Source organism: Semicossyphus pulcher, unplaced genomic scaffold (assembly GCF_022749685.1).
Source record: "Semicossyphus pulcher isolate SPU_LCO1_2020_fin unplaced genomic scaffold, fSemPul1.0.p SCAF_9, whole genome shotgun sequence".
NCBI classification, from domain to species: domain Eukaryota; kingdom Metazoa; phylum Chordata; class Actinopteri; order Labriformes; family Labridae; genus Semicossyphus; species Semicossyphus pulcher.
Window position 1 is genome coordinate 27,866,582 of NW_027211770.1, and position 144,179 is coordinate 28,010,760.

General features: G+C 43.0%; 2 protein-coding genes across 2 annotated transcripts; both read right to left on the minus strand.

Annotated features, from left to right (window-relative positions):
• Positions 1 to 12,933: 12,933 nt before the first annotated feature.
• Positions 12,934 to 112,474, minus strand: znf385d (zinc finger protein 385D). The gene is made up of 8 exons (XM_069656818.1): positions 112,219 to 112,474; positions 101,450 to 101,592; positions 61,123 to 61,230; positions 46,629 to 46,797; positions 26,653 to 27,003; positions 24,569 to 24,750; positions 19,027 to 19,128; positions 12,934 to 14,011 (listed from the first exon to the last, which is right to left on the minus strand). Exons 1-8 carry the CDS (start codon positions 112,238 to 112,240, stop codon positions 13,757 to 13,759), a joined length of 1,332 nt encoding a protein of 443 aa, XP_069512919.1. The 5' UTR covers positions 112,241 to 112,474; the 3' UTR covers positions 12,934 to 13,756.
• LOC138583658 (tetraspanin-8-like) lies at positions 53,803 to 54,498 on the minus strand. Its single transcript, XM_069655604.1, has one exon. The coding sequence runs from the start codon at positions 54,496 to 54,498 to the stop codon at positions 53,803 to 53,805; it is 696 nt and encodes a 231-aa protein (XP_069511705.1).
• Positions 112,475 to 144,179: the final 31,705 nt, after the last annotated feature.

Genomic DNA, 144,179 nt, shown 5'->3' on the forward strand with positions numbered 1-144,179 from the left:
CTGAGGACCTGCATCTCTTTTCCTTTCATCTCTTATACTGATGCGATGCTAAAGGTGTGAAATGTTCTGATCATGTTCTGATCTCATACGAAAGAGAAAAATCACTGTTGGGTTATTTATCCAAATATTTTAACCCAGTGTAAGACAATTAATACATAATGTTAGTATCAGTAGTAACACCACCATCAAAAAGACCCATGCTATTGGGGCAGGTTAACCCAGTGCTATATTGACCCCATAAAATATCAATAAGCCAATCACGTTCTGCTAGCTGGAGGGAAAACTGCAAACTTTCTAATCAGCTGTTTGAAATGAAAGTTTAGGCTTTAAACTGGACTTGAGGCTTGAACAGAAATTCTTCACTGACATTTTTGGATAAACACTTATTTGCTTTCTGGTGTAGTTATGATACCACTCATGTCCATTTCAGATGGACCTAAGGCTAAAGCTAGCAGCATCAAGATTAAACAGACATGATATTTTATATTAGTTTTTAAGCTTTGTAGGTGGTGATATAGTCAGTGGTTAGCGCTGTTGCCTCACAGGTAGAAGGTTCCTGGTATGAATCCCGGTTTGGACGAAGTGTGCCTTTCTGTGTGGAGTTTGCACCTTCTCATGCATGTGTGGGTTCTCTCCAGGTACTCCGGCTTCCTCCCACAGTCCAAAGACATGCTTGTTAGGTTCATTGGTGACTCTAGATTGCCTGTAGGTGTGAGTGTGAATGGTTGTCTCCATTACCCCTTTTTTCCCACTGAAAATTAACACGTTGATGCATGTTTCTCAAACCCGAGAAGACCTGTTAATAAATGCCTATCATCTCTGTTCCCATTACCTGTGGAGTATACTCCTGTCTGTTTTTTTTTTGTCACAAACACGCCAGAGACAGGGTTAGTAAACAGTGAAGATGTTACAGTGGTTATGTCTTTATTGTATCTATTACTCATTCAGTCGGTGTATCAAACTCGGCGCTGACAGATTTGGAACGATGTTCGAGCACTGCTCGGACGGAGGTGGGTGGAGTTTGTAGCTGAGATGACGAGGACTCGCAGAAGCTACCGACGGTGCAAAGCATCAAGCCGGAAAGGAGGCGGAGATTAGCGTGTCGACATGGGTTTTTTGTTCCCATTAATGCCGATCGGAGCTAAGGCAATAATTACCCGGATCCACTGCAGGGTAATTTGACCCGGGTCTGAATGCCGATTGTAGCCTTTCCCTTCAAGCAAAAAAGCCGGGTGTTAGCGGGTGTTAGTGGGTTTTTAGACCTGTGGTAAAAGCGCTTATGTGTCAACCCTGTGATTGACTGGCGATCACTCCAGGGTGTAACCCCGCCTCTTGCCCAATGACAGCTTGGATTGGCTCCAGCCCCCCGTGACCTGAACAGGATAAGCGGTATAGATAATGGATGGATGAAGGAAAGAGTCAGGGAAGCTGTCTCCACGTTTCCTCTCTTTGTGCTAAGCTAACTAGCACTCTGTGATAACTCGTGATAAAAAGCGAACTACTGTCTTGATTTTGAAATTGTCTTGGGACTGTTGAATAGTTAGTGGACTACAAAGAAAATCTGAATCTGACGGAGATCTGCAGTTAAATTGCGAGATTATTTTCTGAGTCAGCTGCTTAGTGTGAGTCACAATACCAGGAGAAGGCTGTCTATATTCATGAGCACTGTGGTAACACAGCTGTCAGACGAGTCCTCGAAATTTTTGTGGATTGCTCTCCTACTGTTCATGTATCCTTGGTCTTAGCAGAAGCCCAGATTTTTCTAGAGCTAAAAGCAGGCCTGTGTGTGACAGTCAGACACTTCACTGTGGTGTGTTATTAAACTCAATCATGCTGTGGCAGAGATCAGTCCCTGCTGTTTTTAGCCTTGTTCCTTTCAGAACTGGTTTGGGTTTAAAGAAGACGAGAAGCATCAAAGCCTATTTAAACCCCACGTTTGAAAAGCAAGTATTCAAGACTGATGATAAATATATAATCATTAGCATATTTTTTCACTTTTGCAGAGAAAACTCTGTAATTGTTTCCACGTAAACCCTCCAAGAATCTGTGAAAAAAATTGTCTTCCAGGAAACTACAAGTCACTCTCCACCTCTGCTGCATCTATGGAAGCTAGCTAAGCTAACGTCAAGCTAGCAATACAACGTTATTAAGACATCTAAGGTAAAGAACAGGTGGGAAACTGTCCGTGCATTAATTCAAATGCACTTCTATGGTTTGCACCAAGGACAGCCTTATTTTCGGATATCCATGGTCCGTCTAGCCATCCCATTCTTGTGAACATGATATCTCAATAACGCCTGGAGGAAATTTCTTTATATTTGGCACAAACGTTCACTTGGCTTTGAGGATAAACTGATAAACTTTTGGTGGTTAAAGGTCAAAGGTCAAGGTTGCTCTGGTCTCTCAAAAAACGTTTTTTGGGCCGTAAATAAAAACTCACTATGCTCATTATGACACAATTTTACACAAAAGTCTACATGCTTAAATTCTAAAGTGAGAAAGTTTTTACTGTTGTTACTCAAAAGGTCAAAGGTCAACTTCACAATGAGATCATAAAGAAAACTTTTTCTTTCCTGTTCCTTTCCTAATCTTGTGAACAATCTCAGGAATGCCTGAAGGGAATTTTTTCCTCTTGTTCTGACTGTTGATTACATTTCGCTGGTCAAAGGTCAAAGGTCAGGATCACAGTGGCCCCACATCCATCCAATTCTAGGGAACACGATATCTAAGGGACACCTGAAGGGAATTTTTTCTCACCTGGTTTGTTTTCATTGTTTAATTCTTCAGAGAGAAGAACGCCGTCCATGATGATTAATGTGTTTGTTCTGCTGTCACGAAAGCGATCTACTGACAATCACATGCTCTGCAGAGAAACACAGACACATTTTCTGGTATTATGCACATCCTGTAAATTAATGTTGTGTGACTTCCACTTTAGGCCTCATTATGCTGTTGTTTTGTTTTCAGGGTAATATATTCTTTCAAATGTGTTCAATCTTTACATATTCCTCATCGCTGCCATGGAAACGGGAAACACTGATAGATCTAAACTGCAGGTTGGCAGTTGGGGATTACTCCAACATACTTTTACCTACAGATTTAAAACTTCACCCACGTTTAGTCTGGACATCCAACATTATAATTATATATATATATATTTTTTTAAATTATATATATATGAAACAGCATAATACCCCCTATTTAAAGGAAACTGGGAAAATAAATACATCTGGCATTTCTGGCTTGACACCCTAAAAAACAGTAACTATCAACAGCGGATCATAAACATGATGTGAAACCCTGTCCTTGCTAATACACCTTATAGGTTTTAATACAGTGGTCTAGCAGCGATGTACATATCATTCATTATCGAGTTAGTTTTTACAACATGAAGATTATTTATATTAAGTTTCCAAAAGGATCTATTTCCTCACCATAAATCTGCACACATACTGCTACTTAGTACATCCATTTAACAGGATTCTAGTGCGCGGGTGGGTGTGGATAAGTAGATTTGTGGCTATATTGGTATGTATTTTGCATACCTGTGTGTGTATATTGTAGGTGCATGAAGTGTGTCCTTTAAGTGAGTCTTCAACCTTTTGTTCTTAACCTATTTTGGCTTCAGTGAGTCACTTTAAAAAATTGCCAAGTTGAGAGCAACCAGTGAGGAAACCTTTCAGCTAGCCCTCTGCATGCCTCCCCTCTCGTTAAATCTTTATCTTCCATTACTGCAGCCTAAAAGCACTCTGTAACAACACACAGGACACTAAAACCAGGGCGCTTTTAATGCAGGTGTTCTGTCAAGTTCACAAGCGACACCATGTTTCAAAAACATGGCTGCCCGCGAGCGAGGCTTTTTGTAAACGTCCGGATGAAGTAAAACCGTCAGACCCTTAATGGACTGGAATGTTAATTGAGGCATTTATCATGATGTCAAATCAAAGCTTTTCTACGGACACGGCAAACGGGCTGCCTGGACCTGCCCGGCCCCCGCCAGGAGTCCTCAGGGCATCGTCAGTGCAGCTCATGTCGAGTGTCTGTTTCAACATCCTGCCTGAGTGCTGCGGCCTTCAGGGGGTTTCTCCTCTCCACCGGCTGCAAATGAAAAATGAAAAACAACTCGATATGACTAATGAAAAGGTATGAACTTCTTTCTTATTACAGTGACAGAGAGGCACGGGATGATGAATCCGACAGGAATTTGGCCAACACACACACACACACACACACACACACGCACACACACTCCAGCAGTGCTTAGCAGGTAGCATGAACATAAATCACCTCCCTGTAGTGAAGAGATCAAGGGTGGGGTTGAAGAAATGAAGAACACATGGAGGTGATTCAACAGCAACTGTTTTTTTTTAAAGCAACTGGACTCCTACACCCACAATAGCCTTTTAACTATGTAACATAGAGTCTTGTGAACATAAAAGTAAGCAAGTAAAAAATATTAGACATTAGTTTCAACCAAATTTGAACTATTGTTGTTCAAGTTACAGTAAACTTTACTAAAATTGAATGTGATTGGGCCTTGTTTTGTTTAATTCCATGATAAAATCATAGGAAAAGTCACACACGGCAGATGTTTGGTAGTTTACACCGAGCGTTAGCATCATTTGAGGGCCAGGTATTGACAGCTGTGTATGTTGGGTGTCGTCCCAGCTGTAGTGGAGGAAGCTTATCTCCGTAATAATACAGCACAAGCTAAGGCAACAGAGCTATCACATAGCATTTTATTCATAGCTTTGAGAACAAATACGAGCATTTAAGCTAACATTGCACGTTTGTGCTAACTGCTAATATGTGGTAGGGGTCTTGTAAGCATAATAGTCAGCATCTAAAAAGTAGAAGAAATTAGTTTTATTCCCAATTGTAAAATTGTAAAATGGTTTGTAAGGTCTTTTAAGGGCCAAGTAATAAAGGCCATGGGTTTTAATTGTTGCCCAAGGGAGTCTATTTTTGGCTGTGAGAGTTGTGCAGGCCTTTAATGAACTAGCAGCAGTGTTAAAAGTCCACGGAGGAAGTTTAGTTTCATATAGCACTAGCTAAGGCTACAGAGCTATCACATAGCATTTTATTCATAGCTTAGAGAAGAAATAGGGGCATTTTAGCTAACATTGCAGTTGTATGCTAACTGCTAATATGTTGTATGCAGACTTGTGAACATATTCGCAACCTATGTTTCTTTAAACTTTCCTTAAATTGGGTTTGAAATCACCGTGGTTGTTTTCGTAGTTTTATTACATAATCAATTCTGCTATCCAATCATCGGAAAAGTAACAGGTCAGCTATCAGGCAAGTGTTCACTGCAGCAGGTGTTGGGTGTTGATGGAAGTTGTCCATTTTGGCAACAGGTGTAAAAAGTCGGCAGAGTTTAGTTCCGTATTCATAGTGCACTAGCTAACACTACGGAGCTACCATTTAGCATTGTAGTGATAGCTTTGATAACAAATAGGGGCATTTCAGCTAACGCTACATGAGCTAACTGCTAACAGTGACATGGATAGCAGAGCTTCTGGATTATTGTTGGTTATCGCATGCACCGTTGTTGTGTGCAGGAGCAGGTAGATTTGCCATATGTTTTGGAACCTGGTTTTTATCAGCTATGATGGTTTGTTCAGTCAGATCCTAAGCTACCGCTGTAATTCTGTTTAACAGTTAGCTCACTTTTTACTGAGTGTTATGAGTTAAATGTTGTGTATCCCTTTGGAAACGTAAAAAGTTATCTGTTGCTCAGTATCCCTAAAACAGATGTCTACATGCTCTGTAATGTTACTGCAGGCTTGTAAGTTCACTTCGGGGCTTGCAGCGCCAATAACAGTAATAAATAACGGTGTCAGACTGTGTCGTTATTGTTTTTAAAGGTTAAACATTGTTCTTTTTCTACGTCAGGGTATGTAAATGAATCTAAAACAGGCCTTCCTTTGTCACAGGAGCTGAAAATGCCACGTAATTATGACTCAAGATCCGTGACAACCGGCCGTCTGGAAAAGAATCCTTTATACATCTCGGGATCATAATGAGCTGTGTGTTTTGCTTACGGCTTCATCAGGCCTGGCCATAATGACATACAGGTTTTGCCCATTAAAAACTAATGAAATGAAAAAGATTGTTTTGCACCAGTGCAGTGTTCCCGGGATCTTAGGCAATAAATGTTATAATAATGAGGTTTTTTTTCCTCTGCTCGCTCTAAAGTTGAGCAGCACGTCTGGACTGGCACGCTCGCTCTGTTAATACCTGCATCACAGCTGCCAATTAAAAGGTGAGAATTAGATTTATCTCACATACTGCCGGTCATGCTTTTAAAAACAATATGTTGTTTAGGCCAATAAATCAGAGGGAGAATGATGTTTCACTTCACTCTGTCAGGAAATCTGACATCAAATTCATCATGTTGTGTTTGGGAGGTGTTGTGTTGTTTTGCTCCAGCAGATGCGTCCGACAAATGCGTCCTCCTTTTCCCGTGCCAACGTTTCCTTAGATTAATTGCGCGCCAATTCAAACAAGATGGTGGACTCTTAAACAGCCGAGGAATACACTTTAAAATGTAAAACTAAATGTTCAATGAATGATACGGGCCTTTGGACATATTTTAAAATAATAGTTACGAGACGTTAGTTGTGTTAGCTAGTTAGCCTGCTAGCTACCTGTCGCTAGGCAGTGGCAGCAGCGTTTGCTACAGGAACAGTGAATGTTGATCGAAGAAATAAGATGATTAAAAAGTCAGTTTGTCAATTTTTTTGTTATCATTTTTTTAATCTTATGTAACTTTATTTATTCTATTGATTTTTTTATATATTGTTTTGTTGTTTTATTCTTGATTATCTTGTGTTTTACTCAAGACCTTCCTTTTTTCAGCCTTGTTTTAATCAAATGTAATTTATTTTGTATTATTTATACTTATGTAGCTTTATTCATTTTATTATTTATTTTATTTTAGGCTGTTTTATAGATTTTTTATAATGTTTTATTCTGTTTTACTATTCCTGATTATCTTTTAGTGTTTTTTAAGCTTATTTATTTCTTTTCTTTTCTTATTTTGCTCTTTAGACTTTTAACACTTTTATTCTACCTCTTGTGTTTCCTCATTACAAATACATGACAGTGTTTCCTCAGTTTGTCAGCTTCCTGTTTTATTGAGTCCATAACTTATTACATTTTTAGTGGGGTGGGGGGATTGTAATGTTTTTATTGATCTTCTGTTTTTGCACTTTGTGTTTACATCACTGTTGTATTAAAAAAGGCTCTACAAATAAAGTCTGATGGACTGAAAACTTTTAGTCTAATTGTCTTCTTTTGTGCTTATTCTTATTTTATCTGTTGTAGTTGTTCTGCTTTTAAAGCACTTTGTACCATTATAAAGAAAAGTGCTACTTAAATAAAGAGTATTAATGTTATTTATTGTTCTTCCACTATGAAAAGCAGCCATCACTGAGCACAGGAATTGACCTGGTTGAATCACTGTTATTATGGAAGAATCATGTAGGTACAAATAAGGACGTTGTGGTATTATCTCCTCCATGTTTAAGTTTATTCATTGTCAGTTTGTTTTTATTTTACAGTCTTACAAATGTTAGTTTTTTAATATCTTAATTTTTATACTCAACGTGTGTGTGTGTGTGTGTGTGTGTGTGTGTGTGTGTGTGTGTGTGTGTGTGTAGGACTTCAGCTTTTTATTCCTGGTGATGAATTTATCTTAGGGAATAAAAATGTCATAAATATGATTTTATGTTGAGTGATTTCAAATGACGGGAAAATGTGATTATTGGTACATTTTTGTAATGCAGTACAATCTTTTTTTTGGCTTTATTTACAGGACAGCTGAAGAGAGACAGGAAATGTGGGGAGTAGAGAGTGGGGGGATGACATGCACCAAGTGATGACAGACCGGGAGTCAGGCCTGCGATCAGTGCGTCGAGGACTCTGTATATGGGGCGCCTGCTCTGAGCTAAACCAGCGCCCCCAGTACTTAAACGTACCAATACTAACAGCTAACTATTGTGAGGGTCATTAAACTTGTCGAAAAACAACTTTAAGTTTAAAAGGACTGAATGTATTCATCAAACAAGGAAAATCCAGCTCATTCAGAAGATGATGAAGAAGAAGCTATCATTTAGAACATTTGGCTAATATTAGAGGAAGAACAGTAAATCTAATGTGATCAACACAGGAAAAAAGGAGAAAGCACATTTTTGTGGACGTTGTGTTTTTAACTCACAGCTGGACATAAGTCCTGATGTCAGGCTTCATCTGTTTCTGACTACAGAGTTCAAACAGAGCAATGATTCATCCTTTTCCTTCAGATTAAGAGTCAGAGAATGAACATTTTCTTCCTAATAAAGTCACAAATTTTTCTCCTTTTTCTTATCTCGCTATCTTTGTTTTTTCTTTGGTCTTTCCAGAATATTTATGAACACTTTGCAGACGTTAAATAAGGATTAAGTTGATGCTAAAATACCGACTGACTGGCACCGTGGATGTTTGTTATATCATCTGTCAGTGGGATCGTTTCAGCAGCCTGATGGTCTTAAATATAAACGTAGACTTTTAAGCTTTGTTTTTGTTTTCATCATGGTTGTCTTGAATCAGGTTTCAGCTAAGGTTGATTTTGGATCATCAATCTGAGCCTGATAATGAGGTTTTCTCTTCTCTCTCACACACTCGGTCTGATCTTCGTTCCTGTTCTCGCTTGGTTGGACGTCCAGCTGTTCACAGCGTCTCCCCGTGAAGGAGTCGGGCCTTGTTTTCCTGCTGATATCTCTCCTCAGCAGCAGCAGATAGATCACCTCCGCATCCCACTTGCAGATGTTTGTGATCATTGCTCCAGCGCGATTAAACCGAAGAGAGATGGTGGCCACAGATTCACCTCGCAGAGCGGCTGTATTGTTTTTGGACATCGAGCGGGGGGCCTTCGCTGGAAAGAAGCTCCCTCATCTGTCTGGACGGACATCTTTCATGCTTCGGGGAGTTTTTGGGGGTAGATGTGCCACGAAAGGAGGGACGCCTGAATAAGCTTCAGGGTTCATGGAAAAGTTCACAGGCTGAACAACTGAGTCTAATATGCACCGTGTGAGTTATGGTGTTGTGTTGGATTGAGGTCCCTCCAAAATGTCAGAGTTAAGGCGCTCAGAGCAGCTTTTGTCAGTGATGTTATTTCCTGGATGGAAGGAAGCCATCTGCGCTTTAAGATGTCAGACATCATGGATGTATTTACGGTGTGTGCGTGTGCATGTGTGCCTCACTGCCTGTGATTTATTTTTGTTCCTTTTCAAAGTTAATGTATGTTCTGATGTTCGTCTGCCACGTGTGCGACTTTTATTAAACCTCTGCAGGTATTTACAGAGATAAACTGGATCCTCTGTCCCATTTATTACAACCGACACAGATTAATGGCTGCAGAAGAATGCATCCTTCATTGCGGTATCAATCAGTTTTAGGTGTGTTGCTCACTCTGTGGTAAAAATCAGACTTACAGAACAAAGAAGGAGAAGAGTTTGGAGGACAACATATATATTTTATATTTTTCCTGATGTATAAAAGCACCACGAAAAGGCCGAAATCAACAATGAATTTCTCCTACTAACAATAACGTCTGTGTGTCCAAAGCCTAATGGGTCAAAACCTATTAAAAACTGAAGCTGTGTCTCTATTCAGGGGCTGCATCCCTCAAAGGACGCAACCTACGAGGGATGACTCACTCGTAGCCTGCGTAGACCGCTAAGGCCGAACTGAAATGAGCCGGTCTGATCTGCAGAGGATTTCCTGTTTGCATCACCAGCTGTTCCCGCCCTTAACCTTGCGTCGCCAAACGCAAGTCTCCTTTCGCCTAGCAACAGGTAGCGAGCAAGCTAACTATTATTTTAAAGATAATTTGTCCAAAGGCCCGCATCATTCATTTAACATTTGTATCGCTAGCTAATCGATGAAGAAGTGTATTCCTCGGCTGTTTAAGAGTCCGCCATCTTGTTTGAATTGGCGCGCAATGAATCTCAGGAAACGTTGGGCTGCGAAGGATACACCCGATGGATCCTTCGTGGCCCGGGAAAAGGAGGACGCATTTGTCGGACGCATCTGAAGGAGACGTCGACGCGCTGCTGTGACAAATATGGCCTCCTAAGGATGCAGACCCTGAATCAGGACACAGCATTAATTAAGCGGCGCTGTTGCACTGTGTAAAATGTTACTTGTTGCCATGTTACCATGAACACAAACTGTAGTTTATTTCTACTCAATCTCACATACACTGCCCTGTTGCTGCTGCTGCAAAAAAACTACATTTCCCAAGAAATGATAGGCTATATATTTTTTTTACTATTTAAATTATTGAAATATTTTTAAAACAAACTTTTTTGGGTGACGCAGTTTGGATTCATATTTTCGATGGGATCCAACTGAGCACATTTATAGAACTACTTTTAATATTAGTCTTTTTTAAACTTTAAAATGTTTTTGCGTTTCTATGACTACACTCCCTATAAATAAATAATATATTTCAGTGTCATCATTATTATCATATGTGGAAGTGTTGGGGGAGTATAGTGTAGTTTAGTTTAGAAGCAGTGTTGCCAGATGTACGATAACTATCGTATTTCTACGATAATTTTGCCATCTGTACGATGTACGATGGCCAAATGTACGATAATTCTGCCCTTTCAAAGAAACCCACGATAACAGCGGTGCATCTGTCACTCATTGCATCTCTGCGCGAGCAGCTTCCCCAAACGTACGAGGATTAATGCAGGGACGTGTGTGGCTATTTCACAAACAGCACCGAGCGTGCGGCACAGCTACCAGAGTTTCAGGAGTTCTGTCAAGTTGAGCCTCATAAACTTCCATCACAGACCCCGCTGGCTCTCTCTGCACCAAGTTGTCAAGCGAATGTGCACGCTCTGAGGCTTTTCTTCACCGACCAGTGTAGATATGGTGCTTTTATTTTGAAGGGTAATAATGGAAGGATTGATTGTGTAATGGGCTGCAGCTGACTCTGTTGTGTGAAGCATGCAGTTGCTGTCCTGTTCAAAGGACGGGGCCTTCATGTTGTTACATTAATATGGTGCACAGGGCGTAGTTCTGTAATTCAGTTTGGTATTTTGACCCTTTATCGTTTTGTTTCATATGTACGATCATTTTAAAGCTGCTGTAGGATATTGCTGTATTTCCAGTCTGTCAATATTGTTTAGAAGTGCATTGATTTCTTGTCTTCTCATTGAGTTATTTTGACAGAAAGACTAAAAATAATCATCCTCTGATGAAGGACAGATGTTGAACACGTGCTGTACTCTTTCTAGATAATGCTGAAATGACTGATTATATGCTGTAAGTCATTTCTCAGAGCTAGGTGCCGTCGTGCTGTGTTGTGTTTCCCTGTGTTTCTCTCTCTCCTGTGCTGCTCTCAACTTTTGTTCAGCTGGTCATTAAGCTCACTCGTGTCAACTTAACTTAATCAAGGCGAGAGCATAACGAGCAGGAGAGAGGAGGCAGCTCGTGCCAGTGGGTCATTCAGCTGTGTGTGTGTGTGTGTGTGTGTGTGTGTGTGTTGGACATCATTGCACTCGTGCTTAATCCTTCAGTGGAAGTGGAACTCTAGAGCTTCTTTGTTGTTGGTTCTAATTTTGTTTAAAAGTGTTTGGACTTGTCTTCTGTTTCTTTTAGTGACAGAAGCTTGTTTTCACTTATTATATTTGCCTTGGTTAAATTTACTTTGTTCCTATCTTCTTTTTCCTGGGTTTCATTTTATTGTTACCCCCCTCATCCTCTAACCATCTACGGAGAACGTATCACATGACATCAATCTGACAGCAGCATGAATATTTACATCAGAGTAATACATTAGAATTTGTGTTACAGACACACAGCGTGATGTACAAAGGAAGGAACATCCTCCAGAAACATGTTTGGTTAGGAGTTGAAAAGAAGTCGTGGCAGGAATTTAAATTTCTGTAATGTTTTCTAAATTTTAATTTTGTACTCTGAATTTATAATTGCTGTAGTGAGGTTTTTTATAAAAGCACACATTGATGCAGACACTCTGAGAGTAAACATCCTTTGGTTCATAGTAAGAAATTAATAGTTTTGGTTTCCAGATACTCCCCATTTCTACATTTCTAAACAAATTAACTTGAAGTTTGTGTGTCCTGAATCTAAATTTAAATCTTTCTGTGTGAAACTAGCTATAACTAAAATTAGTGAAAAGAGGAAGCGTTATTTTAAAAGCATCTTGTGATGTACTTTCACTTCCTGCTGCTGGTTTACAGAGAGCGAAAATAAACCCTTGTGTCTTTGATGTTTTAAACCAATGACTGTATATATAGATTGACGACGCATCTCCATCTGCTCCTATTGTACGTAAGTGATGCCAAAACAGCCCCCGTGATAGACGTCATTTGGAGCGAGAGTCTGCGTAGAGATCGGCGGGTGACGCCGCCGTAGCCACTTCCGCTAACACACACTTAACTTGCTGAAAAAACAGCAAGGATCTCGCTCGCCGGCATGTTTAACAGCAGAACAGCATCTTTGTGTTGGTCTAATCAGGAACCGATCGGCTGCAGGAGCCGGATTTGTCAACAGAGCTGTCAATCATAATTTTGACAGCATCAAATAATTAATAAAAAATAAACTTGTCAGAAAAATGAACACTTGGACGTAAATCAGCATGATAAGAACTAACTATAATGACAGAAACCATGTTTGAGAAAAATGTATTTGACGTGTATTTTGATTTTATAGTTTGACTCATGTCCCATCTGTTAACATGGAGGAGGCGGGCTTTATGACCTATACTGCAGCCAGTCAGCAGGGGGCGATAGAGAGAGAGTTTGGCTTCACTTTTAGGGAGCTGTCATGTTGTCCATCTTTTTATACAGTCTATGCTTTAAACACCACACTGCACCATGACTCCATGTGATATCACCCACCAAACTGCGCATCTTAACAAATTAGGACTCTTTTATTTGAAATTGTTCACCTTTTACACACTGACAGATAATATACACAAGCCTTGTGGTCCCTCTGGCCCCAGACGTGGTCAGTGAAATATGTGTGCTGGATATCGACTAGAATGGCTTATGGTGGGTGTGAATCTGTCTCTCTCTCTCTCACACACACACACACACACATCCGTACATACATGGACAAGCACACATGCAGAAGTACACACACACACACACACACACACAGATATGTGAGGACGAATACAAAAACACACATTACGACACGTACGCTAACAATCTAACACAGTCTAGCCATCTAATGTAGACATCAACAGAGGCGGGGCTTAAAGTGCAAACAGGAACAGAGGAGGGCCTTTGCTCGCTCATGATCAGTAACAGCCTTTAAATTAGCAGCGGTGTTAATCCTCCACTGAAGCAATGATCTTATCGCCGCTGAAAGCATATCCTTACTGTACTTTAGCTCAAACTGTGCCTTGCATCATGACGTAATGACACTGCATAGTTCAGGGGTTAGTCTTATACATTATTGCGGTAAAATGTAGGTCCAGGTCCAGGTCGGGGGGTCGGGGAATGAGCAGGGTTTCAGTGTGGATGGAGAAATAAATCCAGAGTTTTAGCTTTAAATGCAGGGTAATCCATACAGGAGGAAGAGTGAGGAGTAACGAGGGTCCGATCACAGTATGAAGATGAGAAAAGTCCCGGGTGGATGCATAAAAGGAGTGCACGCGCTGACACCACCTTTGCCCTGGTCTGGGTGAAGCTAACGGTTTTGGTCCTGGACAGGAGGCCGGACACACGGGTCAATAGGGGGCAAATAGGACCTGTGGGTGGGAGGTCCTGACAGGCCCGGGGGCGGGGCGGAGCAGAGCAGCAGAGAGGGTCTGAGTCTGGAAGAGGGTGGGGGTGGGGGCGTGGTTGGTGGCGGGGTTCGTGCGGTGGGAGAAAGAGTTGCCGATGGCGGCGGCCGCAGCTGCTGCGACCGCTGCCAGGTGAGCGGGGATGATCTGAGGAGTGAGAGGCTGACACTGACGCTCCTTCACCAGAGACAGCTTTATCTGTGAGAGGGAGAGAGAGCACAGTCAGTACAATGGATGACGAATACTTTCTTCAAAACTTTACTGTGAGAAATATGTTTTCCTACAAACCCAGTTTTTTCCTGCAATAAAAGAAGCCACAAGGGTCAAATTGTTTTTTTGCGATTTAGCCTTAGTCTTCAGACAAAGATGCTTTTAAGTCATTTTTACCTTTTATAGTTTTAATCGATGAAAACTCAAAGAATTTTAGTCCAGTTTCAATCAATAAAAAGTCATCACACTTTATTTATAAAGTTTTTTCTTTTGACCAAACATGACCTCTCCTCCAGTCTCCCGCTTCTCGTTTTAACCTGTTTGCTTCAGGTAAAATTAAGACCTTCAATTTCAGCAGATCATCCATTCAGTAAAAGCACGATGAGGACGCAGCATCTAAAGATTACTTTTCATCATCGCTTCTCAGTCTGACTGAAGCAGACAGCCGATGGTCGTTGCTTTTTGTGTGGAAAAAGCGTCAAATGAAACGTGTGAGCGCGCACAGAGCCTATAGCAGAAAGCCTGTGATAGCAGAAAGTTCATAACCAGCTTCCTGATACCCGTTATCTCCAACCGGGTTACCCAGTTACAGGAATGCATTGCTTGTATTTTGACAGACAGATTAGACGCACAGCGGGGACAAATATGCATTTTAAATATCTGACAGCTCACCACTAACATTTTAGTCCTGTCTCGTCTCATTAAGGAAAACAAAACACAGGTGTCGTCAGAGTTTTTATTATCAAAGATTTATTTTTAGTTGTTATTCTGTCTCGTCTCTCGAAAAAAGATCGCGAACATTTTTCGTAAAGCTTTGAAAGAACCTCAAATAAAAAACAGACAAAAACAGGCAAAATGTTTGATTTAAATCAGAACTATCTGATCAAAAAAACAAGTAAATATGTTTTCAAATCTGACCCAAGGTCAGTGCATATTTTCAGTGTTAAGTTTGGTACAATGGGCGACATTTCAGGTAGAATTCAGACAATGAGGATAAATACAAGGTCCTTATCTTTAGTGCGAAAATGAAGAGATTATTAACTGTGTTTTTCGAGAGACAACAACTTTGATTTCTAAATCTTCTTTAGTGTCATTCATTCAGGAACAAAATCAAAACTTTTCCTGTTTCAGTTTTTCTAATTTGAGGATTTGCTGCTTTCCTGTGTTTTACATTATTGTAATTTAAATGTCTTTGGGTTTTGGAGTGCTTACTACAGTGGCCAACAAGAGCAATCGCGTTGCAACAGTTTCCACGAGAAGAAACAGGCTGCAAATTTAAAACCACCACCACCAAAGTCGAAAACAAATGCAAACGGCAGGAACGTGCTGCACAGGTCTGGAGCACTTCCGTTGTGTTGGTTGGATTTGGAGTGTTTTTGTGACTTTGCATCATTTCTGTATTTGCAGCGTGTTTAATGTTCATGCATTTGTTTCTGCTTTTTGCAATGCGTTTCCGTCGTTGTATTTGTTTGGGACTTTTGCGTTTGTTTTTGAATTTGCAGCCTGTTTCCTCTTATGGAAACCGTTTAGGCTGCTGCAGCGTGTTTGCCCTTGTCGGCTAGCGTACACGAACAGTTCAAAGACATGACATTTGTCTCTGGGATTTTACAACTTTCTGACACTTGACAGTCTGCTCTTTGTCGATGCATTTTCTCTGTTTGTTGTCATAATTTTCCAGACTGCTCCCTGGATCCACAGAGGCATCATGCTGGTGTCCCAAACAGGATTTAACATGTAAATCAGATTAATTACAAGAAACATGAATACACAGAGAACACGTCGGCTGAGGACACTGCTGCTGAAGTCTGCAGGCACAGACAGTTCTGGGCCAGAGAGCTTTACAGGGGATCAAACAGGTGCCAGAAATCAGACGCTAATTGTTGAAAGGGTTCCAGATGGTCTGAATGTAACCACAGCTTCGATGGGAGACTTGCACATCAAATCACTGAATCCAGCCCTCTTTCATATCTGTCAGATGCTGCTATTTTTGTTGGTATGTTTGCAGCGGTGAGTCTGTTTGTTTCCCTCTTGAAAAATGAAGAATGGCTCTGAGAGTGAGTGCAGTTTTTATTAGATAAGACAAAATAAGAAGGGAAAGAAACAGAGGAAGAAACGATGGACGATGGGGATGGGGAAAAAGAAGCAGCCATCCTCCAAAAAACAACCTAATGGGGTGAAAAGGTCACTGAAGTTATCTGGCTTAATCTTGTGTATCAGTAATGGAAAAGCTTCGGTCTCACAGCGGCAGCATGGCAGCAGCAGTCATGGGTTATCAATCACTGACTCAGGCATCGTAACCCTATGGGAAGCATTCTTTACTCTCCGCTCATCAAAGAAGCTCCTCTCCGTTAACTCAGTCAATGATGGGTTTCACAAAAAGTCATTTCCCCCACACTGCTAACCCCCGCGCTTCGTCTCGCCAAACAGTGGGTGTGATGGATGCCGTCTTCTGAGGGCTTCTGCAAGATGGAACGTCGGGCTTATCTTTCCCACATTGAAGCAGCATGGCTCCGTCATGCATCCTACCCATCCTGCAGCTTCAGGCAGAGCGAAAAAAAAAAAGAACAGCTCTTAACATCCCAGAGGGCAAGAAGGCCGGGGTTCACCACATATGACAGCAGGAACCAGAGAGACAGGGATCTTTTAACTCTAACAGTCATGGCTGAGCATTTCAGCTTTGAAACTGCAGTGTCCATCCATCCATCCATTATCTATACCGCTTATCCTGTTCAGGGTCATGGGGGGGCTGGAGCTTATCCCAGCTGTCATTGGGCGAGAGGCGGGGTTACACCCTGGACTGATCGCCAGTCAATCACAGGGCTGACACACAGACAGACAACCTTTCACGCTCACACCTATGGGCAATTTCAGAGTTACCAGTGAACCTAACGAGCATGTCTTTGGACTGTGGGAGGAAGCCAGAGCACCCGGAGGGAACCCACGCATGCACGGAGAGAACATGCAAACTCCACACAGAAAGGCCCACTTCGTCAGAACCGGGATTCGAACCAGGAACCTTGGATTGGATTCAGACAGGCATGGTGTCATAGGTCACATATCTAAGGAACCAGTCCCATCAACATTCAGTCAGGCAGAAACCGCTGGGGTTGAAAATTGAGTTAACGCTGAAGTGCCAAAACTGCAGTTCCTCAGATGGCCACTAGAGGCTGCCTCTAAAAGTGAGTCAAACCCAATAGACCTTCATATTAAAGTGCCCAAGAGCCTTGCTCTCACACTAGCCTTTTCTACACTGCGGTTCCACCTCAGCGCCGTAACGAAGCTCCGTCCTCATGCAGCCTTTGCCATTGTACATTGGACCACGCAACGCCGGCGTAAAGCCGCCCCAGTGTGGGTTTTTAAATGGCGTTCCGGCATTGCGGAAGCAAAATATGCGCGAGGTGTAAACAAACAGCACATGCTTTAAATACACACACACGGCTGTTCCACCCTGCCGGCTCCGCTGTTTACACAGAAGCCGTTACACCTCTGTTACTACCTCCGATGCTGGCTCAGAGGTGGAATGACTTGGTCCCACCATAACGCCTCCGTACGCTCTACATAGAAGACGGAACGTAACAGAGGCGTAATAATCCTGCCTTGAACTGGCAGTGTAAAAAGGGGCTACTGAGATGTCTGCAAACAAGCGGCAAGGGACAACTAGCAAGTGGCGTGTTCATTACGTTGCACCATCGCCATTTTTACTCTAAAAGATAAACAACTTTTGTCAGCTATCACCACGAAGAGAACAACGTGAGAAATTTCTACGTAGCTAGCTAATGAATTAGCAACTAGCTCCACCATCTTTTCCAAATATGGTCACTTCTGGCTCCAAAAAAACCCCCAAAATGCCGACTTGAGAGACTTTAAAATGACAGTCCAATAAAACCAATAGGTGATGTCACCGTGGCTACGCTCTCGCCTTTTGGTGATGCTATACTGAAACAAGACGTATCAGAGGAGAAGCTAGATGTAGTATTGTGATTTTGCAGGTTAAGTTTCACTTGACTTGTAAGGTTTATCCACCAATAGCAACAAATGACTTGTTTAACAATGTTGTCAGAGGCTCATGCTATCTTTTATTGTCATGCTTTTAAAGTTGCACAAAGCGATACATCGTAACCCTGAGCTGTAGACCAGCGCTGGGGTTGGTTGGTAGAGATTTAGAGGCAGGAACTATTTGTACATCAGATCAGTGGATATTAAATGCAGGCAAACGTGTCGAAGTATTTCTCAGCAAATGTAGGGCACTGAAGGATCATTTTTAATGGGAAGAAACATCAAAATATGTCCTCTAGAGTCGGAGTTTGGAGGTTTTAATCAATGCCATGAGAGGAACTTTAAACAATCACTCAGTGAAAGTAAACACGTCTTGTGTTCGGCGGTTTTCCAGCTCTCCTGTCGCTGAACTGAACGGCCTTGATGCAGAGGAACAAACGTCGAGGTGCTGCATTAAAATTGACCTATAAATAGTATTTTAGTCTCAGTCTGCATTTGCCTGCAGCGTGCCGTATCAGAACAGCCTCCACATGTGCCATTTCTATCTATCATACATGAAGTTTTTTAATTAAATCACACTGTTTCCTGCCACACTTCTAATAAAAAGCCAGGTATCAGGTGAACCAGTTATGAAAGGTGACATTTTATCTAATTAGGTGCCGTCATGTGGACAGAATGTGCCTTACCGCTAACAGACCTTAACTCTTTAGAAGAGGAGAGCGTGATTTAAATGAGTTCCTGCATGCAGCTTTGACCAACATTCAGTCTCGTGCAAACACAGCAAGAGAGAACCTCTGCCTTTTATTTGACCTGCAAACTGCACAAACAGAACGTGGCTGGAGTAGGATAACGGCAATAAATAGAGTCTTAGATATACAGAGATATAACGGTTTCTCCTGGGTTACGTCCGTCTCCTAAGAGACTGTTAAGTCTGAGTCACTGTGATTGCTGTGTCGACAGCAGGACTGTAGCTGCTGATAAGGTGAGCGAGGCGTTCAGTGACTCACCGGCTGCTTGCTCTGGCCTTTCTGCGGTTTGCTGTAGGGGCTGTATTTGGGTTTGGCTGGTTTACCTGCCGCTCGGTCTTTATGACGCCGGCTGCTGATGTGCTGAAAAGGAGACGGAAACAGGCGTCAAAAAGATTCTGGTTCAGTGTGTTATTAAAGCGGCATTTTGCAAACATACACAAGTCAAAAAAAGATTGTATAGACAGAGTAACAACAGACATCCAGCATCACAATCAACTTTAATGATAGACCAGGTGTGCAACTTGTTGGTAATGTTAGCATCTGTTGTGCATGTGTACGTCTGAAACTGTTGCTTTGCCGGGGGTTCTCCAACTCTGCAGCACAATTTTTATCACAAGCTGCTCCGATACGACAGCTTTAGAGTCTGCTCTCTAGACAGGAGCCATTACAGTGACAATGTTCATGTTTTTTTTAATTGAAGTAGTTTGTGACGCTTTATCGCTGAATGTTACGGAGGTCATTTCAGGTGAGAAAGGCTATCAAACGGCTCAGCGGTTAAATCACGCAGCCCGTAAACAGAGGCTACAGTCCTTGATGCAGCTGCTGCAGGTTCGACTCCCACTCGACCCCTTGCCGCACGTCACTCTTACTCTTTCTTCCCCTGTTTCCGGCGCTATCCACTGTCCTCTCTCTCTCGATAAAGGCGTGAAAAGGCCGAAAGAATCCATAAAAGAAAGAAAGACAGGCTATCGACTCCTGTCCTCAGCCCTTTGCTGCATGCCATCCCCCTCTCTCTTCTCCCGACAGAAGAGGAGAGGGGCTGGACTAAAAACACACCTCCCCTCTTAAGTAGGAAAGTATTACTGCTACAGAGGTTTCATTGACACCGGGGCCACCCAGGGTGAAAATGACTGCACTTATGGCACCGCACGATACAGGACAGGGCAAATAAACCATTGACGGATTAATCCCAAGTTAAATACAGAACGTCACATCCAGAGGAGATGCTGAGAGTTGTTTTGAAGGTAAAACCAACCAGTGGTTCTGAATAAACAAGCAAAAAGACAGAATCTGGATTGACATGTACATAAAAAAGTCTTTAACCTCAAGTCAATAAATAATTCAGAGTGGGATTTCAGGCTGTGTCTAAACTTGTTGCAGCGGATTCTTCTCCTCCGGTTTCGAGCTGTAACTAAAATTTGTCACGCTGGATTCTTTTCACGGAGAGCCTCGGCTGTTCAGAAGCGCTCAGTAAAAGTCCCCGCATGAAAAATTCATACAAAGCCTGTCTATTTTCAGTGAGAGAGCTCAAGGTTAGCTCAGACAAAAGCGAGTAGTTTTGGAGTGTTGTAGCTGAAACTCCCTCCTGACAGAATGATCAGCAGCTACAAGAGAAGATTTGTTGAGCCGCCCAGAGCTACAACCAAAGTACACGCCGCTAGGCCGCAGCTCGAAGCCAAACCTCACTGAGGAAAGTATCACACAGAGATCAGATTATTGTCAGATTTCCTCTCTAACCTGATTTCCTTACCATCATATAAACATGAAGCCGTTTTCCTTATTCGAGAAGGGGGATTAGGAGAGAGCTAATTTCCTGGCCGTGTACGTCACACGCTTAACCAGATTTCTTATGAGGTTTTGCTGGAGTGAATCTGCATGACAAAGACGTTTCAGAGCTCCGGCATGACAGCAGCGCGGCCAGATGAAAGGAAAGATCATTACTATTAGGGACGCATCTTAGTATCGAGAAAAAAAATCATCTTAACTGCAGCAAAAAAAGACATCTGACGCTGAAGTAAATGAGGCTAAATAAGCAGCAACATTCAGACACATGAACAATACCGTGCTCTGTGAGTGTGTCATGTATCTAATGCATCAAAGAAAGATAACTCACGACTACTGCAGCTTCATATGTTCTGATGAAAGTTCAAACGTACCAGCCGTGTTTCATAGATATGGTACAAGTAGAGGGTGAGGGGAAATCTGGTGGCAGAGGAGCTGCAGGTTGTTTCAGTGCATGTTTGTGTTTGTCAGTGTTAACCTGATGTCTCCTAGCAACCAGGATGTCATGTGTGCATGCCTACATGTATAACTGAGCTACATAGTGACATTCATACTGTTCAAGTTATAATCGTGTATCCATGTGTTAGCTATCCAGTTAAGAAAATGATTTAGTGTTTTTATAGCTCTTACAGGAACTTTTGGGTTGTGTTGATTTTGGCGCCCCCTGTGGACAAAGTGGTACCTCTCATCTCTTTCCTGATTTTGTCCTGTTCTGGGACGTAATTTACTGGGGGGGACACAGGGGACAGTACTGAACCCCTCCACTTTTTACAGGAGAATGGGCTAATCCAATGTAAGATCATTCATCGTACACACCTTACAAAGGTTAGACGAGCCAAACTTTACGGAAATATTGAGCATATATATTTTTAATAAAGTTATATCTTTTAAGACACCTCTACTTTGTTATGTCACTTCTACTTAGTCAAAGCCACCTAACTTCAGTCTGATTTATATCACCTGGAGTAAACAATAAAAAAATAAGTTTTATAAAAATGTATAAAAACTGAGTTCTGTTTTTGCAAATGAACTCTTCATATATTCATATGTTATGGTCCTGCCCTTCTCTTTACACATTTTGGTCGGAAAATGTTCAGTCCGATCTCTGTAAGTGTTGGGGTCCATGTCAGACAGACTGCTGTAACAGCTTGCTTTGGTGTTCCTCCCACTAACCTGCAATCATCACAATATAAAGCCGAGCTGGTGGCCTTTGTAACTCTTCCTGCAAGACGCCTGATTGTGCTGCACTGGAAATCACCCACTCGTCCTGCTCGCTGCGCGTGGCTCAGGGATATTTTGTATTTTATTAGGATGGAAAAAATAAGATGTGTCACAAGAGGATCAATAAAAAGATTTTACAAAACATGGGATCTCTTTTTTGACTATGTTAAGGGACTATATATATATTTTGGGATACTGTACTCACTGTGTCTGTTTCTTTATTTTACTTCTTTGTGTTGTTTCCTTTTCATTAGACAGGCGGCCAGGCTATTTGTTACGTTGTGTTGTTACGTAGTTGTTGCTTTAGTTTAGGCTTTACCTTACATTACATTTATATTCCTGTACAACCCGCTGCACTTTATTGTATGTCATAACATTATCATTAAACAAAAAAAGAACACAGGAGAAACAGCCGCACTAGGACCACGCGGAAACAGCGCTCGCGCTCGCTCCCCCTCCCTTCTCCTCTCTCATTCAGACCTATTCAAACAGCAGGTGAGTCTGCAGAGGCTCGCGCATCCGTACGTCTGTGCGGGGGCTCTCAGGTTCTGCAGGTCGATGGTATTGGAAATGTTAGCAATGTCCAAACCCTCCATATAACCGAGGTCGGAGGACTTAAGACACATTAATTCCCAATTCACTGCTGAACAAACTAAAAGCTGTGACTTCTTCCTCTCTCACTGGCTTTCCTGTTAAGGAGTGGACATGCACTGCTGCTTCACTCTTTAAAATGTAACCATTCAGCAACTACGATAAATCTAAACCTGGAAAGTATTTACATTTTTTAATGTATGGAAATCATCAGTGTGTAACTCATCAGGAACAGCAGCCGCCCCGACAGGTGACAGGCAGGGAGCGTGTAGAAAGTGGACAGGTGAGAATTATAAAGGATGCCACATATAATCATAGTGAACTGTATGTCCGTTAGCTCCTTCATTATGTCAGATATCAGGGCACTATAAGTGCAAATTTACATAATAATAGGTGAAGCAATGGGTGAAAAGTGACAGAGTGGTTTTGAAATCAAAGCACCTGGTCCTGTTCGAGTGTAAGAAGTGTTTTTCCACAGAAAATCTCGTCTTTCTTTTAACAATCAAACGTATCACTCACTGTGAATCTTTGTAAAATCTAGAGGCTCGACTCGTCTGACACCTAGCCCCCGGCAGTGGTTACAGCCATTAAAAATAACTATTAAGATGCAGTCAATCTCATTGCTGTTACTCTTGTTTGCTGAGGCACGAGAATGATTTTCAGTCCGTTTCATAAGCAGCTAGAAACTCCTCGCAGGTATATGCAAACATTACATCCCATCAAATGTGAGTTTGAACTTCTGTTTTGGAGCCAGCAGAGCAGTTTAATAGAGATGTGTCAAAAATGTCACTTTTTAAAGAGTGTGTTCGGTTTTGCTCTAATTTAATAATTTCTTGCATATCCTCCTCCTCCTCCTCCTCCCGATCTGTTAGGGGTCAGGGTGGAGGCTGAGGCCGAGAAAAGATGATTTTCCAGATGACATTTTGACACGTGACAGTCAGGGAAATACTGAATGATAATTTAGCTGCTCTGCTTTCAGAGCCTGGTATCAATGCTGACAGGGACACTTGAGTAGACGTAAGCGGTCATGTTACTACTATTATTATTTATAGGCTTTATTTTATTCATATATTTTATTTTCCTAACTTCTAATTCTATTTTATTTTATAGAATTTAATTCTTTATTTTGCTTTTTTTTTAATTAATTTTATTTTAATTAATTTAAAGCTCCTGTGAGGAACTTTCAGTTTGTGTTGGTTTTGGCGCCCCCTGTGGACAAACCGTACCTCTTATCTCTGCTGATTTTGTCCTGTACATGCTTAAGTGGTGTTTTTTAACATAAAAATCTCATCCTGCTTCTTTAACAGTCACATGTATCACTCACTCACTTTAAATTTCTGCCCTGGAAAATGTAAACAAAGGCAGCGTGCACTTAATCACTTTGTCTGACACCTACCCCCCCGCCAGCAGTTTCAGGCATTAAAAATAACTATACAGAAAGAATCAATCACATCCCTGATGGTCTGGTTTGATTTTATGGCTCATATAGAGTCATCAGAATTCATTTCAGTCTGTTTCATAAGCAGAGAAAAACTCCTCACAGGAGCTTTAAATGTTGTTAAAGTCTAGACTTCTGTCTTTTAATGGATGTTCAGTCGTCTGTGAGGACTCCAATAACCTGCACAGAAGCTGCTTTACTTTTAAAGTTGGATTGGCTGATTTTTTAGTTATGAGTTTTTTCTTGCCCTTTGCCTTTATTTGACAGGACAGCGGAAGAGAGACGGGAAATGTGGGGAGCAGAGAGTGGGGGATGACGTGCACCAAATGGTCACAGATCTGGAGTCGAACCTGCGATCAGTGCGTCGAGGACTGCAGCCTCGACCAGCTGAGCTAAGCCAGCGCCCTGGATTGGTTGATTTTAAACGTGTTTGCTAAGCAATGCTCGCTTTTAATTGATCGAATTAAATCAGATAAATCTGCCCATTTATTCAGTTTCACTCTGAAATACCGCAGGTTATCTGTGCATCTGTTTGCACCTGTACAGGAGGTACTTTTCTTACTTTAATATTTGGACTTCAACATAATGGATCTCCATAACCCATTTAAACCCAGTACAATGCCAGAACATTATAATTACTCACGTCTGTATCTGTATCTTTCCTTTACTGACTTGATAATTGTTTAAAGTGACGATTAAACATGATTTGTGTGCTGGTTCATAATTGTTTAAGAGCTTGACAGTTTTCAGACTCTCCGTCCCTCTCACCTGTTTGAGCTGAGTCTCTGAGTTGACGTGCACATCACACGTCTCACAGTAAAACGTTTTGTTCTGCAGGCCCGTCGACGATTTAGTGGCTGTTGCCAGTTTGCTCTTGACTCCCGGCCGGGGGAAAGACTTGATGGAGCCCACGCCCGTCCTGGCCTCCAGCATCGTCTTGTGCTTCGTACCTGCGGGTTGAAACAGGAAGCAGAGCTGTCACAACGTGAACGACAGCGCACAGATTCAGCCTGAAGGAGAGGTGAGATCAGAGGTTCACGGCTGTTAGCCTGCTTCTCATCTAGGAAATATGAGGGTCGCTGTAAAAGGGTCGGCGTGTAAATTATCCTAAAATGCAGCAGATCAAAGTTGAGAGCCTTGTGAAACTCTTTGACCTGAGCTGTGTTTGTGAGGAGTGAAGGGAAGGACTGGGAGTTGGACTGAGACTGAACTCTGGAGTCAGACCTTAAAAAAATGTAAATGATGAAACTCCTCCTCCACTTTGAAGGCTGACCACTTGGACAAGCCGCAAAATCTGATCCAGCTTTTTAACGCTCAGCAGACTTTGAACTTTCAAAGTTGTAATCTGTGTTGTTATGTTACAGTTCTACATCAACTAAAGTTGAAAGAGACTGATTCTTTTTCAGATGTTTTTTGGGACTGTTTTTTTAGCCAGTAGCTCATTCTGTAGGGACTTGGGTTGGGTACCGGAGGGTGGCCGGTTAAAATCCCGTTAAGACCAAGTATGCAATTGGCTGGAGAGGTGCCAATTCCTATCCTGGGTACTGTCTTGGGGGGCATTTCTATGTGCAGCTCCCTCACTCTGACATCTCTCCATTAATGCACGTCCACAGGGTCTTTTGTGCATGTGTGTCTTTCAGGTTATGTGTGTGAAAAAGTGAAAAAAAAAATATTTACAAGCACATACAGTACCTTAAATTGTAGCCACCTGCAGATTACTTTGGCCATGTGCAGAACTTTAGCATAGGTAGAGTAGTTATTGTGTATATATACTGTACATTACATGCATAACAAGCAGTTCCAAGTCTTTGCAAAGCTGTTAAAGAATGACGTGTCCTTCTCAACAAATCAGAATATTTTGGCTGTTTCAGACGCTAAAAGGAAACTGGAAAAACTTTTTTTACTTTTTTTCCTCCTACAAATCAAGATGGCGACGGCTGAAATGTTGAACTCATGAATCCACAAACCAACGGTTGGCGTTGTTGTGGCTACGTTCACTTCTTTAAAACAGTCTATGGTGAAAACACAATCGTGCACGTCTATCCAGGTAGACAGGTCTCCAGAGTAACAAGGTAGCCATGCTTTAAAGTATATCCTGCTTTATGCATGGGAGCACAAGTTTCTAAATGAACATCATGCTGTATTGAAGAAGACTTGAAACTAACGATCGTGACTATAAACTCATTATGAAAATGTTTACTGAGGTAATGAATCAACTGAGAAGTCGGCTCATTTTATGATACACTCGCAACCGGTGCAGTCGCCCCCTGCTGGCCAGTAGAAAGACTGCAGGTTTAAGGCACTTAAAGAGGCCATCTCCACTTCTTTCATACGGTGTATGATTGGACCGTTTCTGTGCCGGGCTGGGTGTAGCAAGCCCAATGATTGTCAGCGTGACATTCCTGTGCGCGACGCTCTGACTGAAGACTCCCGTGACTCAGCGTACCGACCTGTCGCCATTTTTCTTTCAATTGTTGGGCACAATGATTCAAAATCAAAGCATGTCTCACGATCCCTGAACGAAGCTGGATAAATGGTTGCCATGGAAACCAATGACAAACAAATAAAGAAGAAGAATCAAAATCTTGTTTTCAAAGCCTAACAGTGATTGTTGAAGACGGCAGATATAACTCCACGAGGAGGACAAAGAACGTGTGATTGTTAACCCCAGCTGATAACGAGCGTCCGCACAAAGACTCAACAACAGCACTGTTTCACACGGAGGCTGCTGTGTATCGATGGAATAACCATCCTAAAGTCATGGCGCACATAGACACAGCAGGTAAATACCACACTCAGACAGTGCACGCAGGCTTTGATGTCGCCTATATTTGCAGTAAACGTCTGCTTACCGCTGTTGTGAGCCTCCAGCTGAGACGCCGAGTTGACGGCCACTTTGCACAGCGAGCAGTACAGAAGACGTCGAGCTTTCTCCTCCTCCGTCTCCCCGTCTGTCTCGGCCTCGGGCTCGGCCTCCGGCTCCGGGTCCGCTTCTGAGGGGGAGCTCGTTGTTGCTGGCCCCTCGTCTCCTCCAGCTGCTGAGGTAGTCTCTGGGGCCGGGGCTGCCGGGGAGCTCAGGACTACGGGTGCTGAGGCCACAGGTGCCGGCGTTGGCGTCGTTGTGAGGATCGTCAAAGGTGCCAGGGGTTGAGTGAGTCTGAGCACAGGGGAGAGCGGGAGGACGGCTGCTCCAGGAACGCCATCTGCACAGAGGAAATACATCATTAGTTTAGACTCATACCAATTATGAATCATTTAGAGGATAAAATGTTTTATTCATGAAATGTTTAACCAACAGGGCCAACATGTTTTCATCAGAATTTAGAAATAATCAGTTTTATTTAAAGATATAGGATAAAATATTAACACACACACTGTGAAGTAGACAGTGTGTGTTAGGGGTGAGACAGAATATCAATACGGCAATGTATTGTCTGAATCATGCAGCGTCACTCATGACTCCACGCGGTGTATCGAGTCACTCTGAGCAACTGAGCGTAATGAAAGTTTAGATGTGGATACAGAGACAGTGAAATACATCCATAAAGGGTTTGTTTGTTTGTTTATCAGGTTGTAAACACTCCATAGTATACAGTTATCAATATGTTATGACACAGTTTGCACACATAAGATTCAGTCACTAATGAAAATTTAAGTTAATGCTTATTTGTTTATTTAATCATTTATAACTGAGGCTGCTTTATTGTAAAGTATGTCGAATGAAATTTTTCACAATTAAGATCTGCAGACTTTTTCACTTTTTGTTTGACCGCTGGCTGATGAAGAAGTCAGCTCTGTGATCAGCAGGATTGGATGCTCACCAATAAACTGAGGACGGCCAGGAATACCCAGCCAGCTTGTTAAAAACCTTATTAATGAATTAAGTATAAACCATTTATAACTCCTCGTGAGGTTGTGTCTGAGCTGCAGTAAAATGTTCTGTTGATTTGCACATGTTGGTGTTTGCACGAGTGAATGTTTGAGTTTAAACCAAATGAGGGTTCAGTGAGTTTGAGAGCAAGTGAAGAAAACCAGAACACCAGGCCGGGCAGTAAGAGTGAGTGAACGCTGATTGCAGAAGTTTTTTTAAGACCAAAAAAAACTAATATTTAATGACCTGCTGAAAAGTTACAAAGTTTGAAACTAAGATATTTCTATGGAGGCCGAACAGAGTGTTACGTGTGGCCACACAGGTCTTTCCCCCCAGCATGTTTTAGATTGCTGGGTTTGTTGTTTTAGTTTGGGCTGGAGGTCTCCGGTAGTTATTTCGCCTTTTGTTTTATGATAGTTTTTCCTGTTGATAATTAGTTTAGGGGGGAGGTGCTGGGAGCGACATCTGCCCGTTTTTGTTCATTTTGGCCGCGGTCTCCAGCTCCTCTTGTTTTCCCTGAGTTCAGTCGTGATCGTTTGAACCTGAATAAAAAAACCTGTGGGTTTAAAAGTTGATCTTTTGTGTGCCGTCCTTTTTCAGTATGTTGCAGTCCTCACTGTGAGCCTTTGGTTTACTCTGTATTTAGTTACAGAGGCCGAAACAAAGAGCACAAGACATACCAACTTAGGCAAACAAACGCACAAGAAGAAAACCTCTTCACTTGTGTCGCAACATGTGCAGCATTTCAAAAACACGCAGAATATTGAGAAGAAAACGAACCGAGAAACGCCCTGAAGATTGACGCAAAACACCCAAAGATTCCAGAGCGTGAGCAATTACAGTGTATAACTCCAGCAATTAGACACGTCCTCTGGAACGAGCCCCACAACAACACCCACAACAACACAGCACTTCTTCATACACGAAGCTGCCTCACAGTCAAACACCAGAGACAATAAGCAGTCATGAATGTGGAATTTTGACTAATGAATGGAAATAATCCAAAATATGACGTCTGAGGCCGTGAACCTTTCACACTGTTAATTTATGTGTTTGTCTGCATGGAGCTCACGGTCATATTTCAGACTCTGAGTCTACTCCACGACATTCTTCAGCTGAAGGGAATATTTATGCCACAACAAAATATGTGACTAAATTTATTTTGGGACGTATCTACGTACTGACTGATATGAAAAACATGATGAAGTCCCACAGTGCTACCAAAACAAATGAAGCTGTAAGGAAATAAAATGACTGAAATAGAAAATAAAATATAGTACGTTTTTCCAAAAGGTGAAAAAGGACTTCAGGGAGAACAGGGAGATGATTACACACACAGCCTGTATATGTCACAAAATGACCAACATTTATGTTTAAATAGGTCGGAAATATGAGGGAGTGAAAATAAGTGAAAATCCAAAGAAAAAGAAACAAACTCGACGCTCAGATGAAGCAAACAGTCTAAAAAGGAAAGCGACCGTCAGCCAGGAAAATCAAGAGTTACAACCGGAGCCAACCGTGGACGTCACACATGCAGCACTGTCTGGATATCTGGGAAGTGTGCTCCCGCCATTACCGTTTATCACCATAGGTGTCGCCAAAGAGAACGAAATCTTGATCTGAGATCTTCGAGATTCTAACTTTAAGTCGGGTCTTTGTGTGTAGCATGTTTCTAAAAATAACAGAGTGAAACAATAACTGTATATATATAGATGGACGGCGTGTCTCCATCTGCTCCCATTGTACGAAAGTGATGCCAAAATAGCCCCTTGTGATGGAGATGTCATTTGGAGCCGTAGAGATCGGCAGGTGCTGTCACCGTAGCCACTTCTACTAATCCAAAACACACACTTAATTTACCGAAAAAACAGCAAGGATCCCGCACGCCTGCGTGTTTAACAGCAGAACAGCTTCTCTGAGTTGGTCTGAGGTTAACGTTCACAGGTATGGAAACTTGAATGACTGCAGTGATTGTTTTAGTTACGTCTCCTCTCGCCGTTCGTCCTCCACTCTGCTAATCCGGAACGGATCGGCTGCAGGAGCCGTATTGGTCAACAGAGCTGTCAATCATCATTTTGACAGCATCAAATAACTAATGAAAAACAAACTAACTCAGCATGATAAGAACTAACTATAATGACAGAAAACATGTTTGAGAAAAAATTATTTGACGTGTATTCTGATTTTATAGTTTGACTCATGTCCCATCTGTTAACATGGAGGAGGCGGGCTTTATGACCTATACTGCAGCCAGTCAGCAGGGGGCGATAGAGAGGGTTTGGCTTCACTTTCAGGGAGCTGTCATGTCGTCCATCTTTTCATACAGTCTATGGAGTGAACAGATTGAATCTCCCTCAGGGATTAATAAGGTATGTCGTCTTCTTCTTCTTTTAAAGATACGTGTACAGAAAGTTCTGCAGCCTCTTGGGGAACAGGGTAATTAAAAGTAAATTACTGTCAAATTAAGACTTAATAATAACAGTATCTCAAAAATGATCATTTTTTGCACAGCATGCAATTTATGTACATAGCCAACAAATGCATCTTTATTATGGAGACAGCTCTGCATAAACGATCAGACGTCTAATCTGTCAGTGCATGAGATCATATTAACGTGATATAAAAAGCTGCTGTTCTGACATCAATTTCAGCACAAAAAGCAGCAGAGGATCAATATCTCAGGCTCCTAATCAAACATTTCAGAGTTTGGAATACAGAAGACTGCTGCCACATTTTACTGAGATGAATTTTAGCTTTAGCAGCGGCAGCTGATCGATGCCAATGCCTCGGAGTTCTCCGCACTCCCGTGTCACGAAATGAAGATCAGCCAGCCAGGAGAGCAGATCAATAGTGAATTATGTCATGCTATTTTTGTCAGCCATTATATATGGTGCTTATTTATCCCAGCGGAGGTGTCGGCGGTTACATCGTCACCACGGTTCAGTTCTGCCAAAGGTTAGAAAATGCATCAGAGGTGGGAGCAGCAGGTAGGTTTTTCTGAGATCTTTTATTTGGTGAAAGCTTTCTGTGCGTTGGAGCGGAGGTAACGCAGCTTATCTGACTGATACTCAGCAGAAGGGTTCGGCTAAATGCTTCAAATGTATGTAAATGTGCGTGGTGGGTTTCTGTGTCTGTGAGCATCCAATCCATTAACCTCTGAAACAGTCGGAGACACATTTATTCTTACTTGTTAAACTCTCCTCTTACAGTTGACTGACTCCAACTTTGAAATTTGATGCAGTTTCATAAGACTCGCTGCAAGCTCTGAATGCTGATCTTCAAAGTAAACAACGGGAGCGGCAGGTGTATAAATGTACACAGAGCGTCTGCTTTGAAATGAAGTCAGGGAAAGGTAAAGGATGGATTCTACCAAGATGTTACAAAACTGCACAACAGAAGATAACAGATGCATCTTTTTTTGGTCTCAGGGCAGAACAACCACCAGCCAAAAACCGCCCTATCGCTGGGCCTCACAGCTGCACAGATTGCAGTTAAACCATTTATTTTTTGTCTTCTCTTTCGCTAAGATACTCCATCCATCAAAATTAAAATACAACACAGCTGTTCTCGACTTCGCCGTGCTCTATTTACTTCTGGTGGAGTTGCTTTTGGAGAGGAGTGTCATAAGTTTTAATGTTGACGGACGAAAAAATGAACTCGCGCTGATCTGTACCTCGCTGGGTCTGAAGAAAAGTATCTTCTGCTGTTTACTGTCTGCAGTTTCAGCCAGCTAGGCATACATCCTTCTCCCGAGAGCCACATCGCCACTTTCCTCTGGGAGATCGTAAAGATGCCCGAGGTCAGATGGGATGTGTAGTCCATCTAGCGGCGTTCTGAGGGTCTTAACATGCTGAGAGTTCCTCCACAGGGGGCCATACAGGAAGTATCCTGATCAGATGCATCACCTGATCCCTTTCAGCATGAGGGAGCAGCAGCTCTATTACAAGCTTCCTTCTCTTTTACAGATAAAGTTTGACTGACCTTGCACAGAGCACGGCCATTGTGTCCAACAGAGAGGGATGCTCCGCTCTCTCAGAGAGTTGTTTAGACCAAAGCAGCAAGTACTAGAGAATGAGCAGTAAATCAATTAGCAATAATAACAGCCAACATGGGCCGATCATCAATATATCAGTATTGGTGGATAACATGTTCTGCATATTATGCAGAAATCAATACTTGGGGGGCAATGCTGGTTAAGCTCAGTTGGTAGAGCAGGCGGCCTACGTGCAGAGGCCACAGCCCTCGATGCACTGATCGCAGGTTCGACTCCCGGTCTGCTGATCATTTGGTCCATGTAATCCCCCGCTCTCTACTCCCCACATTTCCATAACAAAGGCAAAAAGCACACAAAAAGAAAATAAATCAATGCATGGGGAGATTTAGAAATGGTGTCATTGTGCAGCTTGTTCAGCAGACAGCAATCAGACTCGATGGTTTGTAATACTCTCTTACAACACCGTCTGCAGCAAACGGTGCAGAGCATCACAGCCGAGCAGCCCGTGATCCACCACAGAATAGATTACCATTGTATAATAGTGCACACAATAATTCCATATTGTTTAATTAAGTTATTTGTTTAATAAAGCAGACTTCTGAGAATCTTTGCATGCTCATATGTGCAAAATCCTACAAGGTAAGGTCTATTTTTATACCAGCTCCAAAATTCACTATATCAGCCGCCATGTCTGAAACCTGGACATTTTTTACCTCTTAAATCTGCATTGGTATTAGTCCCTTATCAGTCGGTTCTAGCACTTATTGCAATGATTTTCTACCAGATTTTGCTGCAAAAACATGCGTCAAAGAGGATTTTGTGCTTTGCCGAGGAGAGGAAGTTAAGACTGAGACAAAATGACTAAAGACAAGAAGGGTGTTCTGTAACTCTGCTAAAGCCCCAATAGGCTACAGTAAAGAATTTCAAGTTGGTAGGAAATATTAGAGAGACTTTGATACCAGTGCTTATCAAAGTATTTGAATATAATCTGTGGCATCCATTTGCTCCTGGCTGCTCTTAATTCCTCTCACAACCTCGGGAAAACTCTTTGTTCTCTCGTGTTCGGCTGAAAGGAAACTGTGGCAGATTAAATCTGTGATCCTTTCTTTCAGTCATTCCCTAAAGCTCATATCTGTAGGTGAAGGCTGAAACACAGATCAGTCAGATCAAGTTGAACTAAAAGTTTTGCCAATAAGCCAACTCCCTCTGCACCCTGACAGTCCGGTACATTGTCTGAATATGTGCAGACGCAGCACCGATCCTGCTGTCCATCTCAGCGCTCCATCTTAACCCTCACTGCTTGAACTTCCTCTCTGGAGGCGATGACTCACTGTTACAAAACAGCAAGAAGAACGCCCTGCAGAAATCTGAGTGAGTTTGTTCAGATGCACAAAGTAAAATGAGTCTTTATATATATATAAAGTGTAAACTGGATTAGATCGTGTGGTCAGTGACATCACATCCAGCAGCTGCACTGATTGCCCTTCTACTCTCTTAGGGTTCCTCCTACAGCTCTTTCAAGCCTTTTACCGACTCCTCGTGGCAGGACCTTAGCATCACATGACCAGGTGACCTTAACTAAAAGCGTGTATTGATCACTGTTGCGGAGGATTGAGTGTTCGGCGAGCTGCAGCTCTATCTGATTGACCTCTACCTGTGTGTGTGTGTTTGAGTGGACGCTGCAGATGCCTGTGAACTGATGTAAAGAAGAACATCTGGCATGGAGAGGCCATTATTCCAGGCTGTTACACTCAATCCCATGACTGGAACATTTATTTAAGGTCTGTGGACTCAACTATGAAGAGGGAACCAGTGACTTCAGATATTAGTTGTTGGTAATTTATGTTCTGTTTAATTTGAGTTGAAGCTGGAGACGCTGCGGGCCAGAGCTAGAGAATCTGTCCAGGTCTTTCTATTTCCATTCTTTTAACTACCCTGCTTAGATTTAAAGCCCGGCTCCAGTGTGTTATGACATTTTTATGACATTTCATATTTCCTGACAACGTTGATGGGCCTGTTTGCCAAATTTGCCAAGATGTAAGATTATAGTAGAAGCTAAGGGTCATAAATCCTACAAGCTTGCGCAGGCGTACTGGCGTGACCTGATGTCTTCATTGAGGGAGTTCATTAGGAAATATTCCACTTGAAGAGCAGGACGAACGTCTTTATGACAGAACCAAGCAGGGAGAGAGAACGCTGGAGCGACCAAGGTGAGCAGGACTCTGACACCGAGGACTGTGAACACACGGCGGGTTCAGGTTGGGACAAAGTGAGAGAGGATGGTCATCAGTCAGAGCCCAACTACAGATGTCTGATTGAGGGGATTTACTGTTTCTCTGCAGAGCGAGTGATTTTCAGAAAACTATTTTTCAGCAGCAAAAACACAATAAAAGGTTTGTTCTTTTTGCCGGAGAAGAACATAAAAAAAAAATCCCTCCAAGGTTTAAAGAGATTTAAAATTCACAAGAATGAGACCGACGGGAAGACGCAGTAACCTAACCTTTGACCTTTCACCACCATAAAATCGAATCCGATCCTCTCGAGTTTTTGCCACGATCACATTATGGCAAGAAAATGTTTTTTCCAGGATGTTATGATATCAGGGCTGCAGGTGGTGCAGGTTAGTGCTGCTGCCTCAGAGCTAGAAGGTTCCTGGTTCAAATCCCGGCTCGGACGTAGTGGGCCTTTCTATGTGGAGTTTGAATGTTCTCCCCGTGCATGCGTGGGTTCATGGGACATGCTCGTTAGGTTCATTGGTGACTCTAAATCGCTCGTAGGTGTGAATGTGAGCGTTAAAGGTTGTCTGTGTCAGCTCTGTGATTGACATGCGATCAGTCCAGGGTGCATCCCAACTCTCGCCCAAAGACAGCTGGGAAAGGCTCCAGCCCCTCTGCAACCCTGAACAGGATAAGCAGTATAGATTATGGATGGATTATTTTTGGATTATTGATCTTTGACATTCACGGTGAAAGGCGTCATCACTACATCCTTTTATCCTATTAGACATGTGGGTTAAATTGAGTGGGAAAAAAAAGGCAAACAAATTCTTGAGTTATTGCCAAGAAAGTGTTTTTTAAGAGACGCCAACGACCACCAAATTCTGTTTAGTTCGTCCTTTAGTCCAAGCAGATTGTCGTACCAAATTTGAAGACATTAGTACTCTGGTAAAACTGGACGTAATTATATTTTCTAACACTCCGAGGGCCTTGAGTGAAAAGCGCCCGACGTCATGAGCGTTTTTTCTCATTGTCCAATCGGGTGAAAGGAGAGGCGGGCCGTCTGTCAGTAGACAATGTAACGGTTAGGTGAATGACAGCTATGATTCGGTGGTTGCCTTAACAACAGCCGAAAAAAAGGCGCAATCTGTCTGATCGGGCCCTTAGTTAACAGTGAAGATGTTACGGTGGTTAGGTCTTTATTGTTACTCATTCAGTCTGTTTATCAAACTCGCCGCAGACAAATTTGGTACAACATTGAGCGCTGCTCGGACGGAGACGGGCGGAATTTGTTGCTGAGATGACGAGGAGTCGCAGACGGAGCATGACATCGCTTGAAAGGGGGCGGAGATTAGCGCGTCGACACGGGTTTTGTGTTCCCATCAATGCCGATCGGAGTCGAGGCAATAATTACCCTGGTCTGAACCTTTCCCATTAAGCTAAAAAGCCGGGTGTTAGTAGGTTTTTGACCAGTGGGAAAGCGGCTAAATTTGACATTCAAACCACAAAGGAAATTTAGTTAAGAAAGCATTAGCTTTACAATGCAGGGGAAGCAAAGACCTTTTCTGACACTTGGACTGTCATCAGTTTTGATGAAACCCCGATGTTTCAACAGCCATCAGCGACCTAAGCGTAACTTTACATTTCCACGTCCCATCAGGCCCGAACCATTACCACAAGAACAATAATTAATCTGTGAACTACGTATCACACGTCTGACCTTGTCACTCCTGATGAATAATGTTTATGCCACGAGCGGAGCGGCGGTCACCTCTCTGCTCCCTGCAATTAACGACCACCTACTCCCCGTCATCTCCGTGTGCCAGGCATCACAACAACCTGAAATCACACTGATTAGCTCGCCGGTCTCGCCGTGATCACCGGCGACCAACAACCTGCCACCACACCTGCTTCTCTGGGCAGATTTTCAGCGCGCGGTCATCAGGCGGAGTGTGCGTTTCCAGGAAAAGAGCAAGTGCAGGTTTGGTGTTCATGAAGCCAGCAGGGTTGTTTTTTTCCCTGTGAGTCATCCTTTAACAGCTTTGGACACATTTTCTCACCATAAATGAGAAAATAAATCAGAATACACTCAACGTTTTCTGCCTTGCTCTATGTGAGGGATTGTTTCTGCAACCACATATCTTTGCAGCAGCAGTTTTTTCAGCCGAATGTCATCGATTGCGATTGCTTCTGTCTGTTTCTCATTAATCAAAAGCTGGGATAAATAATCACTAAGTTTTCTCCAGTAAAGAGTGACTCCACATTGACCCGGTGTTTTGAAAATCCGTCTTGAAGAGCTGCATTTTGAGGCTGAAACAACATTTTGGGAGAGTAATTTGCTCGGCTGCTATTATTAAGGAATACTCCAACATTTTGGCAATCTGCTTGTTTGCTCTGATGGACCCGGAGTGTGAAGATCAATATCAATTTCATCTTTACGATTCCAGCAGACGGACTACCCCATGATTTGTTTGTCCTGCCTCAGCACAAAGGCAGGCTGGGGGAGATAGTTAGCTTCCAAAAGAGACAAAAATACACGTTCCGACACGGCTCATTATGAGCATGAAGTTCATTCTTCAGCTCGGATACAGGATCTTATTTTCATCTCATCTCGAGGTCAACCGAGAAGCTTCATCAGTGGATCAAGTCTGCTGAGTTATTTCTAAGTTTGTGTTTGCTGGAACCGGTCTAATAAACATAAATAATTTATGCTTTTTTAAAATCTCCATCCATCCATCGTCTCTACGGTTTCTCCTGTTCAGGGTCGCGGGGGGCTGGAGCCTATCCCAGCTGTCACTGGGCGAGAGGCAGGGTTACACCTGGACTGATCGCCAGTCAATCACAGAGCTGACACACAGAGACAGACAACCTTTCAAGCTCACGCTCACACGGACAATTTAGAGTCACCAATGAACCTTACGAGCATGTCTTAGGAGTGTGGGAGGAAGCCGGAGTGCTTGGAGAAAGGCCCACTTCATCTGAACCGAGCTGTGAGGCTAACCACAGCTGCCATCTCCATCCATGTGAGCTTAACTTAACACAAAGCAACCAGCACAGACAATAATGTCAGCAGTGCCTGTAATCAGTTATTCATGTTGAGTTACCTGCTGCAGGTCGAGGCTGATGTTTGTTTTAAATAATATTCACGTGACGCGACAGGAAGGACACGGCGTGACTGGGCGTCTGTATCATCGTTTCCAAAAGTCTCTGTTTCTAGATAAACTAAAAGGCAACCCCAGAGTTTTTTATGGGCTCTAAGATGTCTCAGTAATGTGGACACTTGGCATAAACATGGCAAAAGTTCTGCATATTAAAATGATGTTGGCGGTAGTTTAGGTTAGAAATGTGCCGCCTCGGTGACAGAGAGGCGTAACAGTCCCGCTTGAACAGGCTGTGTTACAGGGGCAAAGAGATCCGATGACGAGTCTTATTTTCTATCCTTTAATCGTGTTCAAGAAATGACAAATGTTTTTAAAATGCTGCGTCTTTCTTCCTGGAAGTTCAATGAGAATATTGACACCTTTGTTTTTCGATGTCAAAGCTGCAACCAGGCAGAGATTAGCTTAGTTTAGCTTAGCGTAAAGACTGCATGAGGAGGAAACAGCTAGCCTGACTTCGCCTTCAAACTGTGACTCCATAAACCACAACCTGTAGTTCTACGTCTTCTGTTGTGATCATACAAAGAGGATAAAACCAGTCCGATGGAGTGGTGATTGAAGGCATCATTTATGCCACTGAGCAGAGCTTGTTCCTCCTGTTTCCAGTGTGCATGCTAAGCTAGGCTAATAGCGTCCTTGCTCCTCCTCCACACAGAGGTGATATCGATCTCCTCAGCTAACTCTCAGCAATAAAACAGATCATTGTATTCCTTTCCTTTGTGGCTCTGTCTTTATCGTCCTTCCCATTACAAAGCCTGTCTGCCGAGGCCGTCCATGTTAAGCCATGCATGTATTTGCCCTTGTGTCGGGGTGAACCCATCTACCACGGTGTCATTAAAGAGCCATTTGCTGTTAGAAGGGCAGGTGATTAAAGTGTACTTTGGCTGGCCTAGGACGCCGTGCACCCTGGGAAGCCTCTAGTAATCCATATCCCCAGTCAGTGTGACCTAACGGGCTCTGCGAGGCCCAGTTAAGAACTCAATCCCCTCTCATTAATGGAGGTAATGACTGTGATCAATCTAAAGTTGGTGCGGGCGAGCCGGGCGCGACAGCAAAGTCGGAGGAAGGAAAAGAGGAAGGTAGCGATGGAGAGATGGAGGCCCGGTAAAGGAAAGGGACAGGTAAGTAAGAGGAGCAAAAGAGGAGAGATTGAGTAGACGAGGAAAGATGTAGTCGGGGAAAAAGAAGTTAAAAGAAAGTGGAATTGGGAGAGTAAGCAAAGTTTGGAGGAGAACAACAGGCAGAATGAAAGAAAGAGGAGGAGAGGAGGGGAAGGGACGTGAGAAGGTGAGAGGAAAGATAAGATTAAAAGAGAGTAATTGAGTATGGGACTCTATTAAAGGGAGAGAAATGGAGACGGTGGGAGTGGTGGAGGCAACAAAGACGGAGAGAGTCCAGAGAAAGGGAGACGAGGACAGGTGCTGCGACCCTTCCAGACAGGACACCGCCTCCTTTCTTTCCCTCCGAGTCTCTCCTGCTTCTCCCCTGAGATCTGCCTCGGCGATAGGAGGAGAAGCGGCGCTCTGAAAACCTTCCGCTCTGCTTAGGCTTTCAGGCAATCACGAGACTCCCCAGAGATCTGATTACCTTTTCTCAATGAAGCTGGATTAAGCTCTTTAATTAAAATGATTGGGCCTTATTATACGCTGTCACAACTTAAAGGACAGAAATCCCTCGTGGCTCTTGAGTTCTGTCAAATTTCATTTGACGCGTGTGATTTTTTTCCCCCCTCTCTCTTGTCAGTATTCAGAGCGAGTAAATGAGAAAAGAGTCACGGTTGAATATCCCTCGAATAAAAGCCTGATAAGGTGGGAAATTTGCATTCACAAATAAGAGTGCATCGACGCCTGCAATCATCTTTTTTATTTTGAAGGGGGGAAAAGAGCGACGTTGTCTCTGATATTTAACAGCGGCAGGAGTCATTGATTTGAATTCACGCTGATTTATCTCCTTCCAATTTCATCCGACGGCAAATGATCCGCACCTAATTTCAGATGGGAAGTTTCTGCGGTTACACATCGGCGTCCAAAATCCCCACAAATGAGAGCGCTTGCAAGCGGCGTGCAGGTATGGAGCCAATCTAATCACACTCTCATCAGGGCCACTGCTGTCTCTGAGTGTAAGGGCTTTTTCCAACCCAGCGCGTACGTTCGGAGGATTAGTCAGTTTTTAGGGCGGATGATGGCGGGTTGGGAGGGCGTCCGCGGCGGATAGGGACCCGAGGATGGAGGCTGTGGGGGGAGAAATCCTCGGCTACAGCCTCCTGCCTCCCCGCAGCCGGCTCCATTGTACAGCTGCTGTCAGCGCTGGCATGGCTCCCCTGACAATCTGCTCTTTAATAGCTAATATCAGGGTACATTTCCTCAGGCACTGGACTGGAACTGAGAGATGGCGGGCCGTGCTGTGGGCATTTCGTTCTCTCTCTCTGCCTCTTAGCCTTCTCGCACTCGCTCTACTCTCTCCGGCCCTGACACACAAACACACACACACACACAAATTTGACAGGCAGCCGCTGAGTCATCTGGCTAATCTATACGTCCAGCTGTCCATCCATCACAGAACACACGCGGGTACAGAACGTGGATGGATGCTCGGTGTGTTTTATGAAATCTACACACTTTAGCGCTGCTTGGTGAAGCACTTCAGTTTTTTGCACGTACACTTAAAAAGGCCTGAGTTACATCCTTAGAAACACCGTCAGACGGAGACACAGGAAGCTATACAAGCATAACCGCGTCTGGATCTCAGGCTGAACCGTCAGCACTCGTGTTGCATTGTGGGTTTTTGTGAGCGCTCGCTTTTGACAAGGAAGAATAATGTGTGGAATAAAAAGACCATATGTCTGGTTCTGCTGCATCAATTTTTATCCTTTTTTTAAGCTGCCAACGATGATATAGGAGCGCGATGCTAAAACAATGGTGTTCTTTTCAGTGTCTACAGAAGAAAGGACGAACACTGACTCACCGCATGATTGTTTTGTGGAGTCAGAGTCTCCAGACACGCTTCTTTATAAACTGCATTTTGTTGATCTGTCTGCTGTTTCTCGTCCGCCTTTTTGTTCTCCTTTAATTGTCTGATTTAATTCGAAGTTTTGTAACTTTGTAAAGTCGTGATGTCTCGGCCAGATCTCCCTCAGAAAGGAGTTTGATTTCAATGGCCCTCCTGGGTAAACAAAAACTAAATATGCTTCCTCCTGACAGATTGACAATCGAGAATAAAAAATCATCTTTATTTTGTCTGTTAATAAAGAAAACAGTGCGACAGGAATTATCCACACCCAGACACACCTCTAATTGAACAGTGTCACTGGGAGCGTCCTGACATCAACACTCGTTGATTTGATTTAACATCTTCAGTTCATTTCAGTCTCTTTCTTTGTATCAGTGGTCGAGTGATGAGAAGCTGTAAATTCTGCTCCTCACCTGAACATGAACGCCTCACAGAGCTTTAAGCTTCTTTCTTTATGGTGGGGAGTTACAGGTCGAATGTCTCGCTCCACACTTAGAAGAACATTTAAATGTTGCTGTTTGTCTCTGTTTGACAGGTTGGGTTTAACTTAAATGTAAACAACAACGGAGTCCATTTCTTCTTCTCCCTCTTTTTCTCGTTCTCCTTACTCTTCTTGTATTTCTTCATCATCCTCTTCTTCTTCTTCGTCCTCTTCTTTTGCTCATTCTCATTCTTTTTCTCCTTCCCTTCTTCTTTTTCTTCATCATCCTCTACTTCATGATATCCTTCTTCTCATTCTCATTCTGCTTCTTCTTCTCATCCTCCTGCTGCTTTTTCTCCTTATTCTTCTCTCTCCTCTACTTTTATTTCTTCTATTTAGTCCTCATCTTTTTCTCCTTCTCCTTCATCTTCTTCTTCTACTTCTTCTCCTTCCCTTCTTCTTTTTCTTCATCATCTTCTTCTTCATCATATCCTCCTTCTTCTTCTCCTTGTTCTCCTTTTTCTCCTTCTTTTCTTTCTTCTTCTTCGTCTTCTCCTTCTTCTTCTTCTCCTTCCCTTCTTCTTTTTCTTCATCTTCTTCTTCATCATATCCTCCTTCTTCTTCTCCTTGTTCTCCTTTTTCTCCTTCTTTTCTTTCTTTTTCTTCGTCTTCTCCTTCTTTTCTTTCTTCTCCTTCTCCTACTTCTTTTTCTCCTTCTCCTTCTTCTTTTTCTTCATCATCTTCTTCTTCATCATATCCTCCTTCTCCTTCTTCTTCTTCTTCTTCTTCTCCTTCTTGTCCTTATTTCCTTTCTTCTCCTTCTCCTTCTTCTAGTGTCTGTAAACCAACTAACCGTCTGAACTGTGTTCCCTTTGATCAGCCCAAAGAGCCGTTGAAGAGAAAAAGATGTTTGTGAGGCCGTTACTGGATTTTAAACTCTTATGAGACGACTTTGAATTAACTGGTTCAGTGAACTCTTTTTAAGAGAGCGGGAAAAGTTGTCTTTAAAAGTTGAACTAGTGTACAATATTTTGTTTTTCTCCAAAATAAAAGCCCTAACACAACAGCGCTCGCTATTAATGAAGCATTTAGGCCTCTTGTTAAAAAGCAGCTCTTTAAAGACACAACCAGGTGTATCTCTGAAACATAAATAAGCACACCATTCATTTTCGCAGCATGAGAGTGTTCTGCTTTGAGATAAAATTATTTGGGACCAAATATGTTTTTTGCTGGTAATTTTCAAGCAAAACAAACCCATTGAAAGCCCACTCTGAGGAGCAAACCTCCATCTGCCTGCGTGTTGTTTTTCCTGCTCTCACTGCGGCCATTACTCTTCCCTGAACTCCACTTTTCATCGCAGCGAGTTTGGTGCCTCTGATATACCGTCAAATACTTCAGCCGTGCAGATAATGCAGCATTTACCCGCCTCGACAATTAATTCTTCTGACATCTGAGCACATTAATATTCATTACCCGGTGCCACTTGTGACGAGCCGCCGCCTCCACGCGCTGCAGATACGATGGTGAGATGGTGTAGAAATGTGCCCGTGCTTTTTTATAAGGGCACTGAAATGATTAATAGCTATTTGTCTGTTTGGTTATGACGGCGTGCTGTTTAAGGTCTCTGAGGTCTCTGCTGGTGTGAAATGTGTTTACAATCGTGCATGTTTGCATGTGCATTACGTGTGTGTGTGTGTGTGTGTGTGTGTGTGTGTGTGTGTGTGAGCCCATTACCGATACCTCAGCAGAGTGAACGTGGGAGGAGGTCTGTGTCTGAGCACCATCTTTATTGTTTAGTTAATGTGTTGCTTATTAATGTGTATTAGAAGAGACGATGTGATGAGAAGATGCAACAAAATTAAAGATAAACATTCACACTTTAAACCCTCAGACTTTCCTTTGAGTATCTTTAACATCAGGAACAAATAATCAATTAATGATAGAAGTAATTCTTTTTCAGACTGTGTCACATATATGATTCTGTATAACCAAAGACTCCACATATCTTTCCTAAAATCACCCTGACACTTCGGTATCTTTGAGCTCTCGTCTCGATCGCAAACGAGACATATACGTCTTCGGTTTGTTGTTGTTAATTTGCACAGCATGACTTTGTGCTGAGTCCGTTTAAAGAGTCATATTTTCTTTACTTAGCGGTGCGCTGGAATACAAATGTAACACAACAAATATGTTTCACTTGCAAATGGCTCTCTCACTGCTGTAATTATTTAAACACGAGAGACGTGAGGTGTTTTAAAAAACACACTCACTTCGACACTCCGTTTCCCTCTTAAATCTCTGCTACCTTTCTGTAGACGCTCACCAGGACAAATGTCTCGAGTCCTGTCGTACGGGGCTCGTTAGACAGACTACTGTATGCATTATTGCAGAGCTTTAACAAGGAGCATGAATAATGGAGCAGCCTGCTGATACGTGATTGGTCAATATTACTCAAACGGAAAGCAGAGCACCTGCCTTCCTGGAAATCCACGCCCCAGATCTTACTTTGTAGAATGAGCTTGTACCTAACCTGCCTTGTGTCGAGTCATGTGTTTGAGTCCTGGCCTGTCACTCATTGGTTGTGACAGTGTTGTGGAATAAAAAAGACCAGTAGAGGAGGCCACCAGTAAACTGAGAAGAAAGATAACATTAAATATAAATGACTTAAGATTAAAACATTGAATTATTTCACTAATTTTATGGTTAAATTCTCCTTTATTTATTTAATCATCTACTAATGAAAACTGTGGCTCTCTGTACGTGGCTTTGTGACTCCACAACCTTGGAAGAAAGATATTTTATTTACGTACTAACTTCACTTTTTGTGCAGTTTAAAAGAAAGCTGTCAGTTTTTATCACATTCCTTTTTATGCTGTTAAAAAACACGTTGTGACTGTGTTATATTTCTTTCCTATTCATTGGTTTTCTCTCAACAAATTAACAAATATGTTCTTTACAAAAAGGTTGTTATGAAGTGTCTTTCCTTCAGTAAGCCAAATGATGATTGAGGCGTTGATGCTCAAGGTTCCCACAGCACATGAACACCACGTGGATCATATCGTTTAACAGGTTGTAAAAAGATGAAAAAATGAGGGCTAAAAACAGATTTCTCCAACTCAAAAGTATTTAAACAGTGCATGTGTCCGTTAACAACCTTATGTAACAAATACCTTTTATTCTAAGCCCCATGGTGGTATACTTTCCTTCAAACACACAGCAGAAGATGTAAATGATTTGATGCTTTTAGAAACACGTCTCACACACCTCCAAGATGGCCGCCGTAGCTTGCATTATATCACCTAAAAGCTCTCTTGACTTAATGTCGACAAACTTCGGCGCGTTAGCTCAGAGGTAGCTTGAGTGCAAATTGCTCCACTTAACGGTTTGACTTTTGTGCAGCAGCCCTCCGTGGGACGTGAGACAGAACGCTGCCAGGTGTGGAGCTCTTAAAATAACACAAAGACCTGCATGTGGCCCACGTGAGGTTAAACATGTACGATTATGTGCTTGTTAATGCTGTTTTCTCGCCTACTTTTCCAACTCAACACAAGAAGTTTTGCAAAATTTGCAGCATGCATGAGCCGCAATCACTAAACCTGAACATTGGCTCCATGAGACATGCTGTTAAATGTTTGCATTTTCACCTCAAGCAACCTTTCAGCTGCGAGCGTGAGCAGGTCAGACTTTACAAATAGGTCACGGTTCATGATGAGCTCCAGAAATGTGCTCTTAATTTAAACACTAGTGGAACGTTGGGCAAATTAATCCCAGAGCGCGAAGGCTCAATGTGTTTCCAATTCCTTAAAAAAAACTCTATTGTTACAGTTAAAGGGGAAGACTTTCGTTGGGCCAATTCATGACATAATAACAGGCGGCTTAAAGAGTATTACAGTGGAGGAGACGGAGAGGGGGGCTGTCGGTTGCCAAAGACATTATCCTCTGCAGGAGCAGCTTAAACAGCAGATAAAATCATTAATCTGCAGCTGCTTCCTGTCTGTGCTGGAAGTTGCACTAAGTTTGTGTTTACTCTCTCGACATGTTTTTAAGCAGAAGTTCCACCGAGAGTAAGAATATTTTTCAGCAGACACCTGCCCGAGATAACCGGATTTAGAGAGCCACCTGTCTGCAACGCGATGGATATTAACACAACAAACACAGCAGCAAAGATGTAATTAAAAGTGGGATAAAAGGCGAACGCAAAGCACACATTCGATAACCCTGTAGGAGGTATGATGTCAGCAGCACACGCTTGTAAAAGCTGCAACATTTTTCGCAAACTGCTTCAATCAAACAAGTTCAAAGAACTCCATATAAAGCTGACGAGGAGTGGACAGCCCCTTAAGACAGGATGAAAAGCCAACAATCACAGCCTGAAACGTCTCCAAGAGATCTGTGGCTTCTGTGGGTCTTTGTTAAGAGTTGTACAAACTGCCATAATGGCACACCCATTCAGAAAATGTCTCTTCAGAAGCATTCATAAAGCTGCACTCAAACAAAACGTGACGAGAGTTCAGTCTGCCCGAAGAAAGAAAAACAAGAGTGCCTGAAAGAACTTTCCTCTCTCAGTCCACAGAAGTTTTTTTAAAGTTTGTTTGAAAGGGAAAAAGTTGTGAGGAGGTCAAAACATGACGGCAACACTTGAAACATAAACAACAACTGTATTTGGAGAAGAAGGGGTTTGCAGCTCGTGGCCTTGGTGATCATAAAGCATCGTGCGATGACCCAGTTGAAGGCCACAAATCAATACACGCCGGCCTCAATAGAGAGTGCGTCTTCATTCTACAAGTGTTTCTGGAGTTCGGGGTTCTCGATGGAAATTAAATACTCTTTTATTTCCCTGTCAGAGAGGGGTTAAAGACTCCGTAGTAATCTGCAGGCTGATGACAGCCATGTGAAGCGCTTTATAAATCTAACTTATTATTATTATTAACAGCGCTGCGTGTAAAAAAGCAAAGCTTGTGTTGTGGTTGCTTTGAGTCTAGTGCCTTTGAAAGCTCATCAAATGCCAGAATATGAATTTAGCACTTATTATATTTAATATCTTAAAACAACTCTGCGGGGTTATTGTGTCACACCTCCCAAAAACTAACACTGCTCTTTCCATGCAGGCTGGCTCGCTACACGGATGTGTTATTAAGACCTGGATATCAGATACAAAGATGGAGCAAGCTCAGTCAAAAACAAGTTTGAAGCCTCAGCATGTGCAGCTCACTGAGCAGTCAGCTGCTTCCCGCTGAGCCTGCAGTCTTTGAAGGAAAGTTTGAGCAATGTGAAACCTCCGTGGATCAGAAGTCGATGACTGAATGAGTCATAGTTAACACAGATAACATTCACAGTGTTCTGGCAAAAAAGTCTAACAGACCTTTGTAAAGTGGAAAAGGCTTTCGGCCACATGGGGAATTTTAGTTGCGATTCCGCAGGTGGCCACTAGGCAGAATTCTACTCACGTTGCTGTATCCATGTTTTAATTCTACATTCTTGTTTAGCTCCCTCCTCCTTCCTTCAGGTAAAATGTCTACCTGGCCCAATGCCGATGCATGCTATAGCACTTTATAAAGACAAACATGGACTGACTTAATCAGCCCAGTATTGGCCCGTTGGCACGATACCACATGCAGCTTTCAGACCAATATCTAATATCAGTATCGGTGTGTCCCTATTCACCAGGACGAAGCGCTTTTATTAATTTGAGAGGACGACAGAAAGCTTTGAAGTTGCAGCAAACATGGAACCTGATTCAACGCTTTTTCCGGCACGATCATTTGAGTCATGCCCTCTGCTTTGCCGCACCCATCAACAAGGTGGTCTAATGGCCAAGGTAGACACATTTGTCTAAATGCAGCCTTGTTAATCAAACAATCACTTAGTTTAAAGCAAACTGAACCCCACCTTATTGGTCTAATGTCTGAATGTCCTGTTTGTCCTGCAGAGATCTCCTAACTCCACAGATTTAATATATGAGCACTAAGCCGGCAGCCAGCCATTGCCCGAGCAGCCAACACAGGGCTGATATAATCAAGAGTGAGCCCGTCCAACTCCTGAAGTGATTGCATGTTGTGAGTTTCTCTGGTCCAGCATTCATTCTCAGCAGAGGAGCAGCTATTTAAGAGAACAACAAAGACTGAGTGTTTGGGAATGTGCAGGGAGGAAAACACAAACCTTTCCTGTCCGTGCCGTTCGGGACCTGCAAGGTGTTGATGCCCTTGGCGATCTCCTGGTTGGCGGTGTCCTTGGTGACCACTGAGCCTTTGAGCTTACTCTTCGGAGCGTCCAGGGCTTTTAGCTTCTTGGCATGTTTGGTCCCCTTGTAGTGGGCCAAGGCCTGGCTCTGAGAGGAGAACAAATAACAGGCTCGATTTAACGCTGGGAAAGCAGCTAAACGCACAGAGCCAGGATGAAATGAAATATGAAAACTAGAGGAGCAAAGTCAGAGTCAATGAAGCAGACGAAACACGATTAGCAGGGGACAGTTGACGCACACTGCAGCCCTGCAAAAAGTGCCAACCTTTCATTGTGTTTATGCCAGTTCTTGAAAGAAAATTGATCCCGTACAAAATGATGAAAACACTCAGATAATTGGCTTTCTTAGTCATTTAAGTCCTCTATTTTATGGATCTGTTGAGACAACAACTGCAAGATCAGCTTTTCCATTTCTTTCAAAAGGCCTTATATCAGTCATTTTGGAGTTCAGAATTATTTCATGTTCCAAATTTGCCCACTTATCAATCATTTTCACTTGTTTCCAGCCCCTGAAAAGCTGTTAAAAGTCCAAAATTATCCAGCTATTCAAGCCAGAAAAGGTTGATAATGAAGCAAGCGCTCAGTGAAACTACAAATCTCATTTCTGTATTATTAAAAATAATACCATGGATGGAGAAATTTGTTTGACTCTGCATGTGTAATTTGAGGTGGCTGTTTGCTTTAAAGTCTGAGCACGTATTGCCACCAGGATTCACCTTCACAGCAGATTCAGCCGGCACACAGAAGTGGGACATGTGCAAAGACTTTGAGCTGTCCTTGTTTACCTCTGCAGACTTCCCTGCATACCTCGCCCGTGGCAGGAAGGAAGGTATCAGGAGAGATGCGAATACCTCTTGGAATAAATATGTGCGGCGACCACGTATCCCCAGAAGACATTTGTAAGCATCTTTATTTATGGGTCGCAGTGGGGAAAGTCACTAAACACTGCTGGGACAAAGAGACCACTCTCTGCCTACAAGCAAAGGATTGTTCCCTTTCAGTACTTAACAGAGGAGGGAACTAACAAGTACAAATACTTAGTTACTGTACTTAAGTAGCGTTATGAAGTATCTGTACTTGACTCAAAGCTCCTTTGAGGAGATTTTACTTCAGTAAAAACAGACTGAAATATAAAGCTGATGCCTTTATTTGACCTACAAAAGCAAACGAGTTCATAAGCAACTAAATTGACTTCTAGTCATTTTTTATTGCCTGTCAACGCCTCCACCTGGGATTAACAGCAGGTTGCTGAGACAGCCTTTGTTTACATTTTCTACGGCAAAGACTCACAGTGAGCAAGACGTTTGTCTGTTCAAAGATTCAGGATGAGATTTCTCTTTAAAAAAAAACACAAGTTACACGTGTAAAAGACAAGATCAGCAAAGAGATAAGATGTACCGCTTTGTCCACAAGGGTGACACAAAGCAAAAGTTCCTGAAGGTAGCTTAAAGCATTTAATTTTCTGACATATTTTTACTTTTGCTTCCTACGTTCTAAAATAATAAATGCGTTTATGGGGGATTAAATGCAGTTATTATTTTTACTTTGCATCGTTGCCTGTGCCTTCCAAACGTCAAGACCAATTAAGAGAGCACTCCAAATGTTCCTTAAATCAGCATCTCTCTCTACATGTCATGGTCAGCTCAATCCAGATGTGAACCCCACTGAAGAGCGGCCTAGAGTCACCCGACAGCACTGTGACAGACTGGTGGAGAGCATGCAGAGATGCATGAAAGCTGTGATCAGAAATCAGGTTATTCCACGAAACATTGATCTCTGAACTCTTCCCGAGTTAAAACAGTATTCTGTTGTTTAAACATGAACTTTTTTCAAAATTATTCGAGATCTGAAAAACATCTTTTGGTTTCTTAACCAGTCGTCATTTTCTGCAAATAAAATACCTCAATAAGAATATTTGATTTGGAAGTAGGAGAAGTTCATTTCACACAAACACAAACATATAAATAGTAGAACCAGAGAACAACAGATTTTGCAGTGGTCTCTTTTTTTCCATAGCTGTATATGGATGGGACAATAACTCCTTGACATACCCATCAGTCAGTATCATGCAACCAAAAATGTATATCAACACAAACCAGGACACAGAGGGAAACAGGACGCTGGAAAACTGGCGTCTTTTAAATGCAATGACCGACAGAACTTAGAGTCACATGGACCCAAGTGAACCAACCAACATCGTCCTGCTCGACAACGTCCGAGCAGATGACATTCCTCGTACCACTGATGTGTAAAGTGGAGCAAAGCTATTATTCCTTATTTTTTATTTCTTTTTAATTCTATTGAAGTTAATTATTTAAATTAAAATTATTTAATTGGCACCCAAATATGATGTGAGGTATCCCTGTGATTGGCTCTAGCCCCCCTGCAATGTTTAAGAGGATAAGCTGTATAGATTCTGGATGGATGGATGGATGAATGGATGGATGGGTGGATGGGTGGATGGATGGTTGTTCAGTTAGCTTTGCACAGACACAGCCTGTTGTCAGTCAGAGGGAAACTTTACTTTTATACTCTGAGCACATTTCACAGTCTATCCTTTGTAACTTTTACTTCAGTAAAGAAGCTGAATCAATACTTGTACTTATAATGGAGTCATATATTACACAAGTACCTATGCTCCTTTAGTAAAGAATATCTGTTCTTTTGCCACCTCTGATTGGTGTCTGCTGTTCTGGCAGCGGTCGGATAGTTGTATTTGTTTATTGACATGGCTTTAATAGAATTCTGTTGTGGATACACATCACTTAAATTGGCCTCATTTACCTACAATATTGATTGTGAACTAAAAAGTGAATGTGACAAGGTAATAGAATAAGAGGTTTCATTATATGAGGGGGATAAAGTTGCCAGAATTCATGGTTCAATCATTTTGTTGGCAAAGGTTGTGAAACTGCAGAAGTATCCTGAACGTTTCCTTTTCCCTCCTGAAGCATTTGTTTAAATGAGACTTCACTTTTTCAAAGCGTGCACATCTGTGGCATGAAACTATTCATTCTGACCCACATTCATCACTCTCCAGGTACCAAAGACATAGCTTATTCTTCATGTCACGAGGCTCAGGTGATATGGATGGCTGTTTAATGCTTCCACGCCTATAATTCATCTTTCATTAGACAAATGAAGTGGAAGAATGACCTGAACTCCAAGTCTGACACACGCATGATTAAAAGTAGGAAGGAAATCATTTGTTTTCCCCTCCATGTGCTCTGTGAGGGGGGCAAAGACGTCAGACTAACCAGAGACAGAAGGTGTTTCTAGGAGTTAAAGAGGCTGTCTGGAAACCAAAAGGTCACAGTTTGCATCAACAGACACGCGCCCATGAGCAAGATGTGATGTGTGAGTGTTGTCTGAAATGTAGGCCATGCTTTCACCCGGAAAATATAGGCTAGTATATCAGTCGGCTTCTAACTTTGTGTGGTGGGATCTTACCTGAACACAGACTTTTCCGCCAAAGCTAGAGGTTTTGAAGAAGAAGTGTGCAAACTGTTTGCAGTGGGTAGGGCTAAGATTTAGCGTTTTGGTGCTTAACTACCCTAATAATAATGGGGGTGTTTTTTTTTCTTATCTATAAGTTTGATTGATTCTTATCAAAATTTTTTAATGTGACATAGAAAACACAAGATTTGGCAGTAAGTATCTGCCTTTTAGTTTTAAACAAATCAATGGGTTAAGCCTACGTCTCTTCTGCAGCCGAAAAAGGCCTAGTTGCTAATTTGGCTGCCGATGTAACATAAAACAGTAGTCTGATTCAATAGGCCCTAAATAGGTTTAGTAACTCTCAAATCCTGCTAAATTCTGTTTTAGCAATATATATTATGTATAGCTAAGAATCTATAGCAGCAAGCTATTATGCAAAGAGACTTCCAGTATTAAATGTGCATCTTGTTCCATTAATATTTCAATAGAAAAAGTAGATAAAATGTTTAATCTGAAATTGTAACTCGAGTGACAAACTCTTAAAAATGTATCAAATGCTGCAGCTCTGCTCAGACCGTTCTAGTGGCAGCTAGCAGCAAGTGGTAGCTAGCTAGCTTATTGTTTTGTTGGCCCTAAAAACATGTATTCATGTTAGCAGGAAATCTATAGCAGCACAAAGTTAACATTCAAAGAGACTTACAGTATTAATTGTGCTTCTTATACAATGACTATCTTGTGAATTTGTTACATGCAGTGACAAACCGTTAAAAGTTTATTCTAAATGCTGCAGTTCTCCTAATTTCTTCAGACCATTTCAGTGGCAGCTAGCAGCTAGCTCACAATAGCTAGCTAGCTTATTGTCTTGTTCTAAAGTCCCTAAACTCTATTCTTTGCTTCATTTGAACTGCTCTCATCTTCAGCTTCAATTCCCGGCACAGCCCCCTGCTGTATAAAATAAAAGAAAAGCTCTTACAATCCCTCTGTATGCCACCTTTTCAGCACCAAACAACCGATGCAGTTGACGACTAGTTTAGCCTTTAGCAGCTAACGTCTAGTCTATAAACTTGTTCTCAGCGTTATAAGGTGAGAGGCTTTTGTTAGCAGCCACCAGTTAAATATACTGTGATTGAACCAATGATGTTCTTCCAGTTACAGGCAAGACTGTTGGAAATAAAAGATCCCATATAAAAATCTATAAAATCACCACCCTACATTTATACTTTCATGCTAGCTAACAGATACTGTAGATGAACGCTTGTGGAGGGAAACTCAAAGAAGCATGACTAGCATAGCCTCTAAAAATGTAATAAATTATATTTTAGCTGTGAGAAAATTGAAATGTTTGCTGTTATATTTTAGTGGTTTGGTATCACCGAAAACAGGTGTAGTTTATAGTTTATAGGTGAGCTACAAGCCATGGCAATTTGTGTGTTCCCTGTTGTACTGAACTAATTTTATTTTCATTCGCAACCTAATTTTTTAAACTAAAGTAGCCTGTGTGGATAAGGTCTATTGAACAACTCATTAAATTAAAGCTACTTTAAATATGCAGCGAGGTTGTCTTCTGTGGTTTGAGTCACGTAATCATCCAAGGATCTGAGAGAGAAGGAGGAACGGCAGAAAACATGATCAACTCTAATACATAAAAGCTTTGTCTGGAAATCTGGATGGTCTGAGGACAAAATCACATGTTTGTAATTAAATTAAAACATGCAACTGGCTGTTATTTTCTTAAAAGAGAGAGTAGATTTTATTCACTGAGACAGGAGAACTCATTGTTCTGGCTTCATCTTTTAATGAACTCAGTTTGATTTAAAGTCTATGACCAATTTCTTCCATAAAACTGCAGATTGTTTCGGCTCAGGTTTATTCAGAACAGAGAAAAAGCTGAACAAGAAAGGAAAGTTTACGAGTGTTTCAGCTGTTTATGTTTTCAGTCGCTCAGATTTATTGACTCCTGCTGTCCAACAAATGCACATTATTCCAATATTCAAACCAAATTATTTCAGCATTGATGTAATGGAGGGTAAATCTTTTTAGTTTGTGGAAAAGTTCACTCCGTTTTTTTTATCTGTGGATTTTACTTGCTCTTTATTCTCGGCATAGGAGTTGTTTTATTTGGGGTACAGAGTTTATGCACCATTTTTAGGCCGTCATAAATCTTGATGCCCCAGATTCACAGAGTGTATACCAAGGAGCGTAGACACCAGTATTACAAGGATGAATGTGTCTGCAAGAACAACAGAGACGGTAAATGAAAGCCTACAGTGATGCAGATTTGGGGGGATTTCTCAGCCTAGTCGTTACTATAACACACACATGAAAAAACTGTCCCACCCACCTACATTCCTGTGGAGACGACCAAGTAAACGATCCAAACTCCCCACGAAGAAACAGTGGTCTTTGTTTTGACCCATAACACCTGGCGTGGGGGCAAGATCAGGTATCAAGGGAGACCACGCCCCGGTTTGATCCACTGTGCGAGCTAAATGTGCTGTGACTGACGGAAGTATCTGGACCTCTGGTTCTCTGAGACCAGGCTTCAGAAAACACCTGTGAAATACTGAGAATATTTACATTTGACATCCATAAAATTACAACTGTTCTCAAATAGATTGCTGCTGATGGGTTTGAAGATGTAAAAGCATGTATGTCTGTAAGTGTATCTACATTAAGTGGCTTCTGAACCTTGAGGTCAGAGGTCATAAAGTCGTTTTGAAGGCCAATAAGGATTAAAAACAAAGTTCTGCGACACAACTTTACGATCATTTGTAATATGATGTCTATTTTTTAAAACAAAACTATCTGGGAAATTTTGTGTCAAACAAGACATACTGGATGAGACAACGAAATGATAACTACTAATACAGGGGGGTGAATATAATCTAAAAATGTCCATGTCCCTTGATCAAAAAAAATCAGATCAATCTGTGAGGTAACAGGTAACTACAGCAGCCAGATAAATGTGGTGGAGTAAAAAAGACAATGTCCATCCATTATCTATACTGCTTATCCTGCTCGGGGTCACAGAGGGCCTGGATGCTATCCCTACTGTCTGTCTGTCTGGCGAGAGGCGGGGTTACACCCTGGACTGATCGCCAGTCAATCACAGAGACAGACAACCTTTCACACTCACACCAACGGGAAATTTAGAGTCACCAATGAACCTAACGAGCATGTCTTCGGCCTGTCCATGGAAGCCGGTGTACCCGGAGGGAACTCACGCATGCACAGGGAGAACATGCAAACCCCACCCTGTGTCCGACTTGGGATTCGAACCGGGAACCTTCAAGCTGTGAGGCACGACCGCACCACTGTGCAGCTCACATACAATGTCTCCCTCTAAAATGTTGAATAAAAAGTACTGGTGATAAATAATGGTACAACATGAGTAAACCACAAGTATAAAATCATTGTTCTCAGTACTTGAGGAAATGGATGTCAGTTATTTCCCACTACTGGTCAGGGTGCAGATGTCTATACATGTCCATAAATCATCAAATCAATTGATATATTTGACTGTACAATCATTTGCAATCTACAAAAAGTTTCAAAAAAGTACAAACATTAAAACATTTCCAACAAGTCAAAGCTCAGAAGAGTTCAGACAAACAATCGAATGATCACTTTTCCTTAAATCACCGCCTGTAAGAGTTCAAATGATGCTGTTCTTCCCGCTCCTAATCTGACAACACAGCACTAACGAGAAAAGCATCCCCAGAATCATCAGGCCACCAAATCCAAGCGCAACCCCCACGAGTGAGTTTGACACTCTGTCCATCCACGTCATTAGGTACACCATGCACGGTGTGGAGTAAATCTCACGTCCCTCCACCACGGTGCAGTTCCTGGTCGTGTCCGTGCAGTTGCACGAGTTTGGAACAAGTGTTGAATTGCCCCAATCGAGGTGTCCGACAAACATCCCACAGCAGAAGTCGTTCCTCTCCACGTCCTGAAACAACTTCTGGACATCCTCCGGCTGCTCGCTAAGCGGGGTAAACAACTCTAAGTGTTGCTTCACCACCTCCTGGGCACGCTCAGTTCTTGATATGGCTCCCAGCACTCCCACAGCCAACAACAGGAGGAACATTTTGAGCAGGCCGCAGAAAAACAGGGCCAGCGCGCAGCGGCTCTCGTGGATCACTGCGTATGAGCCAAGGTAGCCAAAAACCAGAGTCACGGCACTGATGAATATCAGCAGGTCTAAGGCGGGGAGAAGTTCCTCTGAGATCTGGTACTCTGCCTTGTGGTTCCTGGCATAGATGGACCCAGTGAGGATGCAGATTCCAGCAATGAAAAAAAAAAAATTGAAGGAGAAAAGCAGGTTTCTGATGACCTTGCTGGCCGCCATGTTTGCCCTCCTCTGTCTGAGCTACTGGGTGCTACTGCTTCAACATAAAGAGGTTTCTGTCAGAGTGGGCGGGGACTTTAACCCATTTACACTTCACTGTTTGGGGGGGCAGGGGGTGATCACCTTTTTTAAAGCTGCTCAATGAAAACCGAGGGGGTTGTTCACCCAGTCGTTCAAGATATCCAACCCCAGATGCTGTCTCTCCTGAACCCCACTGAAACTGTTGATACTCAACAATGAGAGAGCACGCAGGGAAAAGAGAAAAAACGTATTAAAATATAGCAAAATATGTCAAATGCATCCAGGACGCTCACGTGAATGAGTATTTTTAAACTCTGTAAAGCACTGCTTAAAGATATCGATCACAAAGTTTGTTTAAAGCATACTTTGTAGACGTTTCGAGAAGTCAGTCAATATATAAATGTATTTTTAATATCAGTAAACATCAAGGTTCAAGGTTCAAGAAGGGCGGTTCGATCCCTGACTGCTACAGGCAGTTTGTTTCTGATTGGTGTTTGTCACTTTGCCTTGAAGCCTTTACCATCAGTGCGTGTGTGAACGTGTGTGTGAATGGATGAATGTGACATGTAGTGAGGTCAAAATACTAGAAACCTGCTATACAGGCACAGTCCATGTACCATTTACCATTTTAAATGAACATCACTCCTCCCCCTTCTCTTCATGCCGTCTGGATTACACCGTAGCTCGACTGCAAATGCTGCTTGAGCATCGCACTAGAAGACAGAGTTAATGCAGTTTGTCTTTGCTATGTGTGAGGATCCTTTATCTATTGATCTATTTGATGCGTGTGATTGACACCAAAGTCAATTTGAAACCGAACTTGATGGCATATATAAGCTGTTCTCATATTCTGACCTTTGTCACACAGCCATGAGCTGCAATTTACAACAGTCATTCTTTTGCAGTCGTCTCCATATTTGAAGCCTGCTGTAAACTAAAATGGATGTACGGTAAAGTCTGTTTGCTTGATCAGAACCAAATTGTTACAATGCATTTTGCCTCGAGTTTGATTTGTGTTCAGACGGCTTTTACCAGCAGAGGAAACTGCTCTCTGATTGGTCAGAATTTCTACGTGGGAAAGTAAACAAAAGCAGCTTTCCCAGTCGTCAAAAAACCCGCTAACACCTGCTAACACCCGGCTTTTTAGCTTAATGGGAAAGGTTACAATCGGCATTCAGATCCGGGTCAAATGACTCTGCAGTAGACCCCGGTAATTATCGCCTCGGCTCCGGTCGGCATTGATGGGAACACAAAACCTGTGTCGACACACTAATCTCCGCCCCCTTTCCGGCACGATGCTCCGTCTGTAACTTCTGCGACTCCTTGTATATCAGCTACAAATTCTGCCCGTCTCCGTCCGAGCAGCGTTCAAACATTGTTCCAAATTTGTCTGCAGTAATTTGATGACTGAATGAGTAATAGATACAATAAAGACCTAACCACCGTAACATCTTCACTGTTTACTAACCCTGTTTCAACCCTGTTTGTGATGTCAGACGTTTGTGTTTGTGGCGTGACGCAGCAGAAAAGAGACCGACAGGAGGATGCTTCACTGGCAACGGGAAAAGAGACAATCAGTATCTATAAGCCTATCTTACTTGGTCTGAAGAACCAGCGTCGACTTTGAACATTTCTTGCAGTAGAAATTAGACTTAAACTAATCTAGACTCAGATTTCTTCATGTCTGTTTTAAGACAGTTTAAAGAATTAAGCCCCTGTTGGATTATCTCATCTGTTAGCTTGTAAAAACTGTCAGTGTGCAAAGTAAACCAGATAAATGTTCGGTAACATGAGTCAGCGTAAAGAGAATAAGGAAGTCTTGTAAATGCATCAAATGTAAACAGGTATCAGAGTGACCCTGTTAGTGGAGCAGATGAGAGCATCCTGTGACTCACTTGCTTTTAACAAATCACACACTTGAATCCACTTCATGATCTGGACTCATGAATGTATCTAGTAAAAGAGAAGCATGTTCTCAAGCAGAGGAGCTCTTTCCTCTTTGTGATCTCAGGACATTAAAGACTCTCTGCTCTCCTGCAGGCAGCTCCAGCTTCCTGCCCGAGCTGCAGTTTAACATCACGACAACAGAATTAAATACTCTTCTGCCAAAGCCAAAAAAAAAAGACCTCCAGTGCGCGATGATTGACAGGTAAACACAGGGTCTGCCTCTCTAATGGAGCGTTGAGATTAACAGCTGATGAACAGTAATATACGCTGAGATAGATTTCCCAGTGTAAAACATAATAACCTCATCCTGAGTAATCAGTGACACAGTGGCTGTTAGAAATAGATTGATGGCTCGTTTAATGAAAGAGGGATGACATCGCTGTTTAGGGATGATGCAGATTCAACATCGTGCGGCAGCAGCAGAGATTTTCTTTTCAAATGTTGTGATTAGTTTTAAAATTGTGCGATGAGATTAAGCGCGAGGGGAACGAAACCCATCTGGTGGTCCATTGCTTAGATTGAGCAGCCCAGTATTAATGTAATGCATCTCATTAGATTGTATTGTACAGTTCACAGTAGAGCTAATGGAAGTAAAAATACATGGTGGTATATCTGTTACACAACCACCATCTTGTTATCTTATATGCTCATATGAGGATTATTTAAACCACAGTTTATTATGAGTTTATATTCTGCGAACACCCTGAACCAGTTTGGAAAAGTATTCAGATCCTTTTCTAAAGTAAAAGTACTAAAACATCACTCTGAAACTACTCACATACTCTGCTGTCAAACCTCTATAAGTGCCTTTACTAATAAAACTAGGTCAAAACCTCGTATGTGGCCGCACCAGGTCAATGTGCGCTTTTGTGGGCAACACTGGAAGTGCGGCGTGTGCGTGACGGCTGCGGAACGTGTTCATTTTCATTTGAATTATGAAAATAGGGCAGCATGGTGCAGTGGTTAGCGTGTTTGCCTCACAGCTACAAGGTTACTGGTTCAAACTCTGGTTTGGGCCTTTCTGTGTCATCACATTCTAATAAGATTATTATGTATTTGTAGTGACGTCTAAAAAGCTTTTAATGATCTCAGAAAAACAGCCCAGATTTTAGCTTGGTAAGAGTGCATCTTTCAGCTGATTTAAGGCGGGTTACAAATATATTTTGTAAGATAAAGAGACCGTGTTCATTGAGACTACAAACTGGTGACAAAAGGAAGAACAAAGAGATCTACATTCCTTTTGTGACCAGCAGATCCTCCAAAAGGCTGCAGGTGTTCGTTTAAGTGATTCTCTCTGTTGCCATCAGGACGTCGTCATGTTTTACCTGCTTGTGAACTAATCACTATTCAAGATCGTTCGTCCCCTCTGCGATTAAATTGCTCCTTCGGTTTTATATTTCTTTACAGACTGATCGTTTTATTGTTTTATTCATATGTCTAATCAATATTGGCATCTATCTCAGATCTTATTTCACATTTTAGTTCTTTTAATTTATTGTTGTCGGTACGTCGCCGCGTTTTCTTGTCTTTTGTGTACAAGCTGCTTCAAACCAATCGCCCCGAGAGGGATTTAAAAGTGGTTTGAATTTCTCCAATTGAAAACAAATTATATTTTATCTGATTTTAATTATATTAGAGAAGCGGCGATGACAGACGATGTTAAAAGCATCAATCTAGTTCCAGCACGACGTCGTCTCCTCATCTGGATTCCATGAAAGCAGCTGCTTTATTTCTTTTGTCGCCTCTGTAGTTTTGCCCACTTTGACTTGTTTGCTTTAAAATAACCTTATAAAAGTCATCTCATGTAAACATTAATAAATAATTAATTGGTGCTACAGTTTCTTATTCGTCCTTACCCACACATTGTTACAATGACAAGGTTTGTTCTGGTGTTGACTTTTTAATTACACAACACTGGAGAACGAGGCAGACTGCAGCGCCGGGGGGAGTTTGTCTTTGAGGGCGCAAAGGATGTAAATTAAAGCCTATAGTTCTGCACTGCACATTAAAATGAAGTTGTTTGTTCGAGTATTTGAGGCAGTGTCGTCTGTTCAATTCACTTCTTCAAAAGTGTCCTCGTTTGTGAAGCACTAAGCAAAAAAACTAGACCTGACTCCAGGTCAAAGGTCACATAACTCCATTAGAAAAGAGCTTCTGCATCCAGAACCAAAATGAAGATCAGTATTCATTTCATGTGCTGCTTTTTTGTTTCAACTTAAGTGAATTAAGCAGAACTACAACGTGAAATCACAGTACATTAAAAGCACTGAATAACACAGGACGAAAACAAGCCAGGCATTGCATTTACATAAGAGTTTTCCTATATTTACACAGTTCTGCAGCCAACTCCCTGAACGATGTTTAAAGGAAGAGAGAGTGGGCGAGCGAGAGGCCAAACACGATGTGCTGGACGACGGCTTTGGTGTCAGACATGCACCCAAAAATAATATCGCACACAAAACCCTTTTCTTCATTGCTTAGAGATGTACAGGACCAGACTCCACGATGACTCCAACTCTGCAAGACCGGAGCAAAAAGTTATTTAACCCTTTATGTGATTCTCACGAGACACCTTCAGAAGACTGATCGCTTGTTCTGTGTTTTAGGTTTTAACCGGAGTTACTTCCTGTCCTCTCTCAGCTTCAGCAAATTAAATGTAATTAAACACTCGACAGCCTGTTGCCTCTCGTCTCCACTCAAAAGCCCTCAAATCAGCTCCTTGTTCTTTTGTATTCATCGTCCTCATACACTGAGCTTTCATTAACAGCATTTTGTATTGTGTTCATTTCATACAGCGCATGAAAGATTAATTATTTTATCCCTCGTACTTTTATTTAAACATGTTTTCTGCTGCGAGAAAATCAGTTTCAGTTCTACAACTCAGACGGCTGATTGTAAATGTTTATGAGTCAGTCTAAAACGTTAATTAAATGCTGTTAAATGCTTTTCAAATTCAAATGTGTAACTGCTGACGGCATTTCAATCAGACAACTCATGTTTGTGATAGTTAGAAATGTCTACTACAGCAGCAGAACACAGCTTGTGTTCGGCGTCTCTGCTCCGTCCTCATCACTCCTCGCAGATTTATTTCACGTGCAGAAATTTGAGGAGTGATGAGACCATATCTTAGACCCCCTGAGCCGGAGCCTGCAGGTGGATGCTGGGGCTGAAAGTATGAGCGCAACTTGCAGCTTAAATAGGCGTCGCATTGGGAGGAAGTGTTTGTCAGGTGATTGTGGAGGGTGACGCATGTCAAGTGTGGAATCAGTGCAGCTCGAGATGCCTGCCTGAACGAGCTCGCAGGCAGCGCTCCCTTTCAGACCGAAGCTTTAGACAACCATGAGGACGGGCCAATACAGAGACAGGACATACCAAACAATACTGTGTTACTTAAACACACATCCATGACCTTTTCCTGACCTCTGCACGGGGGACATGTTCCTAATATTTCTGTATTTCATACTTATGTTTTATCTTATCTCATTAATGTAAATATTTCTATTATATTTATGTTCCCTTAGTTCTATATCTTTCTCTTTGCTTGCTGTACAACAATCAGACCAGGGCAAACTCTTTGGTGTGTAACAATTGTTTTGCAGTGAACCTGATTCTGATTTAGTTTCTATCGACTTGCGCAGGTTTTATCTCTCCGACAGTCCTGAAGAAGCAGAAATCTTACGACTGATTAAATACCCTACACAACCAACTAAACAACTATTCATTAACTACAAATCCCATGAGCACACCGGCTGTCATGTGATCCAGCCAGCCGCTTGCTCTGTTTACACGCTGTGCAATTTACACTGCACTATTTCCCGTCTTGTTTGGCCTTTGCAGAGTTTGGTTGACATTTTGGATGGAGAGGCGGAAAACACACAACCTGCTCTGTGAGCGATGATGGCACAAGACGAAAACTCAGAATACACCCGGAGAGAGGTCTGAAGATATTTCCCTAAAAACACAAAATGTTGCTCATGGAAGAATCATGGAACTGCATCAGCCCCGTTCACACGCGCACCCCGGACCATTTCCAGAGAATTTCAAGACAGTCTGAAGCTTTAGTTTTCCAGGCATGAAGTGGACAGTGTACGCTGCCGCCCCTGCAACTGGCGAACAACTTCAGCGTCGGCCCTCACAGCCAGAAGCTCCCTAATCTTTTCATCTCTCCAATTTGCAGACATGTTTGCTGTTGTTGGCCTGCAGATCATTCTTCTTCTTCAACCTCGGATGTTTTAAATCATCCTGTTATTTGGCGCTCTTCTTGTTTCGCAGCAGTTGCATGATATAAACATCATCACACCTGCTGCGTTCACACATCGACTCATTTTGCAGACAAAGTCGGGGGGAAAACTTTGGGGGTTCTCAGTCGAGGTTTCAGGTCATACACATCGTGTCGGATGTGCTGAGGTCAAGCCCTTTCACAGTAAACTGGGAAATCTGTTTGATTCTGGAGGTGCTTAGCGATAACTAGGCTCCAGCTCTGTTGTCTAACATATCTTTGTCCTCTGCAGAGTGAAGACAAAACCAGGAAATCTAAAGCTTCAGTTACAATTCTTAATGTAGCTGGGACTCATTCCTCTTTATTCTAAGTGTATCTCTGCCAGGAGTATCTGTGACTTCTGAACTTTCTCTCTCTTCAGAAGCAAACTTGCTCACCTGCGAGTTGAACCTCAGCTGGCAGACGCTGCAGGAGACGTGCTTCCTCTTTGCGGTGGGAGGGAGGCCGAGGGTATGATGGAGGACGGCTTTCTGCACCGGGTCCATCTGGGGGATGAAAAGGGAGACACGGAGAGAGGCTAATTAAAACAGAGCTAAAGCCGACCTGTAAATCAGCTGCACTCCTCCATCGCTCACTGGGCCGTAAAGAGAAAACAGGGCGCCTGCAGCTTCTTAGAAAGCCAGCCATCCATCTCCTGCTTCAGCCAGTGCTTCCTGGCTGCGACATTAACAAAGACACACCGAGAATTAATCCCCTATTTTCTTCTTCGAGGCACATGCCATCAGTGTTTGAATGTAGGGGTCTTAATGTAGAAACAACAGGCCGAATCCCTCAACTGGACACTTTCAGGACACCACTGTCATCATTGTAGCTTTTTATTATCATCATTATCTCCTGAGAAGAGACCAAAAACAGTGATGAAATTAATCTACTAAGAAGCATTATCCAAGGAGCCGCTGTGCACTTGTGCTTTATGGAAAGCACTTAAGAAAGCTAGCATCGTGCACATGGTGAAACGGCTTGTTAAGTTTCCTGCTAACAGCTAATTTACTTTAATAGAACCACATGCAAAAAGGCTGACGTCTTCCTGATTGCATTCATATTTACTCATTTGGGAGACGCTTTCCTTTAAAGAAACGCAACAAATGAGGTAAAATTCAAGTCGCAGTTGATTAAAAAGAAGCCTTCAAGATCACTCAGTTTCACTTTCACTCTGACGCAAGCGCCACAAGGCTGCAAGAAGAAGGAAATGAAGCAGCAGAGTTGCTTCAGAAAACATGAAGTTCTGGCTCGCAGTGAACAGAAGAGAAGTTGTTTAATTTAAGTGTGATGATGCTTGAATCTGAGTGAATTTGGAAATTAAAGATGTTACAGAAACAAACTTACAAGAGTGAGAAATGAGGTGTATGCTACATTTACAACAAGTCCTCCAACCCATACGACCACATATGTTGTGTTTCTACCCTTTAATACCACCCACAGGAACTTAATTAGCCTCCTGACCAATGGCAAGCAACACGTCCTCAACATGCCCTCATATCAGTTTGTTTTAGCACAACATGTGGATAAAGACCAGCTTCAGTCATGTTTTAAGACATATAAAATGCTAAATACGTTTAATCACCTTGTAAAAATCCTCCCAATCTGCATAGGCCCCGCCCACTCTGCCTATTTCCAACCACCCCCTCATCCTGAAAACAACACACGTCTCTGCCGTCGTTTAGTGGCAACTTGTTGAAACTTAGCTTGCTTGAAATGCAGTAATTAGTAGTAGTAACGTTAACGTTAGTCAGCTATGAGTTTGCAAAAGTTACGCCGAAGTGGTTGCCATAGGTTACACATAATGATATGCATAGCGTCACCCCGTCCATTAACGGGATTGGCTCCTTAGGTTTGTGACGTCTCAAACCTGCCAATCTTAAACGTGTTGTTCAGCCTGTCCTTGGTACACTGCAGTTTAAAAGCAGACAGGCCCAGCCATGGAGATGACTGCTGAAATCCCAGTGGGGATGTAGGGGAGGTTGCATGTTCTCTTTAGTTGCGATACATTTTTTTTTGCACTTCAGTAGTTGCCAAGGTAACATCATCGTGTCCGACTCACCTTCAAGTCATGCAGGGCTTTACTTTAGAAAGAAATTTTTCAGCACTTTTAGTTGAACTCCACGTCAAAACATTCCCTTTTTATTTCAGTCACAGTAAAGAGCTGCTTTGACGATGAGTGGTTTTGCTGCTGTACAGTATTAATCATTTGTTCCGGGTGCCCTAAGGCCGGAGATATACTTGCTTTTAACTACGCTTTCACGTGCGCATGATGGCTGCCCCGCGTGCCCTCAGAAAGTAACGCTACACATACACGAGATGCACCATGCACACATGGACAACAATGGCCGTAATTATCCACATATGTACGATGTGTCATGCCACTGCACAGCAACAAACATGCCCGTCAAAACAGCTGGAGACAGACAAGTTCCATTTTAGAAGTCGTCGTGGAAACCTGCAAAAATAATTGCAAACAAGTCTGGGACGTTGCATCCGTGCACGGAGGAACATGTTGGGGACGTCGTCGACGGACATCCCACACATACAGTAGTTGCATACGGCCTGAGCTCTCTGGTGCGCCCTCTAGAGGTATCCTCCAGTAACACACGTAGTGCAGAGACAAGTATGTGAACAATACTTTCATGAAACACCCGATTGCATACGTGAACGCAAGGTTAAAAAGCGAGTACGTCTCTGGTCTAATACGGGACCCCCTATGTTTGTGTCTGCTGATTTTCAGCAGCAGGATGAGAATCATCAACATGCCACAAATGAACAATGTACAACTGTGCAGTGAAGAGAGTTTGCTGAATGCAACTAGAAACATTTTTCCAAGCGAGCTTCACAGTACAGAGGTGAGAAAAGGCCCAGAAAAGGTGGAACATTGCCATTATTATTGTAAACGTCCATCTGTGACAGATGATTCACACTGAACATGTCTGTATAAAACCCCTTTTCAACACAACCAGCCCCCTCAGTACATTTCCCTCTCTGCGACCGGCTCGGCGTGGCCGTGCCTCTGCTCGGCTGCACTCAGCTTGTGTTTTTGGTATGTGTCTCTCCTTTGTGTGCTGACGGGGCTTTTGGGAGCGAACAAACACATCTGCCTCGCTCACAAAGTGTCTCAATAGGAGCCACTTGGCTTTGGAAGGAGGAGAGGTGCCGGTGCTGTGTGGGAGGATTAATCCACTTTGACAATAGTGCTGCAGAAGGTGGGCACAATAATGTTAGACTGTCACTTTGTGTGGACCCTGCTCGGCTGAACTGAGGCTGTTTTCTTTATTTCTGGGATTTCAAAAGTGTTTGTGTGCAGAGGAGGAGAAAGTTTCTGAGATATTCATCTTTGGAGTGAAAGCTGCGGCCTCAACCACAGAAATCAAACTGAATATAAAAGGTCTATTCTCTGCTGAATCGTGAGATACATCAGACGTGATATTCCTGATTGTTCAGCCAAGAACATTTTATTTATCCATCCATCGTTTTAACATTTGATTAAAATATGTCTCACTTTCACTTGATAACCCTATAAATACATAAAAATGTATCCACATGAAATAACCACAAAGTTCTACGTTTATTGGCCACGCCCTCTATTGCAATAATTAAACTACATGTATCTCAGTGTAAGTTGAAGCAGGACGACTGTTTCACGTTCTCTCTCTCCCGCTCTGTCCTTCCTGTCTGGTGATCAGCTGATTATAGGCGTTTATTATTTTAAGTACTAAACCAACCAGAGTTAGCCTCAACCTCTGTCGACCAATCATCCTGCTGCTGTCAAATTTTAAATCTGTTCTCCTCTCCGCTGTCAGTTTGTCATTTCAGTTCGAACACTGTGACCCTTCTCCACCCCGGTCACCTCCAATCCATCTCATCAGCGTCCAAGTGCAGCGGCTCAGCTCATCCTGCATCCTTCTCTTCACCACCACCAGACTCCATCGAGGGTATCCTATCCTGCTCAGTACATGAAGACATCACGATGGGGTCGAATCGGCAAAGACACATTTCTCATCTTTCCAAACTTGTAAATATTCATAATGAAGTCTGTCCTGATCCTGTTTGCTGAATCATCCATGGGTCTTTTTCTTGGGTAGTTAATTAGTTTTTTAGCCTTTAAAATATCATGTTGAAAATATCAAAAGCCCATGACGTCCTAGAAGTCTTCCTTTACCCACAACCCAAATATATTCAGTTTACAGCCGCAGAAGATTAAATAAGCCAGAAAATGATCAGATTCTGCTTCAGATACCGCTCTCTGAAATCAAGGAGTACACCAGTCGATGCACCGACCCAAAACCAAGAGTAATGAGCCCCCAAATAATCCGCTTGTTCTCCTCTTCTAGATCTGCAGCCTACACAGCAAAAATATGTAAAATAGCTGCAACTGGAAACAAAGTGATAACGTTACTCAGGTAAACGACTCCGGTCAGTTACTGTGGTGACCTCATGGATGCCCCTGCCCTTCCAGTGAATAAATGCTACATGTGGAAGGTTAAGCTGGCCTCCACACACTCTTACGTGTGTGACCACGCGCCCTCATGAGATGCCTCTGTAGTTAAAAATGGCCACACTGTTGTTTCCAATCACAACTTTCTGCACGCTGGTGCCTCATGGCATACAGCAGGTGCCCCTTCTTTTCGCCCCCGCCCCTCAAACGGCCGGAATACGCTACCAATGTGATGATGACAAACAACGTCAGTGCAGTGGCAGCAGAGATCGTTAGGTCAGCAATCAGTTTTACCATCACACATGTTAATGATTGATTTGAAGTAAAGACACTTAAAACAGATTACAAACACTAAACAATAAAGCACTTTAATGGTAAAAGTCAGGGTGTGTGCGGCGCTCTTTGGCACTCACAAGAGAGGCCTCTAGGCTGGATGCTGCTAACGTTAGCTCTGTTTAGAGGTGCTCATTTGTTTTTGAGTGAGTGAGTGATGGTACTTTCATTTTAACCGTGTGTTTTGACATCGCACGCGGCTCGTGGTAAAAATAGCAAGGCGAGCCTCTTCTCTACATTTTCGGTGCGTGAGTCGCGTGAGATGCGCGTCTGTCACGCCAGACTGAATGACTGAGTGAGTGAGTGAGTGACAGTACTTTCACAGCGGGGAGTAGGCGGGGCTGCTCATCCGCTGTCCTCACCTACATCCGCAGCACGCACCTGCTTTGAAACACATTGTCATTAGCCTCATAAGGACAGGCCTTGTAACACATTGACCTGATGCTGTCAGCCACATACAAGGTTTTGACCTCGCCTTGTTAGGTGAGGATTCCTTTAGTTTTTGAAGCACTGGTACTGGGGGGGGGGTCATTATCGGTCAGTACACAAGTGTAGGTACAAGAAATGGTGTCAGAACATCTCTTATCCGATTAATCAAATATTGAAAAACATTGTTTTAGTTCCAGCAGTCGTCCTAAAACAAATCCTACTTTATTAAGTTTATACAGTGTGTTAAGCTTTTGTTGATACTGTGTCACAGAGAGCTTCGAGGTTTATTCAGAGTTATTTCCAATATTATTATTAGTCAAATCAGGCAAACAGTTTCAAAAGGACTGACACAGGAAGCGAAGTAATCAGGTGCAGGTGACAGCAGTGGCTGGAACACTACAGCAGCCTGGCAGGCAGAGACGGCTGCTCTCTGTATTTAGAGAGTCTCTGTGACTGAATAAGGAACAGCTGGGCAGGCAGGTGACGGGTCAGGTGATCTCCAGAGGCCGTACAGAGAGCAAAACATGAAATGGAAAATTCCTTAAAAGGAACAGTTTGGAGAAGGAGAAGAAAGAGGGTAAAGAGAGGGCAGGGAGAGTGCAGACACGCTCTTAACATCCCTGCAGGTCGGTCAGAGTGCCACCAAGAACTTGGACACAAGATCTGACTCAGAGGGACTGAGCGGCTCCAGAGGAGGAAACACAAAAAGGCAGGCTTTGTTCTGATGAAGCAAAGTGAGGCTGAGACACGGCAGGGGAAGCAGATAGAGAAGAGAAATAGAGGCAGGTTCTGGTAATGAAACATGGCGCGGGTCTGAAGGGGAGGCTGGTGCAGGCTGAGAAACAGGTATATGTTTAGACTGAGAAGACTGGTTCAGGGTCACTCAGAAAGAGAAGAAAGTTCAGCCTTAGAATAGAGACGGACTCAGGCTTATATACAGAGACAGATTGGACAGGGGTCAAAGTCAACTGTCATAACATGGAAAAGGTATGTTAATTGTTTAAGCATGGGGATAACGGTGCATGTTTTCAGGCAGTCTCTCAAGGAAGGCGGCCATGATTGTATACACAAAAAGTGACAGGAAAAAGAAAGCTTGAGAGAGAAGTCCAAACATCCCTTACTTGAATAGCTGTGTGATGTTTGAGTGGATGTCTTATTGTCGGTGTCAGAAAGATACTGTGTTTGACAGACAAGTTGTGGAAAGGTGTCACAGGAGGAGGTTTAAAGCTGTTCTATTTGGACAAAGAGATTCAGGCTCAGAAAGAGGGACAGAAGAGACAGACAGTGGGTTGTTTGAGTTATAAGCTCCAAATATGGTTCTCACATTTACATCAGATTTAAAGTAATAATCTCGAAGGTTTTCATTTGAATAAATGTCTGTTAAGTCTCTTTCTATCGCCAAATGAGGTAACACAATGGTGACTGAGCCTATGGCCCACTCATGAAAGCCTTTGTATTTGCAGTATTACAGACTGGGTGTCACAAGCAGCGCCCAGTTAGTGACACGTTTTCCATCAGCCAGCAGTGGTTGGTCTGCCAGAGAGGGTAGGCGGAGCTAAGCGGCTGCTTTTCCGCTCTCTGCAAGTGTTGCGAGTAAACAGTAATCTACTATGGCTGAACAAACAAAGAAAAGATGGATGACTACAGATACAACTTCAACAAGAAGTGAAAATCCAAAGAAAAAGAAACAAACTCGACGCTCAGATGAAGCAAACAGTCTGAAAAGGAAAGCGACCGTCAGCGAGGAAAATCAAGAGTTACAACCGGAGCCAACCGTGGACGTCACACATGCGACACTGTCTGGATATCTGGGAAGTGTGCTCCTGTAATTACCGAACACAACTGAGATCGTCGAGGTCAGCACTTTAACACAATAAAACATGATACAATTATTTTAACAGGAAGCTCAAATGACAGTGTACAATTTCTGCCATACGGGGAGTCTCAATCAAAACAATAACAAAAGGCGTAGTTTGATGACATCATGAAGTAGCGTGGGCTCATGGGAGGGGTTTATATTGTTTAAAAAACAACTACTACCAATGAAAATCTATCTGTAGTGACTCAGGCGCTCATTTAATCTTGTCTTTTACTCAACGTCATTTCCATCCATCCATTATCTATACTGCGTGTCCTTGTCAGGGTCGCAGACTGGAGCCTATCCCAGCTGTCATTGGGCGAGAGGCGGGGTTACACCCTGGACTGATCGCCAGTCAATCACAGGCCGACACACAGAGACAGACAACCTTTAACGCTCACTCTTACACCTACAATTTAGAGTCACCAATGAACCTGACGAGCATGTCTTTGGACTGTGGGAGGAAGCCGGAGTACCCGGAGGGAAACCAGGAACCTTCCAGCTGTGAGGTGTCATTTCCTTTAAATTAAAAAGTGACTTTAGCTTGCTAAGAAACAGCCGACCAAATGACCGCATTGTTTACTAAAGAAATTCACAGATCTCTGTTGGTTCAAACATTTGGATGTGAGTACACAAATCAACAAATTATACATAACATACTGTGGGTCTATTTCTTTCTCTATAGTGGACGTGTTACATATTGTGGTGTACAGTGCAGTCCAAATTGGTGAGTATGAGTTTTTCTTTTGTGCCTCAAAGAAAGTGACTTCAAACTGTAATTTTAAATAGTTTAATTTTCAAAGATTTCAAAGCAGTAAATTATTTTTTTCCAAAATGAATAAGCGCAGTTTAATAATCAAAATCACTCTACAATAACATGTTCCTCGCACAGCCAAACAATGGTGCCAATTTTGCTGTCAGTGTAGTGAGGCAGTCTCGCATGAATCACTCACTTCTTCTGTTCGCAGACAATGCTCGGTATCACAGAGCAGTCCTCGGTGGGTGTTTTCAGACACTTATGATCCGCTGTGGCACTCCGTTTGAAAGGTTCTGAGGAATGGCATTGTGTTTCAGCGCCGAGGCAGATTTAGTGGAAAGTTTCTGACAGGAGACGTCTCCACAGAGTGTGTTGATACAGAGTGTGTGTAACCCCAAAGAAGGTGCTGGTCTGCAGGGAGATTATACAAGGTTCTCTGTACCGAGGTGAGGTCTACGATCAAACTCACGTACAGACAAAACCAGATGCAACATGCTGATGCTTTGAGCTGAGACGTTCTACAAGTGATATACACTGTATTAAACCTTACAGCTGCACTAATCATATTTTACATTAACATTGGATCAAATGAGTATTTGTAATGTGAAATGTGAAATGTGACATCTCAGAGATAAATCACCGGACAATGCACTTCCTCTAAGCTATAAATAGCATTTTAGCATCTTTTAGCTCATCGTGCTGATTTCCTTATCATTTACAAACACTCTCAGTGACATCATCAGTCCAGTTTGGAGGATAAGCAAGGGATTTTCAGGAATAACTAGATTAAAAATGTTCTTACATCTGCATAAAAAAACATTAAAGAGTGTTCTAAACCTTTTGTTTAATCTTTATGCTAAATGTTGGCTTTAAAGTAAAGTGTTAGCCACAAAAGTTCAGATAAACCCATCGACCACCGCCTGACCTGCACCAAAGAGCAAACACACAAAGTTAGCGACGAGCTGAATAAGCAGTAGAGCATTAGGGCCGGTGTCCACTAACCCGAGCCCCTCATACAGTGGCCTGTGCCCCCCTTGAAATCTGATTGGCTGTTTGCCTTGTCAGAGGCGGGACTTGTTACAATCAATTATTTGGGCTGAGTTGCAACGGGCTGCTAGTAGCTTTCTTTGCATTTCAATGTGGTGCATTTATTTCCTTCTACTTACTTGTTACTCTGGTCATACATCTTTTTAATCCTTAAATAATTAAGCTTAGAAGAAAGGGTTAATTAAATGCTACTCATTTACACACGCATGTGTGTGGACACATAGTTCATGCCATTCCTGTATAAGTCGGTGCCCCAGTTGGGTCACTCCAGTAAAAAAATCTGGACCCGCCCCGGTCGCACACTGCCAGTTTAAGGCGGGATTATTACGCCTCTGTTACGCTTCGTCTTCTATGTAAAACGCACAGAGGCGGAAAGGTGGGGCGAAGTCGTTTCGTCTCTGAGCCGGCATCCGAGGTAGTAACAGAGGCGTCGGCAGGGCAGAACAGCGCTGTGTGTGTGTGTGTGTATTTGAAGCACTGGCAGCGTCTATTTTCTCTGCAAAACCGGTGCAGTTCAGCCTTTTCTCAGCGTTCTTAATGCAAAAACGCCCTCTGCGTCAGAACACTGCCGTGCTTGTCAATGTCACTTCTCTCTCATCAAACAATCAAATTCAAGAAGGGGCGGGACTTCAGATATCAACTTTGTCAACAACAATGGCGGAGGAGAAGCTAATCCAGTCGTTTTTTGAGGGTACAATTTCCAGGTAGAGTTGCTGCTAACGCCACACAACGCCACAATTCCTTTACATCGTTGTTTTCTTTGTAAACTTTCTGTGAATAAAAGCAAACATTAAGCACACGATGGATTTAAAACAAACTTAACCATCACTACTAAGGGAAGCTGAAGTGCTACCAGACAATGTTCGTAACCTAGCAACAGTAAGCACTGGTGAGAAGCGCTCTGAAATTGAGGTCGTCGGCGCTACCAGCACAACAATGCTGTTAGTTCCTTAAGCAGCTTAAAAGCCACATATTTCACTCAGGACATGGAGGAGACCAAACCTGCGGTACAAGCAGAATGACATTAATGTGGCCAGAAAAACAAATCCAGATGAATGCTCTTCTTGTGTTTAGATTTAGGTTGATGCACATTAAATACCATGAGCGTTCGGGTCCAGCATGTAAATGTACCACATTCAGCCAAACAAGCTAATTTCCATCTGCAGTGTCTGGCAGGTTGATTACATATAACCATCTGCTGCGTGTGTAATCAGGCTACTGTTTGCCAACACGATCATCACATCAACTTATGAGGTATTTACCTTTGTACACGTTTAAGTGGCGGCCCATAAAAGGCCCCCAAAAACTAGATTAGAGCAGCTGTGAGGAACTTTGATTTTGGCGGCCACTTCGGACAAGGCAGTCTCTCTGTTGAGCCTGCCTTATAAACTGAGTATATTGTACCTTTGTTTAGTATTTTCTAATGGAAAAACATGTCTGCTTCTCTGACAAAGATACCACTCACTGTGACCCTTTGCAATGGGAAATGTAAATTTAGGCTCTTCTGGCCTGCATGCTGTAAATCAATTCATCAGACAGGACGCCCTGGCAGCGCTGACAGGCTTTAAAAATAACTATATAGAAATAGTCAACCTTGTCGCTGATGGTCTTGTTTGCTCTTGCAGGTCATAAAGAGGCATCAGTATTAAATTCAGTCTGTTTCATAACCAGTTAAAACTCCTCACAGTATGTTTAAAGATGCTTGAGAGTTCACTGGATACTTTCTTCTTGAGGTGCAAGCAGACATAACAGGAAAATTAGATTTAAAGGTATAATAAGCAGGACTTTCCTAGAAAAATAGATGAAATAGTGAGACCCTTCCCTCTGCAGCTATTCCTTTGTTTTGCTTTGCACAGGACATTTTCAGGAGGGGCGCTGTTGTGGTTCCCTGAGCCAATCACAGTGTACAGGTGAGTGTGAAAGTGGTTCAGATTAGCAACTGGGCCCCATTCAGACCGGCGAACATGGCGAAAGAGCGATGCAGAGTTGGCCTTCTTTCTGTTGGACAGGTAGGTGCCTCAAACTGGGTAGGACAAGCTAACCGGCGGTTAGCGTGCTAGCGCAACGGTAACCGTGATGCTGCCAGTGTTAGCTCGGGGGTGTGAGTGAGCTTCTGGTGACGAAGAGCCCAGGAGGAGGGGCCCAGTTTGAATGCAAGGAAAAATCCTACTTATTATACCTTTAAAGAAAAAGAAGCACTTCAGGTGGAGGTAACTCTTTGCAAAGTCATGTCCTCTTATGTAAAAACTTGTGAAAAAGTTATTCTACATTTTAATGTCTCATAAATACGAGGAGACAAAAGTGGAAACTTCAGCCTAATAAAAGCTTTTACACCTTTAGTTTTATTCAGAGGAGCGATGACCTAACACACCTACTCAACAGGCGGAAAATGGGATTACATTATCTGCTTTTAATGGAGAATACATTTACTGAGAGTGTTTCAGGAAAAATGAAATGGTCAGAATATACAGCGGGTTATTTTAAAGTAGCCAATGTCAGGAAGAAATCATCTGCTGTGAGACGGAGTTCATATCACTTTCATATCAACTACATCTGTTCTTTTGTTGAAGTGATCGCTCTGCTTTACACAATCTGCATTATGCAACACGCTGCACTCAATGTGTAGGCAATGTCAAAGAGGAAGGAGCAAATAACGCCCACCTCTTCTATTGAAATGCATGTGATGATTTACAGCGAAATGTGCAGCCTGGCAGAGAGACTCGGCATTACGTTAGCAGAGCGGGGACTCTCCTCTGCCTTCGCCCTGACCCACTTTGTGGCTGACTTGGAGAGAAAGAAAGCGTTATGCAACAGTCTACCTTTGTACTGTAAATCTCACCCAAGTTTTTTGGGAAGGGAGAAGAGGATGACACATGGAGTTGGCGAGGCCCACTGGCAGGGGGAAACACTAGAGCAGAGATCCAGACGCACTGCAGCCTGCTGGGAAAGTGGGGCCTGAGCGCTGGAAAGCTAACGCCAGTTAAAAACATCTGGGCCACGACAGAATGGATGACCTCTTACTTAAAACACGCACTGGGCTTAAAACATGTTATTCCTCCTTCACTCTGCTGCAGATGCTGTGAAATGAATCTGTGATGAGGCCACGAAGTAATGACACAATCCTGCAGAAGGATCAGGACAGATTTAAGTGTGTGTTCGTGGCAGAATCATTAATCATTGAGTTTGAAGTAATGAGAAAAGGATTGAAAGTTCTCTGTCAGAGTTTATTCCACGGTGCTATTCTCAGAGTTTGAAATCTAATTTACGCACTGAAATTCCCCCACTTCTTCTGCAACTTTCCACGTGTCTTTTAAGGTTCACATGAAACAGCCAGCAAAGCACTGTTTGATTCAAAATGTTTACATGTTGGGGCCCGGGTTTAGGTCAGCGGTTAAGGTGCATGCCCCATGTACAGAGCCTCAGTCCTTAACGCAGCGGCCACGACCTCGACTCCGACTCTCGGCCCTTTGCTGTGTGTCATCTCCACTTTCTCCTCCTGCCTTTCCAACTCTACCCACTGTCCTATCTAATAAAAGCCAGGTGTGAAATAATAAGTGTTTCCTGTAAAAACAGAGAAGGGACTTTTGTAGATATTGATGGCTGTTTACATCAGCCAGTAGTGCTGAATTGTGTCACCACCCCTACTCCGCCACCCGCTGCCAAACTTTAAACAAAAACACAGGGACAATCCACAACACAAAAACTGTAGTAACACAAACACGGTGATTTTGTACCATAATATCATCATGAGGGAAAAACTTGGAGGAGTTGAAATTCCAGGGTAAAAGTGTTGAGAGTGGAAGGAAACTCAATACGGTTTGTAGCATGGGATGCTAACCGGCTCGCTCACAGGTCCTGCGCTCCAGATTGTAACTGGCAGCATTTATAGTCAGCGGGGATGTCAAATTTTGATGCAAAATGTCCTGAACCTTTGTTGATGTTTTCTAAGGACATTGAATTCTCTAAAATATTATCAATATCTTCTAAACTTTTTTCCCATTGTTGACCCAAAAGGAGACTGAGCGTTTGCCGTTAGAGCTCCTTGGCTGTGGAACGACCCGCCTGAGGAGCTCCAACTCGTTACATCAGTATCTTCTTTTAAATCACTTGTACATATTTTTATCAAAAGGCCTTCTTGTACATTCTTAAGTTTTATTCTTGGTGTTTTATTTATTTATTTATTGTTTCTTTCATTCAACCATTGGTTAAAGTTGATCCTCTTCATGGTATGACTTCCTGTTTTATTTCTTCAATGTTATGTATTTAATTGTTGCGTAAATTGTTTTGTAAAGCACTTTTTTGTACTATACAAATAAAGTATGTTATTATTATTATTATTATTATTATTATTATCATTATTATCGACCCTGATACTGATATATAGGTGACCATAAATGCAAGACATATGTAATATTAAAGCTTCTGGAAATTTGGCTTGAAATAGAAAAGTCAAAGTTCAGACTCATTAAGAATGAACAGAAAATAAACTTTCAGAACTATCAGAAAACCAAGATCCAAAAACATTTTGCTGTTACCATTTCTCAGGACTGTGTGGGCGTGGCCGATCACATTTTGATTGACATCTGGCTGCCTCTCAGTGTAGTGCAGCTCTAAACAGACTGTTTAAGTCATCTGAGTCAAAGGAGGAGACAAACCCCCTGCCAGCTGGAATTTTCCATTCACATGGATCACTGAATGCTGAGTTTCTATCCATATCATAGTTAGCAGTTAGCATACACACGCAACATTAAATGCTGACTCTGTTGCGTTAGCTAGTGCTGCGTTAAACTCTACATGCCAACACTTGACATCTGCTACCAAAAAGTACAACATCAGTGGCTCACACTAAACAACACTAAACAACGCCAAAATAGACAACCGTAGTCCACAAGCAACATCCGCAGGCCTCACTTATCACCTGCGGCCTTCAATGCTTGGCCTGTAGATGGCGCTAATGCTGGTTGTAAACACCCCAATAGCTGCCATGTGACTTTCCCATGGATCTGATCGCTGAATAAATTATGTAATAAAAATCTCAACAAAATCACTCACAAATAAAACTATTATTAGGAAACGTTACAGAAACTTAAGTGACCATATTTCAAACATCGTATACTTTTATGACGCTTACTGTAATGTAAATTAGGCTCTATATGACATAGTGAGAAGGCAATAGTACATTTAGTTTCCAGCTGCTTCAAACACCTATTTAGATTTCATTTGAACTTTCAGAAACCCCCCTGTCACTGTCGTGCATTTCCTCCCTGCACTTACACACTGTGTTCAGGCCTCATCTGCAGAGAGCAGCTGCAGCGCCGGGGACATGTTATTCCCCGAGCGCCGCTCCCATCAGCCACCCACTGAGACACACTCTCCACATGGGCCACGCCCGCCAGGGACGGCAAATGCTGCCGGAGAAAATGGACCGCGACACACATATAACCCCCGCACGCAAACACACACTTCAAACACCCACACACACATATGCCCCTTTTACAGCCTGCAGCAGTGTACAGTGCAGCGAATTCAGTGTCATCTTTCAAATCACTTCCTCGAGCTCTAATATGCAATTTTTCCACAGTTGGTTGACTTCCAGCACCAACACTTGTCAATCATCCTGATGAGCTGTCTGCATTGAAACAGCCTCTCTCGCCCGAGGCTGAGGTAAGCGCAAAGCCACCGCAGACGATCAGAGAGCAGATGGCGAACACAGCTGACGTGCAATTACAGAAGAAGAAATGTTTGTGGTGTTTTAACAGGTCTCATTCTCGCATCAACATCCTGAACATCACAAGAGCAATCACAGGTAAACATGAGAGGTTTACGATGTTACACTCAGAGTCAAAGAGACAACCACTTACCTGTGGTTAAGCTTATTAATCTAAATCTAAAAAGTGTTGCATAATGCAGCTTTAACCGCTTTATTTTTCTCTCTCACCTGCTTTAATATTTTCTCTTCCCTTCTTTGATGCCTTTATGTAATGGTTGTTTTCATCACAAGAATCTGACCTCACAGTCTGGTCTAAAAGCTGATTTTAAAGCACGAGTGAAATTGAGCATTTAATTTCTCAGCTTTCTCAGGAAATGCATTGAGGACAGCGTATCAGACCAGGGTAAATGAATCTATTTGCCCTGCTGTGTGTCTCTGGGTGTCTCCTTTCATTGGTCTGCCTGCCTGTGATTCGCACTGATGTGTCTCTGTCAGGGGAGACGTCGGCGGCGTGTCGACAGCGAGCGAGAATAAGCAGGTCATTTACCGGATACTATCTGACAGCCCACAGAAGGCCTGTCCGTCTCAAAGTTCAGCACAGCGGCGGCCGCTGACGCTCCCCCACTCGGAGCTGCCGGATAATGTGACAGGACGAGACAGTGATGAGGCGCGATGGCGGCTGAGACGGGCTGACTTTTGCAGCAGACGCCTGATAAAAGGGACAAAAACACACAGTGAGTGCTATCTGTTTTGGTTGCACAAGGCGTCGTATGCCAGCCGCCTGTGATATGGGATTGTGTGTGACAGGAAGAGTTAGCGTCAAACACACAGGTTGGCCTTAAAATACACAAAAAAAACATCAGATAATCAATTAGGTGACATTTTGGTTTAATTCGGCTGTCTGAACTCTTCTGGAGGAGATTACGACGGCTTTGAAGGAGCAGACAGTCACATTTTAACTGCCTTACAGCATCAAAAGAGCAAAACTGCAGAGAGCTGCCTGATCAATACCAATAACTGGATCCTTGATCCTCGTCAGATGCTGTAATTTCTGGCTTTTAAAGCAACAGCTTTAGATGTCTGGGGTTAAAACACTCCTGTGAACACCGACGAGTAGCGTTTAACTATATATGGTTCCATTCCAACTCTGGCCTTTGGCTGAAGTCATCGTCTTTCTCTTCACTGCATTTTCTGTCTATCTTAAACTTTCCATCCATCCATCCATTATCTACACCGCTCGTCCTGTTCAGGGTCACGAGGGGGCTCGAGCCTATCCCAGCTGTCAGCTGGGCGAGAGGCGGGGTTACACCCTGGACCAATCTCGGATCCCGTCGGCTATAGTCTGAGACGATACAACCTCTGGGGACACCGGTGAACACGCCGGGCAGTAAGGGATAACCGACTTCCCGTCAAGACTTCCTTTTCCGCGAGCTGCATTGTTACAGAAAGAGAAACCGTTTGTTTGTGATTGACTTGTTATTAACGGGTCTCACCTTTGCCCAAATTTCAACATCACGATGCAGATGTGTAAGCAGTAACAATTCAAGCTTTGTCAGGTCTGTCCTCGAAGGGAAAAGAAAACCTTTAAAATGCTCATTTGTTGAATGGAGGTTGGATCGATCTGATGCATTCTAGGAAGTTGGGAAATCTGAACGCTGAACGGGTTTCGTGACACAGCATCGAGGGAATTCATCTCAAGTTAAATATTAGATCTAGAACAGATTGTTAGCTGTTAGCATGCAGATGTCTGTTTATAGAGATTAATAAGAAGCTAAATCGTCAAAACCTAGTATGTGGCTGAACACATCAGGTCAATGTGCGCTTTTCATTGCAGACGTAGGTGAGCGCAGCGGCCGAGCCGCGGAGGAGCAGCCCCGCCTACTCCCCGAACAAAGTATCCAGAGCCGTATAGACAGGGAGTCGCGTCAGTGGAGGTCCAATATGCTCCATGATCCGCCATTGTGATGTCGCAACTCTCTCTCTCTACGGCTGTGAAAGAACCATCACTCACTCAGTCAGTCAGTCACAGACAGACCCGTGTGTAGAGCTGACCCCGGTGGTCAGGCAAAAAATAAGAAAACATATATTGTATAAATAAATGCAAAATGATATAACTTACAACTAAATTCAAATGAGGCACGATCTTAATATAAACCCAGTTTCCTTTATGGCTCTAACGAGCATGTCTTTGGACTGTGGGAGGAAGCCGGAGATCAGGGCCCACTACGTCTGGCTCTTCTAGCTGCGAGGCGACAGTGCTGTGCAGCTCCATCTTAAACTTTCCTTTTAACTAGAAGAAAAAAAGTCTAAATATATAAACGTAAAGAAAAATAAGGACGAGGAGGGCCTTAAAATAGTTTATAAATAAAAAGAGGGTTTTTTTACACCCAAAAGCAACACACATGTTCATCAGTGAGGCAGCATAACAGGTGCGCCTTTGATTGATATTCCAAAAAGCCCCACAAATGGTGGCTTTTCCATCCACATTATAACTCTAACATTTCATTATGCATGCAAATGTTTATACATAATTTATGCAGTTGAACAAATTACAGACCATCGAGGTGTAAATGTGTTTTCGACTGGAAACTGGTTTTCTGGTTTCTGACACACACATTTTTTAAAAGATAGAAATAGAAGAAAATCCTCTCACGTTAAAAAAAAGAGACACGATATTCAGAAAATGGGAATGTTTTGGGATTTATCGCCTCTATGGTTGGGATTAAGCAACTATAGGTTGGGTTTACCGCTGTGTACGGAACCGCATTAACCCCGGCTTATAACGTGCTTCACGTCAAGAGAGAAGAAACATTTAAATGCACTTAATTGTGAAAATTCTTCCCAAAGGTTTATGTCATACTATTGAGTGTGCAGAGCTGCTGGTTGGCACATATGTACCTGTCCAACAGACGCCCATGTTATTATCCACTATACACAATGTAGGCTGTATTTAAAGCAAGTGTAAGAGCGGGGCATGTAGTGTTTATACTGGGCGTGCTCTTCTCATGCTCTGCAGGGGCTCAGGAATCTACCCTGCACTGGGAACAAGGTGTGTAAAATATACATTCATATCTATTAAAACACATATAGAAGCAGAGACTGACTGGACAACGAGGGCTCCACCAGTGAGGTCTAAATGCTCCATTCACGGCCGCCAGCCTCGCTTACTATTAACTAAAGTGGGATGAATGACCTGTCAAATGTAATCCTCCCACCTATGTGTCTCCCAATTACCTCCGCCGCCTGACCCAGTCCGTTAGTTCATCATCAGCCGACGTCGTAGATCGCTGCCACTGGGGAAAGACTTCAGGAATTAGCAAGTCAAATCCAAAGAGGGCTTTTCATTGGATTATAATGAGGCAGAGCAGACTTCCAGGTGTTCGTAGAGAAACACGGAACATTGTGATACAGGAGGAAGGAGAGAGGGGAGGGACGGCCGAGTGATTAGAGCAGGGAAAACTCGGGGATGAGTCCAGCTGTGAGGTCTTGAAAGTAAAACCCCAAAGTTAAAGCTTTACAGCCCATGTCTGATATTGTGAGTCACATCTGATTGTAGGACTTCAACTGTAGTAAAAGGTTTTGTGTAAAGATAAAATATAACTGAATACATCAGTAAATAAAATGTTATTTCAGTCAGACAACTCACGTTTGTATAGTCTGGCGCCTCGGCTCCGACCTCATCTCTCCTCACAGATTCATTTTACATGCAGACATTTGAGAAGTGATGAGATAATATCTTAAACCCCTCCAGCCGGAGCCTGCAGGTGGATGCTGGGGCTGAAAGTATGAGCGCAGTACTGGTGCAGGGTAGCGGTGGCAATGACAGAGCAGAGGGAGAGACCGAAAAATCTCGGTTAAATAGACGCCAAATTGGGAGGAAGTGTTTGTCAGGTGATCGTGGAGAATGATGCATGTCAAGTGTGAAATCAGCGCAGCTCGAGTTGCCTGCCTGAAGTAGCTCGCTCCCTTAGGGCGTTTTCACATTAGGTACGATTGCTTCGTACCGTACCCGAGTACGGTTGCCCCACCCCCTCCTCTCCCCTGGCGTTCAGCTTTCACTTTAATAATTTCGCTCTGTACCCAAGCACATTTGCGGTAGGACTCCGAAGCAGAAGGTGGCGCTAATGCACCTCAAAAAAGAGGAGAAGAAGAAAAGTATCATCAACTACGTAACATTGTTTATGTTGTCGTTCCAGTGTAGAAAAGCATGCGAGTCACATGATCGCAAGCACGTACACTGGAGCCGACCTTCCCACTATGCAGACTATTATTCGTATCGGCAATGTCCGTGCAGTTCAGAGGATGAGATCAGCGGTGCTGCATGCTCACAGATTTCGGAGGAGACGTTATAAAAAGCAGTCCACTTCTGTGTTTTGGTACGGTCACTGATGCGTACCGTACCTGAGTACACATGAACCGTACTGGTGACCACTTTTTCAAGTGGACCTGAGCACGGATCAGTGCGAATACGGTACACAATGTTCACACTAATCAAATGAACTGGACTTTGTGTAGTATACTCAGATCAGGCCCTGAGACTAGTCCTGCAACTTTGGAAAAGATGCCAATTTTTCCAAAAGAAAATCTGGAACAAATGCATGAACAGAGACTTTCAAATAAAAAAATGTGCTGCGAAAAGCAAAACAAAAACCTTGTAAAAAACAGCGTCCTTGAGTCAGTTCATCGTTGAGTTTAAGAGGTTTGAGACATTTCTGCGAATTCACATTTACAAGTACAATATGGGAAAAATGGCCGGATCTTTTTTTCCAAGGCTATTATTATGTCACAGTGAAGTTAACCTTTGACCTTTGGGTATTGGTCATTTTACCCTGTGTGATTTTGCGTCATAATCAGAGTATCCTTTTTTTTTTTTTGGTCAAAGTGACCTTGACCTTTGCCCACAAAAATCTTATCAGTTCATCCTCGAGTCTAAGAAGGTGTTTGAGCCCAATATGAGTTTGTCCCCTTCAACGTGCCTGAGATATTGTGTTCATAGGAATGGGACGAACAGACAACTGACGGACATCATGCCTCTGCTCTGATCCCTCACCGGCAGCAGAGGCACAAAAACACACAAAAAAGGAATGCAACAGAAAACCTGCAAAAGCAGCCACCACAAAGGAAGTCTCAAGGCCTCTATGGGCAGCGTGTTGGTGGAACATTTTCACAAAGGAGACAAGTTTGAAAAAGCTTAATGCCTAAAATGACAGAAAGAACCAAGCACGCTTAAATCTTGTCATCAAAACTCGCCATTCTCAGCATGCAGGTTGCTAGCTTTGAGGATTTTGTTGTGGATTCAGGAACAATCGTAACATCAGTAGAAACACAGTGCTATGGTCGTGCCTTAGAATTTGCTTATGTTTCCCCCTCCCCCTGCCTCCTGTGCTCAGTCCGTTACCCTTTATCTCTGTAGTGTGGGCGTAGCAATCCCTCCCTGACTCCCTGCTAATCACCCTCACCTGCTCACCTGCTGTCCATCTACTCATCAACCCAGCTGTGTTTCTACCCCGACTCTTCACCCTCTCTGCTGAAACGTTTGTTCTACTACAGATGAAGACCTGTGCTGCAGACTTCCCAAGTTTACCAACACCTCCTTTTAGTTTAAATTCCTGCATTGTGCCAGCTGTGTTTTCCTTGTGTCATGAACCGTTCCTCGTCAGCCTGTCTGCTCAACATTGTGCCATTCCAGCTTTTCAACTGTCACGTCTCTCACCATCCCTCCTCTATTCCCAACCATGCTCTGAAAATCAACCTTCTTTAACTTGGTCTTATCTCCAGTGTCTGCACCTTAGTTTGGGTCCACTTGCAACACCATAACGCAGGTCGTGTAAGTGGAGGATAATTCCATCTGAAATAGGCAGTCAATGGCTTAGGGCCCGGTCAGACAGAGCGCATTTTGCAGGCTGTAAAAGGCGAGGCGCACCGCACTGCCTTCTCTGTTGAAGCCTACGATTATAAAAAGAGCAGCTCGCTGTGCCTTTTTTTACTGTTGTTAAGGCAACCACCGAATCATTAGCTGTCATTAACCTAAACGTTATTTTGTAAACTGACAGAACGTCGGGCACTTTTCTGCTTTGAGCTTAAGTTTTTTCAACGCGAGGCGCTCAGAGCGTTTCCTCAAAAACGCTAGGCGCACAGAGCAGAAAAAACATGAGGGGCTCTGCAACGCAAAAGCAGAGCGCAAACGCCATCTCAAAACAACACTCGGCTTCTTTGCTGAGTGGGATAGGTTACAATCGGCATTCCGACCCAGGTCAAATGACTCTGCAGTAGACCCGGGATTGTTGGGAACACCAAACCCGAGTCGACGCGTTAATCTCCTCCCCATTTCCAGCACGATGCTATGCTCTGTCGGTAACTTCTACGACTCCTTGTCATCTCAGCTACAAATTCTGCCCGTCTCCGCAGCGATCGAACATAGTTCCAAATTTGTTGCCGCCAAGTTTGATAATGAGTAATAGATACAATAAAGACCTAACCAAGGTAACATCTTCACTGTTTACTAACCCTGTCTCCAGCGTGTTTGTGACATCAGAGGGTGACGCAGCAGAAAAGAGACCGACAGGAGGATACTTCACTGGCAATGGGAGAAGAGACAATCGGCATCTATAAGTGGGTCTTTCCGGGTCTGAAAAACCTGCGTCAAAGCGCTCAATTTAGGTGGGAAATGATCCAAATGGAGTGTTAAAAGAATGTAAAAGCTTTACACATTTTCTATCATGCATGGACACACACGTTGCATTATACTGTGCAAAGCAAAAAGGAGAATGTTGTTAGATCTGCACAAAGGCAAAAAGCATGAAACATGAAGGTTTAGTTTCAGAGAAGAGGAAAAAGAAAGATGTATTGTACTTATTGTTTTACCAACTGACCAACTTTTATGACCGTCCACTTCCCAACCTCGTGAAAGATGGCTGAGGGAAAACGAGATGCTAAATTTAACTTCAGATTCTAAAGTGTGCAATTGTGTGCAGCGTAACAGTTATAATGACTTTAGCAGACACACAGACACAAGAGGAAGGACAGACTAATAGATTAAAGACAGATAGATAGGAAGACAAAAGCGAGGGATTTCATTGTGCAGCGCTTCACTGGATTGGAAAATCCTGTCTGTGCTTTGAATGAAATTCATAAAATCTGCTTTCTGTCTTCAAACGCTTCTTTCAACTTCTATTAGTTTTAACTGAGTTACTAAAGATCTTTTTGATGCTCCTAAACTTTTGGGGGAGAAAAGTCTGTTTCACTTGATGATTAAACGGCTGCTTTTCTTTGAGTGGAAGCTCCTCAGACTGACAGGCCTCTTTTACACTCACACAGGTACTTCTGCTTTTTGCAGTGTGTCTGTCCAATTAGTTAACTCTGACTAATTGGGAGCGAGGAACAATGTAAAATGTTCCTTTCACTTATTTGTATGAGCTTGTCTCATTATATTTTTTAAAAGCCAGGTTGCTTGGTGATGGTGATTAAGGAACTGAGGCTGAAGAGAAATATAGAGAGAAAAATTGGCCAAATGGATGTTTTATTGTGAGGAAGGTCACTCTTTGCACTCCATTTGCTCGCACTGTCTTTCCTTGTCTTTGTCTACATGAAAATGTACTTCACCCTCTAACCAGACACCACTTCTCCTTCTCTCCTACTTCTCCATGTCTCTGTAACCCTGACATTTCCGCACTCCTTCGCTTCCTCGCCCTGCTCTCTTTGCACTTCTCTCTCTCTCAGAAACAATGTTCTTCACCAGGTATGAATGTCTCCTCCGGATTTTCTCCCATCGCTCTTCACCGCTGACCCCTCTTACACCACCGGGCCCCATCAGGATGAAATATTGAACTGGGAGAGCTCCCTAAAGGCATTTGGCAGCCTCGCAGTCTGTCCTCAGTCCAGCTGAGATTAGAGATAAAAATGTAACACAGTAACCCCCCTCCCATAACCTTAAAGCATCTCTCTCCATTCAGCAGCATCATAATGTTCAATGTGTCAGCTCTTATGGTGTTAGAACTAAAAGCAATGCTACCACCGAGACTATTTAAAGTAATTATTCCCTACATTATCGTCTAACTACACTTCCAGCGGTCTCCTCTCTGGGGTCTAACTACACTACACTCTGTGGCCAAAAGTCAGTGGACGCCGGATCATCACTTCTACTGAAGCTTGTTGGAAATGACACTCTAAAACCATGGACATAAATATGGAGCTGGGCCTTCTGGGAAGACTTTCCACAAGATGTCTCTTTAAGAGTTTGTGCCCTTTCAGCCAAAAGGTCAGGCACTGATGTCGGACAAGACAATGGACACTCTAATTGCTCCCCAAAGGTGCTCGATGGAGTTTAAGTCCGGGCTCTTTGCAGGTCAAGTTCAAGTTCCTCTACGATATACTTTTCAAACGATTTCTCCAAGGTCTTCAGTTTCCCTTTAACACCACCATGATTTTTACTCCAGTTTTTAGTATGATGTCTACACAACTACTGCGTGGATTTCCATATGAGACTTTCACTCATCCCTCACGAGAATTGCTTTGGTGAATCTTCTGACTCACCGTTTTGCTCCATCAGCCTCAGCTGTACTTTGTTTAAAGTCGAGATTAAATGAAAAATGTCATTTTAATCCTTTTAGATCACATCCCCGGTAATATTGTGCATCTATTTGACAATATAGGCCAAAAAAAATACAGAAAATCCATTTCTTCGTATTCTTATATCAAAATCCGATCATTTTTTCTTCTGGTAAAACTAAATTTCACGCCGCATGCTTACATAAGTTAGCACCAAACAATTTCAACCAATCAATCTGCAACATTTAGCCGCAGAGCACCAAGAACGCTCGGTCAGTTAGCTAGCTGCTGCGCTGTGGAGAACGTCTGTCTACGCCCACTTCTCAACGATCAAATCAAATCCCTCTAATGATATGTCCCGCCTGCGCGTCCTGTTTCACTCGGAAATACGTCACAATACGGAAGCTAGATACTCTCGAAATGCAGCTCGACTTTAATGTAAATTAGCAAATGTTAGCATGTTAACACATTAAATTAAGATGATGTACGCTGCTAATCATCACAATAAAAATGGTGCATCACTAAAAACATGTTAGCATGCTTTCATTAGCATTTAGCTAAAAGCACACTTGCACCTTGCATGGCCGTACCACTTTTATTCCTTCTTTAAGTTATGATTTTGAAACATCCAACCATTCATTATTTATACTGTTTATACTGTTCAGGGCCGAGGGCTGGAGCCCAGCTGTCATTGGGCGAGAGGCGGGCTACACCCTGGACTTAGTCAATAGTTGACAGTCAATCGTATTCACACCTACCGGCGATTTAGAGTTACCTAGAGTTAATGAACCCAATGAGCATGTCTTTGGACTGTGGGTGGAAGCTATGCATGCAAGGGGAGAACCTGCAATCTCTACTCAGAAAGGCCCACTACGTCCAAACAGTGGATCAAACCAGGAACCTTCTAGCTGTGAGGCAACAGCGCTAACCACTGCACCCCCGTGCAACCCGATCTTTCATCCAGCTGTGGGCTAAAAACACGACTACAGCCTGCACAGGCTCGAATTTGACCAAGACCTGAACTCCCACTCAGGTTGGCTCATCAATCTTCAAATTTGAAATGCTACACTCGGCTTCACTGAAGAAAGGCTTTTGCTTACCTCTTACCTGCTCTATAAGTGAAAAGGTTTTTCCCACTGCAAACTATTTAAAACGAACACAGCGGTGTCATCTGCATATGTGTTGATTTAGAGGTGACGAGGTTGCAGACAAAACTTTAAAATCTAAACTTGAAAGTTGCTTGCTTTCAGGATGCATTCAGAGACTGTAACTGTGCAGAGGAGCCAATTATAAAAACCTAAACTCCATGAGGAAATGTGTAGAAACAGCTGATGCACCTGTTTTTGGATTGACAGGTGATTTCTTGAACATGCAGTGACACAGCAACAGAGTAGCCCCTGTTATTGCGGTGCTTTTCCTCCACACATTGAAAGGCTACCCTTTTGGAGACAAAATGTGGTCGTTTTGGGAATTGGGATTTTTTCTGACAAGGTTCATGTGCTTGACAAAAATGTATTTGGCTTCTAGCATGCACCTAATAAGCTGGAATAGTGCAACGTCAGGACATTGGGAGTGTTTTTGCATATAAATAACCATCCGTGCGGTGAAACTCGGGCCGATGGAGTTCGATCGTGTTTTTGCTAAATTCCCTCGCAGGCTAATTTCTAATCCATCATTCTATCAATCTGCTTCAGCTACACCCACCGGGCGGAGGGGAGTGTCTCACTCATGACAGGGTTCAATAAAAACTAAGATTAAACGATTTATCTTCTCATAATATTCCAGCATGAATATCCAGCCAGGCTGATACGCTGGTAATGAGAGAGGAGCCAGAGGAGTGTGGCCATCTATTGGATTTCCAAAATCAATGCCCTGGGAGAGAAAAATGCATGAGCCACCTGCAAACACTGAGTCTTAACAATGCGACGTATTCCCCGTACGTTTCCTCACAGGCCCTGAAGGGAATCAAGTTTCTAATCCTGCTCTCACTGCTGTTGGTGTTCTTTAGCTTCACTTAATGCAGGAAGTCTGCAGAGCAAGCGCTTTATATATCAACACTCCCTGCTTCAGTGCTTCTCATTTACTCACTTATACATATTTACACGTTCTCTGCTATAGTAAAGCCTCTTACTGTTAAATACTGAGCGCTCATATTGCATTTAAGGGGGCTTCCTTGTGGTTAAAACTGCAACACAATCACAGTTATTGCATTTTTTATATAGAGTTTCCCAGGCACACCAAGGGATTGCAACCACAGCCCTGTTTCTTCAACTCCGAGGCGACTCCTACCTTCTTAAGGGGGCTCAAAAGATTTATGGGCGGCCCTTGTTTGAGTTCTTTCAGCTCACTGGGGACACATTTATGTAGACTCACACAAAGAAGAACTCGCATGAGAAATATACACTCCTCCCAGCCCTACAGAGAGGAAGACTCACAGGGTGTGTCTGCAGACCTTGTATCTCTGGCACGCAGCTGCTCTCATCAAAAACATGATTTAGTCCTGGAAGTCTGTCGCTCTCGTAAACTCCCAGGTCAAGCTTGTCTCCGTGCTAAAAGACACCGTTGAATTCTCCCTTTGGGAACCGGTGTGCTTTTCATTATGGGAACAATGGTGTTGCAGGTGCAAACTGCTCTCCAGATGGTTCTGTTTTGACGGTGAAACATGGTAAAGCACCACGCCAACCCGGCCGCACGCTCACACGGCAGAGGAGATTACTGAGGGACGGATGTCAGACACAGAGCACATTCAGGGCTGGGAAACTCAACAGCTGTCTTTAAGGGGAATAGTACTCAGTCTGCCATTTTTTAAATGTTTGCAATGTGCAGATTGTTATAGTCTCTCGATAAACATTCCTTGGAGGCAGAACCAATCAACGTTGGAGTTAAACCTCACCGGGGGGAAGACAAACCACAACTTTTCTGGCTTAGTAACATCACGCTCAGACCTCCAGAGAGACGGGCTGTTAATGTGAGAAAGACGGAAGATTATTCCATGAAGCCAGAGCTCTTTTTATAAGCTTTTCAAATATCATTAGTTATACTATGAACTTCAAAGCCAGCCAAATTAAACCCAGCCATGCTATCTGATAATCATTGCCCCTTTCTCACAGCCTGTTCTGGGCAAAACTGTTGCTCTGTGTCCGCCTTGCCGTCCTATATGAAAGGTACGAATGAGGATTGGGGGATTGAAGTCGTTCCACTGTTTAGCAAACAGTTGAGGTAGTAACGGAGCCCGATCTACTTCTCTGTAAATGGGCGAGCCGTCAGGTCAGGACAGTAATGTGTGTGAAGCCGGCGCTGTTGGTTTACACGTCTTTCCTCTTTTGCTCCCTGAGTGCCGCCACACGGTGTAAAATCACACACAGGAGCAGCAACACGGCGTAGTTTGGTTCACTGTAAAAGGTTCAGCTTCTTCTTTACTGCATTACAGTCCAGTCCTCTTATAAAAAGGGGTAATGACAATAGATCCCAACCAGTTAGACTTGTGACCCTCATAAGAAGAGCAATATTGACTCACAGCCTGTGTGTCAAACTACCCAAGTCAAACTACCCAGAACACTCTGTGATACCTGTGGAGTAGCTTAGCATAATTTATTTGCTCTGTCCCTTTAAGAAACCCCCATACAAGCCCGCTTTCTTCTGATTGGCCAGCTCTCCAAAGCCTGCTGTGATGTCACAAAGTGCAGCGTGTAGAAAAAACTGTGTTGAAACCTGGGGCCTGTTTCACAAAGACAGACTTTGACTACAGCTTAGATTTAACAAAGTCAGACTTCAGATTCATCCGTTTCACAAATCAGTGTAGTTCTTGACTTTTTTAAGAAGGACTATGGTGCATTGAATTCTGGGTAAATTAAGTAAATGACTTTTTTAAAAACAAAAAAAAATGGCAGACCGAGTAACCGCAACTAACCCCTCAAGTCCGTTTACCCAAGCAGAAAATGTTTGTCTGTTGGAGGAATTCAACATTTTAAGGACATTTTAGTCGGAAAATTCAGCCAAGAGTGAAACAACAACAACAACAACAACAACAACAACAAAAACTGATATGAAAAACAGTAACAGTAAACAGTGTTAATCCGACCGTTGAAAGGACCATCCAGACGTTCAAAATTTGGTGCAACTGGTCAGCAGGTGTCACTGACTGTTACCATGGTAACATTAGAGCTGAGTTAGGTGTCTAATATTTTTGGCATAAAATTAGTCTAACTTGCATTAGACTAATCTATGAGTAATATTAGGACAGGCCTCACACTATAGACCAGTCTAAAACACCTTAGTGAAACCGGCCCCTGGCGTTCACAGCAGCCTGCAGACTGAGCTGAGAAGCCTGGGGATTACTCCAACATACTTTTACCGACAGATGTGAAACTGCACCCACGTTTAGTGTGGACATCCAACATTGTAACATTATATTTATGTCTTAAAATGTGAAACAGCACCATACCCCCTCTTTAAGGGTAAAAGGGAGGAGACGACAGTTACTACCACTGCCCTTGCCTTACAGTAAAGTTTGCCTATAGACAATAATGAGACAGTGAAACCTCTAAACAGCAATCATCATTTATTCCCCACAGTTTCTTACTCCTATATCGCTGACGGTGGTCGGTTTGGCATTTGACTAAAATTCCAGATTACCGACGTGTTTGCAAAGAAACATAATTCAGAAACATTTGATAGTAAAGTTTAATGTATAGGCACGGGGCGACCACACTGATGTGCAACAACGGGCCAAACTGAGAGCATCAACACCTCAATCAATCATGGTAATGTGTTCAACACTTGTGGTCGTGCATGTAGACTTACAAAGGAAGCATTTTAAACAGACTCTGGCTTGTTTGAAAGGATCGGATTTAAAGCAACGAGCCAAACGATGATGCGACAGCTTTGATGAGCCTCAAACTTTGTTCCTGTCCCAGAAATCTCCCGACTCTGTGACCGTGCACAACTCTCAGTACCCCCCGACTTAAATCTAAAACACACTCTGCTGTTTTTAACTGCTACATACCTTCTTGAATTCTCAAATTGAGTAGTATTCCATGTTTTAAGATGACCAGATGGGCAGTTAAAGCTGACATATTTTTGTTATCGCCTCAAAGAACCCATAGCACATGGCAGCGCCGTCAAATAAGCAAAAACAGATTGCTTCTGTCTTCCATTTCTGTCCTACATCCAAGCCTCTGATGTGCACTGAGAGAGAGAGAGAGAGAGAGACAAACACGTATCGCTCTCGTTCAATTCAAACCCCTGTGATCATCAATTATCACACTGCGGCTGACATTTCACAGGATTTGAACACACAGAGGAGTTTGAGAGCTGTAACCTGACTTTAGTGTACAGTACAAGACGGTTATTCAGACACTGGACTACAGTATCAGCTCGTCTCCGCCTGGGAAGCTGGCACTAAGCACCTCCATAAAAAATCATCTTGAGCTCCCCTCTATTATCTCTGCATTCCACCGGAGAGAGAGAGAGAGAGCGCGCGGTGAGCTGGCAGATATCCAGCGAGAGTGAATTATTATCGTGGGAGAACACATCAAGACGCGCTCCGCCAACATAAAGCTTCCACTCAGTTCAGGGGTTAAAAAGCCCCAGAGCTCGAGCTAAATGATGAGAGCCTCCGCGCCGCACATTAGACAGATATTCACTCCTCTGCAGCAGGTGTGACGGGCTGCGGGCTGCGTGGCACCGCGGTGGTCCCGCTCGCTCTGTAGCTTTGATCATTCCTCGCCTCGTTTTGTGGGGCTCGCATGCGTCCCGCGGGAATACAATTTATAGAGTCCATTAGATGTTTATGGGACATGTGTAAATCAAACGAGAGCCTGCCAAGCGGCCCTGACTCACCCTTTGTTCTTTTCATTATATCATCATACACGGCACGCTTTGAGCAATCATCTGTCGTTTGGAAGTCGACAATAAAAACAGAAAACAAAAGCTGAGAGGAGGAGCGGCTGGTTCTGGAACGATTTAAACCGCCGTGAATCCTCTTCTGAAAAAAATTCTCAATGATATGTTTCAAAATATGTCGTGTTATATGTCAAATATGACAAGTTTCACCGTGTTTAAAAATAGAGTAGGTGTCTTCTAGAACGTTCAGCAACACAAAGGCATTAGATGAGGTAGGTTTAGCTGTTAGAAATGTCCCCATCCCAATGTTACTTTTCTTTGAAATGATGTCATTGAAAGAATCGTAATTCATTCAATGCTTCGTTGATTTGAGAGAGAATTGATTGTCCTTCGAGGGGGGGGTTGAGATGAAAAGAGAGCGAGCGAGTGGTCAAGGGTTTGCGTGTTAGCCCTTTATTATACTTTTATAGCTGCGACTCCATTTGGTTTATATTTAAGTGATGTTTCTCTGTACTTCAGTTCTGCCAGTGGTTTAATAAATGGTTTCTGAGAGGATGGAGCCAAAGTCCATTTGGAACCCAGATGGCGTACAGCTTTTATATTGTGGCTGCAATCAAAGATTATCGTCTTAGTCGTTTTCTCTGTCAGTTTTCTTGTTTAACAAATTAGTAGTTTGACCTATAAAAACGAGGAAAAACCTGTCGCTTGGTGTTTCACAAAGGCCAAGATTCGACGTCCTCGAATGTGGTGTTTTGTCCACAACCATCAGTTTACACTCACAAAGGAGGAAAGAAATAAGGCAGCTGGATTCTCAACTTTTCTAACACCGCCGCACTCGTCAAAGTCACTTCTCCTTCACGGACCAATCAAAATCAAGAAGGGGCTGGACTTCATGTATCAACTTTGTCAACAACAAGGGCGGAGGAGAAGCTAATCCTTACATTTTTTCGATGGTACAATTTCCAGGTGTAGAGCTGCTGTCAGGACACGATTCCTTTACCTTGTTTTTGTGTTTTCTTTGTAAAATGACCTTGAATCAGACTTAGTGGTCACTACCAAGGGAAGCTGAAGTGTCACCAGACACCTTTCGTAACCTAGCACCAGTGAGAAGCTGGTTGGGAGCACTGCAGTGCAAAAAATGGCGACTCTCAATCAAAATAGTTGCCAATTAATTCAATAGTTGTCCAACTGTTACTGTTGCAGCTCTTTTAATATAAAGTTAAAAAAAAGGCAATGAGCCACTAGTTCTTATTGTAGCTGAAGGTAATAAAAGTTACAACAACAACAACGTCACATTTCATTTAGCAGACGCTTTTGTCCAAAGCAACATACATCTTAGAGTTACGCCTGGATCCCTCAGGATCCGTGACTGGCGCGGTTCTGGTCCGTCAGACGGCGCAAGCCCTCGGCCACAGGAAGAGTGTCTGATCTGCAGCGCAGTGGAGCGCTGGCCCAAAAGGGTTCTTTTTTTCAAGATTTCAGTGTGTTGTTGTTATGAAAACGGAAGAAACGGGAGTCTGTACGGGTCTGAACATGGTGTTTTAATTTGAAATGACCGGATGCTGTATGCTGTTTTTGTGTTTGACTACCTGTTGGGAACGATCTTCTGTGTTCAGCTTGACGTGTGCTTGAAGCGGCCTCCGTTAAAAATAGACCGGGCGCATATCTTTAGCAGAGAGACGCTTCTGGGACGCGTTGCATGCTGTGGAATCACAAGCATCGACTTGAATGGGCGCAATCGACTCCGGAGGTTGCCGCACACATGGAATGCGCCGGAGACAGATCCTGAGGAATTTCAGGATTAATGATATATGCATTCATTCCCCGATGGCTATGAGCAATTTGGGGTTCAGTGTCTTGCTTTTTTGGTACTTAGGGACTTTGTTCCCTCCTGTCTTGATCGTTGCTTGTGTTGTATTAACTCTCATATGTACGTCACTTTGGACGTAAGTGTCTGTTAAAGGAAATTGTAACATTGCTCAAGGACACTGTGACTTTAGCAGTCAGGGATCGAACCACCAACCTTCCGCTTGAGAGACGACAACTCCACCACTGAGCCACAGCCGCAAACAGTGAACAGAATTTCTTGTGGAAAACGTCTCATTTCGGGTTTTCTTACTGCCCTCAGGTTTGTTGGTTTGTTGATTTAACCAACAAACTTACTGAGCACAGCATTAGACCCACATGAGCCTCAACGTGTCAGAGATGTGTTTCAGACGTCAGGGCAGATTGGCCGAGCTCCAACCTTCCGTCCCCTCACACTGCCTATAAAAAAACTAAATGGGATTTTCCTTCCAGAACAAAAGAACTCCTCTGGCTTCACTGTTATCTGCTTTGTCACAGAGCACATTTCCATTACAGCCATTGATGCTAACATTGACTTAGCGCGGGTGGGTACACATTGAAATGGACTGTGATGCTGTCGTGCGTGCAGACGGAGGCCCGTGTGTCACCACCACCGCCGCCACCGCTGCTGCTGCAGGACTACAAAGCAATTTTCCCCGCGTGCAGATCTGTGCACAGAATCGATAAATCACATTCCTGATGACTCTGCAGGGGGAAATGGAGTTTGTGTTGTTTCTCCAAGACAAATGTAGGCTCCGGGCGAGATAGATCTTATTTTCAGGGCTGGAGAAAGACAACCAACACACACACAAACACACACACACCTCCTCCGTCTCTGTGTTAAACTGAAAACTAATCCCCCCTCCCCCAATTTCACTTTTCTCTTCCATTACCTCCAAAACTCCCTCGTTCCCGTTGAGCTCTCCCTTCCCTTTACCCCCTTTTCTCCTCGGGGTTGCTCCGTTTCTTTCAAGGTGGCAATTTCAATAACTCCTGCCCGACTGAATCAATTGAAAGTTGCAGAGTAATCCCGAAAGTTCTCCAAAGATCCCTCTCTGTTTCTTCCCAGCAAGCTAACAGCGTGCCATCCTCAACACATCCAAGTGTTGAGAGTTTGAAAAAAGGTCAACACATCCAGTCACGGTTTTTTAAGGTTACTGCTGTCGTTTTGATCTAAGTTCAACAATTCATCATCAGCTAAACGATAAAATATCTCCTTAAATGGTCGACAGAATTCTTCCTCCCAGCTTTGGTAAGTGTTTGCAGTGAAACATGAGGTTACCTCAGCCGCTCTGAGTCCAAGTTGTGGTCCTGGAGGGAAACAAACCAAAACACTGGATCCTTTCCTTGATGATGATGAATGTTAGGGCGGACGAAGCCAAAAGTTCTGATTGCAGCAGATTCTGTTCCATGATTTTCATGTAGACGGGTCACTGATAGATTTATCTACAGGGACAAACAGAGGTGCTGAGGGCCTTGACTCGGAGCGTCCAACTGGGTTTAACATTCTGGAATTCTATATTGCAATTCCAGTTCATTTATGAAAATATAGTAAGGAAGGGGAAAAATGAAGTGCCATTTTTTTTCTGCAGTACAAAAATAATTGTCAGGGCTCAGACTTTTAATGTTTTCTTGATTTTCTTGAAATGTATTTGGATCATGATTTGATTTTACCAAGCGATTGTGTCACCTGATAAACAGTAACTGTGGGAGCACAGCATATCCAGACAGTGCTGCATGTGTGACGTCCTCGGGTGGCTCCGGTCCTCGCTGGCGGTCGCTTTCCTTTTCAGACTGTTTGCCTTCATCTGAGCGTCGAGTTTGTTTCTTTTTCTTTGGATTCTCACTTATTGTTGAAGTTGTATCTGTAGTCATCCATCTTTTCTTTGTTTGTTCAGCCATAGTAGATTACTGTTTACTCGCAACACAGACTGTTTTTCCTGCACGCAGCAGCCTGCTGATACGTGATTGGTAAATATAACTCGGACTGCAAGCGTAGTACAAACGTAAACCAGAACACTTCCCGTACTAAAATCTGGTTGCACGCCATTTTTATGTAGAATCTGTAAATAGAGATTATAAAGCCGCTTTCCCACAGGTCTAAAAACCCACTAACACCCGGCTTTTTTGCTTAATGGGAAAGACCCGGGTAATTATCGCCTCGGCTCCAATCGGCATTGATGGGAACACAAAACCCATGTCGACGCTCTAAACTCCGCCCCCTTTTCAGCGTGATGCTATGCTCCGTCGGTAACTTGTACGACTCCTGAAATCTCAGCGCTCGAACATCGTTCCGAATTTGTCGGCGGCAAGTTTAATAAACAGACTGAATGAGTAACAGATACAATAAAGACCTGACCTCCGTAACATCTTCACTGTTTACTAACCCTGTTTCGGGCGCGTTTGTGACGTCAGACGTCAGAAAAGAGACCGACAGGAGGATACTTCACTGGCAATTGTAAAAGAGACAATCAGCGTTTATTAGCAGGTCTTCCTGGGTCTGAAAAACCTGCATCTATGTGTTAATTTCGATGCGAAAGGGGTATATGAGACCAAATACCGCTGCAGATATTGATATATACAGAATATATCAGCCAAACCTGCACAAATGATGGATGGATAAAGATACTCAATTAATTGCTGATTATATCGTCCAAAAAAAACACCTGTATAAATTTTACAACCTTGTAAAACAACCTCAATAAAAACACTCAACTCAACGACTCAAATCACTCAGCAGCTCTCGTGTTGTCGGGACTGAACAAACTGAGCTCATAAACTGTTGGACACCTGGCAGTAAAAACATGACCACTACAACACAGCATGTTCTGAACTTCTCCTCCGACCTGATCTCAACTACAACTCTGACATGTCTGTCTGAAAGCTCCCATCAGACCTCTTTCCCCTGCACGTCTCTGAGCTCGTGTACTTACATGCATGAGGCCGTTTTTATGTCCCGCAGACACATTTTTCTGTTGCATTTCTTTGTTTTTAAAGGACCCATCAGGGGAAAACGAGAGAAGGAGAGAGAATCTAATAACAAACATCCTTTCTTTCCCTGCGGCGAAGCACTTCCTGATTGTGTCAGTCAGCCCAGAACAAGACTGCACAAAAGGCTCAACAATAGACTTTGGTATTAGTCCCATCTCATGCAGGTGCGGACACGCACACACTTTTTGTTCCACACATAAAATTACTTCCAATTTTGTGTCTGTTCTTGGATGAAGTGTGTCCTCACTGCTGTGGTGCGTTAATGGAACAAACGCCATCATCGTCTATACGATCATTTGGGCTTTTCTTCTTTTCTTTTTTTCAAAATAAGAGCGTGTAAACGTTTATTGAGCCCCGGAGGCACGTAAACAAGTCTGACCTCACCCGGCAGATCCAAAGAGTGCGCTGTCAGAGGGAAACGAGCTTCAGCGCGATCCCTAAATCACAAAGTCCGCCGCAGCCGATCGAACAGCTGTTTGCTTTCTGTGCACAATTATGCTCACAGATCTGCATCTTCTAATAAACGCCCGACTGGAGCCGAACCGCCCAAAGTTTGGAAAGTTATAGGTCGACTTCTTTTTACAGCTTTAGAGTTCATATCTGCGACATTTCACACATAGTACAGGTGGAAAGTTGGATGTGAGTTAAAGTTAAGAACGATTTAGACCCAGATTGCTGATCTGTACAGCCTTATACTAAAACGTTGCTTCATTTCAGAGGGAAATTTGCCCTTTTTATTTCATATTTTTCACTTAACATGAGACAAAACTTCAATAAAAAAACACTCATGTTTCTTTTTTAATACTTCTTTCTTCTTTCCTCTCGTTCTACTTCCTGTTATACCTCCAACCGCCTCCTTCACATCTTCAAACTGTGCCACATTTCCGAGGGAAAATTGTCCTTTTCCTCCCACCTTTTGCACTTCACATGAGATAAAAACATAAAGCATCACTCATATCTATTTTTCTGGAGGGTTTTTGTTCTTCTTTCTTATTTCCTTTCCTTCTTACTTTCTGTTTTTATCATCTGCGACAAGTCGTTTATTCAACTTACAGCTTTATACTTAAACTGTGCCACATTTCAGAGGGAAAATGACACTTTTTACTCCACATTTTTGCTCGACAGATGAAACCATAAAATCTCACTCATATCTGTGTTTTTCTTTCTCTTTTTATACTCCTTACTTATTTCCTCTCTTCCTGTCCTTGGTTTTATTTACAGCTTCAAACATAAACTCTGCCACATTTTAGAGGGAAAATTGACCCTTTAAATCTGTATTTTTGCAGCTCTTTTTTATTTTATATTTTTACTTTTCTTTGTTCTCCGACCTCTCCTTCATTTTCCTCATTGCTTTCGTTTTGCCTTCTTGTCTTTGTCATTTCTCTCCTCTTGAGCTCATCTGAACGCAAAACAATCCCTGGATATTCACGGTTTTCCTCACTTGGAGAACTTCAGATACTTAATTGATAATCTCGAAGATTTTCATTTAAATAAATGTCTGTTACGTCACTACCTGTCTGCCGAATGAGGTAACACAATGGTGATTGAGCCTATGGCCCACTGATGAAAGCCTTTGCATTTGCAGTATTACAGACTGGGTGTCTGTGGCGACATTTGCAGAAAAAATCACAAGCGGCGCCCAGTTAGTGACGCGTTTTCCATCAGCCAGCAGTGGTCGGTCTGCCAGAGAGGGTAGGCGGAGCTAAGCGGCTGCTTTTCCGGTCTCTGCAAGTGTTGCGAGTAAACAGTAATCTACTATGGCTGAACAAACAAAGAAAAGATGGATGACTACAGATACAACTTCAACAAGAAGTGAAAATCCAAAGAAAAAGAAACAAACTCGACGCTCAGATGAAGCAAACAGTCTGAAAAGGAAAGTGACCGTCAGCGAGGAGAATCAAGAGTTACAACCGGAGCCGACCGTGGACGTCACACATGCAGCACTGTCTGGATATCTGGGAAGTGTGCTCCCGCAATTACCGTTAATTGCCAAAGGTGCTGCCAAAGAGAACGAAACTGAGATCTTCGAGAGTTTCTCTTCACTTCAACTCATAACTTCCCAGGACTCTACGTCTGATCCTCTGTGGCACAGATTCGACATCTCAGTTATTTTCCGGCTCTGTTTACATGATTTGTAAAACATTTTCTGTGTGACACAAAGAAACACGATCAGACCTCCGAGCTGCAAACAGGCAGAAACCAAACTGCCAGTGGTGTTGAAAGGGTTTGTGGAGGCAGCAGAACAGAGTGTGGAGCAGACACTCGGGTACAAACTTCTTTAGAGAGGTTTCAGAGATCAGCTCGACTGCTCCACATTCTGCTGCTGATTAGACGATCAGGAGCGCCGAGGAAAGTTTGAGAGGCAGAAAGGGAAGGAGAAAAAGTCTGAGCGGGATTAAAGGGTGTGCATGTGTATGTGTGTGTGTGCGCGACAGAGAACGAGCAAGAGAGGTGATTACTTTGTGTTAATCTAGTATCAGCTTTCCACCACTTGGAGGCCTCCCAGTGTATTACTTATTATCTGCAGACTGTTAAATACAGATTAGACAGGGCGAGAAAAGAGACGCAGACTCCAGAACTTTCTCATGAAACTCTCTCCCGTGGGTTATCGCAGCTTTTCTCCTCCTTCGTCTGCGTGTATTTTCTCGCTCTTATCCAGCTGTGATCCATATTTCAGCGCCTCACTTTAACTCGAGCTCTCGCTGTGATTCAAAGGAGGATACCGGATCAGACAGAACTGTTAAAGAATAAAAGCCTTTTATGTGTCAGGGTTCGTCTCGTTTTTCCCCGACTCATCATATTTTTTTGATGACCTCGCTGATTCGAGCGGCGCGAGGCCACATATTTCCTCATTATGACTTTCTGCTTTCAAAAAGAAAATCAATAGATAAATACCAATGTGCGCATAAGTCCTGGTACAGTAAGTGCACATTGGGTGAGTGCTCCATTTGCAAGGTAGCGCCTCACTGATTACAAATCCAATAAGGTCTTTGTAGCCACATGCTACCGCTGCATTTCAGAGAGCTGTTTACACCACTTATCGATACTGGAGGTGGGTCGATCACAGAGTTCGTCTCTGAGATGCTACAGCCCTGTTTAAAAAACAATGAGCTCTTAGGGAGAACATTTTGAACATCAATAAAACACCAGAAAAATAGTTAAACTGTCATAAAATTATATATAAACTTCTGCGACTCCACTTTTTACGCTCTGGTTAATTGTTTAGAAACCTTTTAGTGCCAACTCGTGGTGGCAAAAGTGCAAGTTACCAGTAAGTCTAAAAGCAAGATGGCAGCCATCTACAGTCAAGTCAACTTCATTCTCATTCGTCCACATACAGCTGAACGACTGTTGTTTCTCACACACTATGTGCTAAGAGAATCCTGCGAATAACAAGAGAGTAGACAAACAAAACAACATACTTAAAGCTCCTGTGAGGAACTCTTGGTTGGTGTTGATTTTGGCGCCCCCTGTGGACAAAGTGGTAGCTCTCATCTCTTTGCTGACCTTGTCCTGCACATGTGGAAGACGTGTTTTTTAACAAACACTTTCGTTAAACATTGAAACGTATCTGTCATGAGTTTCTAGCTTAGTTCTGGTTTTGTCTTGTATTTCGGTGTTCAGTTATTATTTCTTGTTTTACCTTGTCACTTTGTCCCTTGTCATGAGTTTTCATTGTTTAGTTTTGTATTTAGTTTATTCTGTGTTCTTGTCAGTATTTAGTCTTGTTTAGTTAAGTATTTCACTTGTGTCTCTTTGATTAGATCATTTCCTGTTTTACTTTTGTCACGTTGTCGCTCGTGTTGATCCACTTCCTGCCTTTGTGTGTTTCCCGCTTGTTTGATTGTGTGCCCTGCCCTGATTGTTTTCACCTGCCCCTTGATTGTCTCACCTGTGTCTGATTAGCCTCACCTCCTAAGTTTATTTAGTCTCTGTGCTCCCCTGTCTGGTTGCTGGTTCATTGTCTTTGTGGTGTTACCTGTGGACTTTTGTCATCCTTGTAGATTTTCCCTGTTCCCTTGTGGCGTTCCCGTTGTTGTGTGTGTTTCCAGTTTTTCCTTTGGATTATTCTTTTACCTTGACTGTGAGACTTTTTGTTCTACCATTTGGTTTTCCGTTTTGTCTTTTGTTGGATTCTAGATTTTGTTTTTGCATTTTTGCCTTTTGTTAATTAAATCATTTATCTAAGTCTGCACCCGGGTCCTTTATCATTTTATTTTTACCCAAATCGTGACAGTACCACTCGCTGTGAATCTTTGCAGTGGAAAATATAGGAAAAAAAGACGCTTTGTCTGACGCCTACCCCCCGGCAGTGGTTCCAGGCATTAAAAATAACTATATAGAAATAATCAATCTTGTCGCTGATGGTCTGGTTTGCTTCTGTAGCTCTTTTAGAGGCATCAGTGCTAATTTCAGTCCGTTTCATAACCAGATAAAAACTCCTCACAGGAGCTTTAAGACCAATAAGACTACGAGGGCCGGTGTGTTGTATACGACTATGAATATAAATTATAGTTATGGATATACACACAGTATCTAACATAAATATGAATTGTCACTGCAACAGTTCTTGTGCCACTGTAGCTATAAAACCGTATAATGATAAGTCATAGTATGTTAAGGAGTCACAGTTATATAAATAAACATGATATAGTGAAGGAAAACATTCAAAATGGTATGTAATTGCACATTGGTGAATAAATAGGGCGTCAGTGCAGGGTGGTCCCTTGAAGTGTGTGTGTCCACAGTACATTGTGTGTGTGTGTGTGTCTGTGTGTGTGTGTGTGTGTGTGTGTGTGTGAGAGTGTGTGTAAGGGAGAAAAGGACTCGTTTGAGGACATCGGGACTCTTGTCATGAAAAGTGGAAAGAAAGATTGGAAATATTTAGTTTGAAAGTATTTTGATGAGTATTGTTTAAAGATATAATCTCAAAGATCTCAGTTTCGTTCTCTTTGGCGGCACCTGTGGTGATAAACGGTAATTGCGGGAGCACACTTCCCAGATATCCAGACAGTGTTGCATGTGTGACGTCCACGGTTGGCTCTGGTTGTAACTCTTGATTTTCCTGGCTGGCGGTCGCTTTCCTTTTCAGACTGTTTGCTTCATCTGAGCGTCGAGTTTGTTGCTTTTTCTTTGGATTTTCACTTATTTTTGAAGTTGTATCTGTAGTCATCCATCTTTTCTTTGTTTGTTCAGCCATAGTAGATTACTGTTTACTCACTACACTCGCAGAGAGCGGAAAAGCAGCCGCTTAGCTCCGCCTACCCTCTCTGGCAGACCAACCACTGCTGGATGATGGAAAACGCGTCACTAACTTGTGATTTTTTCTGCAAAAGTCTCCACTGACACCCAGTCTGTAATAATGCAAATGCAAAGGCTTTCATCAGTGGGCCAAAGGCTCAATCACCATTGTGTTACCTCATTCAGTGATAGATAGAGACTTAACAGACATTTATTTACATGGAAATCTTCCAGATTATCACTTTAAACACAAAAAACTGTTTAATATTTGTAACACACTCGTGACCTTTTTGTGTTATGCAGAAAAATAATCCCATCCCTTTATGAGGAATTATTTTCTTTCTCAAGAACTACTTCCTGTTTTAAGATGAGTCTGAGTTTTCATACTTGTCAAGTCCCATTGACTCCATATGACGACATCCTTTTTTCAAAAAAGCTACGCCCTGTTCAAATTCAATTATTAGCTTTTAAAATGATGAGATCCTCAGAGTGCTGGTTGAGCTCAGCAGCTAAATCGTGCCTCACATACACAGAGGATAGAGTCCTTGATGCGGCGACCCGGGGTTCAACTCCCACCCTCTGCCCTGTGCCGGGTATCGTCCCCACTCTGTCCTTTCTGACACTATCACTGTCCTCTATCAATAAAGGCATAATAGGCAAATGAAAACAATCATCCATAAAAAATGATCAGATCCTACCAATCCCAAAAGGCCAGCAACAACAGCTCAGGTCTCAGGAGACGGGAAATTATGCCAAAACCCAAAACGACAGAACAGGAAGTGATCAGAGTGAGTGCCCGGGAGTCAGAGGAAGTGTCTTCTTAATTAGTACATTTTTATAAACTGTAGAGCAGGTCAATAAATGTTAATAAATTATTTGCACTGCTTTGCAACATTCCCCAATTAAAGTTATTCTACTGAGCGGATCTGTTGTGTTGCAGCAGCCAGACAACAAACATGCCAACCTGTTTCCAAAATTTTTTCAACGATAAATTACGTCTTTGTGTTTTGTGCTGAAAATAAAAACAGATGCGAATGTTAACAAGGAGGTGAGTCGAACTCTGCAGCCAAATTCCTGCGAGAGAAACAACCTGCTCTCTCTTTATGAGCTTTGGTTTTAGAGCCTCAAGGCAGAGCCGCCATTAAATCAGCCAGACAGAGCTGAATATGCAAACGATCCGGAGAGTAAGAGCACTATCACAATAATCAAATGTTTTCACTGGATGCTTCTCTGCATTCTTGCATTATTAAATTACAATATTTCAATAAAAGAAATAAAAGAACGGCCAGAAATGCACTTCAGCTGTTTGTGTCATGTGGATAAATGTGCGTTTAATAACACATACATTTCCCCCGCAGCAGAGGCACTCGTCTTAAGCGTCAACACCATCACATAAATTCCTTTAAGAGTCTTACATTACAGCTTTGAAAGCATCATTTAAGTGACATGTTTCATGTTGAACTGTGAGAGAGAAAGAAACAGGAGGAGGAAGGTCGCACCTCGCTGCCTCAGAGCTAAAAGCTTCTTATTGTGAGCAGCTCTCAGCTTCAAATAAAGATTCCTCTGAATATTTCAGAGGTTGAATCAGACATTTCTGTGATTTAAAACACCATCAGTGACCTGAGCGAGGGGTCATACAGCCTGCGATCAGATCACATGGCGCACAGGAGACTCACCGTGTTGAATCCTGGGAAGAGGCGGACCGCTGAGGCCGCATCCAACGGAAAGGGGAGGAACTGCTTCATGGCCAGCGAGGTCTGGACGGCGGGCAGGGTGGGACGCACCAGGGCGGGCATGAGGCCATTCTGACATGTGTTACCTGTACGGGGGGAAGCAGGAGGCAACATGTTGAGAAGAGAAGCTTCAGTGTGTTTGTTTGGTCTGTGTCGAGTCTATCGCAGAGTTCCTGTGTTACATCCTATCTGTGTTAGTCGTCTGCTTAAATATTTAGCACCTGAGTCATCACGGCAGCCAAGCAGACTTTAGTTTCAAACATCAGTTACAACATCTTTTCTAATTTAGCTGAATGGGATGCAAGTCATCTAAGAGCAGGACATTCTTTATTTCACATCGATTTTAAAGCTTCCACGACTCTTTAATACACGCTTCATTTTCGATCTCGCATTTCAGGTATTTCCAAGCTTTCACACACAAGATGTTTGTGACAAAATAAAGGCAACTCCATTTCAAAGCTTTTCCTCAGCTTTCAAAAGACGCTGCAGCTGAAAAGAGCTCGGTGAAAGCTCCTGAACAGACCCTGAGAAGAGAAGATGAGTCTGTAACACGCACCGATGCAGAGGTCAAAGATGACGTCTCCTCTGAAACACACAAATAAATAAATCAATTTAGAGTCACCAGTGAACCTAACGAGCATGTCTTTGGACTGTGGGAGGAAGCCGGAGTACCAGGAGGAAACCCACGCATGCACGGGGAGAACATGCAAACTCCACACAGAAAGGCCCACTACGTCCGAACCGGGGTTCGAACCAGGAAGCTTCTAGCTGTGAGGCGACAGCGCTCACCTTAACTGAGGGTCCATTCTTTACTGCAGGGTCCATTCTTTACAACGAGCACTTTTACATTTCATTTAGAATTATACACGTGTGCTTGTTGTCATCTATTCATACTTTTACTTTCTCGTAGCTGTAGCACCTAGCGCCCCCTACAGGCCTGGAGCATTTCCGTCGTGATGACTGGATTTGTAGAGTTTTTCTTTTGCATGTGTTTTTGACTTTGTATCATTTCTGTATTTTCAGCGTGTTTGGTATTAATTCATTTGTTTTGGCTTTTTGCGGCACGTTTCCATCAGTGTATTTGTTTTGGATTTTTGCATCAATTCTGAATTCGCAGTCTCTTTCTTCTGTTGTTGGCCACCATATTTAACAGCACTTTCAGTCCTTTTACATTCTGGTGTTTTCACTTTTTATAACTTTGAAAATATTCCAGAAATTTAAACACCACCCTGCTTCAGGCGACAGTCTCCATTACTCTGAACTGGCTCAAACACTGGGCGCAGTTTCCCCGAGCTCACTGAATTAAATTTCTCCTCTTAATCACATTCAGACCTGAACGATGCACTGAAGCAGTCGTACAGTCGGATGAACGTGACGCCGCGATGATGTTTATCTCTGCAAACAGATGTTCTCGTTCTGAAACTGTCCCCGCAAATGGCCGATGTGGAATAACTGCAGCGGGCTCAGAGCGTCTTATGAGATGATTCAATGACAGCGGAGGGCTGGCCCACACATCTCCAGGAAAAACAAAAGTAAATACTTCACTTTTTATTGTCATGTGAGCGCGCCACGCCAGCAGAGCAGCTTTAGAAACCACCAATTGGAAACAGCAGCGGGCCGATTTCAACACGGAGGGATCACAAAGAAAAAAAAGCAAAAGAAAACTGTCACAGCCTTCCAAACATTAGGAGTTAAAGAAGCCATTTCACAAAGCGGTAATGAGAACCAGAGGGATGATTTCTTTTATTGCTGCACATTTTACAACGGTGGAACTCCGGGCCAGCATGGCTCTAAAGCTGTGGCAGATCCAGTATCAAACCACCGTCTAGGGACAAATAAAAACAAGGTTTGCCACGTTTCGGTCCCCGGGCTGTGGTAAGGGGTAAATAAAAAGCAAAAGTCATAAAGACAAGAGGAGAAGAGGGGAAACCACAGACTGTCCCCCTTCTCCCGCTCTGTCTTCAGTCTTCTCCCTGCAGTCGTCGGAGCGCTGCCATCTGTTGGAAAAAGAACACATGCCGTCTCTCATGTGGAGACACGTCCCAGTCCCAACTTTAGCAAAGCATGTCCTTCTGCAGAGATCATCCAACCGTGCCATCTCTCGACATGCCGGGCCTGACGTCAGCCTGCAGGCGCGCCGCACCTCGCGCCAAGTCAAATCCACCATTCACAGCCCCGACGTGCAAAGTCGAAACAGCCGCGCTCACACACACACACGCGCACACACACACACACAGCAGGGCTGATGTGGTGTGTGGGTCTCAGTCTGCAGCGAGATGAAGAGTGAAGACTGAAATGTGATTTTCTTTGATAGGGTCGTGTTTGGTTTTAGTTTGGAGTGATGGGAGATGAAATCTGACGTGTCACTGCGGCTGAGGTCTGTGAGTTCTCTTCTCGGTGCCATCACACCGAGACAACACAATAACGTCTGAAGGTTTTTCTATTGATGCGGTCGCCAGTAGAAATAAATAAAAAAAGGAATACAATCATAGAAAAACAGTGAAGTATAATATTTCTTAAAGTATGAATCCTACATTCAAAACTTTACACACACGTAGACGCACTCGAGCAGAACGGGACATTTTTTATTTTCTATCATTGCCTTTTTCATTGGCTGATTATATGTTATGAATAAATGAGTCCACAGACATGCTAGTATTTTAAGGTGTGTCCACGCAGAAGGCGTTTTATACAGTTGTCAGATGTCTCGTGTGTTTGATGGAACAGCTACATTTAAATCTGAATGAATGGAGCTGTCTCAGCAGGCTGTGCACTTTAACACGTATACAAGTGTATTTTTACACATCAGGTCTGCTTCCTCATGTTCCAGGTGAAGAGTGATTATGTATTGGGCGCAGCCAAAAAGCTGTCTACCTCCACTCAACCTGACCTGAAGGCTTCCTGCACAGACACATCTGACTGTCAGAAAAACTGGATCTGTTGCATGCTAATAGCTAATTATCACAACACTGTGTCAGTGCCATAGACTGTTTAAAAAGATGGACGACATGACAGCTCCCTGAAAGTGAAGCCAAACCCTCTCTATCGCCCCCTGCTGGCTGGCTGCAGTATAGGTTATAAAGCCCGCCTCCTCCATGTTAACAGATGGGACATGAGTCAAACTACAAAATACACGCTAACAAAATTTTTCTCAAACATAGTTTCTGTCATTATAGTTAGTTCTTATAATGCTGATTCATGTCCAGGTCTTCAATTTTCTGACAAGTTTACTTTTCATTAATTATTTGATACTATAAAAAGGGGGTGTGGCCTCATGATTGACAGCTCTGTTGCCTGCCAATCTGTTCCCGAGCCGCAGAGTAGAGGAGGAACGGCGAGAGGAGACGTAACTAACACTACAGTCACTGAACTTTCCATAACCAGGAATATCTGCTTCAGGCCAACACACGCAGACACACGGGATCTTTGACGTTTTTTTCAGTACGTTAAGTCAGTGTGTGTTTTGGTTAGCTGAAGGGGCGGGACATCGTTAGCGCAGTCCCTGGCTCCAATAAGAGTAGATAGAGACACGTCGTCCATCTTTATATACAATCATTGGTCAGTACAGCGAAGGCTACACAAAGGTCATAAAGTGAAGTCTCACACAAACGAATAACCTGACCAAGGCCAGTGGGACCAACCGAGTTGATTCACTCATCCTTAGGGGGATAAGAGTGAGCGAATTTAATGACAATCCACCTGATAGCTGTGGAGACACATCAGTCTGGACCACCGGCAGGCCGTCTGACATTAACATCTCTAAACCAGCTGTGAGGAAAAAAATGTCCGACACATCTGAATGTGTAAAGGAACCAGTGAATCAGCCCAGTTTGGTGATAAAGACACTAAATGTAATCCAAAGGGCTCGTGTAAACGGACCAAAATCTTTCCTTCTGTTTCTGTCGTCCAACGACCGTGACCTTTTGACCAGGGATTTTTCTGCAGGAGAGCTCTGTCTCTTCCAGCCCGTGCAAAGCTGTTCATGTAAATGAAATCAAAAGAGGAGAATTTCACAACGTTTTCAAGTGCTCAACCTTGTGAAACAGTCAAAGTTTGGCTCGGTTTACACAATACTTGGTAGGCTTGAGAAAAGGACGGCGGTTTGTGTTCAATAATAAGTAAAGGTTGAGTAAATGAAAAAAGAACATGGCCATGTACACGCAGCTACAGATTACATTTAGTGACTATTTCACAAACACACACATGAGAGGGTGTTAAGTGCATCAAATAAGAATAGTTGAGTAAAAAGTATTGGAAAGGAAAATGAAGGAAAAGTTTATTAAATATGGAAATTAGTGTTTAATTAAATGCATTTGACATAGTGTCTCCTGTTCACTGGATTTAACCTCTCTAACCTCACATACCTTCCTCACACCATTCTGCCTATATTGACTCAAATTGATATTCCTTTGTCTCCTGACGTTAAAGGGAACAAAACAGTCTCAATCAGGCCAACGTGCCCGAACACAAGAGCACATTCCTGCCCGCAGCAGAGGTTAGTGTTTCAACTCTCTGAGGCCCCCATCATCTGTCAACACCAGCAAACGTGCAAACTATGAGGCAGAGCAGGGAAAAAAAGCCCGTGGCTGCTCATCTGAACTCTAACCCGGACCTTTGAGCGGCAGAGAGACTTAAAGAAACTCCGGCTATACGACAGAGAAGGCCTGTTACAGCAGGCTCGAGCGGGGGAGCACAGATGGCATCTTTAATTATCACTTTGTTAGAAGTGTCAATATGAGACTTGAGTTTGGGTAATTTTTGAGCTTCTACTTTTTGCCTCCACTGGCAGAGCGCGGGGCCAAGTCGAGCTGAGTCTCCCCGGCTGACCCTGTCATCTATTTTGCATGTAGTCGCTCCACTCTGAGAGGTCAGCAGGTTACAGTCATTTAAATAAATAGACGACTGACTGAGTGACCGGGGTGACAAGCAGCTTAAAACCAGGGGAAAAAAGAGGCACAGCTTTGTCTTCGTCTTTGTTCAGTTTTCTCAGGATTAGTATTGACATCATAAAAACAGATGTAATCAAACAACAATTCAAAGCCAAACAACCAGAACTCAAAGTGTAATTTGAATAAGAAGCTTGTTTATATGTCAGTATATCCCCCTCAGTACAATCCCCCCGCCGCTGATTTGTTTACGTTATGAATGGAGTCTTGTTGCTGAGTGAAACGTTTCCCATGCATCCACCGACAGCAAAAATGTGACGCTTAAGTGTGAGATTTATACGCTTGTAAACTGTTTGTCTATGCAAAATAGAGCCGCGGATTTTGTATTTCGGGCCACACAGGAGGCTGCATACTGTGGTTCCTTTCTGTCATCAGCTCTCCAACAGCAACTAACCAACAGCAGACTCTCAACCAGAATATGAATCATGAAACGGACAATATTTCTACACTGGAATACCCGATTCACTGCATGGTCGTTTAATTCGGATTGAGTTAATTCTAAAATATCTTTAGTCTTTGACTAGTTTAACAAGGAAGCATGTTAGTCTTCAGGACAGTGCCTCTAATACGGGTAATAAAGCTATAAATTGAGCACAACCGGTATATCATTTGGCCGATATTATCAGGCCGATATGGATATCGATATCAGTGTATATATTCCATTATGTGCTGATAAAAACTATTTTATAATGCAGAAAACAAAAATGAGGGTGATTTAGAAATGCTGTCATTGTGTAGTCTGACTCCACAGCTTACAATCCTCTCAGCAGCGTCCCTGCAGAGCAGACGGTGGGCTGCATGTTACATGTTCTTTAATTACCGTAAAAACCAGAATATAAGTCGCACCGGAATATAAGACGCAGTCTGTTTGGGGGGGAATCCCAGAGGGAAAAAAGTTATTTCAATTTATTTTCATTCAAAACACAATCTGTTTTCACCACGTCGAGTTTAGCCTACCGTAATGTTGATTGTAGTGAGGGTGGCAGCTGCATTGGCGATCATGACGTCTGGATAAAATACCGTAACACAATAAAATACCTCTCTGTGCATTTTATACTGGTATATCGGACGCAGCCCACTTTTTAGATGAAAAAAAAAGTATTAAAAGTGCGTCCTATACACCGGACTTTACGGTAAGTTATCTGTTTGACAAAGCAGCCTGCTAAGCAGCTTCATATTGCTGCCAAATCTGTGCAGAGAAAATTTTTAATGCAGCTACTAATTCAGTAAATTGGCCTCCATATTGACAATCAGTCTATATTCCCCTCTAAACTCTGCATTGGCCTTAAAATCTCTGATCTGTCAGGCTCTAGTTTTAATATTAAAAATATTTAATTATGGTGTTGGAGGTGTTAAAGGCTTTTGTGCAGAACCTGCAGGTAATCGTCCAGCTCTGCAGGTCCTCTTAGTTAAAGAAAGCATCTTCCAGCTTTGGTTCTGTACGACGCTCACTGCTCTCATCCACATCAGTGACAGACAGAAGGCACAGCTGTTCTCTCTGCTCAGAACCAAATATCAGACGGACAGCTAGCGACTAGCTTGTGAACATTTAGCATCTAAAGACAAACACATTTCGGGGACACCAAATCGGGGTTAGAAGAAGATTTGTTTTGTCAGCAGAAACGTGACAGCTATTGGTGCTCCACATTTGCTGGATGATAAACAATTAGCTAACATATCATTCATCATTATTTAAGAGGCAATAATGTTTGTTCTTCCTGCAAGCAAAACGCATGCAACTACGAGGACTTCATCGTGACGGTTGATATTCAGCTTCAGGGGCGCATATTCTAAATCATAATTGCAATTAATCAAATTATCACAAACCAGTTGACACATTAAACCCGGGGCTTCTGGAGATGCTCTTTCGCCCGCTCTGCCCGGACGTGTAGCGATGCAGAGCTGAGATGAGATCTGACTTCTGGAACGATGTGAAACGGCTCAGAATGGATGAAAGTTTTTTATCCACTGGCCTTTGTTTACCCATTCCCTTTGAGGCTGCGTTTAACGATGCAGCGCATACAGTACGGGACGCTAAGAGCAGATCATAGCCCAGGATGTGTGTGTAGTTACTGTATCATGACGTGCTTCACACTCTGGCTGTCCTCTGCATTGCCCTTCCTGAAAGATTCACTGATCTGGGTCCAAGCGTTTTTACTCCTGCGGCAGCATGTCGAGAGAGGAGAGAGTAAAAACGATGTCTGGAGGACGCCGACTGGCATTAATAATTAATCATCTCTCCTCCGCCGCCCGCCTCCTCTTAGTGTCCTGAACCTGGCTGCTCCTCCGATAAGATCCGTCCAGAGAGGCTGAGAGTCTTCAAGAGCTGAGGGCTTCAAAATAAAACCCCTTCCTTTCCCTCCGCAAACATGAATCCAATTATAAGATAAATCTGAAAGTCATTTTTATGCTGATGACATCCTGGATGTGATTAACACCTTTGTGTTTTCAATGGAGTTTCCTGATTGTATTCTGCGACCCTTAACATGCTCCGAGATCAGCACTTCCCTTCAAGCGAGGAGGATAAAATCATTTCACCCCATTAAACCGAACAAAGTGACTACAAAAGGGTAGATCTGAAACATTCATATTTTCTTGAAAGCTACACTTTGCACTGATTTTCCAATTAACCTTTTCCAGGATAAGCTCTGTATTCTCACGAAAGCCCATAAATCTCAGCGGCGTGTGGCACATGCAGCGAGCATTTGGCTGCGAGCTACATAACACACTCTGCCCCCATCCTCTTCAGATTAGCATACTGTAGCTCTCGCTGCTGTCATGAGTGCGGCTCGCTAATAAACACAGCTGTCTCTGAATCGGCTCCAACAATCACTTCATGCGCTCTGTAATCTGAGGTTAACCAAAAAGACGTTTACGTGCTGCTAAACGCTGACCGCAAAGTCAGACACACCGGATAGATTTCCTCCGGGCCTTTCGACTCAACAACACTAATAGCTTGTATGATTGCAGCACACACTCAGGACCTATTAGCCTGCTGGGTTACGCTTGTTTTACTGCCTGCCTTTGATGCGTGTGGACAGCCCTGAATGCATTCCCGTTTGATCTGTTTGTTTTTTATGCGTCTCCATTTCAGTGTCTCATTTCCAAGAGGTCACGAGTGTGGCGTTCTCTCTTTCTGATATGTCACCTGATATTAATCACTTTAACAGAAAGCAGGACCCAGTTAAGCAGCAGCAGATGCAGAGCTGGTGAACAAACAGTGTTATTAATCTTTTAAGACGTACCATCTATTTTCTCCGAGCCGTGGTGGACTCGTGCACTCAGGAGTGAATTCATAAATGTTAAAACGATGCACATCCTGCTCACAAACACTGACCTTTACTCCTTTTGTTATGAGCGCTGCAGCTAAGGCGGCTCGTAACACTTCGGCAAACCAGCATTCGTTTGAAGCTTAAAGTTTGGTTATTTCCGCCTGTGACATCCTGTTTTTTTGCCACCAGAAGTGACCATATTTGGGCGACAAGGAGGATACGTATTACTACATCTCTGTCCTGGTTGACCGCTCGCTGCTGGTCCTGTCAACCAGATTTAGACAACCAAAGGATGGAAAATAAACCCTACAGTCACTAAATCCATCAAAGTGTTCAGTTCTCCTGATGATCCTGCTCATGACCAGTTTCAAATTCACTACCAATGACGGGTATTGTGTTTAAAAATGGCTTTACGTACTCCTGGTGTCAGCTGATGTATTCATTCATTCATGTATCCTACCATCAGGCCCGGGGAGCAACAGAATACAAGTAACGGCGTTACGTAATTAGGATACCAAAAAAAGGCAAGTGTATTCTGTTAAAGTTACAGAAAAAAAGAGGAGACCAGTTTGCTTGTTCTCCCCGTGCATGCGTGGGTTCTCTCCGGGGTCTCCGGCTTCCTCCCACAGTCCAAAGCTTGTTAGGTTCATTGGTGACTCTAAATTGCCCGTAGGTGTGAGTGTCTCTATGTGTCAGCCCTGTGATTGACTGGCGACCAGTCCAGGGTGTAACCCCGCCTTTCGCCCAATGACAGCTGGGATAGGCTCCAGCCCCCCACGACCCTGGATGGATGGATTACTAGCAGGATTACATTGAAGACGGTATAATACCAAAGATGCTCTGTAACACCTGCCGTCTCATTTCTAAACCGTCCGTCTGACCGGCTCTGATATGCACCTGCGCACACGTTACATCACGACACACAAGTCTCACAACACCACTGCTCAAAGTTGCCATCAACAGTCTCTGGTTGTCGTCGCCTGTGATGAAAAAAATGCTTTCACTGCGTGGAAATGTATTTTCTCTTTATTTGCAGATTCAGTATTGAAGTAATCGAAAAGTAAAACATCAGTTACGTTACTTTAAAACTGATACTTGGATAAGGTCACTAATTAAATTTAACAGGTAAACAAATTTCCTCTCTGTGACAATAAAGTAGAACTTGCTCTCTTGTCAGTTTTACTCTAAATGGCACCTTTATTTATGCCCAATTGGTGAAGACTTGAAACTCTTACTTGAGACCATAAACTCAGGAGGAAAATGTTAACTGAGGTAATAAATCAAGAGAGAAGCAGGTTTATTTTGGCAACTGTTTCCCCAATTTGACTTCTTTTTACGACCGATGCAGTCGCCCCCTGCTGGCCGTGAGAGAAAATGCAGGTTTAAGCCTCTTTCTCATCGTCTTTAGGTTTGGTTCCAAGAGGCCACGTCCACAAAAACGAGCACAGAAACCTGTCTGAGCTGTGCTTCGGTTGAGGGCCAACGCGCCTCCTCGCTCCTTATTTTGGGTTGAACTCCGCTTCCACCTCACCTTCATTTTCTCTTTACTTTTTCAGAAGATAAACACCAAATGGCGTGGCACCTGAAAGAGCTGAAGCTGTCTCTGCACCTGACAGCTTATTCATTTATAAGCTCCTGGCACTCAATCCCCCTCCTCACCACCATCCCTGTCCCCCTCCTCCTCCTCCCCCTCCTCCTCTGTGTACGGCATAACAAGAGAAAATCCTTCGCGCTCTTACATGCCACGCTCTGTAACTTCAGATCGCTTTAATCCCCGGGATGAAAAAAAAAAGGTCTTTCATTTAACAAATCACCCCCTCAGAACTCGGGATCCCTGTGTAATTATTCCTCCTGTGTGACTGTAAGCCAGCCGTGAGAGGAGCACTTGACGAGAAGCCGCTCGCGCATTAAGTCTTCCTACGAGCCTCCTCCAGAAAAACTAATGGAGGGGGCTTTCTCTAAATTTCTCGGAATATCTCGGAATTTCAAGCGGCTCTCGCAAGGCTGGATATCTGGATTCTTTAGGGACAGTCAGGAGGTCAAACAGCCACCGTGAACCAGCTGGGGTCTGGTCCTGTGAAGCGAGGATGAGCACGAGGAAGAGCCGTTACCTGGTGAGCAGGTTCATTCAACATTTCTAGGAGCAACTTCACGCTTCTTTTCCTTCCCAAATTTTCCCTCCTGTCCATCTTTTTCAGTTTGCAGGACAAGTAACGGGCAAGCTGGAACACATTTACATTCAGGGGAGGGGGAGTGTGCACTTACACTCTGCATTTGACTGTGATAAAGCACATGCAGCACAGTGAACACACACACACACACACACACACAAACAGGTCTCTGAGGTGTGTAACTTCACACTCTTTTGGTTTAACGGAAACCAGAGCGTCTTCTTAGTGTGCACAACAAGTGAGAACACAAACACGCGTCTAAAAGGAGGATTATAAAGCATGAGATGCATTTAAACACAGCACTGATTTAAATCCAAACTCACCAAAGAACATGCTGCTCTCCATCGCTCCTCAGGCTCGGGGGTCTGCTGTAATTCCTCTCTGGTGCCCTGCCAGTGTGTGTGTGTCCATGGACAGCAGCCTGGGCATGTCTCATACACTCCTCAGGGGTGTGTGTGTCTGTGCATGTGTGTGTGTGTGTGTGTGTTCAATCCCAGCGTCAGTGGCCAGTCTGCATGCTGCACTCTGCACGCTGCTGCTGCTGCTGTCTGAGGAGCTCCGTATCTGCCTCTCTCTCCTCGCGCTGGTCCTCCCTCGCCCGTCTCGTCTCCTCCCCTCCTCTTTAGCTCTTCCCCTCCCCTCTGTCTCCCTCCTCCTCCTCCTCCTCCTCCTCTTGGGCCCCCTCCACACTCTGGTTCCCGTCGCTTCTTTCTTTTCTCTCTCCGAGGTGTCTATCTACATTTTCCAGCAACAGCCTCTTCTCCACAAATGCCTCCCTCTCTCCGTCTCTCTTACTCTCCCTGTAGGTGTCTCATCTTTGTTTTATGTGTCAACCAAACCCCCTCACTCACTCCCTCACTCTCTCTCCTCACTCCTCGTTTTCTCCCTCTGTCTCTCCTTTATTTGATCTTATTCCCCTTTCCCTGCTTCCATCTCCAGCTCGCTCTGTTTCTTTTTTTCTTTACTCTGCATGTTCACACACTCTCTCTCTCTCTCTCTGTTTGCATTGAGAGTTTCTTTTCTCTCGCTGCCTTTCTTCACTTACCTTTTTTTGTCTCTTATCGTTCGCTCCCTTTCACTCGGCACGTTCACATGCATACAAAAAAGTGTTTACTTGAAGAAATCAGGTCATGGTGGAAATTAGGCGACACAGAAACACAGAGAAAGAAGACGATCGTACTATGAATTAAAGTGTTGATACGTAATGCCATCCCGGCTCCAATCAGCGTCATCTGATGATGATTTAGCTTCTTATTAATCTCTATAAACAGACATCTGCAGCAAGTTCAATTAACAATCTGTTCTAGATCTAAAATTAAACCTGAGATGAATTCCCTTGATGCTGTGTCACAAAAGCTGTTCAGCGTTCAGATTTCCCGACTTCCTCGAATGCATCAGATCGATCCGACTTCCGTTCAGCAAACGAGCATTATAGTTTTCTTCTCCTCTTGAGGACATTTCAGCGAAGGTAAGACCCGTTAATTAAAGTCAATCACAAGAAAAATGGGCTCCTTTTCTGTGAACAATGCAGCACGCAGAAAAGGAAGTTTTTTATCGCTGACCGCTGGCTACACGCCCGGCATGTTCAACGTTGTTCCCAGAGGCTACATCGTCGTCAGACTATAGCTGTGGGGATCCGAGATTGCTACCCAAGTCTCTCTTTTATAGCTGCACTAACTAAATGTAATATATAGTATAGAATAAATGTGATGTTAAAGATGTTGCATGAGGCAGAAAACCTTCATGAGACTCTGCAGTTCCAACAAGCTTTACGCTGCATTTTAGTGTCTCTTAGCTCATTGTTCTGATTCTAAAGCACGCAACTTACTTACTTTTCTTATTAACCTCATATTTAGACAAAGCAGGAAACTCTTTGAAAAAGAGTTGGTGGAGACCAAAACGGAGCTAAATGCAGAGCGAATGTCGGACTTACATTCGCGAGTTAAACAGAAACATGTCTCAAAAGATGCTCTTTATCTGCTAAAAGTGTACGGAGGTGATTTCTTCTTTCACAAAGAATTTATCTGAGGATAAATCAGTCAGATTGTTTTGATGCCACCGTGGAGCCAAAAGGTGAATTAAAATGAAAAAACAGATTTTGGAAAAGATTGCATTTTCAAATTGCTGTTTGTTATTTTAATAATCTGATTGAACTTTTAACTTTCCTCCTTTAAAACAATTTATAAACATCTATTCATTTTGGAGATGGCTCAGAGGATCCAACTGTTCAAACCATGTGTAAGGCACCTCTGCGTGTGGCTGTGCTGGTGACGTCATAAGGACGTTCAGTGTGGGCATCATGCAGCGTGAGGCACTAAGCTTGTCTGAGATGAGCGAGGGCCTGTGCAGAATTGATCGCCGCCTTGCCAAGCATGTTGCATGACGGTTAGATCGTTGTCCGACTTGCTCTGAGAACCCGACTGCACGAGGCTTTGAAGTATCGTAGGAGCGAGGCGGTCGCAGTTTTCAGGGCCAGGCGCCGCAGTTGGGAAACGACATGCTCTGGTTTGAGTGAAGCGCCTACTGGCTGAAAAAAGCTTTGACACCACTCACGGGGAAGCGATGAGACTGTCTTATTCATCATTAGTGGGAATGCTGAGTATTTATTCATTAAACTTCATGAACTGTCAGACACAAGACGATTTTATCAAAGTACTGGCGTTCACAATTGAATGCTTCACACATTCCTCATGAATGCTGTCTGAAATGAAGACTTTATTCACATCAATTTACAGTGAGGTTTTAGTATTATAGAAGCTTCACTCGGCATGCAGCAAACTGGGCCGCAATCGGCCGCTCTCGCCTGTCGTCAAGGCGAGCCGGCAGTCATCTCGAACGAGCATATTTTTCTTCCTGCAGCTGGAGAGGCTGCACAGGTGCGGAGCTCAGTAAAACGAGTGTGGGTGGAAAGATTGTCCGCACAGCGACTGGATCGGGAGAGTCGGAGCGGGTGGCGAGTGAAGGGAGCGGACATTAGAAAACTTATGCCACTGTTTTAGCGTTCTGTGTGTGAAAGCTGTAAACTTACTCGCCATAAAAGACTCGAACCATGAGCTCATTTCAGACGCGTTCCCAGGATATGTCTCCACTAGCAGCAGGTCACACGATCGCCACTTTCCCAACCAACTGTTGGAAATTCATTATTTGTTTATGTATAAATAAGATCAGAGTCACGGTGGTACAATGTCTTGTTTCATGATGTGTTTCTTATTGTGTGATCATGTTGGAACAATTGGACTGATGGCTCAGTAATACGACTCTCCAGTGACAGAGCGCTGCTTAACTGTTGAACTGACTTCTTTGTTTTGGAGGCGACTTCGTGTTCGTTTGTCTCGTCCCACCGCTCTGCTGTCACAGTGATACTTCTCCTGTCTGCAGTCTTTTCTCCTGCAGAAACATAACGATGTAATCAGGTTTCTCTAATCGCCCACACCCAATTATGGAAACCAGGTTTCTTGTTTATACGAGGTTACAGGAATCCGATTAGTGCAGAAAGCCGACAGTAACACAGTTACCAAAGTGCATGTAAGTGCACTGATTGAATCCGTCTTTTTTTGTCTTTCTCTCCCTCCTCTTTCACACGTCCCTTTCACCCTTTGTTGATGACACTCGCTCTTTTGTGTTCTCTCTGATGCTCACGCACACACACACACACACACACACACACATTCCCAGGCCAGCTTTTTGCTACATTTCTCTCCCTTCTGTCTTGTTTTTCTCTCACTTAGTCACTCTGTCTCTTTCTTGTCAGGATCAGTTTTTTCTCCCTCTCTGGCTGGTTGTAATCAGACTCAACAGGAGCTGATATCAGACTGCTGCTGCTCTGCGTCTGCAGCCATGAGACAGGGCTGCTGCTGCGCTCTATCTGAAGCCTTCACACACACACGCACACACACACGGTTATCACTGTGTTAGTGTTTTGTGCACAAAACACGCATGCATCTACTACACACTCGCACAGATGCAGATGGACACATGAAGGCTTAACAAGACATATACTATTTGTACAGGCGCAAAATAAAACACACAAACACACTGACAGAGAGACACAGCCCGTCCTTTATCTACTAAACAATGTGTATTGGCCTGCCCTTACCTGAAGATTCTCCTAGTCCATTGATGTTAGTGTGAGTCAGCATTCGACTACTCTTGCATGTTTATGATATTTAATCTAAATTATTTAAATAAAGCACAAAAGGAGCAAATTGTTAGCGGAAATGCTAACGGCTAAAGCCGTAAAGATTCTGAATATGTCCCTTCCCAATTTTTGTCCTCAAATCTGTGTTATTCCATTAGACTGATTTGGTTAGCTTTAGCCTGGTTCTTAGCCGCTAACTAGCTCGTTAGCTAACTAGTAAGGAATTGTGGTAAATCGTTGTGGTTACGTTGCTTGAGGGCCCGATCAGACGGAACGCGTTTTAGCAGCTGGCGGCGGCTTTTTTTCATCGTTTTCATTGACACTCTTTTTGCGCGCAGCTTTTGTGTTGCAGAGCGCCTCACGTTTTTCCGCTCTGTGCGCCTTGCTTTTTTAAGGAAACGCTCAAAGCAGAAAAGTGCCCAACGTCAAAGGAGAGGCAGGCCTTCTGTCAGTAGACAATATAACAGTTAGGTTAATGACAGCTATGATTCGGTGGTTGCCTTAGCAACAGTAGAAATAAAAGGCGCAGCAAGCTGCTTTTTAACCGTAGGCTTCAACAAAAAAGGCACTGCGGTGCGCCTCGCGTTTTACAGCCTGCAACGCGCTCTGTCTGATCGGGCCCTAAAACAGATACTTTCATCACTCACTGTATCGAATGCAATACAGAGAGCTTTTTACTTTATCCTGAGCCTTTTTGGATTCTGTCTAATACTACTGAAACAAATCCATAGAAAGTATCACTTTGTCTCCTGTACTCCTTTGTACTTTTCTTTTACTCACATACAGAAGAGACCCACTTCCTATAACAAACCTGCCAGATAACCCTGCATCCATGGTATGAGGGAATAATCGGAAAAAGTAGTGACTGACTGGAAAAGCTCACATGAATGAGCAATCAACACTGAAATATGAACTATGGAAGTCTGAGAAAATTTTGGCAGTCGACTTGCCGAGTTGAAGAACTTTACATCATTACACAGAAATTGGCGAAACAAAGGAAAATGTTTGTCGCTGGCAAGAAACTTTTTTCGAATTCATGAGCTGCATATCAATTTAAATGTCCAGTAGGGTCCAGAATGGGAGTGAAATCTATTGAACATAATGAAAACTGTTGAAGAAAACTTTTTTTCAACAATTTTGCATCAGCCCAACACCAAACACACGTACGCAATGAACAAAACCCCCACAAATACATGCTTAAAAACACACAGACCCCAAAACAAAGACAGTATGTTTGAAGTAGGCTCACATACCCACACAGTACGTAACAAGAGAAAACCATGAAAACATGCATCGCTTCAAAGCACACACAAATATAACCACAAAAAAACATTACACAGTCACATTCACGCCTGCCCCCTCATGGTGTGATGCGTAACATGTATGATGAATGAGCCTGCTAAGAAATATGGCAATGACTTACAGCTACAGGATGATCAAAGAAACACTCGTATATATCTATTTATATTAAGGGTTGCATTGGAATCTAACAGCGTGGCCTTGAATGTATCTTCTGGTTTGTGTTGTGATTTAAATGTAATCATCAATGCAAATTGACGATTACTTAAGCGCCACAAACTGGGAGCATGTCATCCCTGCTTCCCACCTGGTGTGGTGTTTGCTGTGTGTCGTGGTAAAGAGTGAGTTTGTTCAGGAGGCAGCAACACTGGATCTCCATGTTCACACATACAGACCTTTACAGCTACATTCATTACATCTCATTATGGAAACATGGCGGCCGGGCGGATGATATTCACGTTGATCACTTTATGAGTTGTACAACTAATTAGCTGCTACGGCTCGAGGGCTGAAAAATGAAGCCAACAGGAGAGTGCCAAAAAAAACTGCAGTTCCATGAGTGGCCACAGGGAGTCGACTCCAAAAGTGAGTCAATCCCCATCAGGCCCCAAATTACAATGTCCAACGTTACAGCACAATTAATTGCTATGGCTCATTTCTCTACTCAGGAAAACTTAACAGGGGTTGAATTTTTCTACAACTCAGACTTAAAGAAATGCATAATTTAGAGTTATGCATAATTTAGGGCATGGTCGCTTTGAGTGACAGGTGGGCTGTCTGCTAGGTGTCACCTCAGCTGTACCTCTCGACCCTGATTGTGGTGTCAGCCCCTTCTGGAAAATGTTGCATGCAAATAAATGACACATAATATTGTTGTGCTGTGCGGTTAATTGTACGAACAGACCATCCAACAAGTCTGTGCTCCAGTTATAAGCACTCGTTAGCAAAGCATGTTACTCGCACAGCCACCAACATTGGTCATTGACAGTATAACGATCTACCTTTGATGCCTATTACATCTGCTAACACCTTGTTTCTCCAGCTCCATCCTTGCGTCCAAATATGGTCACTTCTGGCTCCAAAAAAAAACAAGATGGCGACGTCCAAAATGCAAAATTCCTGGCTTCGAAAAACAGTAGTCTACCAACCAATGGGGACTCCAACTCCAACTCCAACTCCAGTTAAAGTGTGTGCTGCTGCTACTTGAAGCTGTCGCCTGGTGTGCTTCAGCTAGCAGGAAGAGGCTCGGTTTGGTGACCGTGACACATTTTCCTTAAGACTTATTTCCTCCTGAGTCAATCCCATCCCATTACAGTCACTGGATTATTACCTGGCATGACAATGTGTTTTTCCTTATCCAGGATATCCAGATACAGACTGCATGTTAATGCCAAGTTCAGAGTGCTAGCGTGCGTAGCGTTAAGCCAGTAATCCATACACTCATCACCTGGGGATGCGCCTGTATATCGGCAACAAGGGAAGAAGACCTTATAAAAACAGAGCTGTTTCCATGTATTGCAGTTCCCCTCTCCTAGATTGCTTAAATGTATTAGTTATTGACGGTGATGTTTGGCTTTACCTCCATTTAGTCTGAAGTAGGAATGTTTACTAAGCAGAGTTTGAGAAAACAACTGTGTTTGTTTCCAGAGGGAATCAAAAGGGAACGACTGGTTGTCTCCCTCAATCTTGCATGTTAGAGGGCATTTGCGACGCTGTGGACGGTGTTATATTGAAGTTCACTTCACATAAAGGCGTCTTATCAAGCCTCCAGTGTTTGAGTCTAAAGGTGTGAATGAAACTCTGCAAAAACAAGATGGAGAAGAAGAAGAACCAAAACAGGGTCTGATTCCTCCGTGTTTATTCTTTATAATGAGCCTCCACCATCCTGTGTCAACTCACCTCCCACTAACATTACTAAACATGCTGACAGACGACTGTATGCATGTGTTGTGTACACGTGTGTGTGTTTATAAGAAGCATGCCTGCGTCTGTGTTTTTGTACAGATGTGTCGTGTTTGTACAACACTGAAAACAGAAGCTCCCACAGTCCCGAGGGTCTCAGCATCATCGTCCAAGCATACATCTGTGTTTGTGTGTATGGAATGTTTCGGACTGCATTCCCACACGTGCTTAACATCCACCTGGCTCGATCACACACACACACACACACACACACACACACACACACACACTCTGTCTGATTGGCCCACTGTAACGCCGCTGGTGAAGGTCAGACAGAATTGACCGCTCCTGAGCTCCGGCCCGCTGGTATCGACTGCGAATGAGACGCTTTCTTGATCAAAGCGATGTCTGCCTGCACACACACACGCGCACACACACACACACTCACACACTGAGATATCCAGCCAGACAGCCAGTTCAGTCCTTTGGTGACATCATCAGCTGTGTCCTCAAGAGTGAAAATAAATAAATAATGCAGAATCAAACATAATAAATGTTCTCGAGTGCCGTGTGTGATTCGTCTCAGCTATCACCCCCTTCAGGCTCCTCTGCTGCGGCCATTTTGCTCCGCACAGATGTTTTCAATTAATCCTGAATTCCCATTCTCCCTGTCCGCCCCCCACTATCTCCCCCGACCCCCCCGCTGAGTCCACCTCCAGTAAATAAGTTCATTCTCTGTCTGAAATGGCAGCTCTCCCTTTCTCCTCTCCTTCCTCTCTGTCCCCCCCTCCCCTCCTCCACCGTCCCTTCCTTTATCCCCCGTCCCCTCATTCTGTCGTCCTCCTCCGTGCACCGGCTGTGGCAAATATGTTTTTTAACCTTGACTCGCAGGTGTCGGTGGCAGAATGGGGCATTATTTGTCACCATAAATAGCGGTTAAGCAGCGGCGGCAGCGCTGCAGGAAAAGCCCCAGTGCGCCGCATGCGAGTGCAGCCCGGGATACTTCATTAATCTTGCTGTCACTTCCATGACGCTTTTCATTAGTTATAGGGCTATCTGATCAACAGGCAGACTCTCCACTTTTCAAAGCTTTACAGCAGCTGCCGGGAGACGAGGAGAGGAGCTGGAGGATTGTACAGAGACACAGAGAGGAGAGAAATGAGACTCAGAGAAAATCAAAGGAGGACTTCTGATTGCGTTGGCCTGAAGCGAATCAAAGTCTTGTGTGAGGTCGAACCATGTGGCGCCACTGAGGAACCAGCTGACCCCCTAACAGAAACATTGTGAGATGCACTAATTTAGGAAGTGAATAATCTCATCGTGGGACTGTAATCCATGTGTTTATTATTTGTTGTAATTTGTTTGGAACATTCTGTCTCTATTTGATAAATCCCCCGATCCAGAGCCTTTTATTATCGCAAGCAAAAACAATCTGGCAGCAGGCTGAAATAATTTGACCCTGAACAGAGGCTTATTAGAGGCTTCAGCAGAGTTATGCTTACAATTCTTGAGGTTTCTTGCTGTATATAGGCAGTCATACCCTTTCAATATATACACAGCTCTGGAAAAACATTAAGAGACCACTGTAAAAATCTGTTTGTCTCTGGTTCTTAGAGGTTTGTGTAAAATGAACATTTCTCTCCACCAAATCAAATATTCTCATGTACGCCTTTGATTTGCAGAAAAAGACGACGGGTTCAGATAAGATGCAAAAAAGATGCTTGAATAATGCAAAGAAAACAAGTTCATGTTCATGTTTAAACAACAGAATATTAATGTTTGAACTCAGGAAGAGTTCATCATCGTCCGTTAGAAACAGCAGATGAAATGCCGTGTGAATAACTCGAGTGCTCGAGTATTTATAAAGAAACGTGTCGCTCCACCGGAACTCTCTCTACTGTTATGCAGGTGTCTGAGCTGGTGGCCCGAGAGTGGTAAAAGTATGGAGGTATGGATTTATTATGTTTGAAGATAACCTAATAATAACAGCCTTTTCTTGTTAATTGAGCATTATGGCACACTGCATTTATCATATCCTGTTTTTTTTACATTACAGTAAATACATTTTACAACCTCAAACTTAAAATGATTATTTAAATTTCTATTTCTTTATAAATATGAGTAAATCGTATCGTGAACACAGAATCGGGATTTGTATCGTGAGTTGAGTACATCGTTACATCGCTGCTCTCCTCCAGTCTGCCTCGGTGCTGTTCGGTAACATTAGGCCGCTCTTTGTTCGATGGCTTGTGACTGTCCATTTTCCTCTTGACCACATTCAGGAGGTTTTCAATGGGGTTCACATCTGGATTGGGCTGACCATGACATAAAAGTTATAATCTCGAATATCTCAGTTTCGTTCTCTTTGGCGGCACCTGTGGTGATAAACGGTAATTGCAGGAGCACACTTCCCAGGTATCCAGACAGTGCTGCATGTGTGACGTCCACGGTTTGCTCTGGTTGTAACTCTTGATTTTCCTCGCTTTCCTTTTCAGACTGTTTGCTTCATCTGAGCGTCGAATTTGTTTCTTTTTCTTTGGATTTTCACTTATTGTTGAAGTTGTATCTGTAGTCATCCATCTTTTCTTTGTTTGTTCAGCCATAGCAGATTACTGTTTACTCACAACACTTGCAGAGAGCGGAAAAGCTCCGCCTACTCTCACTGGCAGACCAACCACTGCTGGCTGATGGAAAACGCGTCACTAACTGGGCGCTGATTGTGATTTTTTCTGCAAATGTCGCCACAGACACCCGGTCTGTAATACTGCAAATGCAAAGGCTTTCATCAGTGAGCCTTTGCACTGATCGTTCGTTGAAAATATGCCCTCAAAACAGCAAATAACTTCCTTCTTTTAATCCTTGACAACAAGTCAGATTTGAGAGTAAAAGCTGCACGAACTGTAGCAGTTGCTCTCCTGCTGCTGAGCGTGTTGCTGTTGCCACTTTAACCACGTGTAGCCAAATCAAGCAGGACTGAAATCTTTTGGGCTACATTAGTTCATACTTGTGCAATTTCCTGTCTTAGTTTTGATTTGAATCTCAAAAAGGAAGGAAGTGCACTGAGTACAAGAGAAGAGAAGAGTGTGACGGATCTGTTATGATAACATTTGTTTTAGTGGATCTGATTCAGGGTTCACTTCTTGCTCTCATGCAGCAGTTGTAATATGAATACCTATGTGAGCTATTGATGTTGTAATACTCTGTAACACACGGCCACGCCTCTCTACGGCGCTGAACCCGAATGTCATGACAACACGGAGAAGAGGAAAACAAACCTTAAATTAATAAGCTGCAGCGTTTCATTTTTATATGCAGCGATTATGAGTCATTCACGGAGAGAAATGTCAGAACTGCATAAGTGGAAACTCGACACCAGATGAGAAAGCTGTGGCCCACGTCGACTCGACCGCGCGCTCTCTCCTAAGTACAGTATAACACAGATGGCTGACGACTGTGATGGAGGCTTTATGAACTGCGCTGCTACATAAAACGGCACCGTGTCAAATGTGGCTTGTGTGTAACCCACCTAAATGTGCACCGCCGGTGCTGCGGCCTGCGTCCCTCCCACTAAGCCTTCTGGGATTGAATCTGGTTTCCCACCATTTCCACTCCATGTGTTTTACATCACTGGGCGCATAGCGAACAGGCGGGAGATAACCGCTCATACCTGTAGGCTACAACACTGACTAAACAATCTAGCTGAAGGAGCTTTTATTCTGAAATCTGATATTCAGCGGCTGAAACAAGTGGCAGTGTTTCGAAACGGCCCTGGCATGTGAGTGAAGCTCATAGCTGTTTCTAGTTACAGCGATGAGTCATCAAAGACCTCTGTGCTGAGAATAGTTTTATTTTTCTCAGGATATCAGCAGGATTATCGAGATACGGACTGATGTTATGAGCCTTTTCTTCTCTGGGAGCTTCAGGTCGGGTTAGATGGCAGCCTGCAGCAGTTAAGGAATAAAATGACACGTAAAAACCACTGCAGTTACACTTCCAGTTGCTGCTAGATTGAAAGTAGAAAAGAAATGGGGTCTCAGGTAATCAGCCTGAAAATGCTGCGGCTGCATACTCTGCAACGCTCGACCGCTCGCCAAACTGTTGATCCGTCTCTCATCCTGTTTTTTTTTCTCAGCAGAGAGGATCAAAGCGTCCTCGCAGCACTTTTCAGCGTCCAACAGCACAGCCCCCCATTCTTACCCAATGAGGTAATTGGAAACAGATAGTGTGCGGCATGGAGAAGTTACGGCACCCAGCGTGGGCACTGTGATTGTTAGCAGGGAGGTTTCAGAGCAGGATCAAGAACCGAAAAGAACAGTGATGCAGTTTAACAGAGCAGGATGATTCTTCTGACTATTGTACATCAGGTACTTCACATTTGGGAGACTCGTCTACAGCGTGATTTATGCAGGGCTCATCCGTGAGGGTGGATGTGTTTGCACAGAGTGACGTCACACCATCAGACACTCCCGTTCACTCGGGCCCCATGAGGCGGATTTACACCTGTTCCTGCACTTCTGACGTTCTCAGTAAGTCGTGAGGATGAACCTGCTCAGAGTATTAAAGCTCCAAAAGTTTCCTCGTCACTACACAGCAACAACTCGTGTCCTTTAGACCGTCCTTGAGGAAACAATACCTTAAGCTTGAGATTGTCTGTCGTCCGATAAAAATCCTGTATCTCTACAATGTGGTCGTGTGTGGTCGACTCTTATCTTCCTCGTTTCCCTCCTTCCTTCCTTCCCTTCTTTCTCTTTCCTTTTTTTCCATCCTTTGCTTCTTTAATGGAACTTAACGCTTGAACATGGCACCCGAAGGCACAGGGTTTTGACAACTGAGACCAGGGTTGTGCATCATTTAACTTTGCTTAATGCTGATAGTTGAGTGTACACATGCTGTGTAGTGTAACCATAATCTCTTAACCGAGTTCTTTAAGTTGCTGTAAAAGAACCATAAAATAATGTTTTCTGAGTCTGCTTTGGAGGTGTTTCCATCCGTCCATTATCTATACCGCTTAGCCTGCTCAGGGTCGCGCTGGGGCTGGAGCCTATCCCAGCTGTCATTGGGCGAGAGGCGGGTTACACCCTGGACCGATCGCCTGTCAATCACAGGTCTGACACATAGAGACAGACAACCTTTCATGCTCACATTAGAGTCACCAATGAACCTAATCTCTATTTACAGATACAGGCAGGGACGAGGATTTCCGGGATTCCTGGTTTCCATTTGAACTGCGCTTGTAGTCCGAATAATATTGACCAATCACGTATCAGCAGGCTGCCGTGTCTGCAGGAAAAACAGTCCATGTGAGAGCGAAAGCAGCATGATTTAGCTTCTTATTAATCTCTATAAACAGACATCTGCATGCTAACAGCTAACAATCTGTTCTAGATCTAAAATGTAACTTGAGATGAATTCCCTTGACGCTGTGTCATGAAAGCCGCTCAGCCTTCAGATTTCACGACTTCCTCAAATGCATCAGATCATTCCGACCTCCGTTCAACAAACGAGCATTTTACACATTCTCTTCTCCTCTTGAGGACAGACCTGACAAAGCTTGAGTTTTTACTTCTTACACATCTGCATCATGATGTTGAACTTTCAGCAAAGGTAAGACCCGTTAATAACAAGTGAAACGGTTTCTCTTTCTGTAACAATGCAGCACGCGGAAAAGGAAGTCTTGGCGGGATATAGTTGTCTCAGACTATCGCCGATGGGATCCGAGATTGCTTTCAGGAGACTGGGAGCTTTTGGAGAAACTATCTTTTGAGTATGTTGACTCTTGCTTTCCCCACATGCACACCAAAACTTTAAACCATCTCCCTCCAGAACAGCTTCTTGGCAGCGCTTCAGACATGATCTGCACAAACTCACATCACATGACCATTCATGAACTTAAAAATCTAAGGCCTCTGAAACGCTGCATTATTGTCTAAGTGTTTAGCGTTTCGACAAAGACGTTCCCTCCCAGCTCTATTTGTCATTTTCATTACATCCATGTATTTTTCGTGTATCATGTTGCACCATCTCTGTAAGCACGGTTTGTGTCACCTGCAGCATCCAGATCCGTTCAACCTGTCAGCATCAGCCCGTCATGTGCCCAACCTGGAGGACGTTGGTTCCACGCTGTGACTCTGTAATGAAATCTCATTTTCTGCACACATTTCATTTGTTCATTTAATTGTCCAATTATATGAGGAGGAATGACGCAGTGTCCGCGGCCTGCAAGCACAGCTTTAATGGAGTACGAGAGTCGAGACGACGCTCTGAATACATAAATGAGCAGAAAAAAAGCGAGGGTCTCTTTCCCGCCTTTATCAGCCTGTTTGAGACTTCAATTATACCGAATGTTTTGTAAGTGAATCCTTCGTTTAAAGGCCTAATCTGTTCCTGAGACTCCTCGCATACACTCTGTGGGCTGCCCTGCCTCGACAAGCTGCTAATCTCTTTTAAAAAATTAGATTAGTCTGACTTTCAAAGGAGAGTTGTCGAGTCCCATGAGCGTCAGTGATTTTACAGAGGGTTTTTTTTTCTTTTTAAACCAGAAACACTGAATATTTCTGGTGATTTCAGGGGTTCATTCAAAGACAATGTCGATATTTGGCTTCAGATATCACAAAATAAAATCTTTAGTCAAGTAGAAGTTCAGATAGCTGTGTGAACAAAGTTATATTCTATAAGTAAAAGTGAAAAACAACCTAAAATGTTCCCACAGTACTGAAGGACATTTCTACCGGCTGTTTACCGAGCTAACTGAACCGTACATCATATTTCAGAGACATTGACTTTAGTTATTTTTTAAAAAGAAGGAATTAGTGAATATACTGAAAACCATGAACATTATACAGTGTTTGCTACAATGTCCAAATCAGTTGGATGTCTTTCTGCTCTGAATCTTTCTTCTTTATTTGGATCCCCGTTAGCTCGCACAGCGTGGTCGCTCGTCTTCCTGGGGTCCACACAAACACATGAACATAAAACACTTTAAAATCAAACAGTGTTGATACAACATGAAAAGACACAACAAACCAAATCAAACCTGAGCTCAGAAAATAAGTGAAAATGGCTCCACACAGAAACAGTAAACATCAGGGGCCTGTAAACAAAACTAAATAGTCACCTACACACCGACAAACAATTTAATTAGAACAAAATATACACACACGTAACAATAACAATATTAATAATAATCATTAAAGTAACAAAAATAATCAAAAATATTCTCAAACAACAAAAACCAAAGAAGTCTATATCAGACAAATCTACATTTGATGTGTCTCACGTTGGTGGGGACGTCGCTCTATAGAAAACAGTTTGTCTGTGGCACCACCAGATGACCGGCGCTCACCTGACGTGTGTAATAACTGTGACAAAAACCAGTGTATGCTCGTTTTATTCCAAACGACATTCTGCATGAACAACAGAAGACTAGACTTTAATTTAGCATCTACAGTTATCCATGATAATCGTTTATACACCTCATAAACATTAGTACGAAAAGAGCAATGAAGAACTGGCTGCCCTGCAGTCGAGTTTCCTTCCCATTTGTAAGATTAGTATTTTGCCTTCTTATGCGTTTATGCCTCTTACACCATTTATTTAGCCTTTATTTAACCACATTTGTCCCATTGAGATCAAAGAAAGGGAGACCAAGAATAACAAGGCCATTGTACGAGTAGTGGGTAACACTACAGCGTCATAAATAAAGGAGTCTCTCCAGGGTCTGGGAACCATGAGAACAGAATTCTGGGAAAACTAACAAAAATTCGTAGAAGCATATCCTGCTGCATCGTTCTGACCGGACCTGTTTTCATATTTTAACATATTTTGTATTCTGTATTTTATGCCTGTCATAAGGCTCTGTTTGTAACTGTGTAAAGCTTTGTATGAACAGTGCTCTATAAATAAACTTGACAGAGAGGACAGTGTCAGAAACGGGAGGAGAGAAGGGACGACACGCGGCAGAGGGCCGAGTTGGGGTGTTGAACCCGGGGCCTACGCATCGAGGACCGAGCCTCTGTACACAAGACACAAGATTTAACCTCCGAGCTGAACCGCCACCTTCCAATTTGTTTCGTCATGATCTTTTCATCTGATTGTCTAATCTATGTAAGTTGGGAAGGAGACGTGCAAACACAAAACACAAAGTTGACTGTTTATGAAACAGAATGTAAGACTGATGCCTCTATATGACCTACAAAAGCAAACCAGACCATCAGGTATAAGATTGATTATTCCTATAAAAATGTTATTAATGCCCGCTGCCACCGGGTCCACGTCAGACGAGGTGATTTACAGCTCGCAGAGAGCAAGTGCCTTTGTTTGATAGTGTACAGGACAGGATCAGAAATAATATAAGAGGTACGACTTCGTCCACGTTTGCAGCCAAAATGGACACAAAATGAAAGCTCCTCATTGTAGCTTAAAGTTACAGATGTTGGTGTTAAAGTGTTAGCATAAAGGACAAAGTACAGATACATGAAATTAAGAACACACTACTCCCATTCTTCCCTCTGTTTGTCAGAAACATTAAGTTCATGGAGTTAAAATAGTTGAAATCACGCAGTAACCCTGATGTGAAAAACATCACAGTGGCCAAGCAGAAACATCAGGGAAGTCATGCTCTAGCAATAAAACCAATTCCAGATTTACTCAGCAGGTTGGCTGTTGTGATTCCCTCCACCTCTATTTCCCTCTCTCTCACTTTTGCAATCTCCCTCTCCCTCTTTCTTTCCACTTTATCTGTCTTTACAGCTTGTAAAGCCGAACAGGCAGAAAGAGACGAGCCGAGGTATTGATCTCAGGGGGAGGGAGAATCGCTGCAGTCTAACAAACACAAATTGGTGTCAAAAGCTCATCACTCGACTGAAAGACGAGTTTGGCTCAGATAAATGTTTACCAGCGCTCAAAGAGATCTGACGGAGACAAAGACGAGATTAGGCAAAGTGCTTAGACAAAAGACGCATTGAAGTTTGGGGATTATTAAAAGGGAAGAGCTTACTGAAGTCGACGGCGCCGCGATCTAAATGTCAGCGCTGGTGTTTTGATCTAATCTTGGACCGTTTTACTCCTTCCTTCTTCTTGTTTTGGCATAATATGAACATGAAAGGCTTTAATAGAGAACTGGGTGCAGGCCTTCGGCGATGAAGTCACTCTGTGTAAGGAGAGGAGATTCAAAACAAGAGTTCTGCGATTTCTGTGAAAACAAGGGAAGTCTGCTGGATGCAGGGATGATGTGATCGGAGACAACAGGCGTCCAAAATTAAATTTGCTCCCCTACGCTTCGATCGCCAGCGCCCGTCACTTCCCCGACTGCAGCGGCGATTATCCCCCCTACACTCCCGTTCTGACACCAGAGAAGTGCGGTCGAACCTCTTTTCCTGCCAAACTCTACACGCGAAGTTCCCAGTTTTAACAGCATCTAATTGGATACTCATGTGTTCCTGACGACCTCCTCTTTCATGCAGTCCCCTTTAAAAGCCATCGCCGGTACTAAATCAGCAGAGGAGCAACATGTGCTGAGATGGCAGCTATCTAAACATCTGTTTTTACGAGGAACATGGAGAGTAAACTGTGGTTTTTGCAGCATGGTCTGCACTTAGTAACCAATGGAGATGCACACAGGCAGTGATTACAAACAAGGACATTGACGCATATGGGAACATTGAAGACATGTTGAATTGGACGAGATCTCTTCCTTTACATGTCGACCGTCCACGTGGCCGATCATCTGACTCTTGTTATTCTGAAAGCCGAGGAGGTATTAACGGTGGAGTGTCATTAGCTTTACACCGGAGACGGCTTTACGAGCGCTCAGGGCAAACCTTGTCGTTGGCGTGACATTGTCAAGCTAACCTCGATGACTCAAACTTCAAAGTCCCGTCCAAGAGGCTGCGCTTTATCCCGCCTGATCTCCGGCTGTGACTCTCTTCCCTGTTGTTGTTGGACATTTCTGAGTTTAATTAAACCTGCCAGGAACGGGGATGTTTCCCTGGGAATAAATCAGGGAGCTCACTGAGTAACACACAGACCCGTGGCACTAAAGCCGTTCTCGGTGCGAGCGTATCGATTGCAGCCCGGGCGGCTCGGCCGAGCCTTTAGGATGTCGGGTCAATGCGGATCTGATTTGCATCAACATCTCAGAAAACTAAACTGAACGTCCCCCTGAAATCTCCAGATGGGCTCTGCGTGGCTGCTGAGTGTGTGTTGAGGTCATTACAGCGGACAGAGGAAATGACAGCAGAGACAAACCGAGACTTATCTCTTCTCCACTTACTGTTTGATTGTGTTTCCGTCCGGATCAGAACCGAATGCTGAAAAAGCGGCCACATATCTTTAAATTCAGCTTGTTTGGTTGCTCTGTTGGTTGTTTGTCATTTCAGCTAAAGTCTCGCAAAAGACTCTTTAGTGTTTTGTGTCTGTTCAGAAGGATCTACCCACTGAACCTGACATAATCTTTAAACAGTCTTATTTACGTCCTTGTTTTGTCACTGTTTTTCCAGCATTCTGATTTGTGCTTGTGTTCTTTCATTTTATTCTCCTTTCAATAGATCTTTTTCCAAACCTGTCACCTAAATCACATTACATACTGCGCTGGAGTCACAGGCAGGTGGTTGTGGTAGATGCCTTTCAGGTTAAAGTTTGGGAACAATCATGATTAACAATAAATATTACTAAAAAAATGTAAGCCTGAAGTCACTGCCAAACATTTCTGTATTAAACAAATTTGAGGAAAAACTTGATTATTGCTGTAGTCATAACAGTATGATGGTGTAATGCATGATTGTCCCTTTTTAGGGAACGTTAAACTGATACGTCCAGTATCAACATGTCAGATAACAACAGTTAGATGTTATCACACTATTTAATGGCCGTCTATCATCTGTTGTCACCATCATAAGACTGTTTCAGATGGGGCCAAGCGCACATACCAGTAGACGTAAAGGTTCATAACCGACTATCATTACCATACGCTGTATAAGGCCAATCTTGTAAATTAACCCTGCATTCCTTCTACTGGCCAGCAGGGGGCGACTCCACTGGTTGCAAAAACGTCCAACTGACCCTTTGCTAAGCCCTTCCCTTGAACAGCCACTGTCCAATCCTACGTTAGCAACCGTAACTAGGCACGGGAGGCCTGTCAAGCTTTCAGATAGCGTAACGATGTGCATATTGAATCTGCAAGTCCGACAGCAGACATCCTCAAAGTTTAGCGGACAGTGTCATATTTCACCGTTTTCCAAAGCCAAACACTCGCAGCTTAATCCATCCTTTCTGTCGACTTCTCTCTGATACTTGGGAACTATTTTCCCAGAAATTTGCTATTATTTCCCTCGGAACATCTCTCACTCTTATAGTTGAAAACACCATAATATTTACATGCTGGGGCGAAAGTTTGACAGGCGTAGCAACAGTAACCAAGGGGGGCGGGACTTAGCAAAGAGTCAATTGTAGAAAACCAGGTGAGAAAATTGACTTCTCAGTTGATATATGACCTCAGTAAATATTTTCCTAATTAGTTTATGGTCTAAACCACCAGTTTCAAGTCTTATCTTAGAACTAGTTTAGCCTTAGTCGTATTTAGAGTAATGATCGTTATGCTTTGGGGCGAGGTAAACCTGCGTGTCATTCAACCAAACCAATAACGGCCTACTCAGGATACGAGGAGGTAACGCTTGACCCTACTTCCTCACCAACCTGATGACAAATGATGACAGCCACTTAATTGTTTAATGCTGTTGGAAGAATTAGTATTGAAACCTTTTTTCTCGGAGACAGGGCCTCTATTTCAATAAAAATAATCCCGTTTAACATATGTTAGAGACTAAATGTGGAGACTTAGCTGTTTATTATCATTAGCAGGAGTAGTATTTGAAACAAATTAGAGGTAGCATTAGCAACACAATGAACATCCTTTACTCCATTAATTATAAATGAGTAAAGGCTGCCTATAAATTAATGTTGGACACAGACTTATTTTCTCAGACTAAGTGTCTCATTTTTCAAACCGTGGAAATCTCATTGCAGAACAGAATCCAGGGGATATTTTCCTCACTAGTGGTGCAGATCCAGGGCTTAAAAGGATCAATTTTCCTATCAAATCTGTCTTCATTAGTTTTTCAACAAACCAAGAATTTCCCTGACATCAGGAATGCAGAGGCCTGAGTAAGCACTTCACTGCCTATACAAGCATGTCATACATCCACTTGCCGTGCTTAAAATGCATTTGTGATCCGATCCAAAATTTTCTTGGCTGGGCAACAAAGGCTGCCTTTGTAAACCATCTGAGAAAATGTTTGCTGTATTTTCCAGCATCACTGGATTAGTGAGCCGAGAGAAGAGGAGCAGCAGAAAATGAAGGCGGCGGGTCGACACTACAGCGCGCTCAGCTGACGAATCAACGAGGCCTCTGCTTAATGAGCCGTTTATTTCACTACAAAAGGACCCGTGTAACAGATCTCATCAGCGCATTGTACTGAGTGGCTGCAGATCTCACTGTCAAGTGTGTTGTTTGTTTACAACTAGCAGGAATCCATATCACCTCTTTTTCATTGTGTGGGCTAATTAGCAGACAAAGAGATGCTAATAGTGATTCCAGATGTGTCAAAAGTTATTGTTTGGCTATTAATGTAAGGAAATGAGTAACAAATATGCAGTTAATAATCATAAATAATATACAACACAACAACTCACAGTGTCGAGTTATACTGTGCAGTCCCTCCAGGATATAGCAGGTGTTTTCTGATTGCTGTGGACCAAAACGTCTGATTTCGTTGCTGTGTTTTGGGGCTTTTGTTTCTGTGTAACACATTACTCTCTGTGACAAGACACCAAATAAAATGTGTTAAACTTGAATGAAACTTTAGTTAATTGTGAAGTGAATGATATATATATATATGATATATGGACATGTGAAGTGCGGAGGAAACAGGGTGATTGGCCAAAATTGCGAGGTTGCGAAAAATGTGAGAATTCGTGTGAGAGCAACATCGTGACTTCCTTGAGGGACTGATTGTAGTACTACTTTTAACTACTCTGGTTAGTTAAAGACTGGTTATCTACTTAGTCTAATACACCTTTTGACCTTCCAAGTCTCTAAATTAGTTTATGTCAAGTGTCTACAGATGAACCCTGATGTCAGGTATCAGCTAGCTTTCGTGGAAAGTTTCCATTTAGCTACAAATGTCATCATGCTAAAGCTAACATTTGCTTAAGCGCACAGTAGCTAAATAAAGTTAGCTAGCTGATGTGACGTTTGCTTTTCCTATCATTGCTAACTCATGTTTGCTAGCTTACATTTCCAATGTAGGCTAAAAAGCTAGTTATGCCTATATGGATGGCATTTCATAACCAATATAAAATACCATCTGTTATGTTCATGTAGAGATTGTAAGATATGGGTTCAACAAAGTGGGGTATTGGGTTACATTTATGCCCCCGGGAGGAAAGTAGACCACCCTGATTTTCTTAATATTGGCTCTCTGATTTTAATATCCTAAACGTGTGCGTGTATATGAAGTCACTGTTGACTTGTCAGCGTTTACTTGTAACTACTCTGGTTAGTTAAAGACTGGTTATCTACTTAGTCTAATACACTTTGCTTTTTGACCTTCTGAGTCTCTGAATTAGTTTATGTCAAGTGTCTACAGATGAACTCTAATGTCAGGTACCAGCTAGCTTTCGGTCAAAGTTTTCATTTAGCTACAAATGTCATCTTACTAAGGCTAACATTTGCTTCAGCGCACAGTAGCTAAATAAAGTTAGCTAGCTGATGTGATGTTTGCTTTTCCTATCGTAGCTAACTCATGTTTGCTAGCTTACAGTGTGCCCTTCCATTTCCAATGTAGGCTAAAAAGCTAGCTGTGCCTACATGGCTTGGCATTTCATAACCAATATAAATTACCATCTGTTATCTAATGTTCATGCAGAGATTTTAAGACATGGGTTTATCAAAATTGGCTATTAGGTTTAATGAATGCCCCGGGAGGAAAAGTATCCCACCCTGATTTCTTTATACTGGCTCTCTGATTTTAATATCCTAAACTTCTGTGTGTCACTGTTGACTTTTCAGTGTTTAAGAGAGAACACGATCTTTCCCCGACCATACAGCCCCTCCTTGCTTCACTTCTTGGTCTTTGACTGTGAGCATATGCTTCCACAAACATGATTCTGCACAGTGAAGGTATGTTTTCACATTATTCTGCTAATAAATAGCTGATTTACAGTTAATCGGAGCCCCATTTAAATCTAGCTTTAGCACATTTGTATTAGCATGGTTTTGTGACATCAAACTGGTATGAGTCGTGAGGTTGGTTTTGACAATAATAAACTATGTTTCTTTATTTGGGGAATTATAAAAGACTTGTACCCTGAAACAGCCAGACTCGACTGTGTTCTTTTGTTGTTGGTGTTTCACACTTGCCTTAGCATTATTTACACATTACTAGTTTTGCAGCAGGCCTTCTGTATATCCCCCGCCTCTGTTCACGCTTCACTGGGACTCCTTCTCCTTGTATATTCCTTTATATTCCCTTACATAGGGCTTCGATCGTAAATTTAACAGAATGTATAACTCAATAAAAGACATAACCTCGAGGGTTATTTACAGGGAGCTCACAACTGCTATCATCTGGGACCATAATGCACAGAAAGAATGTGCACCTTGTCACAGGATGACACCAAAAGCCCAATAAATCCCGCTGCTGGCTCTGCACCACAAGATAAATGGAAACCTTCTCCATTCGAAACTACCTGCAACCCCCCGGCCCCCCTGTCCAACAGCAGTCACTGTCAAGGTTACCCAGAGCAATGCACTTCAGGAGGGATCAGCACTCTTTATTTTCCATCATCGCGGCCCTGAGCTCCATACAGCTGGGGTTGAAGATGTCCCGTCTGAAGGAGCGAGGGATCAACGCGTGATGTGTGGATGTCAGCTGATCAAACTGGCTTGGAAGCACTGCAGCCATAAAACATTTTTATTCAGGGTCCAGTTTAATTAATATAATACCAGAGGTTAAAGAAGCCTTTTCTTTTCATAGCTCCCTCCTCTCGCTGCAGTCAAATCCATAATCGTGCCATGATATTACCAAACTTCCCAGGTCATTTACCCGCCACTCTTTCCATTGTTTCATTTTGTTGTAAACTAAATTTATCAAAATAACGGGGATGACAATAAATCTTCTTCCTCTCATTCATTTGTTTTTCCTCTCATTCATTTGTTTTTCATTCCCTCGTCACGCACAATATCTCTCACACAGATTGGAGTTTTCGTTGTACAAATACAGCTGCATTGGGAGCACAAATAATCATATTGGTTGGTTAAACCTCAACAGACAGAGTCAACAAAGCTAGTTTTTTTCTTTTTTTTCAGAAGGCAATAAAGCTAAACCGTCAACTGATGGAACGGGAACATTGATTAAATTTCAAATAAAAAGATGAATCGTAAACACCGGGTTTGGGCGCGGTGACAACATTAGAGGCTAGAAACTGGGAAACCCTCAGAGTGTGCAGTTGTGTGTTTGAGGTAGCTCTGTCTCTCCGCTCATGTATGTGCACTGTGCAGTTTTTTAACCATTATTTTAGCAATATCCTCAAAAACATTGGATTCGTCCAGATACTGTTCTCCTCTCTGTTTTAAACAATCGCTAAATGGCAAACAAATAACTTTTATACTTCAAAATGGCGCGCAGAGCGTAAGCCAAAGTCTACTTTTGTTTGAAAGGCCGATCGTTAGCATTAACTTCTGTGGAGAGCAGATGCACACAGATGTCAGGTTACCAAGTATAATGAGCAAGAAAGCTTCGTATTGGAAGGAAGTCAGGGAGGGATAAGTCAAACAAGAGAAGGCCTTTAACCCAGGAGACAGAAGTCAGTCTCACATAACAACATTGATTTTAGGTTGATGTATTCATTGCTTTGCGGGGCACTCACACTTGCCACTCACTGAGTTTGGTGAGGCAATCAGCTCAGTGCAGGCTCAGGTGTGTGTGCGTCTAATTGCCCCTGATTAACACCAGGTGTGGGAAGCCTACATATATCTTTGGGTTCCAGTGCTCTGAGCTGACTCATTATCTCACCGTCAGAGGTAGTGAGAGGTTCTCTTAGTGCTTTCCCTCTCTGTGTGATTTGCAGATTCGCTCTAGTTGTTCTCAAGTAGTTGGTTGGTGTTGGTTAGGTCTTTTCAACACCAGCCTTTTGTGCTTCTCTTTGAAGGCAGCCCCGGTAACCCTGAAAGTTTAGTAGCTTGGCAGCGGTGGTTTAGTTTGCCCTTTCTGAAACGTTATTTTGTGAAATATGTTTGTTCTTAGCTTGCTATTATTCTGGTTTTTCACCTCTCCCATATAACCGCTTGCATTTTTTGTGGTTATCCCTCTGGGATAACATTAAGACACCCCTGATCTGCAATTGCGCCCCATCCCCCATTATCCTGACGGCTGTAACCAAAACCAACCCAAAGTGTTTTTGTGCCCAAACCTCAAACACGAACCACATGTTTACCATTTCTAACATGAAGACAAACAGGGCCGGCTCTGGCCATTTTGGCACCCTAGGCCAGTTAAGAATTTGGTGCCTCCACCGTAAATGGCAATTTTTTTGGCCACACTATCATTTTTTTATTTTGCATGCCAGTGATCACAGTTATCCAGTACTGACCTGATTATTAGAGTTGATATTGCAACAAAGATCGATCGAGCTTACTACAATGTGTTGGGAAGACATTGTGGGGCCTTATCCAGTGGGGGGTCTGGGGTCCGATTCTCCCCCAGGATTTTTTGTTGACTGTGATATTAAAAAGGTCTTTCTTCATTCAGAGACACTCACAATAAACTTTTTAAGCATCACATGCTTCTGTCTCTCTTTCCCTCCGTTTCTATTACAAGCTGTCTGTCGATCTGTCTGTCTGTATCACATGTGTGATTAGATGAGTAGGGTGAGCTAAGTACACAACAGAACGTACATTATATGTACATCAAAAGAACACCTCTTACCCTCCCCTCTATTTTTGAGGGGAGGGTATTTTGAGGTTTTCCAATTGGACCTGAACGCATCTCTCCCCTCCTCTTGTAACTTGTGTCGGGAAGTGCGCCTTGAGTAGTCAAGAAAGGAAGAGAGAGCGGCAGAGTGACTGTAAATGCGAGTGGAGCAAAGCGAAAGGTTAGTGCAAGTGTCAATCTTGCGGTAGGCTTGAATTTAACATCAGTGTTACATTCAAAACGTTTGAGGCTCAAGCCAGCCCCGCCCCCCGCCTTGAGCCGGCCCTGAAGACAAAGGTCATCTGATGAAGGTCGCCTACATTAAACAGTGGAACACTGTTAAATGATAGGCACATAGTATTGAAATGTGAACATGTTAAGATTGGTGTATCACCTGCATGTAATTTAAAGGTGTAAAGTCCTGTTATTTATATGCAGATTTATGAGACTGGGTTGATGTTCTATCGGTTTATTTAACCCTGTTTCTAAGTCGCCATATCTTGATATTTCTGCCTTTTTTAATTGTATATATTTTGCCTAATATGTGTAACTTTTAGCTCTACATGTACTTTTTTTTAATTTTAGATTAAAATTTTTATATGTATATATTTTCTGTCTTTTTTATATTTATTACCTTTTTTAAAAGGAGAATACGAGCTTAAGAATTGTACACGATTGTACTTGTATAACCAGAATGAGAAACATCTTGAATCTTGAACCATACTCACTGGCGTGCTGGACAGATCTATATACTACAATACCCATAAGCCATGAGGGAAAGTGAACTGCTTTGTCTTTAAACACAGCCACATATTTGCCATATTACCTCTCTGATATTATTGTATGATACAACAAATCCTGCAAGATAACTGTGTGTTCTGCACCATACTTTCAAGATATCTTCAAAACTGAAACATAAACCTACAGCAGTCGGGCACTGGCTTAGCACAAAGTTAGAGGTGCTAATTTACTTAGACAGCTGTGGGATAAGAATATAGCTACTGTACTGAGCTTATAAGCTACATCAGACATGTGGACTCTTATTACCGTGTCTCCTTATTTTCTGCTTTTTTCAAGCGTGGATTTTCTTCCCCCTCCATGTCCCTTCTTGGTTTCCTATAATTACAACTCATCTGACAAAAGGAGGTCTCTTAGGCACACTGCGAAGCAAAGGATTTAAAGCAGACACACTGACAAACCAGGTCACCTGTGTACCTACTTGTACCTCGTAGCTTGCGTGTATTTGCTGTTTACCTCTGCAGCATTTTCATGGAGGAAAGAATGATTGCTGCTGTGTACCAGAGTCGACTATAGCGACCTAAAGGTGTGTGAATAGCTGCGTGTTGTCTCGCCTTTTGTCGAGCGTGATTCCTGGACTTGCAGGTATGTTTTTCATCTCTCTGACTTGTAGCCTTCAGCTCTACACCCACACAAACACAACTGCTGTGATGTTTTACTGCAACGCTTCATCTCCAGCACATGTCAAAACATGTTTATGTAATGGTAAATAAAAGCCTGAGCTCATTCATGGTACAATATGTGTTGACCTGTCTGACATTTATATTTTATTACAAGAGTTTTTATGTAAGAATATTATAATTAAAAGGAATGCAGCAAAGGCAGTGCAGCCATGTGAGTATACAAAAAGGTTTCATCACTTGTTACGCATGAAGGGCTTTGCATAATACAGCAGCAAACAAAAGGGGCTTAAGTAACACATTACAAAAAATTGGTGCCATGTGGACGTTATTAAGTGAACAAACTCGATCTTGTATATTCAGCAGGTATTTTAAGCTCTGATTATTACAGGATAGGAAGCCGAAGAGACGCCGGGGGATTTGACTAATAAAATAATAATCATTAGATCATTTCTCCAAACAAAGTTACAACTTGCGATTAACTGGGAGAACCACTAAAAACCTCTCACCACACTCGGCTTCAGCGAAGGGAAAGTTGTTCTCCGCTGGCTCCGACGGCGCCTCAACCTGCCAAGGCCGATTCAGCACAATCCAGAAACCACATCAGCCTCAACAGGCAAATTACCAGCAGCCCAACGACATAATGAAGGTGAAAACAAATTAGCAGCAAGTTCATTAAAATTTTCAGTTGTTCAATAGACTCATTAGTTTGTGGTAAGCAAAGGTCCTGCCAACACATCTGCCGGGCGAGCTCCACTTCAGGCTGCTGGTTCGATACCTTCACTAAAGCAAAAGTACAATATTTAACATTAATTTACCACATACGTACAAGTTTTACTGACAAAGTAAAAGAACAAATATATCTTATCATTACTAGACTATTTTACTGGCATGAAATTTGACAATGAACATGTTGGCCCTCATAATGCGTGTCAAACTGGATTCTTGGTTTGCAACAATTTGACTGAAGGTTGGTTGGAAAGCCTTTAGCTGGTCAGTGTTATGATTTAAAAAGTGTCCTTCAAAACTGAATACTTATGTTACATTTATGAACAATACGATTCTTTAAGGGAACCCTGTGCTTTTAGAAGTTTTGTGTCAAATTTCACAGCATAACACCTGGATCCCACAGGATCCGTGTCCGGCACGTTCCGTCTGCGCCGCGGTTCTGGTCCGTCAGGCGGCGCTAGCCCTCGCCCACAGGAAGCGTGTCTGACCCGCAGCACAGTGGAGCGCTGGCCCAAGCAGCTGGATTCGCGAGATCACGAAATCACACAATAACATAAATGTTAAACAGAGCAACACACAGACAACAGTTCAATTTGCACCTCCGACGTTGATTATCTGCTCATCTGGAGATCATTCCGTGATTTTTGTGCTTCTACCACGGCTGAGTACACTACTTAATTAAAAGTGTTCTTTTTTCAAGATTTCAGTGTGTTGTTATGAAAACGGAAAAAACCTGAGTCTGTACCGGTCTTTACATGGTGTTTTATTTTGAAATGACCGGATGCTGTATGCTGTTTTCGTGTCTGACTTCCTGTTTGGAACGATCTGCTCGGTTCAGCTTAACGCATGCTTAAAGCAGCCTCCGTCAAAAATGGACTCTGCGTGTGCTGTGGAATCACAAGCATTGACTTCAATGGGCGCGATCAACTCTGGATCTCGCGACGAGCACGGAACGCGCCGGAAAGGGATCCTGTGGAATTTGAGGGTAAATCGACTGCCCTTGTTCTGCTTCAGTCCAGTTAGTTGCGGTAATGTACCCATAAATAGTTGAGCGCATAGCCCACTATTAATGTGTCCTTTTAAACTTTGAGCTTTAAGCTAACAGGCTCCTATGCGCTGACCGTGTGCAGCCTGTTACAATTGCTTCTGTTTGTTCCCGAATCCCCAGCCCCACCCCGGGGGGATTAATTAACTATTTCTTATTCTGATTCATAGACTGTTTTTAAAAAAGTGGACGTAGCTTCCTTGAAGTCACCCGTTGGTTTACAAGTCACCGTTTTGAAGCTTCTAGTTCACCATTTTCGTCATCTTGTTTTCCTGCTTGGGTAGATGGGGGATTGACTCACTCTTGGAGACAGCCCCAAGTGGTCAGTTGAGGAACTGCAGCTTTTTGGCACAATCTCAATGGCCACTGTGAGTGTAAGCTTATTTCCCAATATGTCGAAATGTTTCTTTGATTAGCAACAAAAGCTGTCAGAAAAATATAATGGAGAAGAAGTGGAAAGTATTCAGTAAGATGTAACATTAAATTGTATTGAATTGGATTTCCACTGACAGTGAGTAACAAAATCTTCTCATGTTAAACATGTTAAACACCCCACTTAGGCAAAAATGACTAATTATATTAAATGTGCTTGAACACTTTTTTTGTTTTATTTCTTTGGTGATTTAAGCTGCAACAACAGCATCTTGAAAACTGTTGAACTTATAAATAATTCAACATGAAAATAAAGTTCAGTAACTCTAACACACTTCACAGCCGAGTTGGTTTCAAACAAACGTACATTTTTTTAGGACAGAGCAAACGGCAAGCAGAATCCAGCAGCGCCTTTTTGGGAGGATTTTGGTCATCTTTTCGCTCTAACACTAAAGCACTAGAAAAGAATAATGCAGCTGTACTGGAAATACTTTGTGTCCTCATCCTGCCTTCGCCAATTAATCCACAGGAACAAGAGAAATAAGCTTTCAAACTGCTAAAAAGACACAGAAATACAAAGTACACCTCGTCCATCGGCTGCTTCATGCAGTGCTTCAGGGTGTTTCTTTCCATCACACATGCGATTATGTGGTTTTCCCGTGAACACTGTAATGGTGATGTGCAGGTGAAAGATGTCTGTGCATCTTTGTTAGAAAAAAGATTCAACAAAAAGAGCTTTCACATTTCAAACATACGTCTTCCCAGGTTCAGCCTGGGGGCTTAGACGTCTTTTCACCTGCACAACATCAAATCAGTTTTCATTTGGCTGAAGCTGCAGGCAACAATCCAGCAGAGCAAAGAAATGGATAGAGAAGAGGCGCAGCAATCAAATTAAAAGGAACAAAGTAGGATGCAGAGTCTATAGACTGGGGACGAGGTCACTAAAGAAAGCACTGTGTTGATGTAGAGAGTGGGGGTCCTTGAGGAGGCTGCAGTGTTTGACTTAACAAGGCCTAAAGACTGTGGAGCGTCGTTAGTTCAAAACACTGGGCTATAAAGAGGAGCTGCTGCATGCTCTCACATCATCACGACAGGAGAGGAAAGAGAGAGGGGAAAAAGAGGTAGATCACACAGAGAAACTCAGGGAGGGATGAAATACGAGGAGAGTGAAGCTGCCGCCATCGTCGAGGTGAGACAAAAGGAAGAGGCAAGACTGGCACGCCGCTCTCTCACTTTTTTTTTTCCCTTTTAAGATCTTTTTCCAGACGGCCTCTTTTTTACTCTGATGAGATCTGCTCTTGCCGGCAGGGCAACAGCGAGACACCATCTTATTTCACCCTCCTGTAAAGTGATGAACACAGCATCTCCCTGAAGCCTTATCTGCAGCAACACGGTAACACGCAGAGCGCCGCTCCACTCCCGTATCTGCGAACACACGACCGGAGAAATGTGACAGCGCTGGTAGAGCCGACTGAGTCTGAGCCGTTATCACACAAACAGGGGGTAATGTGTTTAAACACTGCCGCTGCTTTAGCATCGTATCCTCCCTGCTTGATCAGATGAGTATGTCATCCGAAACCTAATAGATGAGTTAAACCCTCATACGAATCACGCAACGGCACAAATGTGCTTCATTTTTACATACAGGAGGCCTGCTAACCCCTCACCTGACAAATAGGAGCTGACAACAGAGAGGCTTGTTCATTTATCATCTCAGGGGGGAAATGGAAAAAAACTCATCCTTTTGCATACAGATTGCAAAGCCTTATGGGGAAGTCACTCACCAAAGAGGCACATCTGTGATAATCTAAATCAAATCTCAGCGGTGTAGTCAACAAGTTTCAAGCTTGGTTTGTTTTTACATCACATCAAGCATATGTGGAAGTCGACTCACAGCTCTTAACAGATTTTTTAATCATTCATGTCTTTAAAGCCTCTGGAAATTTGACTTAAAATAGTAAAAATGCATATTTGATATCAAAGTCGAGTCTCATTAAGCATCTAAAATAAACCTGCATACGTTTCACAAAATGTAGCTCACAAGCAGCTGTTTTTACCGTTTCTCAAGACAGCCGAGTGCAGCCTTCCACAGTGTGTTTCAGTAGGCAAAATAACAATCATTTCAATTGGTCATTGAATGGCAAGTTCCAAAACGCTTTGCTATCCATATCATAGTTACCAGTTAGCATGCACATGCAGCGTTAGCTGAGATGCCCCCATTCGCTCTGGTCATGTTATTGCCAAACTAAACTCCCCTTGCATTGATCAACACCTGCTGCTGAAAATAGATCCTCGACCGCTTACATTTAACTGCTGCCGCAGAAAATAGACATCTGTGGTCTACACAGGGGATCCAGACTTTATTTATTTTTTTAGATTATTTTTTTGGCTTTTGCCTTCATCCGACAGGTCAGCTGAAGATAGACAGGAAACGCCGGGAACAGAGAGTGGGGGACGACATGCACCAAACGATCGGCAGGCCAGGAGCCGAACCTGCGATCAGCACAACGAGGACTGTAGCCCCTGCACACGGGGCGCCCGCTCCACCAACCGAGCTAAACCAGACTTTTTTAACTTACTTATGCAGGGGTGGCACACACACGAATGAAAAGCATCTAGTTACCCTTTCTATCTCCACAAATCATATCTACTTTGACTACTAACTACTACTACTAAAGTATCTAAAATATGTTATATTTCTGTGTATCACAGTTTAGGATTTTGGGGTGGCACCTAGGGTGGCCAATCAGATTTCAAGGGGGGCCTAGGCCACCCCTCTTGATCCGCCCCTGGGTCTGCACTAAACACCAGAGGCCTTCTGTAATCAATGACGCCTGCCATGGATCATGCTTTTGCTGGGTGTACAAAGCCAAATAGCAGCTGTAAAACGTTTTCTATTGTTGGTTTGCAAAGATAGCATCATTTTACTTTTCACCACCACACATTTAAACCCACATCAGGAGAGTTTACAGAAACTGACTACATTTTGATTTTGGTTTGAAGCTCATTTCTGATGCGTTCAAACACAAAACATCCTGGTGTATTGTCAGAAGACTATCATGGATCTGGGTTTCCACTGGCTTTATAAGACAAACTGCTGTCGGGCTCAGACTGAGAGGAGAAAATAAAAAGGAAAAGAGGATCTGTTCTGTTTGATATCAGCGCTATTTTCGGTAAAATGCTGCTCCACAGGCGCATTGCATTCCGGGAGCTGTGTCAAATTTTCCTGATAGGTGTAACGTAATCTTGTAGAACATCTCTCTGAGTTTGTTTTGAGGGTTTATTTATCTGGGGAGTATCAGCTCAGCACAGCGTCCCCCTCTCTCTTCCCTCATTTACCCACTTCCCCTGTCTCCCAGCACAGACACAGTCTGCCGTCTGCTGCGCGCTGATGGGCTCTTATGAGGACGCTGCTTGTTGAGGGAGCGGGAAGCATTGTTAATTTATTTTCCTCTAACCACATTTTCTCCTGTCAGTCCGGGAACCAGTGACTCTCAAATCACAAACCTGATCTCTAACCTCTGCAGACGCTCCGTACGTGCCCTGAATCACATTTAGCATAAAATGGCTCATAAATATTTTTAGCTCTCGCTGCGTTTGTGCAAAGTGACCCCTCGAGGTTCGGTTCAAACCTGCGGCTATTTATCTACTTGTGATAACATATTCATAGTTTCACTTCAAATTTGCAAAAGCTGGGAACGACTCGCCTCCATTTGCTGAAACAATACGTTTAGAGGTTAGAAATTAATCATTAAATTGATTAATTAATGATTATTAATATCAGATGGCGGTTTAATTATAAATCAGAAGTGCTGTGTTGATGGAGGAAGCACTGCAGAGATAAAGTTTTGATTAACAAAGGAGCTTCTTTGGGAGCAGAGAGGGGCTGCCTGTCTGGCCCAGATTTTAGGGAGGACAAAAGGAGGCAACATCAGGCTCATTCCTCCGCCTTGCTTCAGCGCTGGTTCGCCGTGTAGAGACGGTGTTTTGCCCGCTGAGGTGGATGTTGAAAAGACAATAGAAAAAAGCAGACAGCCCAATCCATTACAAGGCCTCTCGAATTACATTTTCCTCAGATCCAGTGCAGCCCTGAGAGACCTGATACCCCGTGTTCCTGGAGATGGAAACAATTTGGCTCAGGTTGACTAATTCTCTCAGACTATGTACTCACTGACAGCAAAGATGGTGCAACACTAAAAAAAAGTCTCGCTTAAGGATTTTTGTAACAGGAATTTATTGGACATAAGTCAAGAGCGATGCATTGCTTCATAGCAGCGCCGTCTTGAAACATCTGGTGTGCTAACCTCCAGCACGACTGACGAGCGAGCTTTAACCTCCAGCTCTTTTCTTACTTGATGTAGTGCTGCAATTTTTTGTGTCAGCAGATTGAGCAACCAAAGGAAGAGCCGCGCGC

Excerpts from the sequence above, each read along its gene's own strand:
- LOC138583658 (XM_069655604.1), bottom strand. The coding sequence starts at position 54,498 with ATGGCGGCCAGCAAGGTCATCAGAAACCTGCTTTTCTCCTTCAATTTT.
- znf385d (XM_069656818.1), bottom strand. The coding sequence starts at position 112,240 with ATGGAGAGCAGCATGTTCTTTG. Across the intron at positions 101,593-112,218 it reads GGAGAGCAGCATGTTCTTTG|GTAACACATGTCAGAATGGC; the intron begins GTGAGTTTGGAT and ends CCCCCCGTACAG. Across the intron at positions 19,129-24,568 it reads CAGAGACTCAGCTCAAACAG|CACATCAGCAGCCGGCGTCA; the intron begins GTGAGAGGGACG and ends TCTCCTTTTCAG.